Here is a 140,913-nt window from a genome sequence, read left to right on the forward strand (position 1 = left end):
CCAGCAGACTAGCTTTTCCCTTTACTGAAACTATATTAGTGATCTCAACACCAAATCCAACAGTTATTCTCAGCTTACATATTCCTTGACCTTGACATTCTCTTTTAAAAAGTTTTATGGATGTTTTCCCTCCCCCACCCTTTTTTACATCACTGTCATTTTCTAAAGATTCCTCTCCTCCAGTCCACACAGAACAAATTGGAACAAATAAATACGTTCCAGAAAAAGCTTTTGCATGCATTATTAAACAGCCTTATTAACCACTCATTCCAAGTAAAAACACTAGAGAGCATAAGAATAAATGGAGCTTACCTTAAAATGACAAGCAATTTTTAGCTAAAACCATCAACAAACATTATCTGTTATGGGGATAAGCTAGAAGCCTTTCCAATGAAATCAGCAGTGAAACAAGTGTGTCCATTATCACCACTTTTATTCCATATTGTACTAGAAATGTTAGCTTTAGTAATAAGAAAAGAAAAAGAAATTGAAGAAATTAGAATAGACAATGAGGAAACAAAAGTATCACTCTTTGCATATGATGTGATGGCATGCTTAGATAATTCTAGAGAATCAACTAAAAAGCTAGTTGAAATAATTACAACTTCAGCAAAGTTGCAGGGTCCAAAATAAACCACATAAATTTCATCAGTATTTCTATATATTACCAACAAAGGCCAGCAGCAAGAGATAGAAAGAGAAATTCCATTTAAAATAACTGTAGACAATATAAAATACTTGGCCAAAATATTGCCAAGACAAACCCAGGAATACATGAACACAATTACAAAACACTTTATGCACAAATAAAGTCAGCTCCATACAACTGGAAAAAATAGTAATTGCTCATAAGGTAGACTGAGCCAATATAATAAAAATGACAATTCTACCTAAATTAATCTGCTTATTCAGTGCCCCACCAATTAAACTACCAAAGATTATTATACAGAGGTAGAAAAAATCATAACAAAATTTACCTGGAAGAACAAAAGTAAAGAACATTAAGGGAATCTATTTTAAAACTGTGAAGGAAGATGGCCTAGTCATACCAGATCTCAAACTGTATTATATAATGATAATTATCAAAACAATTTGGTACTGAATATGAAATAGCCTGGTGTATCAGTGTAGTAGATTAGGTACACAAGATCTTAGAATAAATGACCATAGTAAGCTAGTATTTGATAAACCCGAGGATCCAAGCTTTTGTGGCAAAAACTGCTGAGAAAACTGAAAAACAGAAACTACGTATAAACCAACATTTCACACCATATATCAAAATAAGGCAAAAATGGGTGCATGACTTACACATAAAGGTCAACACCACAAGCAAATCAGAAGAGCATGAAATAGTTTACCTATCAGATCTATGGAGAAGGGAAGAATTTAGGACCAAACAAGATATAAAGTGCATTATGAAATATAAAATGGATCATTTTGATTATATAAAATTAAAAAGGATTTGCACAAATAAGACCAATGCAACCAAAATTAGAAGGAAAGCAGAAAACTGAAGGGGCTGGATTTTATAGCAAGTATCTCTAATAAAGACTCCATTTTTCAAACATAGAGAGATCCAAGTCAAATTTGTAAGAATACAAGTCATTCCACAATTGATAGATGGTCAAAGGATATGAAAAGATAGTTTTCAGACAAAGAAATCAAAGCTATATATAGTCATATTTTTAAAATGCTCTAAATCACTATGGATTAGAAAAATGCAAATTAAAACAATTCTGAGGTACCACCTCATACCTATCAGATTGACTAATATGGCAGAAAAGGAAAACCAGAAATGTTGGAGGAGGTGTAGGAAAACTGGGACACTAATGCACTGCTGGTGGAGTTGTGAACTGATCCAATTATTCTGGAGAGCAACTACAGCAAAGGGTTATAAAACTTTGTTCCAGAAATACCACTGCTAGGTCTATACCCCAAACAGATTATTTAAAAAGGGGTGGAGGGAGTATCTATTTCTACAGAAATGCTTATGGCAGCTCTTTTTGTGGTGGCTAAGAACTGGAAATTGAAGGGATGTCCCTCAATTGAAGAATGACTGAACAAATTGTGGTATGTGATTGTAAAGGAATATTATTGTGCTTTGAGAAATGACAAGGAGGATGATTTCATAAAAACCTAGAAACTTACATGAACTGATACATTAACTGAAACAACATGAAGTGAGTAGAACCAGGAGAACATTGTACAGAGTAACTGCAATATTGTTAAATGAAGAACTGAATGACAGATATTTTCAGCAATCCAATGATCCAAGATACTGCCAAAGAATTAATGAAAAAAAATGGTATCCACCTCTAGAAAAAAGAACTGATGCTATCTGAATACAAGCTAAAGTATCTCATTTTTCTCTTCCTTCCTTCCTTCCCCCTTTCCTTCCTTCTTTCCTTCCTTCCTTACCTTCTTTCTTTCACATCTTCTTGCACAAAATGACTAATATGGAAATGTTTTACAAGATTGCACATATTTAATTTATATCAGATTGCTTATTGTCTCAGGTAGGGGGAAGGGAGGGAGAGAAGGATAAAATTTGAAATTCAAAACTTTAAAAAAAATGTTAAAAGTTGTTTTTACCTGTAATTGGGGGAAAATAAAATATTATTTTAAAAAAACAACCAGAAAAATACATTCAAGTAAAAGAAATCTTTGGCCTTGTCTGAAAATGCATTATTCATTTTGTACTTCTACTAGACCACCTCCCTGACAAGAAATCTCCCTGGAAGGAAGGTAGTTCTCTTACTGCATAATCTCATTCACTGCCTTTATTCCACCTCCATAGAGCTAAATTCCAAACCTCTATCTCCATTCCTGATCTCTCACCCAAGTTTCAGTCCTATTCCACCATCTACTTATTGGATATTTCCACTTAGGTATTTCTAGGATTCAAGGTCCTTCTGTAATCAAGCATCAACCTACCTTATTAGCTTTTCTCCAATTATTCATCCCCCCAAAATCTTCGCTCCAACTAAATTGGCTTCTTAACGATTCCCAAAATATACTGTGTACTTTCCCACTTTTGTTCATGTCCTTCCATCTTCTCAGAACATTCTTCTCCATGTATCTGTTCAGTTGATTCAATATTCTGTATTCAAGGAATTTTTGTATTACTTGCAACCACAAGAGAGGAATCAGAGACTGGTCAAGTCATAGGTGATGACCCTGGTAGGAGAAATTAATTATTCTAACCCACTTATCTGGGGTCATGCTAATCCTCTCATTTTAATTCTTTGGTTTTTTGCAACTGAGACAAAGGAATGCTCCCTCATATCTTCTCATTCTGCTTCCTCTGACTTTGGTCTTGGATTTTATTTGAGATGACAGAACTGGAGGCAGAGGCTAGGGTTGCTGATCTCCAAGCCCTAAGCAACTTGAAGGGAGCCAGTGCAGCTCTGATGGAAGAGACACCATGGTACCGACCAAGGGCAATCCAATGGAGCCACCATATTTCTTTCAGTGATGAACCTGACAGAGGAGGGAGAAAGGAAGGGACAAAGGGAGGGAGGGTCTATTTTGTGCTAAGCACTTTACAAATATCATTGAATTCTCACAACAACTCTGGGAGGATGATGCTGTCATCTTCATTTTACAGGTGAGGAAAATGAGACAGAGGTGAAGTGATTTGCCCAGTCACACAATTAGTGTGAATAGAGATAGGATTTGAATTTAGGTCTTCCTGACTCTAAGTCCAGCACTCTAGTCACTGAGCCATGTTTCTGTCTCTGATGGAGGAAAGTTAAAACCTCTTCATTTTATAAACCAAAGGTGCATGTGATCTGGGAGCTTCTTAACATCCGTGCAGACAATTCTCAGAGGAGGCAGACATAATGAGGAGAATATATCTATTTCTCTCCATTGAATTCCATGTTTTCAAAACTATGTAATCAAAAATAGTGGAATATCTGGATCTCTGAATCCCATGAGAAGGGAACTAAGAAAGTAAACTATTTCCTGGAAGGGCAGGGAGTTGTTGAATCAAAGCTCCAGACAGTAGATTTCATATTTTATTACAGCGTATGCAATATTTCATATTTTAACATTCCATCCCCTAGATTAATTTGGGACCCGGTCAGAGAGGAGTTAACAAAGCTTCTTTTGCATTATATAGGTCTTCTATGTTGGGGGACTAGCCTAGGTATGTGAAATCGGAGCACTCTCTAGTGGTCATCCAGGGATACTATAGCTTCTTGAAAATGGACTAACTTCATTTCCTCTCACTGGGCAAGAGACTGAGGAGGACTGGCTGTTAGGTCGATTACAGTGCCACCTAGTGAATAATTCAGGCATTGCTCTCAGCTAATAAAACTCTTGCTGGATAACTAACATGGTAGCATGCTGTCTCCCTGTATGCTTAAGAAAGACGGTTGTTGAGCTTCAACAAAGTACTATAACTATTTAACCCTTTGCGTGCTTGTCATTTCTTAACTAGACTGTGCCAGTAGTAATAACTGGCATTTGTATAGTTCTTTAAAGATTGTCAGGTGTTTATTTGCATATATCTTATTCTAACCTAACAACTCTGGGCAGCCCCACTACATTAAGATGATCATTTTGAGTATGAAGCCTTTTTATAGAGCATGTAGATATAGATACAGCTAAAGAAGGCATATATCTCAACTCCACAACATAACCTGCGATTTTTTTCTTTTGACAAAAGCTTTTGAGTTACTGACCACCACCATCTTTGGATAGTTTCTTGCAGTCCTCTTATTTTCTAATAAAAATAGAGAGACTCAGAAAATCCAGCTAATTAGAGTCCTAAAGGTTTGACTGTACAGACAGGAAGAACCTCTTCCAGGAAATAGTTAGGCCTTACAATAACAGTCAGGAAGTCCCACCTCTACCGCCAACTCACTGGCTGACCTCAATGCATGTCTTTAACTTCACTCAAGAAGTCTTGGCCTCATCTGTAAAATGAGGGGGCTGAGGTAGGTGATCTGTGACAACCCTTCCTCTATCTCTAACAATCTCTGTTTCTATGAAGATGTTCTCTACTTGAGCTGATGAAACAGAAATAAATAGTGAGAAGGAGGTACACACACACACACACACACACCAAAGAAAAGAAATTAAGTTAACAATCAAGGGAGCAGCCAAATGTAAGGATGGACAGACTTACTATACAGAATATCACAATCAAAAGAACAGATTGTTGGCTGACATAGTTTCTAAAAGCATTAGTTTCATGAGAAAAGAAACATCCCAGGTAATTGTTTCCAAGATTTAGAATACATGGAAATACCTACCTACAAATCAAGTCTAATCAATAAGTTTCTTAAGCACCTACTATGTACCAGGCATTGTGCTAAGCACTGGAGACACAAAGAAAAGCAAAAACAGTCCCTACCATCAAGGAGTTCACAATCCAATGAGGGAGTCAACAGGACAAATTGGAGATGATCACAGAGGAAGGCACTAACATTCAGGGGAAATAGTGAAGATTTCCATGAACTGATGCAATGATAAGAAAGCAAAACTAGGAAAACAATTTATAAAATGGCAAAAATACCATAAAGGCTTCTTGGATAAGGCAGAATTTTAGTTGAGACACCATCTCTATACCAGCTTTTGGAATTGTACTGCTCATCACTGTCTATTTTCATGACCCTGCCCTGCCTGCTCTAATTTCATTAGTATAGGGGACTCTCAGATGAAGAAACTCCCTCTACCAATATAGGTCAGTACCCTCTCTGCAGTTTATACAGATGCCTTGAGAATTGAGGGGTTACATAATTTGGCCACTATTTGACAACCAGAATTTGTCAGAAGAAGGAATTAAACTCAGGTTTTCCAGCTCCAAGGTCAGCTCTCTATCTGCTATGCTATATTGCCTTTCAACTCCCTTTTTATTCAAAGAATTCAAACACATTTATTTTGAGAATCTTTTTGAGAAGGTAACATAATTAAGTGTCAAAAAACTAGAGTTGGTCTTTGAACATAGAATTAATTTGAAACAGGAAACAAAAATCTGGATTCAGTAAGTCAAGACTGGGACATGAAATATGATATTTCTTTGTCCTTGCCAACTGAAATCTTAGTGATTTTTCAAAGCTTAAATCAAATATCATATACTCCAAAGAGAAAAAAAGAAGAAAACCCATATGTAGAAAAACATGTATAGCAGCTCCTTTTATAGAAGCAAAAAAAAACCCCTAAAAACTAAATGAATGCCTGTCTATTGGAAAATGGTTAAACAAATTATGGTATGAAAATGTAATAATATTATTCCATTAAGAAATGACGAAATGACAATTTCAGAGGAAACAGTGAAGACTTCCATTAACTGATGCAGAGAGAAATAAGTAAAACAAGGAAGATAATTTATACAATGGCAACAACACTAAAAGCAAAAATGATTTTGAAAGACATTGGAAATCTATTTAATGGGATGACAAAACCATAATTCCAGAGGACCAAAGATGAAATATGCCACCCAACTCCTGCCAGAGAGGTAAGTCAAGGCATGTCAACTAATAAGGGAAATATAGTTGCTAATAAAGTAAATGTACTTTAAATGCAAATAATTACAAATAAATATTACAATTTTACTTTAAAATAAAATTTTATTTTATTTTTATCTTTAATTTTTTATTTTAATTTTAATTTTATCTTTAATTTCTTTGCCACGTGGATTTTTTTAAGTGCAGCATTGAGTGGCACAACTTTGAAGCATTCTTCAAATCTTATCCTCATAAGACATGTTTTTGGACATGGACAATGTGGGAACTCGTTTTCCTTGACCATCAGGATTTGTTTTGAGGGTTTTCTTTTCATTAGTATTATCATAGTTCAGTGGCAGAGAGAGTAGAAGGGAGAGAAAAAAATAACAATTTTTTTAAAAAAATTAAAAAAGCGAAGTTTCACTTCCTCCATGAAGTTTTCTGGAATATGTCAACAAAGATCTCCCTTGGCCTTGATTTCAGAAAATATTCTATTTTGCAGAATGGGAAGATCTTTTTTCTTTTAATGAATAGACTATCATATGGTAGAATCTTCTTCTTTATTATAAAATATCCACCACACCTGCTAGTGCTTCTTACCCCTTCCTCCCAAAATAACCTCTTGTAAAGTTGGGACTCAATGAGTAGTCCCAGTTTTATATATAGTTACAAAAGCATTGTACAAAAGCCTCCTCCAGTAGAAAGTAAGCTCCTTGCAGGCGATGATTATTTCTTTGTGTTCTTGAATTCCCAGGGTGAGGACCATGCCTTGAATATTTTTGTTGGTGTCAGTTGTGTCCAACCCTTCCTGACTCCATCTAGGTTTTCTTGGCAAAGATACTAGACTGGTTTGCCATTTTCTTCTCCAGCTCATTCTACAGATAAGGAAATTGAGGCAAACAGGGTGAAATGACTTGCCCAGGGTCACACAGTTAATAGTGTCTGAGGTTGGATTTGGACTCAGGTTTTCCTGACTTGGCTCAAGGCTGCCTCTTTGTACACAGTAAATGCTTAATAAATGTTTACTGGTTGGTACATGCTATTTAAATAGAATGAGTTCAATCTCTGTGTAAGTGTGATGTGTAAAGAGAGTAATGAGGTTTAAGTAATGATGCTGCTAAGTTACACAGTGGATAGAACCCTAAACCTGGAGTAGACAGAAAGATCTAAGTTCAATTCCAACCTCCAGCACTTGATAGTTGTATGACCCTGAGTAAGTTACTTCACCTCTGTCTGCTTCATCAGTCAAATGGATGACATAATAATAGCACCTACCTCTAGGGTTGTGAGGATCAAAGGAGACAAAGTGCTTTATAAGCCTTAAAGTATCAGGTAAATACTAAATCTTATTAAATCTCTCTTTGTCACTCTCATTACTATTATCATTATCTAGAGTAGAGACACACATAAAGGCACCAAGCATTACAAAAATAGTACTACTATATGCCTTGCACATAGTAGGTGTTTAATAAATACTTATTGATTAACAGCCAGCAGAACAGATTCTTTTCTTTTCTTAATTCATTTCATGTAGTAGATAGAGATCTGAGCAACTAGGTAGCACAGTGGATAGAGTGTCTGCCTAGAATCAGAAAGACCTGAGTTCAAATCCAGCCTCAGAAGTCACTTCGCCCTGTTTGCCTCAGTTTCCCCATCTGTAAAATGAACTGGAGAAGGAAATAGCAAATCTCTTCAGCATCTTTGTCAAGAAAATCCCAAATGGGGTCGCAAAGAGTTATATTTGACTGAAAAACAACCAAACAGCTAAGATCTGTCCTTGGAAGACCTGTATTCATATCCCACCTCTGACACGTTGCAGCCCCTTCACATCTCTGTGCACTAGTCCAGGCAAATCTCTAAGTGTTTAAGTTGAAAAGAAAGTATCAGTGAAGGAAATTTCCTCATCTGGGAGTTCCTTGCACCAATAAATCCCGGATATAACTCCTATTCTTATTATCAACTTGACAACATCAACAAAGAGGAACAAAAAAGAAAATTGTATACAAAGTGTTGAACTTTCTATGGCCATTTGGGGGTAGGAGGAGTGTGTATTAAATTTAACAAGGTCTTAATCATTTGAAGGGGTTGCATTTCTTTAATGTGTTGAGAAAATATCTGTGAGACAGTGTGGTGTGGTGGAAAGAGCACCAGATTTTATGTCAGAGGCTCAGCTCTTCTCTATGGAACTTTGGGTAATTCACTTTCACTTCTCAGAGCCTCAGTTTCCTCATCTGTAAAATGAGAAGGGTTAGATTAGGTGGGCTTGGATGTCTTCTCCAGCTATAACTATGTGAATCCGGTTAGTGGTACGATTATTTTTGTATGTATACAATTGATTTTCTACTAGACTATTAATTTTCTGAGAACAGAAACCTGACCTTAGTTAAACTTTGTCCTCTTCCTTGGGACGAGTGAGGTTCTGCTCATGCGGGAGCTATTTAGTAAACATTTATTGAACTGAATTTGCCTGGGATCATACAATATGGGAATCAATGAAAGGAAAAGGAAATATTTAATCTAGAGAACACTTTGCTTGGGCTGGTGGTGGAGAAAAGTGGGGGATTACTATATGTCTTCAAGTGTTTTTTAAAATAAATTTTATTTTTTTTTTTGTTTTTACACCACCTAATATTCTCCCCATTTACTCCTTTCTCCTCCCTTGCAGAGAATCATCCCTTATAACGAAGAATTTTGTCTTCCAGTGTTTGAAGGTCTGGCATATGGAAAGAAGGATTAACTTTTTTCTGCTTGGCCCCAAAGTGAGTAGAAATTACAAAGTGGCAGATTTCAGCTTGAAGTAAGGAACTCTTTCCATTGCCAACCCTGTAAATAATGAGAATTGTCCAGAATTGTATTGAACTACATCAGAGAGTAGTAGGAGTCTTATTTCTGGACATCTTTAAGCCAAGACTGGCTAGCTACTAACTAATGGTGTGGTAGAGGGAATTCTCAGCCTAGAACAGGACCTAGATCAATAACCATGGAGTCTAGAGTTAAAGATGATCTTGGAAGGCGTAGGATCATAGATTCAGAGCTAACAAGCCCTTAGAGGTCATCAAGTGTTCTACATGAGCCCTTTCCTCATCCCTCCAGCTACTTAACACTCCCCCCACCACCACTATTATTTTGTACTTATCTGTTTATCTTGATGTATTTTTCACATAGTTACAATACTTGTTGTCTCCCTCAATAGAATATAAACTCTTTGATGGTAGGGGACAGTTTCCTTTTTGCCTTTACATCCAAATCACTTAATGTGGTGCCTTGCACATAAAAGGTATTCAGATTTGTTGATTGATTGAGTCCAAACTTCATCTTACAAATGAGAAAAGTGAGACACTTTGAGGTTAGATAGACTGTCCAAGGCCACAGAAATAATAAATGCAGAGCTGAGATTAGAAACCAGGTCCTCCAAACTCTACACACTGCATGGTCTCCAGTGCCCCATGATACCTGAGACTAGCTGAAAACCCTCCCAACTCTGAGTTTCTGTGATTCTCTACATTGACCTGAATGTTATCCAAGCCATCAGTCTGTCTCATGCAATTTGGTTTTGTTTCCCCATCACGTTGTGTCCATGGTCCTATATGGGTCTTGTGAGTTCATCTGACTTGGGAAGTGAAAGACTTGGCTAAGTCCACATCTTGGTCTGCAGTGTGTCAGGGTCTCCATGCACAACTTAACAGCATCTGCATGCTTCTCACAGGGAGGAAGTCACTGTGGTTTTGTTGAAACCCCACTGAGATCGGCACAAATATCATTGGGGTCATGAAACCACCTGGGTGGGATTGACACCCACCTTTCGAATTGTGCCCCTCCACTGTAGCTCAGTACAAAGAGCCTGCCTGGGCTCGACTGCCTTTTCTGAGCTCAAAGGATGGAAGAAACCCTAGGCAGCTGCAGCTGGTTTCCTGGAGGCTGATACTTGGATGTCTACTTTTTCATAGTGTATTACCATCCCCTCCCCATCTCTCACCCTAGGCATCATAAAGAATCTTGATTTTTTTTTAAGTAAGTTCAATTACTTATTATTTTGTGGAAATGCAGGGAGTGTTGAAGAGAGAGTAAAACAGTGTGGGTCAGTGAGTAGAATGCTAGACTTGGAGTCAGAAAGACATCTTGCCTCAGGTGCTCAAATTGTATTGCCCTGGGCAAGTCACTTAGAGGCTCTGTGCCTCAGTTTCCTGAGCCATAAAATGAGGGGATTGGTCCTGATTCCCTCTAAATTGATGACCCCACAACTATGGGCAAGTCATCTAACTCCTCATGGTCTCAGGCAACTTTCTAAGGCTATGTTTTACAGAGTAGCTTGAGATCTGCATTTGGTAGAGGGAATTTCCAGATTGAGACTATCCCACACCCCTCCCCAAAAAAATGGCAGGTTTCATCCAAAACCAAAGCGTATTGTTGTTTTCTGTTTTTATGTCATAGTCATTTCTTTATCCACCACCCTACCACCCACCAAAGCTCTGATGCCTCTCTTCTAACAGAGAAAAACAATTTAATGAAGTCAACCAGCAAGATTGCTGGTCCAACAATGTAGACCAAATTTCACCCCTAAATCTTCCCATCTTTCCACCAAAAGGAGAGAGATGTGTTTTCTTCCGGGGGCTCCTGGGCAATGATGGTCATTACAATGACAGAATTCTGCTTCTCTTTGTTATTCATCTTTATACTACTGTTGACCTTGGGTAGATTGTTTTTCTGATTCACACTGAATCCAATTGCTTAACTCCATCAATGAAATCTAGGATTTCATTGGCAACTTTGATCCAGTCAGAAAAGAGACCGATCCAATTCACTTGTGGCCGCCTAACAACAAAGGACTCCTGCGGTTGCTTGGTCCTGTAGAACCCCATGAGAGGCAGCCAGAAAGTGCCATTAAGAGAGAGCCAAGACCTGAACTCCAATCCTGCTTGAGGCTTAGGAGCTGTGTGGCCCTGAGCAAGTCACTTAACCTCTTTCTGCCTCAGTCTTCTCATCTTTAAAATGGAGGTAATACTAGCACCTACCTCCCAGAGAGTTAAATGAGATTATGTATGTACAGCACTCTGTAAAACTTAACATGCTATGTAAATGTGAGCTATTACTTTTCCTTTGATGACAGCCAGGCAGAGTGCAAAAAAATCCTGGATTTTGAATCAGAGGACCTGAGTTCTAATCCTGGATCTATTAATTACTACCTCAGGTCCTTGGTCGTTTCATCTCTCCAAACCTCAATTTCTTCATCTGTAAAATAAGAGGATTGGATTTGACAGTAGTTACGGTCCTTTCCAGCTCTAAATCCTTTAAATTCACTACCAGAAGAATGAGGAAGCCAATGACTTTGCCGTTGGTTGGTAGCTATGCAAAAACTACTGACTTAGATGGTTTTCCAATCATCGTCATTTTCACATATGCATTTATGAATTCAATCAATAGACATTTATTAAGTACTTAACATTTCCAGTGCTCCAAGATGGGCACTGGGAGAGATTTTAAAAATTAGATAAGAGAGGGTTCTTGACCTAAGGTGGCTTATAATACAGCAGTAGGAAGTTAAGACCTACGCATGACATATATTAAAGTCATCGGACTTTTCTCAGTCGCCCTCCACAAACAATGGTTGACAAATCTTATTCAACCTCCACCTTTCTCACCCACAAGCCAACCCCTATAGATCTCCAGCTCTCTTAGACTATGACAATAACCTCCTAACTTTTTACTTCTCTCCTCTCCAATTCTCCGTCTCACTGCATTTAAACTGATATATACCTAAAGCACAAGCATGATTTCCTTGCTTAAGAAACTCTAATGGCAAAGACTTACACGAACTAATACAAAATGAAGCTAGCAGAACCAGGGAGACATTGTTAACAGCAACATTGTGGGAAGATCTGTAAATGGCTTAGCTATTCTCAGCAATACAATGATCCATGACAATTCCAAAGGACTCAAGATGAAAAATGCAATCTGTCTCCAGAGAAAAAATTGATGTTATCTGAATACAGACTGTAGCATCCTATTTTTCACTTCCTTCCTTCCTTTTTTCATTTCTTTCTTTCTGAGCCTTTTTGAACAAAATGATTAATACGGAAATGTTTTACGTGATTGCAGACGTATAACCTATATCAGATTACTCACTGTCTCGGAGGGAGGGATAGAATTTGGAACTTACAACTTAAAAAATGTTTTTAATTGTTTTTACATGTAACTGGGAAGAAACAATAAAATATCATTTAAAAAATAAATGAAAATAATACTGTACCATATAAAAAAGAAACTCCAGTAGTGTTTTTGTCTTATCTCCAGAATACAATGTAAACTCCTCTCTGTGACATTATAAGGCCTTCACACTCTGGCTCTAGCACACCTTCCCAGACATCGTTTTTTTCTCTTTGCACACTCTATAGACCTATAAATCATTTCCCTGTGCATAGCCTGCCATCTTCCATCTTTGGGCATTTGCACCTGTCCCCAAACCCTGGACTCCACCAGTCAGCAGCAATGACACCAGTTACCACTAATTACCATTCAATATTCATCAGCATTCAGAGAAAGGAGAGATCAATCCAAAATGGGCTGGAGAAATCCAGAAAGACTTCCTCTAAGAGATGGCATTTTGGCTAGGCCTTGAAGGAGCAGGATTTGGATAAAAGGGGATACAGGAGGAGACGGTCCAAGTGAACAGAGACCCAGAATGAGGAAAGTGTATGTTATGCCCAAGGTAAGGAGATCCAGATCACCCCAACTGGAGTAAAAGACTCCTTTGCGGGGAAAGCCCGTTATAATATTAATAATAATATATAATATTATAATAATATAATTATAATAATATATCAAATTTGATGATTCCATGATTCTAAATAAGAGCTCTGGTAAAAGTGTGCCTCTTCCAATCTCATTCTAGCCTAAAGGAAAGCTCCTAGACCTGACAGAAAACATCCCTAGGTTTTACAGATCTACAAACACACACAGAAGTTATTAGACTTTTAAACCCTGTCATCCAAGAGAAACAAGAATTTTATCTGAAGCCACAGCTACTGAAGACCCAGAAAAGAAAGTTCTCACCACCAAAGTGCTTGGCGATGCCAAATGGCTCAACATCAGAAATGGATATGGTTTTATTCACGAAAATGACAGAAGTAGAGATGCATCATCACCCAAAAGGCTGTGTGGTCTTTCCACTTGACTTGCAAATGAAACCTTCTAAATGTTTTGTCTCCCCCATTAAAAGAAGCTCCTTGAGATTAGGGACTGTGTTACTTTTTCTATTTCTATTTCTAAAGGAGAGGATAGTGTTTGGCACATGGCAGTGGGTAAATATATAATTTGCTCAGTCAGTCAACCCCTTATAGCATCCTTGAGAAGAGTCATAGTAAGTACCAGTCATTGCATCCCTATGCCATTTGTAGAAAGGAAGACATTAAAATCTAAACCCTATACTAGGAGTAAAGGCTGAAACTATGATCCATTGCACATAGCAGGGACTTAAGAAATATTATCATCTAACCTCTGAGGTAATGTAGTCCAATGGAAAGTTTAGATTGGGAGTCAGAGGATTTGACCCTTACTAGCTCTGTGACAGAGCAAATCACTTAACCCTTCGGCCTCTGTTCCTCCTCTTTAAAATGAGGGGAGCTGGACGAGGCCTTCAAGGCTCCTCTTGCATCTCTAAATGGATGATCTTCTAGAATAGGATTTCTGAACTTTTTTTGAGTGTCATAGGCCTTTTGGGCATCCTGGTGAAGTCCATCGAACTCTTCTCATAATTACCCTTGTTGCCTACTTTCGTAACTGAAGGAGATGCTAAGTTTCAGTTAGAGGCTAAAAGAAATTGAGAAGTTACCTCCCCCAAACCCAAGGAGGTTCTGACATACTGAAATCTACTCATGGACCTCAAGTTAAGGACCTCTGCTCTGATCCAACGTTAGTAGTCCAAGGGTACCATTATACACTTTCCTCTCTTTCTCACTTCCTCTCCCTTCTTCCCCTTGAAGACTTTGTAAGGAAGTTCCACGCAAATGGGACTGTGCTTCTGCTCCTGGCCCACCCCAGCCCACCCTCCGGAGGCCGTGTTCTGTGTATAGTTAACTTTCAACGAGTGTTGGTTGAATTGAGTTGAGCATCTCTTCTCTCCCTTCCTCTCCATCAAGTCAGCTCACAAATTAAGGGTAGGCCTCTCCAAACGATTTCCGCACACACATCGCAAGCCTTCCATTTGCCCCTTTCTCCCGTTGCCCATGAAAGATGTCCTGGGCTCCAGACTGGATCCAATGGATGATTCCGAAGGATTCCCACAGCTCAGCCCCATATGCTGCCCTCTTTCCTTCTCTTTCCCCTTACTTTCCTCAGCTCTCCACCACATGCAGGTGGGAGGTGGCCAGCTCAGGGAGAGTGATTTTTTTTTTCTTTTTCTGTGGGGTATCAAATGACATCACATCCTCCGATCTCCAAAGAGCAAGAGAGAGAAGCTTCCTCACCCTGGGCCCCCCTTCTCTTACCTGGAGTTGCCCAGCTTTCCAGCTCTAGGGAGACTGCTCACCGGCCCTCCGGCCCGGCGGGAAGTAGCAAGGGAGCTAGGGATGGGCTCCCTCTTGGCTGTACGATCCCTGCTCCTGCCGCTGGCCCTACTGCTCCGTGAGTAACCAACAGGAGCCCAGAATCTGTGACCTGGCCGGGGTCCATCCCAGAACATCCCGGCCAATGCCAACCTGGAGGTGGAGGGGAGGGAAGCATTCCGGGCGTTCGGAACCCTGAGGGAGCAGCCTGGTGGTGTGGGGAGTCCCAGGCAGAGGACCATGGGGCTCTAGCTCTTCTGCCCAGTCTCTTGCTCTCTCCTTCCCAGAGTCCGTCGGGTCCCAGGCACAGCTGAAATTCCGGATGAATCCCCTGGAGAAGCGGGACGTCCGGCCATCCGACAAGGTGCAGCTGCAGTGCGAGACGCTGAGCAGTTCGTCCACGGGATGTTCGTGGCTGCGCTTGGCCCCTGGAAAAGTGGTCCCTACCTTTCTGCTCTTCATCTCGAGCACTAGCTCAAACGCGAAGCTGGCCGAAGACCTGGACCCCAAGCGATTCCGGGGCGAAAGGATCTCGTCTTCCACATACCGCCTGACCCTGCAGAACTTCAGAGAGGAGGACGAGGGCTACTACTACTGCGTGGTCACCCGGAACTCGGCGCTGTTCTTCAGCCCCTTCGTGCCGGTCTTCTTGCCAGGTCAGGGTCTGGTCATCCCTGGGGTCCGGGGAGGGTTGAATACCGGGCTGCCCCTACCTCCGCGCGCCCGGGAGAGCGCATGGATGCACGCACGGGTGCAGTAGAGGTGGGAATTGTCCCAGGCACTCCCGAGGCTCCCATAGGACCGGGATGCGGGGCAGCCTCCCGAGCAGCGCCAGAATACCAGTGGGTAGTCCTGCCCCCAGGAAATCAAGGCATTAGGGGAGAGCGTTCAGGGCTGAGTGACTCGGAACATCTTGGGTACTGAGGGTTAACAGAATTCAAAAAATCTGGGCTTCACTTTCCTCTTCTGTAAAATGGATGCATCTAAGATTCCTTCTACTTACACATCTTTGAACCTTTAATACATGCAAAGGGTTGTGCAAACCTTGGAGTCCTAAATGAATGTGCACTGTTATTATTAGAGACATCAGTAGTTCAACTTTCCTTAGTATCACCAGATCTCCAGATCTCCCTCCCCACCCGATCCCCACTAAATTGAAGGGGACCCAGATAGACCCCATGCACACATTAGGAGAAAAGTTATATAACAACTTCAATAATGATAAATGCTTGACATTAAGATAGCCTTTTAAAGTTTGGACCTTGTACCTTTCCGACATAAAGAGAAAGTATAATGAGTGGAGGCCCTGTGGCGAACTTAAGGGAGGACCAGGACAGGCGTGGCTCAGGATGAGTAGGCATGGGTCGGGTTATAATCAGCATCACAGAAGTCAAAGTTCTAAAATAATGAGCTCACGCCCATCTAAGTATTCTAAAGTTCCGAGAGTATTTTTTGTGTATCATTTCATGTAACTAACTGAGGTTAAGTACCACAGATGTCATTACCCCTCTTTTTAAGATGAGGAAACTGGGGCTTCCATTGATTTTCCAAGGTCATATACCGAAGTTAGCTAGGAACAGGACTAAGCCCCAGGGCTTCTGACTCCAAGCCCCAAGTGGTTTTCCTATTCTCTCCACTCTCAGAGAGTGCTTCAGAGAGGAAGACTGAGACCCAGAGAGGTCCAGCAACTTGCTCAGAGCAGGATCCAGATTAGAACCCAAGACTATTTGACCTAAAATTCATCCAGTGATCTCTTGCTCTTTGCTCCCAGAGCATGCTATTCTGCCCCTGGGTTTTTAAACACAAGAATACACACACACACACACACACACACACACACACACACACACACACATATAATATGGATAAGGACAGATATATGGATGACTCATTCATAGCAAAAAGATAAAAAAATCAGCCTCTATACCTGTAGAAACACAAAGGCCCTGCTCCATCCCTAGATAGTGCCAACCTGTCAACTGAAAACTGCAAGAATTGACTCCATTTCTTTTCTTGTCTTATGAATGGTGCTGAGCGCATGGGTGCTGGCAGAAATGTCCTCCATTGACCGATGGAATTGTGCTAATGTGTCCTTTGCTCCCAGCCTGGGGAGAGTGTTAGAGAGGGACTCCTGAGCAGGACTTGGGACTGTTTGGCTCTGCAAAAGGATAATAGATGCCCACTGCCCTATATCTCTGCATTCAACTGAGAATAGAGGGCGAGTGTTTCTTGCCTGGGGATAAAGATCAGAGAGAGAATGATTTGTACTTTTAAAGGATGGGGAAAGATTAAGAGGTGGGGGAGCTATACAGATCAACTTGATTCACTCTCCTCCTTTTTGTCTCTGCCCAGTAAAGGCTACCACCACCCCTGCACCCAAACCCAAGACCACCATTCTTCCAGCCACCATCAGCACTTCCACCCAGATTTCTGAAAACTGCAAGCTTACCGCCAAGAAACAAGGTGAAGAAATAACTCCAACCTTCTCTCTTCTCCCAACTTCTTAGTCAAGGGAGTTCCAGCCTAACCCTGACATCTCTCACTGCATTTGGAGGGTGATGCCAACCTAGCACTATAGTTGGAGACCCTGGACCAAAAACTTGGACTTCAACCACCACGTACATCCCCACCTCTATCTGCTTACCCTTTCCTGTCTTCTATCCCCCTTCTCAGAGCCCTCAGTGCTGCCCTAGCAGGAAGCAAAAGACATTCGCAAATGAAGGGCATGGGGATTTCAACAAATGTTTTATTAAGTTCTTATTATGTGCAAAGTACCACATTAGGCAGTAAAGGTTAAAACATTGCTGCTATGCAGCCTCTGCTCTAAAGCAGCTTATAATCTATTTTGGAGTAAGGGGAGAGAATGGTTAAGTGCACTTTTTATCACAGTTATGATACAAGTCAGAGTGAGATCAGTCCATAGAGGGGCTCTGCATATTAGAGGGTGGGGTGACTAAATTACTTCAGGGTGTGGAGGGTGGGGAGAGACTGGTAGGAAGGCTTCTTGGAGGAGGTTGTGTCTGAGTTAGCCTGGAAGGAAAAGAGATTTCAACAGATGAAGGCAGGAAATGTGGAGGCTTCTGTTCCAGCCTTGGTAGAGATGGCCTACAAAGACCCACAGAAGGGAGAGTACAACACGAGGAGGGATGGTTTTGACTGTCAGGACCAGGAGTTTATCCTTTATTATGTAGGCATTGGAGAGTTTACAGAAACAAGGACAATCACACTGGGAAGTGAGAAGTGTGTCCTGCTCGGTTCCACCACTACTGAGGAACAGGGTTCCTTGAGAAGAAATTACCAGTCCTTTTCTAAATTCTAGAGAGAAGAATATCTTTGGCCAGATAAGATGCGATAAGACAGAGTTAACTAGCAGGATTCCCAGAGAGACAGGCAGGCTGGGGACTGACCCTGGGTCCCTACGACTCAGAGGGAATTCCTATTTGGTCTCCTGGATTTTGTCTTCATTCTGGTGGTGCTCTCCCAAATCCTCTGCTGACACCCAGCTTCCTGACAAGGTTAGGAAGACCAGGATCTGACATGTCTCATTGAGTTTCCCTCTGTTTTGTGTATACAGGAAAGAAGGGATTGGATTTCTCCTGTGACCTGTACATCTGGGTGCCCCTCGCTGGCGTCTGTGTTGTCTTGTTTCTGGCCCTGATCACTACCATTACCATCTGCCAGAGTAAGAAGCAACCCTTCCTTCCATACCTATCCATCCACTTCCAGTACACATTTCCTCCTCGCAGAGCAACTGCTTGGTCCCCAGAACTCCAGAAGCATAGATATGACTCCCTCACTCCATCCCCAAACAGTTCCCTTGGGTCCATAATGCTCCCCACTGCATCATAGAGTGTTCTTCCCCAATGTTAAGCAGCTAGTGGGAGCTGAGAGTTAAACCCATGTCTTTTGATTCCCCCAAACAGGGCTCTTACTAGCACACCCCTTTGCCTAGAGCTCAGCTATGGGAAGCCCCAGGACTGGTATTGGGAGGGAAGGCTTTATTTGGCCTTGGAATCTTCCTGAAGCCCTAAAAATCACCAGTTTAGAGATGACTTAGCCAAGTAGAGTCCACAATCAATCTGCCATATTAAAATGCAGATTGAGTTCCTGGCCTGGGAGCCAGTAACACGTGGGTTCATATTCTGACCCATCCTGGCCAAATCACTTAAACTCTCGGTGCCCTCAGGCAACTCTCTGAGACTAGGCTTCAGATACCTGCTGATCTGCACTGGGAGAGGGATTTTCCTTCCCTGGGAGGTGAGTGAAAAAGATCTCATTCCCATCCCTTTGTGACAGGTCCTGGGGAAACAGAAACAAAAACCTCTACCCTCAAGGAGCACTGACAGAGAGATAGGATGCTCACTGTATAAATGCAGTGATTGGGATGGAATCAGGCCCCAGTGACTGGAGGAATCAGAAAAAGGTCCTTGAAGGTGACCCTTGAACAGAGCCTTAAAGGGAACGAAAGATTCCAAGAATTAGGGAGGAGCAGAAAGGCTAGAATGGGAGACAGCCTGGGCAAGGTCAGGAGATTGAGTAACCCAGAGGGAATGAGCCACTGGACCAATCTGGCTGCAGTGTGGAATGGGTGAGGGAGTAACATGTGATCTACCTGGAAAGACAGGCATACAGACAGACAAGAGATTATGCTGCCCTGTTCTTGCTGCAGGATGCAAGTTTAATGGGAGGAAACTTTCAAGTGAGCAGTTAGTTGATCAGGATCAAAGTACCTGCTATGTACCTGGCATTGTGCTAAGCTCTGGAGATACAAAGAAAGACAAAATATATACCCTGCTCCCAAGTCCTATGAAAGATAGATGTGATGTTTCTTATCTGTTGTTGTTTTTTTTAATTCTCTGAATTTTTTTTTCAAAGGGTCACGAAAACGAGTCTGCCGATGTCCGAGGTAAGTCCTCCATCGTTCCTCTGGGTGACATTGCTGTAACTAGCATTACTGATAATTATTCTCTAAATGTTTGATGGAGGTAGTGTGGTGTACTGGGTGTGGAATTGGGAAATCTGAGGGTCAAATTCTTCCTGGGACACAATAAGTATTTAATAAATGCGAAATGCAGTATATGTGAAAGGTCCCAAGCTGAGAAACCCGTATCTCTGGGGATGGGAGCAAACTTTCAAGGACTGGTGATGTCCAAGCTTGGGAACAGAATTGAATGGGAAATGAAGGTTTTAGGGAGGGGAGCATGAATGGGATGTTTGCCTCTGTCCTGACCCAACCTCTGTAATCCAGAAATACCCCCTTGTTTGTGTATGTGTGTTCCTCAAGGTAGCCCCATTGAGTCATAGATAGATCAACAGCTGGAAGGGACCTCAGAGGTCATTTAGTCCAACCCTCTTTTTTACAGAAAAGGAAACTGAGGCCCAGGGAAGTGAGAGGGGAAGGTAATGCAGATAGTAAGCATCAGAAGCAAGATATGAACCTGGCCCCTCTGACTCCAGAATCATTCCCTTCCATTGTGCCATATTGCATAGACATACAAGATCAGTTTCCCTGGACTCTGAGATCTTCTGCTCTGACAACCTATTTGAACAGTCAAAATGCCTTGAACTGGGATTTTTAAAAAGTTAATCAACTTATTTTTAGTTTCCAACATTCAGTTCCACAAGCTTTTGAGTTTTAAATTACCTCCCACTTCCTTCTTTCACCCCTCCCTAAGATGGCATGCAATCTGATATAGACTCTACACATACATTCATATTAAACATATTTTCACATTAGTCATGTTGTAAAGAAGAATTAGAAGCAATGATATAAACCACAAGAAAGAAGAACGAACTGGGATTTAAAATATTTTATTGCTATCTTTTGATTTTATATCATCTCTCCCTCCCCTCTCTTTTCCTCAGCAAGTCATCTTTGGTCATAAAAAAGAGAGAGGAAAAAAACAGTTCAGCAAACCTAGCTATGAATGAACAGTCTGACAGCATCAACGGAGCAACAAGCTCCTACGGGATACCAGGCACTGTGGGGATACAAAAATACAAACATGAAAAGTCCCTATTAGGGAGACAGTATGTACATATCTAAATGCATACAAATAAATACAGGATAATGGAGGGGACAGGGGCATAGCACCCACGAGTAACAGGAACAGACTGGTATTTGTTTGATTGAAACACTACGAGCACTTGATTTGTCTGATTTGTTTATTTTCTTAAAGAATATTTATGGCCAAAATGCGTAAAGTGGTACCCGGCTTTGGGGGCCTCTACAAATCATAATCTTGAAAATATATCCCAAGGAAATAACGCAGTAAAGATGTCCCATAGGGAGTCCAAGAAAAAACACCACTACCATTTCAGGAAGAATAAAAAAGTTCTTTCCAATGCGACAGATTTAAGCACGTGGTGTATGTGAGGCATTGCAATTTTAGCTTAAACTATACAGAGAATGATCTCTATTCTGTATCTTCTTTCTTGGGGCACATGATTGACGTACCCTTGCCCTGACCTCAAGGGGTTGGAGGACTGCCAACTGAAAAAAGAACTTGTGGGCCAGCTGAGCCTATGAGTATTTTAGTGCATGTGGGTGATTGGAAAGTTTGCTTTCTTTCATTTTTAACCCATTGGTAGATGGCCCAAATGTAGAGCAGTCATGAGAGGCAGCTTGGTAGCAGGGTGGGGAATGTGCAACCTTGAAATCACATGTGGCCCTGTGGTCCTCGAGTGTGAGCCTTTGTACTTTGAAGAATTTCTTCTATTCAATTTGAATTCAGTCAAGGGACCATTTTTGAGGACCTAGAGGGCCACATGTCCCCTGCATAGGGGACAGGGTTCTAGACTGGAAGTCAGGAAGATGAGTTCAAATTCCCTCACTTACCAGATTCCATGTCTCTAGGCTTCTGTTTCCTTATTTGTAAAATGAGGGACATTGAATGGGTGGCCTTTTCCAGTTCTAATGGCAGCCAAGAAGCACAGTGTACAGAGAGCTAGACTGGGAGCCAGTATATACCTAATTTCAAATCCAGCTTCAGGCACCTACTAGCTGTGAGTTGCTGAACAAGTCTCTTAAACTCTGCCTGCCTTAGTTTCCTCCTCTGTAAAATAGAAAAAAATGACACTTATTATGATGCCTATGAGGATTGTTAAGAAGACCAAATGAGAAAATACTTGTAAAGCACTTTGCAAACTCTAAAGGGCTAATAAATAAATGAAATGCTAGTAGCTATTATGAAACATAGGATCTTCTCAAAAGAAGAGGGACTCATTATGTTCTCTCTCTGTTCCTCTGTCTCTGTCTCTGTCTCTGTCTCTCCACTCCCCCAAACCCTCCCATCCCCCTGAAGTAAGTACACACGCAGATCTATTGTTCCCTTCAACCCCAAGAAAGACTGATCAGTGAATTTCTAATTTAGTAGCAATTATGGGGATGAAATCAATACCTTTAATTTCAGTGCTGATACCCTATTTGACTTCATTAGATTCATAGGCACCTTACCTTCCATCATTGGTCAATATCTTCACTGAGGTTCATTTTACGGATGGGGAAACTGAGGCCCCAGGAAGTAAAGTATAACCTTGGGCAGGTCACATTGGGAGAAAGGGCCAGAGGTGGGATTTGAGCCTTGGGTTCTTAGACTGCAGAGAGAGATTGTTCCCACTGAACCCCACTGCTAGGGGCTTTCCTGCCTGAAAAAATGGCTCAACAACAACAAGAATCCTCGGGCTTTTCACAAGAGAATGAAGGCAGCCACATTAGTGTCTTAATTCCTTAGCCCCTCCTTTAAAGAGAAGAAAATACAGAGAACTTTGGGGGGTCAGGAGAAGAGGCAGGCAGGCTCTTATGACTGGCTATCTTCCAGCACTCATGTTGCTGGAGGAGAGGAAGAGTGCTGAGAATGAGGTCAACTGATTCCTACTCTGTGCCACCCACCACCACCACAACCCACTCCCTGGGTGTTTGTGAGTGAAACAAAAGGTTCTTTCTTGAATTTACCCTTCACAAGTCATGAACCAGGACCTATTTCTCCATTTTCCTAAGTACTGGGCAAAAGTATTCTGACAGGGACCAGGAACAGCTAACAGACTGTTCAAGGTTGTGAAGTTAGCTGACTTGACATTAAAACAGCTGATACAGATAGAGAATACGTTAAGATTTTGCAAAGCACTTAATGTACGTTATCTAATTTTATCCTTATAACAACCTGTGATGTGGGTTATAGTATTCTATTCATGTTATAGATCAGGAAACTGAGGTCCAGAGATATGTGACTTGCCTAGTGTCCTGTAACTGGTAGTAGTGAAGTATTCATACCCAAGTGTTCTTGACTTGAAATTACAACTTAAAAAGAACACATCTAAAAACTAATATCTGAAAGTAAGAAACTGGAACAAAATTTACTACACATATAGTGAGCTAAAACAAACATGCTATTGGACAAAGTAAAAAGAAAAATGCATATTGGAAGGAGCCTGGTGTGGTCAAAAGACATCCCAGCCTTCAAGCCAAGAAGAGTTGAGTTCAAGTCCTATCTCTGATAAATACTATGTTTTCCTAGGTAAGTCAATGAGTCCCTTAGTATTCTAGGCAACTCTTTAAAGCTACAAGTTGAAGAGAAAGTGCCAACCTGTCTTAGTAGATGGAATTTCCTCAGTAAGGAGTTTGCTTTGCCATGAAATCAAGGACCCAGTTCCTATTCATATGCTATTATCGGAAGAAATAAACAGGGAAACTACACTAAACTTAAAGGAACCATAGACAATGAACCAATATCAACATTAAACATATAAGCACCAAATGACATAGCTTTAAATTTGTTAAGGAAAAGTTAATTGAATTGCAAAAAGACATAGAGAGCAACACAATAATCCTAAAAGATGTTAATACTCCCCTCACAGATCTGAATGAATCTGACAGAATGATAAACAAAAAGGAAACTATAAAACTGAAGACATTTTGGTGGCATTTTCCAAATGGGAACATTAAAGAATATGCATATTTCTCAGCATTGCATGATATTTTTGCAAAAAAACCCCAAGAAACTAGTCCGTGCACTATGGCACAGAGACTAGAACAAAATTGTAATTAAATGTGGAAAAGCAGAAATATGAAACATATTGTTTACAAATAATATCACAATAAAAATAATACTTATGTAGTTGATAGAATCTGAACATGCAAAAATAATAAAACAAATCATAGAAACAATTAATAATAATGTGAAAGAAAATTATAAAAATGAAACAATATATCAAAATTTCTGAGATGCAGCTAAATCTGACCTTACAATAAAAGTTACATCCCTGAAAACACACATTAACAAAATGGAAAAGGAAGGGATTATTGATCAAAATATGTAATGTTAAAATGAGAAAATAAATAAAAAATGAACACAGAGGACAAATTTAATATTAGAGGAGAAATAGAGAAAAATGGAAAGTAAAAAAGACTACAGAATTCATAAAACTTCAAAAAGACTAACAGTTGATAAACCTTTTAGTCAGCTAATTTTAAAAAAGGGAAGAAAATCAAATTATGAAAATTCAAAATGAACTGAGAAAAAAATCACAATAAACAGAAGAAATAAGTATTATCAGAATCAATTCTATACAGTTGAATGCCAGAAATACTGAGAATTTAAAAGAAATAGAGGATTACCTATAAAATACATAAATTAATAGAACCTGAAAAATAGATCATAAAAGAAATAAGGAACTAACTATAAAGGAAAAGCATGCTGATCAGACAGATTTACAGATATATTCTATCAAATGTTTAAAAAGCTGTTAACAAATTATATTCTCAAAAATTGAGGAAGAAAACACTCTCCATATTCCTTTTATTAGGCAAATATGGTTTTAACATCTAAACTGGGGAAGGAAAATCCCAGCAAAAAGACTATAGTAATACATCTAAAAAACAATTAATGATGATTAAATTAAATTTATACCAGGGATACAATAACAGGATAACATTAGGAAATGATGAACATAAGAAAAACAAAACCACAAGATTATATCAATAGAAGTAGAAAAAAGCATAAACATTTAATCACCAAACCTTCAAAGCATAGGCAGAGATGGGGAAAGGGAAATTTCTTTTCTTGCTTTTGTAAGGCAGTTGGGCTTAAGTGACTTGCCCACGGTCACACAGTTGGTAAATTTCTAAGGCTGGATTTGAACTTAGATCCTTCTAACTCCACAGTCATTACTCTATCAACTGTGTCATTGAGCTTCCCCAGTAATTTCTTAGTATTATAAGAAGTATATAGCTAAATCCAAAAGCTAGCATTAGGTGCGATGGGGAAACACTATCAATCAATATGCAGGAATTTATTAAGTGCTTACTAAAGGTTAGGCACTGCGGTAAGTGATAGGGATATAAAGAAAGTCAAAGACAGTCTTTGTCCTCAAGAAGCTTATATTCTAATAGGAAGATAAATAATTTAAGTATATGCAAAATAGAGAGGATGGAAGACATCTTTAGATACCTCTAGAAACTGGGAGGACTAGTAAATGTTTCCTACAGAAAGTGGCATTTAAGCTGAATATCAAGTAATTGAGGGATTCTTTTTTTTTAATTGGATTAAAATTTTATTTTAAGTACTTACTGGGATACAAAAACAAAAACAGAACAGTTTCTGCTGTGATCATTCACATTCTATATATGTAGTGTTTTTTTGCTTACAAAGAGGTTTAGAAATGTAGAAAGACAAACATATAGAAAACTGAGTCAAATTTATAAGAATACAACCCACTCCCCATTTGATAAATGCTCAAAGGAAATAAACAGGCAGTTTACAAATGAAGAAATCTATAATCATATGAAGAAGCTCACTAAATCACTTTTGATTACAGAAATGCACATTAAAACAACTCTGAGTTACCACCTCACACCCATCAGATTGGCTAATCTGACAAAAAAAAAGAAAATAGTAAATATTGGAGAGGATGTGGAAAAATTGGGACACTAATTTACTGTTGGTGGAAATGTAAACTGATCTAACCATTTTGGAGAGCAATTTGGAACTATTCCCAAAGGGCAATCAAATTGTACATACCCTTAATTTCAGGAACAACATTACTAGGTCTATATTCCAAAGAGATCATTTTGTACATGTACAAAAATATAGCAGATTGTTTGTGGTGGCAAAAAAACTGGACAGTAATTGAGGGATTCTAAGAGGTAAGAGTGAGAGTGAGAACACTGATGTTAGAGTAGGAAGGGGGCAGAGTCAGGATTAGAAAACAAGTCAGCTGATATTAGATACATTGTACCATACGATGGCAGGGGAGGTCTCATGACTTTCCATTTGTTTTCAAGTAGTCCTTGGTCTACATGGGACTGACATAATTCAGTCTGCAAGCCATAAATCTGAGAGTTACCTGGATGACGATGAGGACATTTGACATCTCTTCTATACTTGATGTTCCTTTTCATCTAGGCACAAGACATATCTTTCAATTAAATTACTTTCCCCAAGAACTACAAAGGACCTTACAGGTTCTTGAGTCCAATTCCTTCATTTTTCTGATAAGAAAATTGAACCTCAAAGAGGTTAAATGAATTGTCTAGAGTAAAACAGCTGGTAAGTGCTTGATCCCAAGTCCAATACTCTTACCTACTACACTACCAGTTCTCAAAGTGAGGTGCAGGAATCACTTAGGTGTCCTCAAGACAGTTTCAAGGGGTCTTTGAGACAAAAACTATCTTTACAATAATGCTGGCATTTTAACTTCTACTATGATAAATATCAGTAGATATATCCCACATAAAAAAAAGCCCTTTGGGGGAGGAGTCTTCAATATTTATTAAGAGTTGTAAAGGGGTCCAGAGACCATAAAAGTTTGAGAACCACTGTCTCTCATTTTGTTTCTTCCATTACGGTTTCATGGCTTTCTTTTGGTAACTTTGTCTCCAGAGTTAAATTAATCTTCCACTATTTCAAGGTCATGGCGTCACCATGAGTGATTTTCATCTTTCTTCATCTTTTCTACCTATGTGACAGTACTATATGGAAATGCTTGCGGGGAGGCAAGAGGCAGACTTACATAGCCACTTTGCTCAACTAATTACTTAGTTCTAGTCATTATGAAAAAAAATTTTTTTAATTATTTGTATTTGTGTTAGAGATTAGATTTAAATTAGAGGTTAGCTCAGTGACTGACACACAGTAAGCACTTTAAAAATGCTTGTTAACTAATTAAATATTAAGTAGCATAACCATACTAGAATGGAGTCGTGATGGCTTTGCCTAGGGTATTGAAATTTAGAAGACACTGGCATCACTAGATAAAAGTTTTAAATTGTAACTGTTTTAGGTAAAAATGGAAATAACAGACGTTTTCCTCTCTCCATCTTGTTTGGTCATGCTCCAAGTGAAGTGAAGACCCCAGTCTTCCTAGTGTTTCTCTTCCCACCCTTTTGAATTTGTCTTTCAAAGCTGATTTGAAAGTATGTTTTATGAGTGTTCAGACTGCTTGCTCAAGTTTCAAAAATTGCTGGTTAGAGCTCTGCGTGGAGGTGTGTTTTGTTTGCCAAGATTTCATTTCAGATTTTTTTTTTCATCTGAGTTCATAAGTGAGATCAGTCAAAAATTTTCTTTTTTGGTGTTATCTTTGTCGGGTTCTTGGAAGAAAATCATGTATTTTTTGAAGCCACTCCACTGGCATTTCTGTGGCCCTTGTAGGTTTACAAAGTGAGACTAAAAAGAGTCTGATTTAATCCTTATTACCCATTAAGGAAGATGTTATCATTATTCATGTTTTACAAGAAATCAAGGTTAAGAGCTTTAGTGGCTTGTCCAAGACAGAATACCTAGTAAATGTTTGAGGATTTGAACCAAAGTCTTCCTGGCTCCATGTCCAGCTCTCTACAACTAACCAATCTGACTATTCTTTGAAATTTTAGGAAAATTCTCCAGCAAGAGAATCGGTTCTTGTCTAAGTCAAATATCCTTTTCCCCCCCAAATTTTCTTTTCTGGCATTCTTGATAACCTTCTCTATTAAGCTGGTCATATTCTCCTATTTCTTGCTTCTACTCAGGACATTTATGCTTTTGTAGATTTTGTAGATTTTTGTAGATTTGTCATCGATTTCCCCTTGATTATTACATTTATAAGTATAAATGTGATATTTCTTTCCCAAAACATGAAATATTCCTTTAAGTTTTTTTTAACATTTCTTTTGTGTTAGTTGATAGAGAATCACCATAACATAAAAAAAACAAAAAAAGAGAGGGTGAACTTGCTTAGTTAAAATCCCACTTCTGACACTTGCTCTGTATCTGCAGCTCTTTACCACCCTAGCCCTCAGTGTTCTCATCTGCAAAATGGAGATTATAGTACCTCCTTCCATTAAGCGAGGCTTAATGAGATAATGTATGTGAAGTACTTTGCACTTGTTAAAGTGTTAGAGAAATGTTCGCATTATTTTCTAATTTCTCATTTTATTACTTTGCTTTTCTTTCTTTTTTTGGATTGCTTGGCTAATGTTTCATCAATTCTGCTTGTTTCTTCAAAACAAGGTCTAGTTTTCTTTTTCAACTTTGGGTTACTTCTTGAAATTTCCTTTTCGTCCTTTCTTTAGGCCTGAGTTCAGGATAGGTTGTCAGAAGTCCCGGGTTTGAGTTTGGGCTCTGTCACTTGTTGGCCTTGTGGCCATAAAATGAGGCTAATACCTACCCAACAAAGGCTATTGGGAGAAAAGCATTTTAAAGCGTCAAGTGCTATAGAAATATGAAATATGATCTGTTTTCTTTCTGAGTTCTTCAGGCAGAGAATTCGTTTCCCTCCTTTCCTTCTTCCTAATGTAGGCACTGGGTGTCACGTATTTCTACTTTTTCCTTATCATTTAAGTTTTGATATATTGTATTTCTATGGTGGGGAGGGGCAGTTAGGTAGTGCCGAGGACAGAGTGCTGGGCCTGGAGTCAGGAAGACCTGACTTTAAATCTGGTCTCAGACGCTTACACTGTGACCCTGGGGAAGTAACAACCCTATTTGCCTGGGTTTCCTCATTTGTAAAATGATCTGGAGAAGGAAATGGCAAACCACTCCCGTGCATTTGTCAAGAAAACCCCAAAGGGGCATGAAGAGTCAGACACGATTTTAACAACATTTCTTTTGTATTTTTATTGGCTTTTAAATATTATGTGTTGTATTATAGATTTCCTCTCTGATTCTAGTGTTAATCTTAGCAATCTAGTTGCCTTTTTAAAAAATTTCCATGAGGTCAGGAAATTCTAAATTATGGTTGTGTTTTCTAATTTTGTTTTATGAGACTATAGTATGCAAAATTTCTGCCTTTTTGTGACATGAAGTATAACTGTGTGTATCCCAGTATACAATCAGTTCCTGTGATTGGTCCACATATATTTGGAAAGAAAATACTTCTCCTTACATACATTAATTAATTTTACTGTATTTAATGAATCCTTCAAACTCTCCACTTCCTTTTTCAATCCTTTGTCCACTTGCTTTGTCATGTTTTGAGAGGAGACAATTGCACTTTTGTCTGTTTCTTCTTACAGTTCTGTACATTTTTCAATTCTGAATTTTGTTAGGTTGTTTGAGACATTTGATACCACAGAATTCCATGGTTTAGTACATTTTTTGCCATTCTTTAATTACCTATAAAATTTATTGAATGCTATAATATCATAGAAGAACAGCCCCTAAGTTATTGCTCATTTAGGTCTTATTTATTTTAATTCAATGCAGCTGGAAGGTCTTTCCCTCCCAGATTGATTCTTTTGTGAAGACAAAATAGGTCAGTTTTTGCCTCAGTTCCTACCTAGCCTTTAGTAACGGAATGAGTGTTGCCTCAGACAAATTTAGACCCAGCAAAGACCTTAGTTTAAAAAGGCCAAGGTCTCCTGCATCTGGGGCCATTGCCGGTCATTCTGTTTTGCCACTGGACTCTGATGGCTCAGGAGAATGAGGCTGGTGATTTTGCACAGCTCTGCTTCATTTAGTTCCAATTCACTTGCAAGTTAAGACCTCACCTTCCTGATGTCACTGGTCCTCTTCAAGAACAAAGGACAAGCCACAACAAAACTGAGTGCTCTGAGGGGTTCTCACTTTAGGTTTTTCTCCCTTCTCAGTATATCTTGCCAGTGTTTGCTGTTTCCCTATATTTCAGGCAGGAAATTCTTTTTTCTTCTCTGATGTTAGATAAATAGAAGGACGCTCTTATCATTAACATCCATACCACCATTTCCCTTTCCCATCGTTCTCTGTTGGTTGTTTTTCTTGTTGTAGTGAGTTATAAGGTGGCCAATTGATCTCCAGGTCAAAACATTTTGAAACTCTTCCTGCCATACAGCTCAGACCACAGGAAGGTCAGAGTTTCTATGTGTGGCATCATATGATCACAGAATCACAGTCAAGACCCTGGAGATCAAGACTGATCTATTCGTTTTGTAGATGAGGAAATGGAAATTAACTATTCAAGGTCACATCGAGTTAGTGATCAGTACCTGAATCCTAATCTCTTAAGTGCTCTTTACAGAGTTTGTGGGATGTGCTAAAATATTTGCTCTTGGACTGTGTATTATGTTGTAATGGCCCATATATAGGTAGATGGTGCTAGAAATGAGAGTACTTTCTCTACAAAATGAGGTCTGTTCTTCTTTTCCTCTGTATCTTTCTTGTATCTTGAGACTGGTTCCTCCAATGTCAGAGGCAAGATGGAGTTTCAATTTTAGACAGAAAACAGTTTCCAGGCTTGAGCATCTGCCTACTTGATTAAAGGTTGTAAATGCTCAAGGTGGGTTTGCTTTACCCACTGGGCCCTCTTCTCATCCTACTCCTTCACCTCAAACCTAACCTGTCCCCTTCCTCCCCACTGATCTGTGCTGGCTTCCTGTAGAAACATTGTTTTAAGTGGGGTTTTCACCAAGCCTGGGTTATGGGTCAGAGTGAGCATAATTCAACCACACTGGGCATTGGCCTTACCTGTCTTACCTGCTCACTATCCATCCTGTTCTTTCCCCAACTCAGCACTCCATCCATTGAATGAAAAAAATTAATTAAAAGGGCTGTTGACCTTGAAACGAACTCTTGAGGCAATATGGGGGTCCCCTATTATTTCCTGCCTTGTTTTCCCTTATCTCTACATTTTTACTATCTCTCCTCCTTTCTATCATCATTTTCTTTTTCTCCCCCTCCTTTTCATTTTTGCTTCTCTCTCTTTCCTGATGGACCTTAGGTCTTACAGAGGGGACAAAAATGGAATGGGGAAAACATGTCTACTCTTTACCCCCCATTTGGGGAATTCAAGGCAAAAGAGGTGGCCTACTTGTGACTTACAACAAACTGGGCCTGCCCAAGGCAAAACCACAAAACCATAGTATAAGTTGTCTCTAGTGTCCCCATATCCTCCTGTGCTTGTATCCCCAGCACATTGTGCCTCTACCTCCCCCACAGACCTCATAGTCACTCTTTGGTAAACTGTTCTAACACCCAGGCCCGTCCTCTCTGACTTTTACTCCATACTCTTTACCCCTTTTATCTCTGCCTTTTCATCCACTTACCCATCTTTTGTCCTATGACCTGAGATGAGGAAACACTTGTGAGTTTCCAAGGTGATAACAGGTTCAGTGGGTAGAATGCTGGACTTGGAAGCAGGAAGATCTGTGTTCAAATGTTGGCTATGACACGCTACCCTGTGTGAGCCCAGGTAGGTCTTTTTTCAACTTTAGTTTCCTCATCTCTAGTGCATTAGATGGCCTTAGGTCCCTACCAGCTCTAAATCTATGAGCTTATGATCTGAAACTGATCAAATATACTAATGTATTAAAAAGCATAAATACCCCTCCCAGGTGACACACATTTTAACAGCAGGTACTTCTGTGGTGGAAAGAATACAGGATTTGGAGTCAGAAGACTTGGTCCAGAATTCCAGCTCTTCACGTAGACTTACCTCTGCTACTTATTGCCTGTGTGAACCCCCTGCTCAAGTCCTTCCCATCTCTGTGCCTCAGTTTCGCACTCTGTAAGATGAAATGGTTGGATTCAATGTCCTCCAATGTCTCTTCTGACTCCAAAGCTAGGATCCCATGGACTTCTGAGCTGGAAGGCCTAGAGGAGAGGTTTTGTCTCACCAGAGCCTCCCAGATTCCTCTGCCTAGAGGTGAAGACAGCCCAAGCATCCCCTCTCTTATAGCTTACCCACTTCAATACTTCCTCCCTACACAACAGTCAGCAGAACCTCAAGGATGGAGGAGGGAAGTCAACATAATCCCCCCTTAAAAGGTTCTGTGGGTGCTATGCCCACACAGGGGATGTGACCTAGTGTATGATGAGGAGCTGGAGCCCTGATGGCCCCACCAGTAGGTTTTGACTATTTAATGAGCCAGCTAATGATCTACGTCTGAATCTCAACTTTTCCCCTTACTAACTTGGGTGACCCCAATGCACAAGTCACCTTTGCAAGGCTTAGTTTCCTCATCTGCAAAATACAGGAAGAGATGGGGAAGAAAAATCTGAAACCACCTATCTTACCAAATTGTGAAAACATATGTAAAATAAAATAGAAATAGGTGTTGTTTTTATTTATTCTAAATTTGAATGAGTAAATAAGAAAGCATTTGGTGTTTACCAAGTGCCAATCCTTGGTATGATGCTGGGAGTACAAATAGGAAGGCAATCTGACAGCCATGGTCCTCAGGAAGTTTATATTCTAATGGGGGAGCTAATATACATAGGGGAGTGGCCAGAGGGTGATACTTTGGTCCAGAAAGGTACAGGGAATTTAGTAATCGTCAATGAAAATATTCAAATGAGCAAATGAAAATAAGAAAATTCTCGTACATGAGACTAAATTCCAGTGTTTATGATTAGCTTACTTTTAACCATGTAATGCCCAAAATATCCCCCTCTCTGAACTCATTTTCTGCTGTGTATTTTTAGGGATTTTTCTGATATAATTTTGTTTAAAATATAGTTTTCATCAGTTTTTACATTGTTCTGGTTCTGATTTCTTAAGTCTGTATCGGAAGGCAGTTTGGAACCATGGATTTGAAATCAGAGAAACTGAATTCAAATCCTGACTCCACTACTTGCTGATACCTATGTGACCTTGGGCAAGTCATGTCATTTCTCTGGGCCTCAGTTTCCCATTTGAGAAATGAAGGGATTAGACCAGATGGCCACTGAAGTCCCAAAACCAAGATCATTTCAGGAATGTCTTCCCAGAGAGCTTTGAATCCTGTTAAGTCTTTGGAGGCTAGGTGGCACCACAGTACAGAGCACTGGGCCTGTAGTCAGGAAGACCCGAGTTCAAATCCAGCCTCAGATACTGAATTGCGTGATCCTGGACAAGCCACATCATCTCTCACAGAATCTACCTGCCAAAGTGGTTGCGATGCTCTAGTGAGATAATATTTGTAAAATGGTTTGCAAATCTTAAATGTTAACTCATTACTCTCTCAACTCCTCCTCAACCTGACACATAAGTTGTTTCCAGGTCTTTTCTCATAGGAAATAAAATGCTGCATCTTTGTTTAAGTGGGTCTTCTTTTAATATCCTTTGGGTATAGTGTTGATTAGCAGGACTGTTGGCTCAAGGGACGTGAGTGACTGTGTAGCGCTTGCTGTCAGTTACCAGACTGAATGTGAAATGTTATTAATGATAATTAATAATAATTAATAATGACAATTATCATTGTCTCTTCCCTCTCACTCTGCAGGCCCCTGATCAGACCAGGAGGAAAGGCTGGCCCATCAGAGAGATATGCTTAACCCAGCTAATGGACATGCAGCAGCAACGGACATGGTGGTGCCTACTACCAGACTAACTGAGATATTTCCCTGTATAAATTAGCAACCATTTCCCCTCTCTATTTCATCCTTCTTTCCTCTTTTTGGTGGGGGGAGGGGTGGGGAATAGATGTGTCTAGGGAAGTGTTTTTCTCTGTTTATTTTGAAAACTGCAAGAATAATGAACTTGGTGTTGGGGTTACAGTAAGGATAGTGCTGTGAATGTGCAAGGACTGGGCCCCAAATGGCGGAATATGCCCATCTCCTACTCATGGAATCCTGGGACTGGGAAGTCTTCTATCCAGGGTTGTACTGGAGCCAGCTCACATCAGCTCACAGAAGGCCGGTTTGTAAAATTCTAAGTGTGAGCATTTACATTCTGGAAATCAAGGGGGAAAAGCATGGGCTGGCTTTATTGTTTGTTGACTGTCCTGTCTTAAGAAAGTGATAGAGAAAAGTGGGTAATGCAAAACAAACTTAAAAGTGTGTCACGTGGCACATGTGTGGGTTTACTTCCAAAAAGCTAGTTGTTAAGCATTTACCAGCATACCACTGGCCTAGTCCAATGTATTTGTTTTATAAATAGGGCTAAGTGAGGACCTGAGGTGTGAAATGGTCACACAAGTCATTGGTGGCTGAGCTGGGATTCAAGAACAGGGGTCCCAGCTCTCAGACCTACCGGGCAAAATTCTGTTTTTACACAGATTACAGAAAAGGTTGAACTAGGCCAGGAACCATAAGTGAAATGGATGTGATTATGGACTGTTCTAAAAAGAACAAGGAAGCAATAGCAAACAGCAGTTATAGCGAATTGTGCCCTCCTGTACAGTAGATGAGTACTAGCTGTGTGACCCTGAGCAAGTCACTTAATCTGCAAAACGAAGCTAATTACAGCTGTGAATGCCCCTACCTCACAGGGGTGCTATGAAACTCAAGTGAGAGAATGTATATAAAGCACTTTGTAAACCCTAAAACATCATGTTGGCTAATATTAGACACATCATCTATAATAACGAGGGTTTGGAGGGAATCTACGAACCTTGGACACTGCTTGAGGAGCCCCTAACTTGCCAGGGAAGTCTAAGAAAGAAGGAAAAAACCTTTTCTGCAGAGATTTCCTTGCAGCTTAGCACTGGAAGGGGAGCTTAGAAATCATCAGATCCAACCCTTCTATTATACAAACGAGGAAACTGAGACCCAGAAATTGTAAGGGATGTACACAAGGTCACAGGGAAACCATGGAGTTGAATGAATAGGGAGGTGACTTGGTCAGACTTGTGCTCAAAGCCTAAAAAAGTCTATTCAGGATGGGAATTCCTTCTAGGGTCAGATCTTTTATTTTAACTGTACAATAAAGAAAAACTGGGGACATCTAGGTGGTCAGTGAATAGAGCACCAGCCCTGGAATCAGAAGGATCTGAGTTCAAATATGACCTCACACACTTGACACTTACTAGCTATGTACCCTTGGGCAAGTCACTCAACCCCAATTGCCTCACTGTCCCCGCAAAAAAGAAAATCATGAGCCTGAGTGACTTGGAGATGCAAGAGTCCTCATCTCAGAGAAAGCTCCAAGAGAAAGAGACAGATTTTTCTAGAGATAGTGTACAAAGCTATGACATGATTACCAAATATTCAACATGGAAGTGTAACTCTGCAGTATCTCTGACAACCATCTCCATCTCTCTACTCATACAGCCTGGAGAAAATAGTTGGTGGATACGATGCTGGGCTTAAGAGTCAGGAAGACCTAGCAAGGCAAACACAATCTTAGACATGCACTAGCTGTGTGGTCCAGAGCTAGTCATATAACCCTGCTTGCCTCAGTTTCCTCATCTGTAAAATGAGCTGGAGAAACAAATGACAAACTGCTCCAGGATCTTTGCCAAGAAAACCCCAGCTGATGGATGTGCAGCAGCAATGGACATGGTGGTGCCTACTACCAGACTAATTGAGATATTTCCCTGTATAAATTAGCAACCATTTCCCCTCTCTATTTCATCCTTCTTTCCTCTTTTTGGTGGGGGGAGGGGTGGGGAATAGATGTGTCTAGGGAAGTGTTTTTCTCTGTTTATTTTGAGAATTGCAAGAATAATGAACTTGGTGTTGGGGTTACAGTAAGGATAGTGCTGGTCATTTTGGGGTCATTTTGGACATGACTGAAATAACAACAAAATGCCATTAATAATAGCACTTACTTTACACAGTTGCCATGATGATCAAATGAGATATTGGTAAAGTACTTAGCACGATGTCTGATACACAGTGAGAGCCTAACAAAAATTTCCTTCCTTCCTTCCTCTACCCCAGTTCAGATGTTCTTATCACCTTTTGTTTGAATGTTGCAATGGCCTCCTATTTGGAATTCCTGCCTCTAGTCTCTCCTTTTCAACGGTGCCAAATTGGTACAACCATCCAACCATGTGTTCCCCTTGCTTAGCAGTGGGCAGCTAGGTGACCCAGTGGCTGGAGTATTGGCCCTGGAATTAGGAGGACCTTAAATCTAGCCTCAACACTTACTAGTTGTGTGACCCTGGGCAGGTCACTAAACCCAGACTGCCTCAAAAAAAAAAAAAAAAGCTCATTAGCAAGCTCCTTCTTACCCATAAAACTAAATATAAAACCCTCTACTTGACATGAAAGCCATCTACAATCTGGTTCCCAACAACCTCTCTAGGTTTATTTCATATTACCTCAGGTTTCATATTACCCATCGCTGGTGTTCTAGCTCAGAGTTCTGGTTCACTCTCCATTCACCACCCCTGCCCACATACAGTACTCAGGTTCCCTTAGCCCCTCAGGGAGCTAAAGCAGGACTCTCAAAAGATACATGGCCAAAAGAAAATTTCTGTAGACTGGATCCCATTTCAAATGGGGAAAGACTATTTCAAGAACTCCACACTGAAGCATCAACAGATATTAGGAGAGAGCAAGCATGTATTGAGCTCATGCTAGGTACCAGGCACTGTGCTGAGCACCTTACAAATATTAAGCTCTTTCATATTTATTCGCTGAATATCTACCCTAGTGAAGTCACTATGACATACTCTTTGGAAATGAAAATTTCCAAGTTATCCGCCCCAAATTCATTTTCAAAGTGTGAATTTTTAGGCAGTGGGTTTCCTTAAAATAGGATAGCCCTGAGATATAGCATGTACTAGGCCAGTTCTCAGTGTCCTGAGTTCTGTGGCACTGATCCTCTCCCCAAATGCTGATTCCTCTTGAGCCTGTAACAGGATTGAAGGAAGAACAAAGCAGGGGCTCTCACTGGTAGGAAGCAAGGACTATATAGGAGTCCATGCAAAATGCCCCACATTGCTGATTTCCTGTCCCCTGCACTCTTTTTGTCTAGAATATCATAAATTAAATTTGGGGACAGGAACTCCATCCTACCTTAGACTGTTTACGGGAGGTGGGTACTTGGTATCTATCCCTGTCATTCTTCAAGACATAGCTCAAAGTCCCTCTCTTTTGTGAAGCCTTCTCACCTTTCCACACCCAAGCAGAAAGTGATCTCCACCACCTCTAATCTCTCACAGAACTTTGCAGCCATCCTTATGTGCTTAAACTCATGCTACTTGGTATGGCTACTTGTGTGCCTCATTTCCCATCCTGGACTGTAAACTCTGTGAGGACTAGGTCCTCTTTTCTTTTTTTTTTTCTTTTGCAGAAAACTTTTATTTTTTTTTAATTTTACCTTAGTTTTTGTATTTATTTAGTATTTAATTTTCCCCCAGTTACATTTAAAAAAGATTTTTATAACTTTGAGTTCAAAATTCTCTTCCTTCTTCCCTCCCTAGCGCACCCCCAATTAAGAAGGCAAGCAATTCAATATAGATTACACATGTGTAGTCATGCAAAACATCCATAATAGTCATGTTGTGAAAGAAAACAGACCAAAAAACTCAAGAAAAATAAAGTAAAAAAAATATGTTTCAATCAGTATTCAGATATCATAAGTTCTTTCTCTGCGAATGGATGGTCTTTTTCATTATAACTTCTTCTGAGTTGTGTAGGATGGTTGTATTGCAAGAAAAGGTAAGTCATTTACAGCTGATCATCTTACACTATTGCTGTCACTTTGTACACAGTGCATTTCACTTTTATCAGCTCATATAAGTCCAGGTTTTTCTGAGAGCATCCTGAACATCATTTCTTATAGTATAATAGTATTCCATCATAATTATATACCACAACTTGTTCAGTCATTCCCCAATTGACAAGCATCCCCTCTTTCTAATTCTTTACCCCCACAAAAGAGCTGCTACAAATATTTTTATACCTATGGGTCCTCTTCCTTTTTGTTTTTTACCTCTTTTGGGATACAGACCTAGTAGTGGTATTGCTAGGCTAAAGCAATACTACCTACCAGGCACAGTTTTATAACCCTTTGGACATAGTTCCAAATTGCTCTATAGAATGGCTGAATCATTTCACAACTCCGATAACAGGTTATTAATGTCTCATTTTTCCCGTGTCCCTTCCAACATTTGTCATTTACTTTTTCTGTACTATTAGCCAATCTTAACAGGTGTTGGGGGTGGAAGCTCAATTCCATGTGGACAGTCTTGGGCGGGTAAAGGTGGGAACTTCTAAATCTTAGAGTTCTCATGAGGCCCCCCATGAAACACCAGGGAATCGAGGAGTGAGACCGAGCTATCTCATGTATTTTCGCCTCTTCCTGTGAGAAACGTGATGGGAGGAGCATCCCCGCCCTCGAGACTGTCCCAGATCTGGGCCCACCTATTGTTATCTAACAGGCACGGTATTCAGGTGCAAACTACACAGCCCGAGAGCTTAATTAGGGTCAGGAAAGCCTGAAGGCACTCTTAGCAAGGAGGGGCCCTGACAGGACAGAAGGCTCCGTTTTTCCTCTCTTCGCTCTCCCCTCCCCCTCTCTCCCCATTTACACTTCTGCTTCCAATCTCTTACCGTAAGATCTTTGCCTCCTTGGGAGATTTCTCTCTCCCTCCTAAGGAAGAGCTCCCCCTGCACATGTAACCAGGACCCTGAATAAAGCCTAACCCTTGTTCGACTCCGGAAAGTCTCTTCTCTCATACGTTTATCCGGTTTGGCCAACCGAAGACCTGGGACAGGTAAGGTAAGACTCGGGTAGCCCTCAGGCCTCTAGGCCTGGCAAACAGGTATGAGGTAGTATCTCAAAATTGTTTTAATTTGCATTTCTGCAATCAATAGTGAGTTAGGATATATTTTCATATGGCTATAGTTTTCATTACTTCCTCTAATTACATCTTCTAATTTATCAACTGGGGAATGGTTCTTATTTTTATAAATTTGACATAGTCCTCTATACGTTGGAGAAATTAGATCTTTATCAGAGAAACGCTTCAAATTTTTTTCACAGTTACTATTGTTAACCAATTCCTTCCATCCTATTTCCCCTACTTCTATTTACTCTATTATTCCTCCTTTCACCCTGTCCCTCCTCAAAAGTGTTTTGCTTCTGACTACCCCATCCTCCAATCTGCCCTCCCTTTTATCACCCCCCTTCTCTTATTCCCTTTCCCTTCTACTTTCCTATAGGATGTGATAGATTTCTATACCTTATTGCCTATGTATGTTATTCTCTCTTTGAGCTAATTCTGATGAGAGTAAGGCTCACTCACCCTCATCTCCCCGTTCTTCCCCTTCATTGTAAGTTTTTCCTTGCCTCTTTTATATGAGATAATTTGTCCCATTCTACCTCTTCCTTTCGTTTTCTCCCAATAATTCTTCTTTCACTCCTTATTTTTTAGATATCATCCCTTCATATTCAACTCACTTGTGGTCTCAGTCTATATATACTCCTAACTGCTCTAATAATGAGGTCATCTTCCCACGTAGGAAAGTAAACAGTTTAATCTTCTTAAGTCCCTCATGATTTCCCTTTCCTGTTTACTTTTCTATGCTTCTCTTGAGTCTTGTATTTGAAAGTCAAATTTTCTATTCAGTTCTGTTTTCATCAAGTTTTCATCAAGAATGTTTGAAAGTCCTCTATCTCACCGAATGTCCATTTTTCTCCCTGAAGGTTTATACTCAGTTTTGCCGGTAGGTGATACTTCCTTATAATCCTAGCTCCTTTGCCCTCTTGGAAATCATATTCCAAGCCCTCTGATCCTTTAATGTAGAAGCTACTAAATCTTTTGTTATCCTGACTCTGGCTTCACAATACTTGAATTCTTGCTGGCTGCTTCCAATATTTTCTCCTTGACCTGGGAACTCTGAAATTTAATATTTCTGGGAGTTTTCACTTTGGGATCTCTTTCAGGATGTGATTAGTGGATTTTCTCCATTTCTATTTTACCCTCTGGGTCTAGAATATTAGCACAGTTTTCCTTGATAATTTCTTGAAGGATGGTATCTAGGCTCTTTTTTTGATCATGGCTTTCAGGTAGTCCAATAATTTTAAAATTATCTCTTCTAGATTTATTTTCTAGGTCAGTTGTTTTTCCAATATTTCATACTGTCTTTTTTTTTTATTCTTTTGGTTTTGTTTTAGTGCTTCTTAGTTTCTCATAAAATCATTAGCTTTCATCTGCTCCATTCTAATTTTTAAGCAATTATTTACTTCAGTGAGCTCATGGGTTTTTTTTAGATCTTTTGCTATTTGGCCTCATTTGTTTTTTATGAAGTTATTTTCTTCAGTAATTTTTTGGGTCTCCTTTAGACAGTTGTTGACTCTTTTCTCATGGTTTTCTTGCACCACTCTCATTTCTCTTCCCAATTTTCCCTCTATTTCTCTTGATTTTCAAAATCCTTTTAGAGCTCTTCCATGGCCTGAGACCAGTTCATATTTTTCTTGGAGATTTGGGGTGTAGGAGCTTTGACTTTGTTGTCTTCTTCTGAGTGTGTTTCCATTTTCCTTATCACCATAATAACTTTTTCTATAGTCAGTTTTTTCCCCCATTGTTTGCTCATTTTCTCAGCCTATTACTTGACTTTTAACTGTTTGTTAAATAGGGCTTTGCTTCCAGGGTGGAGGGTGCACTGTCCCAAGTTTCAGGGCTTTTGTGCAGCTCTTTTCAGAAATACTTCTAGGACCATCTGTGGGCTGAGAGCTCCAGAAGCAGCTGCTGCCACTGCCAATTCAACCACTCACTCCCAAGGCCCACTCCTGGTTTGCTGGGGCCAGGGCTGTGCTGGTGCTGCCTGCACTGGACTGTGCTCCACTCCCACCCTGGCATGATAGACCCTTCCTGCTGACCTAAGTTGTCCCTGGTGTCTGTGGGCCAAGTGGTCCTGAAACTGCCACTCCTGCAAGTGATTCAGTCACCCCAAGGCCTGCTCCAGCTTTGCTGGACCTACTCTGTGCTGGACTGCACTTCTCTCTCAGCCTGGTGCAACAAACCTTTCTTGCTGACCTTCCAAATTGTCTTGGGCTGGAAATTTGTTTTACTCCATCTTTTTATGGGTTCTGCTGTTCTAGAATTTGTTTAGTCATTTTTTAAAAGGTATTCAGAGGGTTTTGGAAAAGAGTTCAGGTGAGTCCCTGCCTTTACTCTGCCATCTTGGCTCCACCTCCCTGAGACCCTCTTTTCATAAGATCATATGGAAGTAGTATCAGAAGCTATCTCATCCAATCTCCTCATTTTAAAGATGAGAACACTGATTCCTAGGAAAGTTGTGATTTGCTCAAGGTCACGTAGATGGTAAGTGTCACAGCCAGGTCCTCTGACACCAGCTAGCCTCAGTTGGGGACCAACACAGGAGAATCAAACCTTGCTTAGGGCAATAGCTAAATCATGGTGCTCTGGTGTTAGATCAAAGTGCTGAATACAGTGGGGGAAATTCATCACCCAGGAGCTGAGGAAGTGTCTGAGAGCAAAGCCAGAAAATTATTTTCCATGGGATTAAGATCTAGAAGAGACCTTAAATACTGAGTGCAGGACTTTCATTTTACAGATTAGGAAACTGAGGCCTAGAGAAGGGAACATACTCTGAATCACATACTCACTAAACAGGCAGTGTGGAGCAGTGGCAAGAGGCCTGTATTTCCTCTCTCATCTATAATATAAGGGGCTTGGACTCAAGGTCTTTTCCCAGTCTACATCTAAGAGTTTAGGATTTAGCAGGACCAGGAGTTGAAACTCAGGTTCTTTGATACCATATCCAGGGTTTTTTGTTGTTTTCATCCCAAACACCGAATTTCTGTTGGTAGAATTCAAGGCATGTAAGCTGAAGTGGGATTCAGAAAATAACTCTGAACTGATTTTACAGGGAGGGCGGTGACCTGTGGCCCAGAAGGAAAAGGAATTTTGGGAGTTGAGAGTTCAACCTAGGCCTATGAAGGGTAACCCCGAGGAGATTAAGGTCTTACATTTCTATAGAGTGAAGAAATATATCTGTAACACTTGTCAAAATCAACATTTATCCAATACCTTCTACGTGCCAGAGACGAGAAATGCAATGACAATTGGAAGTTGCTTCAACCACCCAGTTGCATAGTAACCAAACTGCTGTTTTATCCCTTTCTGAACTTTTCTCTGAACCTTTATGGACATTTTTATTGACCTTTTTCTTTTCTTTTTTGCATTTCTATCACTACCCAACTCTCTCCTCCAACCAGAAGCTCTAAATTCTTCATCACTGTCATTCCACATAGTTCAGCATCGTAGAACAAATGACATTTTATATACCTTAGTGTGTTCAGTTACTTCCCAATGAGAATGCATCTTGTTTCCAGCTCTTTGCTACCACAAAAAGTTCCACACAAGTTTATACTGCCCTTTTGGGTGACTGACCCCTTTGATTCTTCTGAGATAGTTGGGATGCATTATTCAGTCATCCAGCAACACCAGGACACTTACCAATGGTTTGGGGTTTTTTTTTAATGGTCTTTTGCAGTGGCAAGCTTTTAGGACCCTCCCCCCCAAAAGTCACTTATTTTTCCAAATACCAACCAGCTCTATCTTCTTAAGTTCAACTCTGAGCAATTTAACGCCCATCTACAATGTTTGTTCAAGATAAAGCTATAAAGATGTCCAAAAGGCAAATGGATTGATCAATGGAAGAGATTAGAAGCGTAATGTTTTTGATAAACACAAAGATTCTATCTACTGGGGTAATAAATCAAAACTTGAAAAAAACTGCTGGGAAAATTGGAAAACAGTCTGGCAGAAAAGAGGCATAGAGCAACATCCCACACCATACCAAGATAAAGTCAAAATGGAAACAATAATTTGAACATAAAGGGTGACAGACCAAGCAAATTAGTGGAGCATGGAAATTACTTGTCAGATCTGTGGTTAAGGAAGAGTTCATGATCAAATGAGGCAGAAGTAATAAAATTTTTAAAAAGCTAATTTTGTTTACATACAATTAAAAAGTTTTTGCACAAATAAAAAGAAACTAAAATTAGAAATAAGAAATTGGGAGAAAATCTTTGCAGCAAGTCTTTCTGATAAAGGTCTCATTTCCAAAATATATAAGAAACTGAGCAAAATTTATAAAAATAAAGAGTCCTTCCCCAATTGATAATTGGTCAAGTAATATAAAGAAATCAAGGCTATCAATAGTCATATGGAAAAATGCTCTAAATCACTAACAGTTAGAAAAATGCCAATTGAGGCAATTCTGAGGTACCACCTCATATCTATCAGATTGGCTAAGATGACAGAAAACGAAAATGAGAAATCCTGGAGGGTTTGTAGGAAAATAGGGATACTAAGGCACAATTGGTGGAGCTATGAACTGGTTCAACCATTCTGGAAAACAATTTAACTATGCCCAAAAGAAGCTATTAAATTTGCTTTTAAAGCAATATGCCTGCTAGGTCTATACCCCAAAAAGGTCAAAGAAGAAAAGAAAGGACCTATATGTACAAAGCCATTTGTAACAGCTCTTTTTTTCTGATGGCAAAGAATTGGAAAATTGAGGGGATGTCCACTATTAGGGAATGGTTGAACAATTGGCTGTGATCGTGATGGAATAGTTCTATACTGTAAGAAATGATGAAGACAAAACACCTAGGAAGATCTACATACACTAACATATGGTGAAGTGAGCAGAATCGAGAGAACAATTTACCTAATTATAACAATATTATAACAATAGTGAACTGTGAAAGATCCAAATAACTCTAATCAACATAAAAACCTGTCACATTACTGAAGGACTCAAGATGAAAAACTGTCCATTTCCTGAGAGAGAACTGAAGGACTTAGTTGTGTAGACTGAAGCATATTTTTTCTTTTTTGGGGGGTGTGGGGGGGAGACATGGCTAATGCAAAAATTTACATGACTTCACATTTTTAATGGATGTTGTATTTCTTCCCTTCTCAATGAGTGGGAAAGAGTGGGGGAAGGAAAAAAAATCTGGAACTGAAAATAAAATTGAATGAAAAAAGGTGAACTGGTTCTCTAAAAAAGTAGTAGGCTTTCCTCCTCATTAAAGGTCTTCACAGAGAGAGCTAAATAATTAATTGTTTAGCATGTTATAGAGATAGGGCTTTCTTTTGGAACTGGATTGGCCATTAGGTCCCTGCCAAATCTGTTAAAGATACACTCATGGAGCAACTCAATGGATTGACTCCAACATTTGCATATTACAACATGAGCAATGAGGGTTTTGTTGTGGTTAAAGTCCACTTTCTTTATCTGAGGGAAACGTTTAGGCTGGTCTCTTATACGTCACTATGGATTTCATCGAAGAGACTTTGCAGTGTTCTAAGTCTCCATGCAGTTAATGTAATATCCTCAGAATAGGAGCATCTGGAAAAACTTCCACTTGGTCTCTCTGTGAAACATCCTTGGTGATGTTGCTGGGTCTCTAGGGAAACAGATGTTCCTGTTCTCTTCTTTGCTCAAACTGTTACTCAGCAGTTCTTTGAAGAATGCTCTTTCCTCTGTTGTAGTTGCGACAGAATCTGATGTGATGTTAATATATGCGTGGGAAACACCTTGTTGTAAAAGAGCCTTTTAGGGCTGCATTTTGTTCTACAGTCGGAAGCTCCTTTTCTATCACCAAACAGAGAATGATCACATATCATCTACATGTTTCTGGCAGCTGTGTGAGCATGTATCCAAGCTCATCTAACAAGCATTCAGTGCTAGGTCCCAGACACACAAAGATCAAATGAACTTGCTCTCTATACTTGCTCTCAAGGACTCAGGTTACACTGGGGTTGGAAATATATAATACATGAATACATAAGTATTCATGTATTATATGTTTGGGTCCAGCACCTTAATCAATGTGTCAATCAAATTTCACTCAAGACACAAACTCCCTGTGTGGAAACTCCCTCCATTGTGCAGATATGCAACTCACCAGTAAGAAGAGCCTTAAGAGGTTGTATTATATTCATTATATCAGAAGCAGTACATGTCTTCCTGCCCTCTACCCACTTTGAAACACTGGCTCACAGGTAAATACAGCAAAATATAAATATGATTATTTGAAGAGAGGGGAAACAATAACAAAGAAATCAGCAAAGGCTTAGGAGGTCACAAATAAATTGACTTTTAAAGGAGATCAGGGATTCTAAGAGGCAAAGACTACTTGGGTTAAAGGCAAGGAGATGGGAAACAGCTAGATATCGCTGTGGATAGGACACCAGACCTGGAGTCAGATTCATCTTTCCAAGTTCAAATCTGATCTCATCTATTTACTAGCTCTGTGACCCTGGGGAAGTAACAATACTATTTGCCTCAGTTTCCTCATCTGTCAAACAGAACTGAAGGAAAGGGTAAACCATTGCAGCATCTTTGCCAAGAAACCCAAAGAGTTGGACACAACTGAAAATACACATGTTAAAAAGTGTGTGTATATGTTATTTTAAAGGGTCCCTGTTATTTTCAATCTCCTACATGTTAACTGGGTAGCTGCCTACCTTACATACCTACTCTCTCTAGTCCTACTTCTGCACAATAGTATGTTAGACTTTAATTCAACTTGCACATACTTCCAATAATGTTGCATATGATTAAAGTCCACTTAATCAACACCAATTGGTCTGTTCCAATTAGAATCTATTTGTTGTCCTTCCAGTTTTATCAACAAGTGTTCTCAGGGTCTTCCAGCTCAACTGTGCCACGGAAAAGACTTTTTGCAGGCTGGCCTTCCCCTCTGCTACTTTTGTTTTACAAAATACTATTCTCATGATGTTCCACCATCCTTCCATGCAATGTTTGGCAAATGAGCTCATACTCAAAACTACAGTGTCATCCTTAATGTTGAAATCACCATTGTCTTGACAAAATAATTCAAATGTTTGTTGGATAAGATTTCTAGGTTCTTTGAGCCTTCTTGCTTTTCAATGTTCTGAATCAGTTATATTTATAAAAAAAAAAAACTGCAGCAAGAACCTACTTCAATAGTTAATGGGGGGTTGCTACCATTATACTTTTTGCCCTATGTTTAGCCTTTCTCATTACCTTTTGACTTTAGCTCTAAGCTGTTTTCTGTCATTACAGTGAATTTCACTTTTTCTGATGTTCTTCCATGCTCCTAATTTCTGGGGTCTTCCATATCTCTTCTTGAAGGAAATTCTCATGATGTACAGGCAGAGGCTTCTGGGTAGTCTACAATCCCAGTTACCATTGTTTTTCCCCCTTGATCCCAAACCAGGTTTTTCAATATAGCCAAGCTCCCCACTTTAGTCTTCAGTATCCAAGTGTCAAGTTGATTTAGTTTGGAGAGTACTGTCAAGTTATTTATAGAATTTCTCTCCTACACTTCTGCAAGTTAGAAGGAACTTTACTTTTAGGTAGTCACCTAGTTTTTGTTCTGACCCCTATAAAGAGAGATGCTCATCTTACATTAGTTTATGTTTCATGCTGTTTGGGGGATATGATGAAACACCTTTGTCAACTTCTTTAACTGAGGAGAATGTGAGCTGCCCTTTCCTTCCATTTAGGTGTGTAATTTTAAAAAATATCTTCTAAGCTTCATTTACAAAAAGTATACATATAGTTCTGTTTCTCCAGAAGGGTGTCCATTCATTGGCTGAGAAAAGAACGCACATTAATGCACAATACTTCTAAGATCTGTGACTTTACAGGTTTGTTGTGAGGACCAAAATTTCAAAGTGTGTAATGGATTTTGAAAACCTTAAAATGATAAATATCATCTATTTCAGATGCCTTGAAACATGCAAATGTAAACTTCTATGAAGATTTCTCCGATCATTCAACATGGAAGCAATCTCTCACTCAATTGATCTTATAAGCACTCTTTGTACACCTTATTTAGTATTTATTTTAAATGTCTACTTTGCACCGGGAACAGTGCACTCTTTTGTACTTCTGACTTAACTTCTTTTGTATTTTAAAACCTATATAACCATATCAGTCCCAATTAGATCATAAGCTGCTTGACAACAAGGGCCTTATTTTATTTGTACCTCTTTCAGGAGTCTAGCACTCAACAATCACAAAGGATTGAAGATTGGTAAAACCAACCAAAAATCATATTAAGACTACAAAGCAGATTTCTAGCCCCAAATTCAATGTGATAAAGAAAGCACTATACAAATAAGAAAGAGGTCATCAAAAGATTCTAGTAAATTAGACAGCTTCCCCAGCACATTGATCAAGCTTTTCTCTGTATCACACAAGCCTTTATCTACACAACTGGAACTATGTGGCCAATCACCGAACTAGGGAAATTCTAAAATCCTCAAAAGACTTAATATCTTTGTGTCTGTCTTTTTCGCTCTAAAAACATGCAGAGGAAACAAAATTAAATTGTTGGTCTTCACTACAGGAAAATTACAATTGTACTATTAGGTAAATTTTGGCCAAAAACCACAAAAAACACCTGTTTGTCAGAAAATACAAAGAAATTTCCCAAATGATCATTATAGTTCAACAAGAACGTGGGAGAACATTAACAGCTGTGGAAACACCTGAATTGTATGTGGCAAGATGACAATGATTAGGATTCTCTATCAATCTGCTACAAAGGGAGAAATGGACCACCCCATGTCTGAGGTCTCTAGAAAGTCCAACTTCTCACTGGCTTCTGAGAAGAGAAGACAGGTGTAGAAGACAGTCTTCTATACTTTCCTCCAATACACTCCCTTCAATTCAGGGTAGGGATGTGTGTTAGGAAATAGGAAGGTGTGAGACACAGCCCTTGGATCCTCGGGCCCTGAAAATGGCAAAGGGAAGGGCTAGGTTGGAATAGGGTGGTGAGGGAGGGGAGAGAGCAACCTGGGAAGTATAAATCATTTTCTTTACTAAGAAACACTCAAATTTCAGCCATTTTATCTTCTCTGAATTTTAGATGTCATCAGAACATGGAAAACTGGCAACAACAAAAGCTTTTAGAATAAATTATGCATAAGCTGTCAGGGAAAGAGGCTTCTCTGTGTATCCAAGTTGTCTTTGCTTCCAAAGACATTTACCAGGATCTTCAGGCTCCCTCCCATCATTTTGCACATAAATAGGGGACTAGTCCACTGAACAACTCACGAAGGTGAAAGCATTTAATTTTTTAAGTACACACCCAAACCAACCCACCCACTCATAAGAAAGTTTTTTATATAAGAACTTAAAGCAATTTTTGCATGTTTCCCAATAATGTATCCATGATATGCCACAGATAGTGAAATTTATAAATAGATTTCATTGGAATTAAACTGATTCTCTTAAGTTACTTAAATATGCACAATTCCCCCCATCAAATGGACAGAGAATAGTTCACAATTCATGTGTTAAATAATGTTTATTGTTAGCGTTATTGCCTATATCTCTAAGATGCAGCTTTATTGTGCCTTTACATATATTTTTAAAAAACGGATCAAATTTCATACATATAAGCTCTATATGATACATTACAGTGCAACACTATTTTTGTTACATAATTATAGAAATACTATCGAACCCTACAGCACAAAAGCAAAAGAAAAACAATCCTGAGCCATATGAACAAGATGAATGGATGACATTGCTTTCAACGTAGGTTTAAAAAAGAAAACCGAAGAGTGGGGAAAATACCACACGTGCACGCTGTCTACAATCCTGAGGAAGCTACACACTGACGCCTTGGCCCTCCCAAGAGACCTGAATGTGGAGGTCCTTCCTGGTCACTTCAGATCCATGCGCACACTCCCCTTCACACATACACCCAGTTTCTCACATTCATCACACCCTCTCCCCACAAGAGGATTAGGCACTACTTCGTCCTAGGGAACTCCATACCTGGCTTATTGGGAAAGAGAAATCGCAGAAGCAGAGGCCTTAGCAAGTGTAGATTCCCACTAACAAGGAGATAGCGCTAACAAAAGAAATGTTGCTAAGCCAACTATCTTCTCCTTTTTCATTCCCTTCTGGGAGAAAATAAATGATATGATCACTGTAGCTGAAAACTGAGGGGGCTGGGACAGAGAATGTTCTGAAAACAAAACTCAGTCTCTCCCCTGGTTCCAAAGTAAGAATAGCTATAAAAAACGTTCACTGCAAAGCAAATGACTCATCTACTATTAAAATACATGTGTCATTCTACCAGTTTTTGGTATCTATCTGCTTACAATTCAATACCAAGGTTTCATGAATCTTGTAGCTGCTGAAGGTAAACATGAATGTACTATACATATAAAACCTGCCCACATCTGAACTCTACCCCAGGGCAGCTCCCCAGCCTCCCCTGGAGATAGCTGGCAAGCAGTGCAGTCACAGAGACTGCCCTTCTGAGTAATCCAAGTGATCTGGCTTCCATTCTATTGATGAAGTTAAGAAAACCACCCCCACCCGCCACTCCCTGCCCCTCTTTGATAACCACAGTCTGCCTACTAGGCAAACTGTCAGTTTACTCAAATGACTATACCAGCAGCTTGTCTTGTGAGGCTAAGCAAATTGTCCTGGTTGAGAAACAGCCTGTTCTAGCTCAAATGCTGAAGAGACATGGAAATGACTACATGGCCCCAGCTCAGCTAGACTAGCTTTGGGAGAAAGGGAGTTATGCTTCCCACACACTGCTGCTTATAGATATAGAGGACATCAGTGTTTCTGTAGAGAGCTGCTCTACATAATCACAACAAAGGCTGTATTTCTCTAGCATCATATTTTCAATTAAATACTCGCACACATATATACTCATCCACTCTATGAATGTGAGGTGGCTCCTGTGTCCCAAGAAGCACCAATACCCGTTCATTTCACCTTTAAAAATAACTCGGATGATCCCCACCAAAGCAGAAGCAATGGCGTCTCCAAGGGATTGCACCCAAGCTACTTGAAAACTGTACAGAAGTTTGGCCTTGGGTCAGCACTTGGGGCTTAGAGAGGAAAGTTCATGAATGACCAATGGTCAGGATTCACAAAAAAACTGTCAAACACAAAACTTGGAGAAACCATTTGGAAACGGCTTTGACCTCACACTGTATTCTTGTGGTTTGCTGTTAACCCTGTAAAAAACCGACTGTTCCATCAGCATCTGACAGGCGAGAGGCAGGCCTACACACAGACACCATGCCCCTCTTCTGTACCCTTCTGTACCCTGAGGATGTGTGACCATCAGCTACCATGAAGACAAGCCATCTCCTATGTTGGTGAAATATTACCAGAATCAGAAGGTCTTTATCTTCTTTGGTTACCATATACAAAAGCTCAGCCCCTAGTCTCATCAAATACTTTTCTCCAAAGCACCTAGTCTTAAGTGAATAAAGCTTATTTATCTTCAGACAAAATGGTTTTGAAACTAAGTCATCACCTACACCAAAATTTAACTTCATATCCTCAGGCCCTAACATTGCCTTAGGGGAGTAGAAAGTCAAGTTCAAATGCTTCAGTTAATCAAGTTCTCTGTACACTTTTTATGAACTACAAATTTAACAAAATTTCTAGCACTGGGATAAATAAAACTTGTAGCACATCTATGGCTTATGGTCTTGCAAACAGCGTGTGTCTGCTCTCAGAAATGTCTAGCCCACCAAGCACAGACTTTTTCTAGCTGTTTTTAAGGTTTTCTACAAATTCTAAGTGCCATGGAGGCACAGAAAGTTCAAAGAAGAGGATATGATCAAAATAAAACTCCATGTAGCTTGGCGGGGGTGGAAAGAAAACACATGGGGGAGAAAGCAGAGACTTGACAAATACCCTCATGACCAGAATTCCTTGGAACTGCTCCTTCGCTACCATGGCTTGGAGCAGGCCCACGCTCTTCTGGTTGTCAAGTGACTGGTGGGAGTTTTTAGCTGTGAGCAAAAGATGACACAGGCAAACATTTAGGGCAAAAGAAGCAAAACCTTCTTATTTTAGATCTTACCCAAATTAACCTAATAATCAAGTAAAGCCTGCTCAAGCAGCAGAAAAGGGTCTCATGTTTCATCCCTGAGCCCCAGGCTAAGTTCACACAGAATGTGTTAGCATTCTCTCTCCCCTAGCCATCCAACCCTTCATGCCAAACATCATCCACCAGCAAAGGCCCAAATGCTGCACAGGCGATTCCCCTACCAGCTTACCTGGTAACTCATGACCCACCCCAGCCCACCTCAGCTGTTTTTAATAGCCAAGTCAATCCTGGAGATTACGTCCTGAAACCTCAAATGCCTCCTGTATCACCTCTGCCGCTGCAAACATTGTCGTCATCTTCTTCTTCCTCCTCCTTCACTCCTCATGAAGAGTTCTTGCATTGGTGTCCAGTTCCAAGACCAAAGACACAGGATTTCAAAAATGCAGATCTCCCAGCAACATTATTCTCTATAATGCAGGACACCTATACAGTGAAGCCAGTATTTTCTCTCCAAAGAGCTCTTCTCAATAGAGTTCACAAGACAAAAAAAGATTCTTTACAGTTACCTTTACATGCCATATGGCGAACTTTGGGACAGTGCCTTCAGTGAGGAAAGCTCAGAGAGAAAAAGAAATAATCTATATCAGGAGCCAAGCACAGATTCAATCAATGAAGTGACAGGCTGTGTAGAGGACAGCGTGAGCACGCAACGGCTAAAATACAAATAGGGACTAGCAAATGTATTCTGAGTGACTGACCTAAGTTAGTTTCTCATTTACAGGACTTAAAACAATGAAGCTTGCAACTGCAGCCTACAACTGGAACATGCATCTTCCCTTCAAAGAGGCAGTAAAGAATCCGACAGCCTGGTGGCTGATGTCTGTCACAAACAACAATGTATGCCAATGCCAATTCTCAAGGCAGTGGCTCCCAGGCCCAGGCCAGCCGCCAACGGCCCTTTGACCAGACCGATCCTTCTCTGAAAACAAGCCCCAACACCAAGGCTGCCCATTCGATTCTCTCCAGCAGAAGATGATGCACCCTCAGCTCAGCTGCCATTTGACTAGCCAGCCTGGGGGAAAGACCACAGGCAGACAAACATCTGCATGTATTGTGTCTGACTTCAAGAGCTGCACAAAGAAGGGATACAGGAAACATCTGAAAGCAGACTCAGAATAGATCACAGCTTGTTTTCTTCTCTAAGCAAAAAATACAAATTAGTTTTATAGCCACTAATCAGTTTATCAAATTTTTCTGAAGTATTTTTAATTATGTACACATAACAGGAAATAAAACTTTTTCACAAACATTCTTCAAGGATGAAAATCATCAAGAAGAGGATGACAGAATAAAAGCAGGAGAAATATTCAACACAGGGGAGGGTGATTTCTCATTTCTGCTCTTAAAAAGTAAAAAAATCACCACGTAATTAAGTACAAAAAACCGGCATTGAATGACAACTGCTGGTGTGTTTACTTGATCAGAAATGAGACCAAGAGTATAAGAAAGCCCTATGGTGATAAATTCAGGAGCTCTTGCCCTCAGGTGGACACACTCAAATGCTGACCAAGGTTCTGAAGCATCTGCTTCGAGCGAACCAGAAGTCCGCAGGCTGTGGCAGCAAATGCAGTAAGTGCTGTCTTATCCTCCGAAATGCATCTGCAATTCAAGGGTCACTTACAAACAGCGTCTGAAGTTATTTCTTCAGAAAAATATCTGTTTGGCATCTCCTGGACTTTGTTCCATTGGGCAGTAAGGACATTTTAACCTAGAAACAAAGAAAAGACACTGGAATGCTGTGACTGTCAGGAGCCTGGGGGATGATCTCAGGAAGCAGCCTTCCTTTTCCCTTGGCTGACACTATAATTAAACTGCATTCTTCTCTCCTCAATTCCCAACCATAGGATTTTAGGTCTGCCATCAGTCCACACACATCATTTATGTGCCTGGGAACTAAGGACCACAGAACAAAGCGATATCTGCTCTCCCAGAGCACAGGCTAGGAAAGTCCAAGTGCCCTGCTCAAGGGCACGAGTGGCAAGGCTTGTGCTCAGGGCATTCCTGACTAACCACTGTACCACACTGACTGACAAAATAGATGCAATGTAGCTTGGGGGAAAGGTGACCAAGAAGAAGTCAAGAATTTTTTTTTTAAATGAACAAAGCAATAAGATAACCAAAAAGCTCTGAATTCTGATACCCCTCATCCTAAAGGGAAAGGTGTGCAGAGCTCAGGGTATTCCCACCAAAGATCAATGGAAGAGATACAGAGGATGAGTCTAGGTCTGGCCTGAGGCTTCTTTGTTCCCAGGATTTGCAGTGGAGGGGGCACCCCTGCAAATGAACCACCCCCAATTTAGTTCACCTAACATGATGAAAATGGGTCTAGGACTTACTTCAATGAAAAAATGGTGCATGCTCACAGCCACAGCCAGACATGCATGCTGAATGGACACTGTATTCTATTCTGTCCAGCACTAGTGGGGAGAGAGCTCTCCAACGACTCATGGTCTCAGCTCAGAAGAGCTGACCACGTCTATCTCTAGGTGCAGACACCTGACCAGAAGCAGCTCACACAGACAACTGCAAACTCACACTGAAACAAGGGGTCAGCTACGAGAGGTCAGGGAGTCTGGTTTCGTTCCTTAAGAGGAAGAAGGCAGATCTGTGAACACCCATATAGAAGCTGCCTCCAGTGATGCAAGTCAGCAACCTTTCTGTGATTCTACCTATCTGGAGAGATGCTTATGGACACTGAGAGGCTGATGACCTGGCTCAACCAAGGGGTGGGGGGGGATCTGAACCCAGGCGTTCCTGAGTACAAGACTGGCCACACTATCTATGACCCTGAAATCCAGCCACACTAAGGTGGACGCTCACTTTCATTGTTTTCCTTTGTTGCCACCAAATACCCAAAATGTTCCAAGTTCTAAAAGCATTTTTGGAAAACAAACTGCTGCAAATGTCAGGACACTTACTTGCTACCATTAAACATTTTATTCAGCGCGTCTCTTGAGATAATATGACCACAGACCAGCTTCATAGGTGGATTATTGTCTGTTGTTTGCTGACGAAGAATGGGACAAGCGAATATGGAGTGATACCAGCACTTCTTGCCAAGGTCCACTTCAATCTGTTTGTAAAAATAAAAACAAGGAGGTCGATAAATAAATGAGCTAATAAATGAATGAATCAAGGAGAGGGGTGAGACCAGTCACTGGCTACCTTCCTAAAACGTCTGCCTGCTTTATGCAGCAAAGACAATTTTATCAACTATCTAAATGTGACTTTCCCTCCCCTTCCTCCAACTCTGAGACCCAATTTCTTCAGGTTCTGCCCCAATGTTCCTGGGAGCTTGAATTAACTTTCAAAGCTAAAAGCACGTGCCTGCTTTTGATGCTCATCTGTAAGGATCTGGAGCCAAACTAACAGCCAGGATGAAGAAATCAAACTGGTGAAGTCCCTACAATCTGGATCCTGGTCAATGAGTTTTCAGTAAAGAGAAATGTTTTGGGGGAACACTTCTGCTCTCAGCATGCTCTCTCTTCCTAGGTGTCTGGAAGGCACGACTGTGAGCAAGGGGACCATCTGCCCCACAACAGCGGTGCCTCTGGGCCACATTTCCATGGTTCGTGTGTGTGCCTGTCTTTTTACTGTCACTTCTGACAGACACCCAATGGGGAAGCCTGGGTGACCAGTCTCCTGGGAGGCCAGAGCAGAGACTCACTGCCACAAATGGGAAAGCCTTCTTGGTTTTGAGGAGGCCTCAAAAAGGTGGGATACAGCTGCAGTTAAGGAAGCCACCTTCCATCCGAGGTGCCTCCAGATGAAGCTAACAAGCCCAAACCAGGACTCTCCCAGAGGGCAGAGTCAACAGAGGAGTCACAACTGTCAAAACAATGAATCCTGGCATCCCAGGACTCTGGCAAAGTTAAGCAAGATGACCCTGGACAATTCTATTTAACAGAAGGGAAAACTGAGGCGTAGGGCTGAGGAAATAGCCCCAAGTCAAACAGACAGGTGATGGAGCTGGGATTCAAAGCCAGGTCTTTGAACCCTAAATCTCATGCTGTTTTCCTATTATCTCCATACAACCTGGACCATTTGGAGTCAGCCAACAAGCATATGCTACACATATCCCCTATGCCAGGTCACTATGTGAAGGCCAAGGGTACACATGGGCTCTACCCTCAAGGAGAGCAATTCCAAAGTAGGAGATGACACACACGTAACTTGGTACATCAAAAACGCAGACAAGAGAAGGCTTGAGCAGCCAGGGCATGTCCAGGAAAGGCAACCTGCACTAAGGGGGAGCTGAGCCAAGCTGCAAAGGAAGCTGGGAAACCAAGAGGCATCAGGAAGGAGCAGAGAACCAAAGGTGTGGCAGGAAAGCTGGGGGCCAAGACCCAGAGCTAGAGGAAGATGGACTGTGGAGTGAGAAGAGCAGCATGCAGGCTGATGCGGCCGATCCCAGGGTCAAAAAGGTGCGAGGAGCCAGAAGGGAAGAAGACACTGAGGTGACAAACGTGGACAGGGAGCAGGGTGGTCAGACACCACTTGAGAGGAGGATGGACTGGCCTGGCTTAGGGAGAGTCTGGCTAAGAACCTGTAGGAACTGAGAATGCAGGCAAGAGAGGCTGTGAAGGCAGATTCAGCAGTGGAGGTAGGAGGTAAGAGGATGGGAAAACCAGCAAAGAAGGAGCAGCCAGATAGGCAGAGGAGAGCCAGGAAAGGGCAGCATTCCAACGAGGAAGAGGGGGACCGAGGGAAACTCTGACAAAGCTATCTACAGCGCTGAGCTGAGGATGCTGGCACTTACTGTTCCTCATCTGGTTTAGTGTAAAATAAGTTCTACAAATAAAAAAACTCCAACCTCCAAAGACACTTTAAGAAGCACAGCCTAGTGAGCTGGGAGCCCCTTGGGCCACCCCCTTTTTTGATCAATCCTAATAACATAAAGCTAAATCTGACTGGTCACAAAGACCTGTGAGGTCCAAAATCCAAGCCAGAAAACAGACAGTAGGCGCCCCCCCGCCCCTTGCACTGGCCCTAATCACTCACAGGCAGCCCCAGAGGACACTTTCCCAAGTAACTAAGAAGGAACTGAGGAGGTTGGGTGCAGAGAGGGCCTTGCTGGAGACTATGTCAGAGTCACAAGAGTCTCCTCGTATAAGACATCGTGAAAACAGAACTGAATGGCCAGACAGTGACTGTCAGCCCTTGTGATCCAGGCACAGGTACACCAGGCATTCTGCTACTTGTCCCTCGTCTTACAGAGGAGGCTGTGAGGCTTTTGTCACCCATGTTTCTTCACTCCAGTTTTCTTATGCTCATCTGCCTTTCACCATCCCTATCCAAGTTTAGGATGGCAGGGAATCGTTCAGATGCCACCAAAATCATGCTCCCTCCTCTCTCTTCTGCTGTCCTGCAAAGCTGCTACAAACCCCAGCAATCCCTAGTCACTGTGGGCTTTGGCAAAAGGGGAAAAACCAGCCCGACCCTTAACTCACAGGCAACTCGTCCTTCTGGTTCCAAACGCCTGTGCACTGCCTCTGCTCAATCACTGCCTTGATGTTGATCAGAGCTGGCAGGGCTACACAGCCAGCTGAGAAGCTGGCAGGAAGACAGGAAGAAGGAGAGAACAAAAATCAGACCAATTTTAGACATTGTTGTCATCTCTGATCAAAATACTAAGGAAACTCAAGGAAATACAGAATTCTCACGGTCTTCGTTTTGGATCTGGAAGGCCCTCAACAGAACCATATTTGTATCCACAGAAAGAATAGTCCTAACGATAACAGCTCCTATGGGCAAAGAACTGACAGCAGCTCATTTAGCCTTCATGGAGACCCTCTGAGATCTGTCCTACTGTTTGCCTCACTTTACAGAGGAGGAAAGTGAAGGACATCTACGTTATACAGAAGAAGATCACAGATAAGTGACCCTGTCCTGAGGGGTACAGCTAGGATTGGAACCCAGGCCTCTCAATCCAGTGGCTTTTCCCAGGGACCCACACTGTGCTCTGCTTTTCACTTACTCTCGTAGATACAATTTCTCCAGCTCTTAAAAAGCAATACAAATCCATCTCTATCAGGCTACATTTTTTTTTAATAAGCACCATGTATTTGTCACATTTTCTTTCCCCCACAATGAGCTGCATCAGATGGTGCAATATGCACCTTTGCTTTTGGACCCGCCTTTCCTTTACCAAGTTCCTTAGGATCCAGCCTGGCTAGGTCGGCACAAGGACAAGTTCTGCTTCTTTAGGGGTACTATCAGGACATCTCAGCTAGCTGCATTTTTAAAGTAAGAAAACAGAGGGGTCTAAACCAGAGGTGTCCAACATACAGCCCCCAATACTCCCAAGAGCAGCTCTCCTTGGGATCTAGCCTGGCTAGGTCGGCACAAGGACAAGTTCCATTTCTTTAGGGTACCTCAGCTAGCTGCATTTTTAAAGTAAGAAAACAGAGGGGTCTAAACCAGAGGTGTCCAACATACAGCCCTCCCAAGAGCAGCTCAAGCCAGGCTAAAATGGAAGTGGGAAGTATTTAGCAAAACAAAAATACAACACACATAACATTTCACTTTATCACTAAGTCAGTGGGCAGCCTTGCCTAGCACAGGCTGGTGGCCCTGTTTAGATTTGAATTTAACACTACTGGTCTGAACATAAAGAAAGGAACCCATGAAGAACAGTTGTTTTTGAGGAGCTCTGTCTCCTGCCATACCAGCCAGGGCACAAAAGGAAGGGCAGTTGCTATGAGAAAAGCCATCCCAATCTCTTCCTTAAACAGATCATACTAGGCCACACCACCTTCATTTTCTGTAACTCGTTCAGGGGCTCACGCTCTCAGAAAGGACTAGACTAAGAGCCAGGCCAGATATCACAGGGAACTAAAACCCCAACGTTCCCTCAGACGTTCAAACCCTTGCATTTTACAAAAGAAGAAAAAAATACCAGAAGGGGGGAGTAACTTCCCATGTCACAAAGACAGTAAAAATAGTAGCCTGGATTCAAAGTTCGATTTTCTGAGGCCAAACCCAGGGCTCTTCAAAAGTTCTGTTTGTCTGAATCATACTTGCAAGCTTGAGGAATCCCAAGCCATGGGGCAGGAGCAAGTACCTCTGAGAACCGTGAATGAAGAATTCATTCTGCAGGCCTGTTTTTTGGGCTCAGAAGCTGGAGAGCAAAGAGAAGTTACTCTAACTGCACGGAGGGGAAGACCAGGTAGACCATTAGCCAGGTACATTCACCCTGACATATAAAGGACTAGGAAATGAAGCTGATTAGCATTTGCTGCCGTCACTTGGCCATACCTAACACTGAGTGGTGACTCCACCGACAGCCCCAACAGAGCGCAGGCGTCCCGAGTGAAGATGTCACAGATGTCCGCCCACTGGTTTGCATCAAGCAGGTGAACGTAAGGCGAGTTCTCGATGCCCTGCCTCAGATACACGAGGCTTCCCATCAAGACCTGAATATCTGAAGGACAAAAGCAAAGTTAGCACCAATGTGTTTGGGACTAAAATTTTCACTTTGTGATGGGTTCAAGCCTCCCTTCACTTATGGGAAGAAAACTACAACAAACCAAAATAAAAACCTTCTAATCAATGTGTTCTGAAATAGATCTATCATTTCTTTCAAAATAACATTGCTCAGAGCATCGAGGTGGCTCAAGGGATAGAACACAGGCCCTGGAGTCAGGAGGACCTGAGTTCAAATCCAGCCTTGGACACTTGACACTAGCTGTGTGAACCTGGGGAAGTCACTTATCCCCAACTTGCTTGCCAAAATAACAACAATAATAATGATAAGAGTGCTGCTCATGCGCAGCATGGCTCAATGGGCATGCGGGGGACAGAGGAGGAAGGGAAGGCTTTGTGTGCACATCGCCCAGCAGCACAGTCTCTGGCGGCACACTTGGCTGAGAGCTCCCCAACTGCAGGACCAGCAGATTCCCAGGCCACCTTTTTTTCCTTCCAAGCACCAACTCTGCTTTAGCAGCAGAAGAGCCGCCCTCAGGGGACAGCCCTCAGACCACTCAACAGTCCAACTGAGACTAACGCAGCGACTCAGAAAGGCTTCGAACTTATTTCAATGTCTTTTTAGAAGCAATGTAATAGTTATGGCCCAATCTCAGTGATGTAAGATCTGGTCACCCACATCTCTGTGACACACCTGAAAGTGTCATCTTTGTCAGTCAACAAGCAGCACTTAAGAGTTGGCTGTGTGCCGGGCACCATGGTAAGTATGAGGGACACAGAGAAAGTTCAGAAACACTGTCCCTGCCCTCTAGAGGGTCCAGAGGTTCACATTCTTGGGGTGAGGGCAGGGGGGACAACATGCAAACAGTGATGTACATGCAAGACATGCCCAGTGTACATGGCAGATAATCTCGGGGGGGGGGGGGGTGAGGGGGAGGGAGGAAGGACTAGTAAAGGCTTCCTGTGGAGAGGAAGCCAGGAGGCAGAGGGGAAAGGGAGAATGCTCTTGGAGTTGGGGCCACGCACTGACAATATGTATAGTCAGTCAGTAGTAGAAAAAAGGAACAGCAATGAGGCCAGTGCCGTTGGATTCGTGGAGGAGCATAAAGCAAGTGAAGCCTGTGAAGGTACAAGCAGGTCAGGCTATGACCAGCACTGTGAACCAAAACAGAGGTTTTGATCCTGAAGGGGGGTCATTCAAAGTGGCCAGAGCTGTGCTTTAGGAAGGGCCCCCTGGCAGCTGAGCAGGGACAAGGCTGCTGCATACAAGCAGCAGGACTTGGCAACAGCTGGAATATGGGAGGTGAGTGTGAGGGAGGAATCAAGCCTAGGAAACAGTGAGGACAGCCGTGCCCTCAACAGTAATAGGAACACTGGGCAGATCTGGGGTCTGGCCAGGGCAGATTTCTATTCAGGGCATGGTGAATTCAAGAGGTCCAACAGGAATCTGGTTATGGAGGACTCTAGATCAGGAGAGAGTGTACAGCTTGATACAGAGATCTGGACATCATCTACATAAAGGTCACCACACTGGGGGATAGTAAAGAGGCAGAAGAGAATGCAGGACCTCGAGGGACCCCCACCTGTAGTGGGCACCATCTAGATGAAGAGTAAGCAAAGAGGCTGGAAGAGTAGTCAGGAAGGGGTCACAATCAGAAAAAAGGCAGCTAAGAGGTCAAGAAGGAAGAGGCATGAGGAAATGCCATCAGACATAGCAAGGAAGAGATCATGGCAACTCTGCAGACAGCAGGCTCCACTGAATCCGGAGGTCAGTGAGTTGAGGGTTCCAGAGAGCAACAGCAGATAGTGTCCTTCCCCAATAAGGGAAGGACAGACTGGCTACGTGGCACTCATGACTGGCTCATGGGACAGATTTCTAGGAATTCAGGTTACAAGAGCATGTGGTAGTGGAGAAGCATGCAGTGATGGGACAGCCTAATGACTCTCATGAGAGAAGAAAGATGACAGAGAGGGCAACAGTCTGCTGAAGACAGAGCAGATGAAGCTCCCTGGCAAGGAGCCAGGCAACAGAGCGAGGTAGCAGCAGCACGGCCGAGCAGCAGGAGACAAGGAAGGGGCAAGTGGCCTCAACTCCTTCCTTGAGTATGAAATGCTACTGCTTTTTTATTAAATAATTTAATGTCTACATCAGTTTCCTAAGAAGCCTATTTCTTGCCTAGACCCAGCACCTTTTTACATACTTGGAACATAGGAGCCACTCACCTTTCTGATGGTTTAGGGCAAAGGGCTGAAAATTCTTCGCATACTGCAGGGCTTCTCGCTGGTTCGCAGTCCCGCCCATTAATAAACTAATGAAATACAGTCTGTGCAGCTTGAATTCCAAGGAGCTGTTTTGGGCCATGAGCATTTCCCGATTTGATACTGCCCACCTAGAGAAAAAGGAGAAAAAAAAAACTCTGATTTAGTCGCACACACAGCAGCCTGAAAACTGCAAGTTACCACCACAAAGCTCTGAAGGAGGAAGGAGGGAAAGGTCTGCCCTGCCACCTAGTGGGCTCATCTGTAGCGATACCAACTCTGGGAACTGATGTCTTGGCTTACCCCAAGGTAAGGGGCAGTGACCACTCAAAACCAGACTCAGGGAAATGGATCCAGAGCACAGTCAGGGCAGCTTGGCCTTTCCTAAGTAGAAGGCTGACTTTCCATGTCAGTCAAGGGACTGGGCAGGCCCAGAACGGTGGGGGGAAGAACACCGGCCACTAGCATCTCTGCTGAGGATATCAAATGGGGCAGACCAAAGCGCTGAAAGCCCCGCCCCGGTATCTTGGCCCTTAGAAGGTTCACTGAGCATCTGGGCATTAAAAGACCCCGATAAGCCTAGGGAAGCTAATCCACATCCAGACCTGCTCACAAATGATAGGGAGTGTGCCAACCATAATGAAGGTTGACCATGTTCATTGAAAAGGAGACGACTTCACCTTTACTTTATACAGACTTGTTAGAATAACAGGGCAATTATGGGTGTCTGGCACATGGCAGGCATTTAACCAGTGTTCACTGACTGAATAGACTTGAACCACATTTCCACCCACAGCCCAAATACTTTCAGGTTCCTATAAATGTCCATGTAAAATGAGGGGGTTTTAAGGCATAGACTTGAAATCTTTGCTATCTGTGTGGTGATTGGGAGGTGGGGGGGGAAGGGAGGACATAGTATAATATGTGAGGAGAGAGGGACAGGGACTGGGGAAGAACAGAAACCAACTTGGAGTCAGAAGCCTTGGCTTCTGTACACACATTCCTATACATAGAGATGAATGAAAGAGTATCATCTTTATTCGGCCCATCCTGTGCAGAAAGCACCGTGCGGTGTGCTGGGGAGCCACCCAAGAGGCAGCCAGCCCCTGCCCCCAACAGGCTCCCCTTTCACATGTTCAGCTGCCAGTCAGATGGCTCGGTCCCACAATCTTCAGGATACAATAGCAAAACAGATGGAGATGCCTCTTCTTTATGGTTATTTCTGCTGATGAAATGCCTTCAGTTTCTGGTGTTGACCCAGATGATGATGCTCAGCACTGAGGGTGCCACCCTCACAGGGTTCCTCTGTCTGCTTGGCTGCCCACCCATCAGTCAGTAGGCATTGCTGGCAGCAGTGAGAAGGAGGAACCCAGTCTCTACAACAGTTTTTGCTCTCAATGAAGAATGCTGGGCTGAGCCAGAAGCAGGTCCAGCTCCATTCCCAAAGCCCTCTCATACCTACAAGGTCCTGAGTAGCCCCCATCAGAGATGGAGGGGAGTGGATGGTCCTCCTGACTCTGCCTCAGAGGGTCTGTCCATTTCAGCCAGGCCGGCCTATGGCAGTGGACTGGAAGCATAGACTATACACAGGAACCATTTTCACTTCTGCCTCTGAATGCTCAGTGCCTAGTATAGTTCCTGGTAAAGAGGAGGCACTGCAGCACTGATGACAGAGCTCCAACCTTTTCTTTGCTGCAGCCTCCTAACTGACTTAGGCAGACACAGGCTATCTTCTCACCTTAAAATGAGGGGGCTGGACTCCGTATCACCTATCTTAAGCTCAAGCATGCCAGGAAGCAGAGGCTACCAGTCTGGCAGGGAGGGCATACTCACTAGACATAGTGACAAATCAAAGCAAGTACCGACGAAGACCATGATGATAGGGAACATGAAGAGAACCCACGGATAGCCAAATGTTTCCCAAAGCTTCAAGTGTCACACAAATGCTTGCAAAGGAGAACTAGAGTCAGGAAGATCTGAGTTCAAATCCAACCTCAAATACATTCTAGCTGTGTGAGGACCCTGGACGAGTCATCTAATCTTTGCCTGCTTCCATTTCCCGAGGAGGATGACAGAGTAGAGAAAAGAAACCAACCCAGGAGAGAAGGGATCGATCCCAGGAGAGCAGCTGACAGGTCATTTGGTCTGGTCTGCTCATTTTATAGGCGAGATGGGCAATCTGGGCCCAGGTGGGATCATAGTGATTTACAAAATAGCCTTTAAATGGGCAGTGGAAGGTGGAGGAGAGGTACAAGTCAAAAAGCCAAGGTCAGGTTTGAGTCAAGTCAAGAGGGTAGAAGCAAGACATTATTCAAACCCTGAAGATAGAAGAAATGATCCTGGGACAAAAAACCCAGCAGAAAAGAGTGGAACAAGGCTGACTACGGGAAAAGAAGCATAGGCTGACCTGGACCGGGAAGCTGCCCTGGGGTCGAGGGTAAGGAAAGTGGGGGCAAAATAGTGGTAGGAGGGCAGCATGTGAGAGGGAGAACAGAGGCAGAAAGGACAAGGCTACAGAAGGGATGGAAGACAGGACAAGCCCCATAATCCTGCCTGGGGACTGGGAGGAAGGCAGAGCTGCAGCTGGCAGGGATCACTGTCCCCCAAGGTCCCCCCACCCCCCTGCTGAACCTACATAACAATGGCCAGGACTGTATTTGCAAAAATTCGGTTAAACAATGACAAATAACAGAAAAGAGGGCTATCCTTCTGAGTGCAGACTCTAAAGCTGGATCTAATAACGAGAAGGGAGTTGGGTCACCTCACAGGGCTCAGAGCAGCCTGCAGGGCCACTGTTCTCCATGCTGGAGTAGCTCTCAATCACAATAAGTGGGAGGGCAGAGGAGGCAGAAGATGGTCACAGCCTTAGGCAACCTTAATGACGTCGACTACCAGTGTCACAATGACAAAGTCCTGGAGAGAAACATAACCTGAGTCAAAAATAGTCCCAAGAGCCTCTGCAGCGACCAGAAACAGCATGGGGGCTGCCACTAAGTATGTGAGAAGTAGTAGGGGGAGGCATCCAAGTCAGAAAGGGCAGGCAGCTGGATGAACTGAACACACCTGCTTTACTGAACAGGCATTCACTGGGGAGGAAAAACATTCCTGTTTTGAGGTTCGTAGCTTCCAAAATGCAGTCATTCATCATCCACGGAGGCTTTTCAGACTTTCACAGAGATCAGCAGAGTGGTGGAATGGAAAGCATTGCAGACTTGGCATGAGAGGTCCCCGTCTGACCTCCAGCTCTGCTGTTCACCCTATAATCCTCGGGTCACACTCTGCCTCACCTCTCTGAGCCTCAGTTTCCCCATCTGTTAAGGGGGGGTGGCACTGTTACCTGAGGCAGGCCTTCACCCAGTACTCACCCACCCCCATCCCATGTATAAGCACGTGCACTGGTCAGAGTAGGGAAGAGAGGACACTCTCCTGCTTGAGAACCAGCTCTTCTTCTCACATGTCTCAGGATTATGCCTTCTCATCCATCTTAGAGCCCCAGAATCAATACCACAGTCCCAAAACAGCAGAGAAAGGGCATAGACCACCATAATGGAAGTGCCATTTTCCTAATCTGTCTCCCCTTGGTCATCAGTCCTACATGAAATCCTTCCCCTTCTGTTCTCTCCCACACACACTGTTGCTCCCAGGGCTCCACGCACACCTTAGCCAAGCTCTCCTTGGGAGCCTCGCGCACCAGAGGCACACAGGTACTACAGACAGACAAGCACACAGTCCACTCCTGGTACAATGCTGCAACAAGGTAAGTTGGACGGCAATTCGTGATTGGCCAAAACCGATGGTATGACTGAAAAACTGGCTCACTGGACGAAAATCAGCGAACACCAAAGAACGACATGTGGTATACAATCAATTCAGCATTTATAAAGAGCATGTAAAACAGTCAGGACCCATTTAATTCACCATGAATTCTGTCCCTTTTTCAAAGTTACTGTACATGTTTTTATACCCAACAGTCCCTATGGAGAATGACATAAATTAGGATGTTTGATGATAATCAAAACAATGAAACAAACCTTCATGAATATAATTCAAACACCATATCCTCATCACAGAAGAAATACAAGTGTGACAGAGGCCATCTCCTTTATCTCAAGCAATCCTAGACAGCATTAGGTTACCTTCTTTCAGGTCGTGCCAAGTGTCCTGCCAGAGAGGGGATAAGGACAGGACCTCGCTGGGAAACCATTCCACCGGGCTTCAGGCACTCTCAGGCTCTCTCCCTCCCCAACCCCACCTTTTCTGCTCTCCAGCTGTGACACCCTGTGACAACTCTTATCCCCAGGCTGACCCCTCAGGGGAAATGCTTGCTTTCTTGAACTCATTCCTCAATGAATAACATACTCCACCCCACCCCAATGATTCTGAACCCCTGCTGTCTTGTCCAAACCTCACTCTCAGTGCTTTAATAACTGCTCCCTTATTCCTACCGCTCTCAAACCAACCCACCAACATCCCATTTAAAGCTACCCCGCACTCTTGTTGTGCTCTCTGGATGCAGGATCCGAAGGTAACAAACTAACTTTCATCTTAAAGTTTCTTCTGTTGCTCCCTCCCTCTTCTGGCTCTCGCTGAGAGCTGGCTTCCCCTGCCAACCTGGCGGACCTGGCTGACCTGGCCAAGCTTTCCAACACTGGCTCTGAGTTTGCTCACGGCCCTCCTCTGCCCCGACTCACTCACTGGAAGATTCTTTGGTCCCACTGACCACTTTATCCCTCTACTCTCACCACTCAGCAATCTTTCCTCCTCTGAGGTTCATTCAATCCATATTTATCACGCAATCAAGAATCTACTGATCCCTAGGACATGCTCCTTCCTTCCTCAAGGCTATCAGTGTGATGGCTCACACTCCACAGTTCCATTGAAGTTTTGCCTTCAAACTAGGGAACAATGACATTTGCATACTCCTTCACACACCCTAAACTCCCGTTCCTTAAATTAGTCCTCGTCTCCTGCGCCTTACACTTCCCACCCCACCACTGCTGCACACAGGAATGGAAGGTGCGTGATCTTGCCACGTCCACAAACATTCCAACTTCAATTTGCACGAATCTCTGTAATTCCTTTGTCTGACTACAAGTTCCACCACCTCTACTTCTGCCCTCTAACCCCAAAATGTGGTCTTCCTCCCTCCTCTCCTTGGGTCCTTTGCAGGCCATCCACCCTGCACTAGCCTTCTCCATCTCGATGCTTTAGTCAATCACTTCCACTCTGCTCTTTCCTTTGAAGATCTTGCCTGGCCAAGGCTCGGTCTGGAATCATCCACTGCCTTTGCACCTACTCACGTGCTGCTGAATGAAGGTGGAGAAAATGACAAAACAGTGACGACTGGGTTCACTACCCAGTTAACATGTTACATAATTTCAACTGGGCCCTCACCAAGGCAAGGCAATCATCCTATACCTCCCTGATTTCCTCTCCTTCTCCTCACAGAGGCTCCTCTGGAACTTCTCATCCCTCCTCAAACCTCTGGTGGCTCCTCCTCCCCCACCCTCTCAGCTGAGAGCTTGGTCTGGAGGTCATCCACTGAGAGATCCCTCTTCTCCTCCCTCCTCATCTCCCTGCCAAGGCCAGCTCTGCACACGAACAGGTGATCCCACTCCCCCTAATCTTCTCCCCCCTCCTCCCTCACTCTTCTCCAACTTCTCCCCATCTGCCAGCTGCCTACAAGCACATCCACTCCTCCTCCATCCCCACAACCACTCCTCCATTTGCTCACTAGCATTTCTCTTCCTTTTTTGTGACTGCACTCTTGGAGGAGGGCGCTTACAATGAGTGCCTTCACTTCTTCCCTCTCCCTCTCTTCACGTTCTGCAGTCAGGCTTTCCAACCACTCTCTCCAAGGTGCCAAATCTGATGGTCTTGTCCTTGCCTGACCTCTGCAGCTTCTGTCCCTCAGCCTCTTCTCCTGGAGATGCTTTATGCTCTAGTTCTGCCATTTGACCACTGCTCAGTTTGTCCTGTGGATCTTCATCCAAGTTATCCCTGACAACAATTGAAGTACGCCAAGTCTTTTCCTAGGTCCTCTTCTCTTCTGCCACTAGATTATTTCCCTTGCTCATCTCTTCAGCTCCCATAGATTCAATTGTCTTCTCGGCAGATAATTTTCTGGTCTTATCTGCCCAGTACTAACCTCTTTCCAGACCTCTAGTCTCATATCTCCAGTTGGCCATCAATATCTTTAACTGAAGTTTTGTAGGTATCTTAAACTCAACATGTCCAAAAATGAACTCATTATTTTTGCCCCCCCAAAATTTCCCCTCCTTCTCATTTGCCTATTCCTCCTCCAACTGAGCCTTTCCATATCTTATTCACACACAGTGGTCTGCATGTTGTGTTTACCATAGATTGTGAGCTCATGAATAGGGAAGTTTTTGGTCTTTCTTTGTATCCCCAGCGCTTAGCACACTGCCTGGCACATAGTAGGAAAGCTACAGTGTGCGTCCTTTTTAATAAGTTGCATGAAATGCCATTAAATCTGCAGTGAAATTTCCCTGAAAATATGACCTCCAAAGATCCCATGTCACAGTACCTGGCACTAGCAGTAGTTAATGTAAAGAGTCTCTTACAAGGCTGGTGTTCTCCCTTCCTCAAATTGCTTCCCAGTCTGTGGACAGGTTACATTTCCCCCCCAGAAGGCCCAGTGCTGGGGACTGGCTCCACGGAAGAAATAGAGCCTATTCCACTAATGGAAACTGGCAGCTCTTCTCCCAAGTCCTAGGAGAATTGCTGAAGAAGCAATTGAGACATTAAAACAACTCCTTCAGGGTCATGTGGCCAGCAGGTGTCACAGAGGACTTGAACTGGCCCTAAGACCAGCTCTATCCACTGAAGCCACTCTGCTGCCTGTAGCAGGGGAAGAAAAAGACAAAGAAGAAAACTCTTCTGTAGACCGTTTCTACAGAGCATCTGGGCACCTTATGCCGATGCCCTGCACACAAGGAGGTATCAATTCTGCCGATATTCATCATGCCCACAACTGATGTGCATGAAGCACCTACTATGTGCCGGGCAATGTGCTAAGCCAGTGGAATACAAAGAGAGGAGATTGTGGCCTAACACAGTATCGATCACACTCAGCTATGTCCTGTTAAATGTCAAGAGAAAAAAGAGTTGAAGGATGTTAATAAACAACAGAACTCCAAGATCTTCTTGCCAGGCATGACTATAAAGAATGGGACACGTAGTTTGGGACACAGCCAGTAACGAGTTTGCCCCACTTGGCTAAACCTATGTAATAAGGGTTTTGTTTTTCTTCTCTCTTTTTCTTTCAGATTTGGGAGGGGGGGAGGGTTTGGGAGGTGGGAGCGTGGAGGAAAAGAAAAAAAAAAGATAAATGCTTGATATTTAAAAAAAATAAAATTTAACTTAAAAAAAGTTTTGCCAACATAATGAACTCTTGAATCACTCAGAGATGACTACCTCTGTTATAAGTCTGAAACATACTGACCATTGACCTTTATGAATCGATAAGTTAAAGAAATACTTTTTAAGAATTAAAGATAATCCTAAGGCTGTCAGTCTCATCATTCTACTCTCATTCTAATATCAAGCATTCCATGGATCTTGTTAGCCTAAGTGAATAATTCTTTAGTCTCCCTTATTTGCCATTAAAAGATTTCTAATTGCAGTAATATCACTTTACATAATACTGATCTCAGGAATTAAATAATAAAATAAGAAAAAGAAAACTCAAGTGATCTTAACTAAAAAACTCCATTTCCCAGCTATTAAAGGCTAAGGGAAAGGCCTTTCACATCAGTGAAGTACTTAAATAAAGAAACTAACAAGAAGGAACAAGAAATGGGATCTTTCCACCCTTCCTTTCTCTCAGTCCTACTGAAGCCAGCTACACTCTGGCAGCTCCTGGCCATGTGGGAAATTTTTCTAAAATTGGAAAGGACATCAGAATTCACCATCTGTCAGGTACCCAGGAGACAGCAGATGATGTACCTTGCTCACCTTGCTTTCTAATTTTACATCTGCAGCACACACTGACAAGCTGGAGTGTGCAGAAGGCAACAAAGATGACAAAGGGAGCTCCTTGAATCTGAGATCTACGAGGATTAGACCTGAGCATGTTTAGCCTGGATAGGGGAACACACAGGGTTTATTGGAGTATCTGAAGAGTTATCGATCGTGGGGAAGAAGGCTTTGCCACAGAGGGCAGGCCCAGGAGCAAGAGGCAGCACTGTGTGACAGGGAAAACTTGCCACCCAACCAGCTGCTCTCAAGGGGCAAAGGCTGCCTGGAGAGGCCAGCAAGGCCACAGAAGGGATTCTTCCAGCATGTGGGCAAGGTGCCCCCATCTCTTAAGGACCTGGATTTCTCTGCAAGTGCTGCACAAGCACTGCTGGCCAATCCCAACACTATTCTCCAGACTCCAACAAGATAAAAGCCATTTTGGGCAACATGACCAAAATTCATAGCTGAGGGACTAAAAATGTCATGGAGAGAACAACGGGAGAGAAACCTCCAGAAAACAGCAGCTGCTTCAGGGCTGCTTCACTGAGGGGGAGGTCGTGTGGACCTGGCCATGGATTTCAACTAGACAAGAACACAAGTCACTGAGAATTCTTCTTTTTTCTCCTGTCACTTAGACATTCATTTTAACAAGGATAGCTTTTTCCAAGTTCTAAAAGAAATTTTGTTATGAACTTTCATCAAATATTAATACTTCCATGTACAATAGATAGAAAAACACTGCGTGTGAAACCATAAAGCTACCATATGGAGCTTCCTGAAAAGTATACACTGCAAACCATTTTAAGCCCCCATCCCTGAGAAAGGCCTCAAACCTGGATCAGCCAACCAGGAGACAGACATTTTTGGCCCACTCATACCATAAAGCCTTGCACCCTCTGACATAGCAGAGCTACTCTGCTTTGCTCTCTTGAGTGAACTCAAAATGCCCCTCCTTGTGTCAGCAACTCCAAGACCAGAAGAAGCCGATCAGGAGCAGCATTCTGTTTACTGCCAACGACGAGGTGCCTTGAACCAAACATGATCTTGAAGAAGGGGGCTTTTCTCATCTAGGTATTTTATAGACATGTTACACTACATATAAAAGAAACACAGTCATCCTGGCTCTATGATTTCAATGGACACTTTGACAATTCTCTTATCTTGCTCTCTTCGAACCTATTCTATTAAGGTATTCCTTTCTCCTAACATGTTAACACATATGGAGACTACAATTTTGCTTGACACAGACATCCTGAGTTGAGATCAGTCTTAGCATATAAAGCATCTCCTTTGGCTTGTTTACCTCTTGAGTTCAAAATTATTTTTTGACTCCATCATGCACGATATTCTGGCTAAATGAAAATAAATAAGCACGTTATAACACATATACAGTCTGATTCTGTTTGTTCCTTGGTCAAACCTTTGGTAAGGTGAACTCCATTCTGTTTGATCTTGAACAAATCTTTGGTAAAGGGGAACAGCATTCTGTTTGTCCTTTGGACAGACTTTTGGTTAAGGGGGAAAGTGATTCTGTTTGTTTCTTTGAGCCAAACCTTTGGTAAATGTTGGTAACATCAGAATGAACTCAGTAGTACCTACCCTGCCCTCCTGGTCTATGTCCCCTCTTAACGTTTTCTTTCTCTCTACTACACAGATATTAAATGTCCCACCGACACTCCTTCCTTGTCATTTTTTTTGGTCTCCTTACCACTTCCACCTCTCCTTTCCCCTGCTCAAATCTGAGAACAATACAGGAAAACTGGAGATCTGCCCTCCAAGTAAATTAATGAACTAAAATGGCAAGAGGCAAATAACAACGCATGCACACATTTAATGTTGTATGGACTGTTGCTGCTGATACTGGTATCGATGCTCTAACGTGGCAGGTTGGTCGTGATGCTCAATCGCTGTGTGGTTAAAAAGTCAGGTCGAATTGACAAGCCAGGCCTCTAGGGGGCAGCGATTACTATTCTCAGAGGGTGGTCTGGAAGTTAACAGAGAAAGGGGTCTAGATGGGATTAAGGAGTGTCAAGTGAGCTAATTAAGTAATCAAAGTTCACTGAGACAGGCCACATGCTTCAGGAACACCAGAGACTGGGCCCACATGGTTCCCCAAAGCCTCGGTCCATCATTTGCGCCCCATATCAGATACAAGACCTTGATATTAAAAATCATACTATTAGAAAATTAGAAGAGTAGATCATATATCACTCATTTTTCTAATGAGGTTCAATACCTCATAAACCCAGCCTGCCCTTCTCAGAGGCCCAGAGGTTAGCGAGCTCTCTTGGACCCTTATTTGCAGTTGTTATGTTTGGCCAGGGGAGCTGAGGTCCGCAGGGGTGTGTGCAAGGAAGGAGAATCAGGGAGGAATGCCAGCCATCCTGCAGTTCTGCTCTAATGGAGCAGGTGAGCATCTCCTGGAACTTCTAGTGCTCTCGATCTTGACTCAGGTGATTAAGCCTAACATTTTAAATAAATGGGGAAACAGAGAGAAGGGGAAGAAGAGAGGAGAGGGAGAAATTACAAACTGCCAGAAAAGTGGTAACAAAAGTGAAAAGTACCCCAGCACCCCTTTCAGGAAAATGGGAATTTCAAGAATAAAATGAAGTTGATTCTGAGCCCTGGGAATGTGCCCTCTGAAGTGAGGTAGGGCTGGGCTTGGGGCTCAGGGCCAGCACTTATTAGAGGTCATGGGGCACTGAAGCACTGACCTGCTCCAAGGAAAACTGCTGTCAAGTTTGGCTGTTCAGCTGTCCCCATCCTGAGGGGCAAACAGGGTTCCCAAACGCCATCTCACAACATCTGCCTCTACCAACCAGGGTGTCCTCTATTTTACAAGTCCTTTATTTACAAAGGGCTGTGACCCATAGGCTTAAAGGGCACAAGGAGAAAGAGTAGGTAAATAAATTCCCATTAGGATGATGCCAATGGGAATCAAGCCCCCACACGGCAAGCTCAGGATGGCCGGGTCTGCATAACTTAGCATTAACAATCTCTGTAAATGCCTTCCTGTGTGGCCTATGACCCAGCACCTCATGGGGAACCCAGAGATTAAAACAAGCATCCTGGAAGCAGGACTCTCCTAGAACAGAAAGCCAAGGAAGGGGACAGGAATGCCTGTTTTCTCATGAAAACCAAAAATAAAGATCAGGCCTGGCTGCTTCCTCCTATATTATCAAATCACCACACACTGTCTAAATTTCACGGTTAAAATAATAAAATAGTGTCTCCAAAAGTTGCCCTAGGAGATGTCCATTTATCTGTATCAATCAATGCCTATTAAGGTCTTACTGTGTGCTACTGGGTCAGATCTGCGGACATACAAGGAAAAATTAGGATCATCCCTGACCTCCAAGAGCAAAGCATCCAGTGCGTCTTCCAAGGCAGGGGCAGAGCTGGGCCTGAAATTTCATTGGTAAGAGTATGTCCAGAGAAGGAGCTTCTCATTTTGCCCTGGTAGACTGGTACCTTCCCTGTTCTCTGCAGTCCCAGGGTTGCCTGGGGCACTGAGGGAGTAAGTAATCTGCAAAGGGGCACAAAGCCAGTCTTTATCAGACAAGGAGGCTGAAACCCAAATCCTCCTGGCTCTGAGACTGCCTCCAGGCTCCACTGAGCTGGGGGCACAGTAGAGAGAGTACACTGGGTCTGGATTCTGAAGCTCTGGGTTCGAATCCTGATTCAAGACACTTACTAGCTGTGAGATCCTTTGCAAGTCACTTCACCTCTGTCTTCAGTTTCCTGAATTGTAAACAGTGGTAATAACAGGATCTACCTCCCAGGGTTGTTGAGAGGATCAGATGAGACAGTATTTGGGGGGCAGGTGGATGAAGCCCTTAACACAGTGCCTGGCACATAGTAGATATCACATAAATGTTTCTTCCCTTCCCTTCTTCCTCCTCTCTTTTCAAAAGAAATCAAGCTTAGTAACTCACTCCAAAGCAGGTCTCAGAACTCGGACTTTTAATGCTTCCAATATTCGATTTAACTCCACAAATGGTTCTTTTTGACTTGGGTCTATAGACAGTCCAGATTCCTGAAATGCAGAAAAGTACCTTTGTTACCTTTAGTCAGAACCATGAAATAGCATTTAAAGAAAAGTAAATTAACATTGGAAATAAATTTTGTTTAAAAGGTATCCCTCTGGAATTAAAGAGTACATACAAGATCCAAGTTCCTGTTCAGTTTGCACTATGACAAAAATGGGACATGCCATTTTCAGATCAGAGGTTCAGTTTGTAGCCTCATTCTACATAAGTTACTTAGTCTAGCCTTTTCTCATCAAAAAAAAAAAAAAAAAGAAGACGACACCCAAGCATGTAAAATGTTTTGAGCTCCCTAAATCAGTGGTCCTCAAATTATGATCTGTGGACTCCTCCCAGACACCATTTTCAGGGGGACCATAAGGTCAAAATCATTTTCACAATAAAACAAAGACATGTTCATTTCTACTCTGGGAAATATTGAGATATAACCCACCAAACAAAAGTTCTTCGGGAAGTCCTTGAAAATTTTAAGAGTGGAAAAGAATCCCAAGACCAAAAAGTTTGAGAACCACTGTGATATACATCAAAAAGCCTGAAAAAGAATAAGAATAACTTTTGGAAGGGTGGCTAATTCTGGGGCAAATTTTCAGATCTCTTTAATCAGGAATATTTTCAGAGGTTGAGGAAAACAGATCAATGCTAGCATCTATTTTTCTCTTTTATGCCATATTCACCTTGCCTGTTAAAAAAGATAATGGGAAAGAGAGCAGGCTCTCGGTAGGCCTGAGCCCAGTCCTGCTTCTCTGCCTCAGCTCTCTTATCCAAGACAGATAGCAAAGACAAAACAGTCCCAGTGGACAGAAGAGCCTAAAAAAAAGCAATTCTTGTCATAAATAATAATTCTTTAAAACTATTCAATAAACACTAGATTACTACAGTTACTTACTATTGTGTATTGGGGAGCTAATCTGTTCCACTGATCCAACATTTGACAAAAATTGCTAAGAAAACTAACAAGTAGTTTGACAGAAACTAGGCACAGGCCAACATCTCATTCCATATACTGAGGTAAGGTCAAAATGGGCACATGATTTAGATACAAAAGGTGATAGCATAAGTAAATTGGGGGAGCATGGAAAAGTATACCTGTCATAGCTATGGATAAGAGAAGAGTTTATGACTGAACAAGAAACAGAAAAGATGATCATGAAAAGTAGAATGGACAATTTTGATTATATGAAATTAAAAAGGTTTTACACAAACAAAACTAGTACAGCCAGCATTAGAAGGAAAACAGAAAACTGGGGGGAAAACTTTACAACAAGTTTCTGTGATAAAGGCCTCATTTATCAAATGTATAGGGAACTGAGTCAAATTTATAAAAATAAGAGCCATTTCCAAGTTGATTAATAGTCAAAGGATATGAACAGGCAGTTTTGGGAAGAAGAAATCAAAGCTATCCATAATCTTATGAAAAACTGCTCTCAAAAAACAAAACAAAAAATAAAACAAAACATCCAGTCCAATCTCCAGAAAAAAAAAAAGAAAATAATGAAGTTGTACTAGGTGATTTCCAAGGCTTCTTCAACCTCTTGAGGTTCTTCGACTGTGGAAAATCTCTAACGAACCTTTTAATTTAGAAACCCACTGACTTTATGAATCTCTAGTTAAAGATACTAGCCAATATTCATGGGAAGAGAAGTAATATCAATGTTAAAGTTATTATGTCCGATGCTGGTGCAAATTTAAAACAATTCATTAAAAATAATTTATCTACTAAAAAACAAACAAAAAAAACTGCTCTGATTAGAAAAATACCAACTACTACAACTCTGATGTACTACCTCATATCTCTAATTGGCTAACAACAGAAAAAGAAAATGACCAATATTAGAGGGGATGTGGAAAAACTGGGATACTAATGCACTGTTGGTGGACTTGTGAACTAGTCCAACCATTCTGGAGAACAATTTGGAACTGTTCCCAAAGCGCTATAAAATTGTGCAATACCCCTGGACCCAGAAACACCACTACTAGGTCTACATCCCAAAGAGGAAAAACTAGAGGAACTAGTTTTACAAAAATATTTATAGCAGGTCTTTTTGTGGTGGCTAAGAACTGGAAATCAAGGGAACGCCCAACAAGTGAGGAACAGTTGAACAAGCTGTTGTGTATGATTATGATGGAATACTATTGTGCTAAGAGAAATGAAGAGCAGGAAGGTTCCAGAAAAACCTGGGAAGACTTCTATGAACTCAGGCAAAGTGAAGTGAGCAGATTATATACAGCAGCAGTAATTGTGTACAATGCTCAGCTGCGAAGGACTTAGCTACTCTGACCAAGACAACGACCCATATCAAGATAATAATTCCAAAGGACCCATGATGAAAAATGCTATCCACCTCTAGAGAGAATTGATAAACTTTGAACACAGATTTAGTATACTTTTTTAACCCTCTTTATTTGTATTGTTTTGTGTTTTCTTTTGCAATATGACTAACATGGAAATACGTTTTGCGTGACTTCAAGTGTATAATCAGTATCAAATTGCTTGCCTTCTCAAGGAGGGGGACCTGAAGAAGGGAGAGAATTTGGATCTCAAAATTTTATAAAATGGCTGTTTAAAAATTTTTTACATGTAATTGGAAATATTTAACTAAGTAAGAGTAATTTATTTTAAACACTAAAAAAACTATCTTCCAGTAATTACCACCCAGGTTCTGAAAGTAGAAATAGTTCAGACAGATATCCATGGCCAGCAAAAAACCCAACCCCAACTTTGAGATGATCAAACACTGGGTGTGTTTCTGCTTGTGTTTCTTTCTCACCACATGCCCACCTGTTTCCCAGTTACCTGGCAGAGTTCCTCAGCTACATCCAGCATTCCTTGTCGGAAAAAGTGCTCCACCATTACCTCATTGAGGATCCGCTGGCTGTCTGCCTGCCAACAGCCATCAATTCCCACGCTGCTGATGTCGGAATCAAAATTCTGAAAGGCAGTCACAAATGAACATTCAATTGGCCAGGGAACATTACGTTAGAAGTCACTTGCAATGAACTGCACTCAGATATGTTTTTATTTGTTTCCCACCCAGCCATCCAATCACCTACTCTAAAGATGTAGAAGGCTGCATTAGCACATCATTCTTCCATTGTCTCCTTCCTGAAACCAGTCTCATTTCCCAGGCCATGTGGACTCACCCGGCAGATTTACAACCCTAGCCAATCATGAATCCAACCCTCTGCTAGAGACAAGGTCAAGTTAGTAAAGAATTTTTAAAAGTAGACATGTGAAAACAAGAACCACTCAAGTAACAAATGATTACAAAAGGTCATTTTCAACATCAGAGTGGTAAAGAAGTCTTCTACTCCACAAACCCCAAAGGTTCATTCTTCTCTAAAATTATTTTTTTTAAAAAATCACATTAAGAAATCACTGCCCCAAACAGAACTGCCAAGTCAGTAGTCTAAGACAACAATGGCACACAAATAAAGATGTAATCATGAAAATCACATGTAGAAAATGGAAATAGATTGCTTCACTTTGTCTAGTCACTTTCTCTGCAGACATCTCTCTCTCTTAAAGGTTCAGTATTAATTTACTTTTTGAAAAGGAGTAACACAAAGCACCCAGGGACCAACGGGAAAGAAAGCGGTTACTGTCAGCCAGGCCTGGAGGGGGCTGGCAGTGCTGGGCCAAGTCCGAGCTCCATTCCAGCTTATCAGATTCTGCATAATAGTTCAATACTTTTAAGCACACTATCTCATCTTTCTGTTCTCTATGATAGCCTAGTCTTCTCCCACCCCCGAAGTCCTCAAGTGCTAGGAATAGAGAAAGATGGCATTACAATCCAGCCCCTCTTCTCTCCCCAAGTCCTCTCCCAAACAGACTCCAAACAAAGAACCATTCAAATGGATAGGGAGTGGGTGTCTAGAGAGGGAAAACAGTGGCATGTATTACAAATGGACACAGTGGTTTGTATCACAAATGAGCACAGCATTTTAGAACACCCACCCAAGAAAACAAAACAAAAAAAACAGGTGAGCCGGAATCACAGACCCAGGCTTTGATGGGCAGAGAGAATCTTCAACTGTCTTTCAGCATCACTGAAACAAAACCAAATGTGAATTTCTGGTTCTCACTCAAACAGTCCGAGTAAAAGGTTCTCTGTCTTCCTCCAACAAGTGTAAAAGTTCTTTGCTCCATGAGAATGAAATGAAATAAATTTCACAGTGACAACAGCTGGCACAGGTCATGGACCAATCAGTTCTGTTTGACAATACATATTAAGCCAGATTTTATAGCTCCCTACCAACTCAAGTGAATTCAACAAATATTTATAAGGCATCTACCAGGTGAATAGGGGAGGACTATTACACCAAAAAAAAAATCCTTTAATTATTAGATTGTGTATACATGTAAAAACGGAAAAATTTCTGATCCTTCAGATGATATTTAGACCATTCAACTTTCCCCTTGCTTTGACAGTTAGTCATTTAAGCTATAATTAAGCATGGATGGGGAGGGAATCCTTGAGGTCCTATCACTGTGATTTAATATCCAACCTCACTTATCCAGCAAAAGAAATCAAAATCCAGGTTCTACAAGGTGTCTGGCAGAGAGTCACCCTTGTGCTTGATGAACATCAATCTGGCAGTCAGGGAGGATGAATTGGAAAGAGAAAACAAACTGCAATGAGAGTTCTCTGGAAGCAGTGCCATGGTCCACATGAGAACCAATGAAGGCCCAAATTAGGGGGATTACAGTGTGGGTGGACATAAAAGAGAATGTGAAGGCGTAGGAGAACGGACCTCTACAGAAACCAGAGTTGAGGAACAGGTCAAGATACTTATGGGTGACTGGAGGTCAAGTGCCTATGTCCCAGAATTACTGCAACCTGCATCTCTACAGAACTACAGCATCTTACATCTGCATCGCATTTCACAATGCACAGACTCCCACCTCTCCCGAGGAGGGTTGGGTAGAAGTTATCCCCATTTTTCTGGATAGAGAAATGAAGGATAAAAGAGTTAAGGACACTTGCCAGTCCGGCCAAGTAGAGGTGGAAGCACAACACAAAATATAAACTGAGGGTCACTTACATTGAGGTGAGACAGGGCTGAACGGGGACAAATGGTTTCAAAAACCCCATTTCCCATGAGCAGGTGGAGGAGGTGTGCTTAAACAATAAATCACCTAGGAAACACGGCCTGCAAACTCTTCTGCTGAAGGCCCCCAAAGCAAAGGCAATCTTGGGCTTCCTTCCACGAGGCTGCCCAACAGAACCCACCAGAGCCAGCCACATCTGCCTAGGGTTTGAGGTTCAGTTCTAAGAGACACGCTGTAGGAAGGAGGGACCCAACAGTCTCTCCAGAGGATTGTGAAAGGCCTCTGGGGGCTGGCATGGGAGGACTGAGGAAATCAGTCAACGAACACATCAACCACAAGCATCTGTGGAGTGCCCGCCACATGGGAAGCACCAGAGACAAAAATGAAGGCAGTTACCTTTCATCAAGTGAGAGAGGTCGTGCTTCACCCATTCCCAAGGTGACTTGGAGAGATTTTAAGAAATAGGAGAGATGACAGCAGAGACAGAAACCTGAAATAAACATCACAAGCTCTCCACAGATGAACCAAAGCATTCTGTGGGACCAAACTGCAGAAAGTGAAGTTTCATAAAAGGAGAGAGTGTGAACAATGAACAGGAAATAACTCTTTGGTCTCTGCTCCAGCAAAAAAAGGATTTTGGAGAATGAAGTAGGAAAAGGAGGGACTGAAAGAATCTCTACCAACTTAGTGTTAGAAGGGGGTCCCACTGAAGAACATTCTTATGGTGGGAAGAGAGAGATTCTATAATGGGAGACGGAATTTTGCTGCCCTTCTCTGAGAGTGTCTCACCTCCTTTAAACAACATTCTTTCCAAGAGTAGGAGAAAGTAGAACACCTTAAGCCTTAATTCCATGAGGAACAAAAACAGACTAAAGAAGAAATGTTGTTGAGTCGTTTTCCAGTCATGTCTGACTCTTCATGACCCTATTTGGGGTTTTCTTGGCGAAGCACTGGAATGATTTGCCATTTCCTTCTATGGCTCATCCGACAGATGGGGAAACTGAGGCAAACAGGGTGAAGTGATTTGCCCAGGGTTATACAGCTACCTAGGAAGCGTCTGAGGCAGGAACTGAACTCAGGAAGATGAGTTTTCCTGACTCCAGGTCCAGTGTGTTCTATCCAGTGCTCCAACTAGCACTTCTTTGGGGTAAAAGAAGAAATAAATAGGTACAAGGACTAGGAATCAAAGAATATGAGGTTAAAATAGAAAATGAACAAAGTAATTAAATTTTTTTTGAAAAAAGAGGTTAAAATTTTTAAAAACTGACAAAAGAACCTAAAGGAAGGGGAAAGAGGGGCGATTTTTAATTAATTACTTAGAGATTCTTTAAAAGGGGGAGAAAATAAAACAGACAACTAAATAAAAAGTAATCAAGTTAAGGAAAACTCAAAAACTAAGGAAAGAGGTGACAAATGGGGAAGAGAGACCCAAGGGTAAGGAGAAGAGAGCAGGAATAGGCTGCCTTACAGTAGATTAAGCAAAAATAATTGTTTGGATAAAGTACTATCTTAAAAGAGAAAGATTAACAAACAAAACAAAATCCTAATTTTTTAAAAACACTGAACAGATACTGAAGAGATCGTACCGAATATTGAAGAGATAAATGGAGAAAAAATATAAACCCAACTTTCATAAATTTAAACTTGAATAGATTAAACAATCCAATAAAATTAAAAAGATTAGACAAGAAAACCCCAATCTGCAACTAACAAGAAACATCTAAAAAACAAAGAATAAAAATGAGGCTGGAACAAATTTGCTAAGGGATCAAGTGAATCCAAATAAGTAGGTATTGTGATCTTGCTATCAAAGGAAAACCCAAAATTTACAATATAAAAGAGATAAAATAAGGATATTATGTGCCCCAAGTGTCAAAGCATCAAAAGTAACAAAAGAAAAGTTAACTGAATTGCAAGAAGACAAGATATAGCAAAAAATATAACAGTAAAAGTACAACAAGGCTGCATATTGTGACCTTATTTATTTAACTTATATGCAGAGTGCATAATGTGAAATGCCAGGCTGGATGAATCAAAAGCTGGAATTAAGGTTGCTGGGGAAAATATCAATAATCCCAGATATGCAGATGATACCACTCTGATGGCAGAAAGTGAAGAAAATTAAGAAGCCTCTTGATGAAGGTGAAAGTTCAGAAGAGTATAAGCTTTCAGCTAGCTTAACATCCAAAAAACCAAGATCTTGGCAACTGATATCATCACTGGTAAACAAGGAGAAAAAAATGGAAGCAGTATCAGATTTTACATTCTTGGGTTCAAAGATCACTGTGGATGGCAATTACAGTTATGAAATTAAAAGACACTCCTTGGAAGGAAAGCTATAGCAAATCTGGACAACATACTAAAAAGCAGAGACATCACATTGCCGACAAAGGTCCATATAGTTAAAGCTATTTCCAACAGCAATGTATGGTTTTGAGAGCTGGACTATAAACAAAGCTAAGTGCCACAGAACTGAAGCCTCTGAACTGTGGTACTAGTTCTAGAATACTTTCAAGAATCCCTTGGACATCAAGGAGCTTAAAGAAATTAATTCAGGCTAACTCAAGAAGGTCAAAAACTAAAGATGAAGCTTAAATACGCTGGCCACATAATGAGAATACAGAATTCATTGGAAAACACCCTAATGTTGAAAAAGATTGAAGGCAAAAAGAAAAGAGGACAGCAGAAGATGGAATGGATAGACAGTATCATGGAAACAGTGAACATGAACTTGGACAGACTTTGAGAGAGAATGGAGGACCAAAGGGTCTGGTGTGTTATGGGCCACAAGGTCACAAAAGAGTCTGACATGACTGAACAACTGAACAAAAAAGACTTTCATGTTCCTCTCTCAGATTTGGTCAAAGCTAAAAGAAAGGTAAAAGAAAAAACATAAAATTTTTAAAATACATAATGAAAAGATTCTTACATAAAATGACCCACGTTATCTCAATCACACCATGTATATATTCCTAACAATCCTTACCAAAGGTCTCAAATATAAATCATTTTCAAAAATACTTATACAAGGGCAGAGCCAAGATGGTGGACTAGAAAGACACACTTACACAGGGTCTCCCCACACAGCCCATAAAATACCTGTAGAGAGGAACTCAACAAATTTTGGAGCAGCAGAAGTGGAGAACAACAGAGTGGAGGAGATTTCCTGCCCACCTGGCCCACAGAAACGTCGGGTGCACCGGACGCGGAGCCGAGCGCAGAGCCCAGCCCGCGGCACGACGAGATTCGGGGAGGAGGACACCTCGGGGGCAGAATCTCCAGTCCCAGCAGCAGGTCCTCAGATCCCTTAACCCACAGGCGCCAAAGGTCAGTGACGGGGTTTTATCAGCTGGCCAGGAAGGGAGAAGTACCTTCCCATAGCTCCAGCAGCAGGCAGCAGCCACAGAGGATGCACAGCAGCCCATATGGAAGCTCCACGGTTGCAGCATAAAACCCCTGAGGGCACCAAAGAGCTGAGTCTTACCTCAGCCCTGGGTGGAGGCCCTGCCCGAGCTGATTGGTGGCCCTGCCCGAGCTGATTGGTGGCCCTGCCCATCCAGCTTATCTGAAAACCAGCCCCCAGTGCTGACTTGGGAACTGGAGGCCAGGTGGCTGTGGAGAGGTAAATGCTAAGATTCTGGGCATAAAAATTCCTCTCTACATCCAGACCAGTACACGCTTGATTGTGCCACCTTGGAGGAACTGAGATCTCACAGATTCCCAGAGTACACCCTACTCTTGACAAAGGACCCAAAAGTCAAGCAACTGGTTGGGAAAATGCTCAAAAAAGGGAAAAAAAATAAGACCATAGAAGGTTACTTTCTTGTTGAACAGATATCTCCTCCCATCCTTTCAGATGAGGAAGAACAATGCTTGCCATCAGGGAAAGACATAGAAGTCAAGGCTTCTGTATCCCAAACATCCAAAATAAATATTCAATGGGCTCAGGCCATGGAAGAGCTCAAAAAGGAATTTGAAAATCAAGTTAGAGAGGTGGAGGAAAAATTGGGAAGAGAAATGAGAGAGATGCAAGAAAAGCATGAAAACCAGGTCAACACCTTGCTAAAGGAGACCCAAAAAAATGCTGAACAAAATAACACCTTGAAAAATAGGCTAACTCAATTGGCAAAAGAGGTTCAAAAAGCCAATGAGGAGAAGAATGCTTTCAAAAGCAGAATTAGCCAAATGGAAAAGGAGATTAAAAAGCTCACTGAAGAAAACAGTTCTTTCAAAATTAGAATGGAACAGATGGAGGCTAATGACTTTATGAGAAACCAAGAAATCACAAAACAAAACCAAAAGAATGAAAAAATGGAAGATAATGTGAAATATCTCATTGGAAAAACAACTGACCTGGAAAATAGATCCAGGAGAGACAATTTAAAAATTATGGGACTACCTGAAAGCCATGATCCAAAAAAGAGCTTAGACATCATCTTTCATGAAATTATCAAGGAAAACTGCCCTGAGATTCTAGAACCAGAGGGCAAAATAAGTATTGAAAGAATCCACTGATCACCTCCTGAAAGAGATCCAAAAAGAGAAACTCCTAGGAACATTGTGGCCAAATTCCAGAGTTCCCTGGTCAAGGAGAAAATATTGCAAGCAGCTAGAAAGAAACAATTCAAGTATTGTGGAAATACAATCAGGATAACACAAGATCTAGCAGCTTCTACATTAAGGGATCGAAGGGCATGGAATATGTATGATATTCCAGAAGTCAAAGGAACTAGGACTAAAACCAAGAATCACCTACCCAGCAAAACTGAGTATAATACTTCAGGGGAAAAAATGGTCTTTCAGTGAAATAGAGGACTGCCAAGCATTCTTGATGAAAAGACCAGCACTGAAAAGAAAATCTGACCTTCAAACACAAGAATGAAGAGAAGCATGAAAAGGTAAACAGCAAAGAGAAGTCATAAGGGACTTACTGAAGTTGAACTGTTTACATTCCTACATGGAAAGACAATATTTGTAACTCTTGAAACTTTTCAGTATCTGGGTAGTTGGTAGGATTACACACATACATACACACACACACACACACACACACACAGAGCACAAAGTGAATTGAATAGAATGGGATTATATCCTAAAAAAATGAAATTAAGGGATGAGAGAGAAATATATTGGGAGGAGAAAGGGAGAAATGGAATGGGGCAAATTATCTCTCATAAAAGAGGCAAGCAAAAGACTTTTCAGTGGAGGGAAAAAGAGGGGAGGTGAGAGAAAAACATGAAGCTTACTCTCATCACATTCGACCAAAGGAAGGAATAAAATGCACACTCATTTTGGTATGAAAACCTATCTTACAATTCAGGAAAGTGGGTGAGAAGGGGATAAGCAGGATAAGAGGGATGATGGAAGGGAGGGCATTGGGAGGAGGGAGCAATTTGAAGTCAACACTCTTGGGGAGGGACAGGATCAAAAGAGAGAATAGAAGCAATGGGGGGCAGGATAGGATGGAGGGAAATATAGTTAGTCTTACACAACACAACTATTATGGAAGTCATTTGCAAAACTGCACAGATATGGCCTATATTGAATTGCTTGCCTTCCCAAAGAGAATGGGAGGGGAGGGAGGGATGAAAAGAAGTTGGAAGTCAAAGGTTTAGGAACAACTGCTGAGTATTGTTCTTGCTACTAGGAAATAAGAAATACAGGTAATGGGATATAGAAAGTTTTCTGGCCCTACAGGACAAAAGAAAAGATGGGGACAAGGGAAGGGAGGGATGTTAGAAGAGAGGGCAGATTGGTGATAGGGGTAATTAGAATGCTTGGAGTTGGGGGAGGGGAGAAACGGGGAGAAAATTTGGAACCCAAAATTTTGTGAAAATGAATGTTAAAAGTTAAATTAATAAATTAAAAAAAAATACTGATACACAGTCATGTAAAAATACTGAAGTACAATGGAATACTTTATTAGGAAATAAGAAGAGATTAATTAGCTAATTTTTGACTAGTAAGAAAGAAATATCAAATATGAAAAGGGAATACATTCCAGAAGCTAAGGAAAACCTATCCAAAAATTTGGGTAAGAGGGTATGCTGAGATCAGGAAAAAGCTAGTAGTTCAATTTAACAAAAATATACAAGATGGGTAGTAATATGAAATTTTTTTGAAAGAGTCAATAAAACAACTGAAGAAAAAAAAAACTTGTAGAGAGCAAGTCAGATGGTGCAGAGGCAATAAACACTAGGCTAATGAATTGATACCTTACCCTGTAACAAAGGAAGACCTCATTAGCCAGAGGAACAGTCTATGAAATAACATTTGAATATGCTAGAAATGTCTGAATTCATTATTTTAATTTAATACAATTAAAAATTCCAACAAGTTCAAATGTATATGAAAAAAGGGCCAAAAACACTTTTTTTAAAAAGTCAACGTAGGACTTGCCTTAGCAGACTTTATTAATTGGTATCTTTGTTTTCAAATCACCTACATTTCTTGATGTTAACCTCCCCAACTCACTTTTTCAGAGACATCTCTTATAACAAAGGAAAGTCTGGGCAAATTTGAAAGCCGTCCTTATCAAAACTATCTGGCAGCAGACAAAAATATGTAAGAATCTACAAAACACAACAGAGATCCCTAAAATAGAACCCAATACAATAGATATAATTATCTATATCATATACAGGTGCAAACAGTGGGGAAGGTCATCAGAGTTTAATAAATGCTATTATGAAAACAACTGGAATGAAAATTAATTCGAATGAAATAATGAAATAAAACAAAAAAAAATAAATTTTGGTCTTTCCTCAATATTTCATATTATATAATAAATTTGAGGTATTTTTTAAATAACATAAAAAGTTTAAGTAAGAAAATGTCTCAGTTGTTTAACAGACAAAATTTTATTTCCATTTCACCAGTAAGGGTCCAATGGCACTGCCAACCAAAGGCCAGCCTAGCTGAGTTTGGAAAAACTTCATTAACCAGAATGTAATCAATATTTTTGGTCATAGCAACTCATGAAATCATCTCCAAAAATATGGAGAGGCTGTACTTTGCCATCGTCTGCTCCATTTATTTTAGCACCAAACTCTGAACTGTTGAGACCCATTTGGATTCTTCCTCTGTCATTCCACATGTCAGCCATTCCTTCCAATTTGACAAGCATGCCATGTACACCTCTGCTTGGATATTCTAGGCTTGGATATTCTCTCCAACAGCACAGATGGAAGCCTGCCCATCCCATAGTACTTTTAACCATGTCTTTCCATGAACCTGCCAAGGGGGAGATCCACCCAATGTGCCAGAGGCCTTGGTCATTTTTTTCCCCTCAATATTATGAAGATCGTAGGAGAGCCATGGGATGTGTGCCTTAGGCTCAGCCCATCATCATTTCCCATCATACATCTCCTTCATGATACCTATTATTCTCTTCTCCATTACTCTTTTAATTTGTTCTAGATTTCAGTCAGCTCCCACCTGCCAAGAGCCTCTCACCAGAGTCTTGATAAAAATGCCCAAACCTCCATTCAAATCCCACCTCACTAATCTGAGGCAAGTCCCATGCTCTCTCCTAGGCCTCAGTTTCTTCTACCAAAAGGATGAGGTTGGACTAGATGAGTTTTAAGGTCCCTTTAAGTTCTAGAACTATGATCACAAGGGCTTAAGAAATAATTAATAACAATTGGGGTGTTTTTAGTAGCTGCATGAAGTAGATTTACTTACACATGAAATTTACTTGAAAGTCACCAAAGAACAATTCATTCAATTACAAATTATTTATTAGAAGGCAACATATTATCTGAAGTTTAAATAGAATATATAAATCATTATATAAATATTTGGTTAAAAATGGTGTCTAAAAAAATATCAAGTTTAAAAAATCCTCGTATCATCATAACATTGGCCACTTGGTGATTTATAATTTATATTCATTTTACGGCTCATCATGATGTGTCCCCTTTCAGAAGAGACAGTGATAGAGTGAAACACACGACAGAGGACTCAAAGAATCACATTCATCCCAAATACACCAAAATATTTACAGCAGCACTTTTCATAACATGAAAGACATCTACATTCTGATATTCGAGTAGTATGCTTAAGATGACTGAAAATGAGGAGAATAAGACCCAAGGCCTTGAAGGTCCCTTCCAGTTCTAAATCTATGAGCTATAATCAGATGAAAAATATGAAGCATTACAGAAGCACGAGAAATCTGACAGGGTCCTCAATGAGAAGGTTGGCATAGGGCCGGGTGGTGAAAAATGTTGGAAACGGCTTCAATCGAAGGAATGAAGGTCTCTCAGCTCATCAGATGCTCTCACCTGTGCATCTGAACAGTGTTTTCTAAAGTCTTAACATGGAGACTAACAAATGACATCAAAATATTAAGACACACACAAAATCAAGAGTCACTTCCCAGTCTGCTCCATGCACAGAGCCAGATCTGTCTGGAACAAAGGCCAAAATAAACACTGGGTAGAAGAAAATGTTGAAACCATGACAGTAACTCTGATTCTTTGAAGGAGCCACAGTTCCTGGATGCTGATGACTCTGTGACTTCAGGTCACCTCCCCAAACCTCAGTCCTACTGTCTGTCAAAGAAGGGGGGAGACACAGGTTTAGTTGTGGCACCCTGGTCCCATGACATCCTCCCAGGGACTGACTGGGATCTCAGAGGACTGACAGAGAAGCATGAATTTTCCAGAGGTATGTGAAGTAAACACAGGGGAGGAATTCACTGTCAGACATGGCCAATGTGCAGGATTGTTCTACGCACAGCCATATTTCTGAGTCATAAGGGCAGATTCTGTTGGGGTAGAGGGAAGTCACAGGGAAATAATGACAATGATAGGAAAAATGATAATAGCTACTATTTACATAGCGCTTTAAGATCTATCTGCAAAGTGCTTTGTAGACATGTTATCTCATTGGATCCTGAAGACAACCCTATGAGATAGATATTAGTATTATCCTCATTCACAAATGAAGGAAATTGAGGTTGAGGAAGTTAAGTGGCTTGTCTAAGCTAGTAAATGTCTGAGCCAGAATTCAAACTCAGGTTGTCCTCATTCCAAGTCCAACATCTGTATCCTAGCTGGGAAAACAACAATAACAAACTAACATTTTAAGAAGATCTCAAAGTGGAGAAGAGTCCAAATGGACAGATGGGGAAGAAAGAAATCAGATGGCACTCATTTTTTTTTTTTTAAAAAGGACACTGGCAACTAATGAGCTGCACGTGCCTTTTTTATTTCTAAATAGATGAAAAGTAGTGGAGCTTCTCCCTGCAACAGCAGAGGAAATAAGCGACTGATGAGACTTTCCCATAGCTTACAGTACAAGGATTTTAGTGAGAAGATTCCTATGGTCTTACCATTCGATGTGGAGTTCTATACCTAAATCAGGGGTCCAAAATGCTATCAATTTATAATCTACAAGGTAAAGCTACCATGTAACTTTATCCCCTCCTTGAAAATTGTTCTAATCCTATAACCTGACTGTTCTCTTAAACCATCAATCCATCTCTCTTGCCATGACCAAATAAAATCTGTTTCCAACCCTAACCTTAAATTTATTATCAAAAAAGCAGAAACCATCTCAAACGACCACTATCATGTCTTTACTTCCTCATATGCCTCTTGATAAATCTATTATTGTTTCCTCTAGATGCTCCTCTCTTCTGTAAATTTAATTTCATCTCTACCAGTGATATGGATTCTCAGTCTTCTGCTTCCCCAAAAACCTAATATATTCATTCCCTCTTTCACCTTCCTATGACTCTCTCTCTCTCTCCTATCATCAAACACTTGTAAGTCTTCCTTAGGCTGAGTACCAACTTAATGTCACCAGCTGACCCTTCAGATTACCATTGTCCCTTTTCTTTTCCTCCCAGGACTAGACTGCTTGTCTAGTTACCAAGCTCTGTGCTAGCTGCCCCCTAAGAAGCATTCCTTCTGACGACACCAAATCTAAATTCCTATGCCCAGCTTTCATGGCCATTTATCCATCCGACACTCTCTCTCTCTCTCTCTCTCTCTCTCTCAAAGACTCCCCAACACAGGCTCCAGATCTAAGTCAACATCCCTAACATAAAGGATTGGAGAACATGCTCATTCTCTACTTAATCCCTTACTTTTTTATCCCTCCCAACTGGAAAAGTTCTTCCCAACAAGTGATAGGCAAATGAATGAAATGCTGTGAAAGGTTAGAATAATGAGCATAATTTGGCTATTTTTAACAGTCCCCTTAACACAAGTGTTTTGATTGGTTGAGTCCAAAGTAAGACATGAGTCAAGTAACCTGAGACAGAACTTCAGGGACAACAGAGTAGTCAATATACCGAAGCCTGCTACTTTGCCTTGCGCTTACTGTCTTCTGAATTACCAAAGAGCACCCTGTCCCCCAGTTAAAATAAAAAGCCTCAATGTGGAAATATGTTTAATATGATTTTACATGTATAGCCTATGTCAGATTTCATGTCATCTTGGAGAGGAGGAAAAATTTGGAACTCAGACTTTATAAAAGTGAACACTGAAAAACTAGAAAGAAATTTTAAAATAAAACAAAAAAAATCTCTACAATAAGTAAAAGAGACTATTTAAAAAACTCAAATTGGCCATGATCAGATTTGTTCCAAAACTGCCAACATCTTAAGGCACCAATTTAGAGCCACACCGTACTTTATGGCCCTTTTAGAATAATTAGAGATCATGAAATGCCTTGGTGCTCAGCATGAAATTAATCTGCTTCTACTTTGAGGCAAAATTGCCTAGAGAATTTCTAAATGGCACTGAAAACGAAAATAATTTAAAGGAGTAAATGAAAAGAAGCAAATTAAAAAGCCAAACATTTACTAAGGAGTAGAAATTCATTAGCTTCTACTCTGGCAAGCTGACACACAAAAAAGCCAGCCAGCTCTCAAAGTCACCTTTGGCTTTCTTCTCTGGACCCTGAAGGGCATGGCCTTAGTCAGAAGACATTTACTAGGCTGGAGGATTACATTCCACTTCATTTCAAAACTATCTGAGTGGTTGGAGCCAGTTGTTAAATGTTTACCAGCACACTCTGCATGCCCACATGTAATACCAAGGCAGCTTCTAGGAATGGGCTGGAGATCATCAAACTAACCTCCTATTAACTCATTTACTTTGACAACAAACCCCTGTTTCTCGGTTTCTTCTTCTAGAACAAAATCTAATAAAAATCACTTGAAATGCCCTTCTAACTCTGAAGAACTATAAAAAGAGCCTTTCACCTCGTGTTCTTTCCTCTGAGATTTCCTTACTCTTATCTCCTGACTTTTCTCCTACCATCCCACAGTCCCTTCTCAGTCTCCACTCATTCATCTCTACAACCCAACTCCAAAATGAATAGCCAAGGCCCCACCCTGGGCTGTTCTCCCTTCTCACTTTATGGTATCTGTCTTGTGGACCTCAATTATTGTCACCAAATGATTCCTAGATCTATACAATGACCACAGTCTTTCTCCTGAATGACAAATGCCTAGTGGACTTGTAACATAATGTCACACAGACATCTCAAACTCAGAATTCCATAGACGGCTTTGTGGCTACCTACAACGCTGCTATGCTACTCCAGGTCCTCATTTCTCAGATGGACTACTGTAATCATCTTTTTTTTAAATAAATTGCAAAATTTGTTTAAATGATTAGCCTACTCCCATGCATGCCCTTCCCACTTTGGAGGGTGGGGTGGGGCAGAGAGCAGGGATGGTAACTCAGAACACTGTATTTTCTTTTTTTTTAGAATTAATTAATTTTATTTATTTTCAGTGTTCTACCATCACTACCATATAACCCAGATTTTTTTGCCCTTCCCTCCCTATTCCTTCCCCCTCCCTCCCTGATATGGCATACAATTTTATGTAGGTTCCACACATACATTCCTATTAAATACATTTTCACTATAGTCACACTATGTAGGAGAATTAAAATGAATGGGAAAAAAATCATATAACAAACCAAAACACAATACACACATACATACACACACAAAAAAATGATCCGCTACATTCTGCAAATGAATTCCAAAGTTCTTTCTCTGGATATGGAAGGCATTTTGCCGCAAAAGACTACTGGGAATGTTTTTAAGTCCTTGCATTGCAATGAAGTTCCAAGTCTACCAGAAAAAAACTCTCGCACACTGTGGTCACTGCTGTGTACAAAGTTCTCCTGGTTCTGCTCCTTTCACTCAGCATCAGTTCATGTAAGTCTTTCCAGGCCTCTCTGAAATCTTCCTGTTCATCATTTCTCATAGCACAATAGTATTCTATTACGTTCATACACCATAATTTATTCAGCCATTCCCCAACTGATGGGCATCCCCTTGATTTCCAGTTTTTGGCCACCACAAAGAGTGCCGCTATAAATATTTTTGTACATGTGGGACCCTTTCCCATTTTTATGATCTCTTGGGGATACAGTCCTAGAAGCACTATTGCTGGGCCAAAGGGTATGCATATTTTTGTAGCCCTCAGGGTGTAGTTCCAAACTGCTCTCCAGAATGGCTGGATCAGCTCACAGCTCCACGAACAGTGTATTAGTGTTACAACTCTCCCACATCCTCTCCAACATTTATCATCTTCCTATTCTGTCATGTGTGCCAATATGATAGGTGTGATGTGGTACCTCAGAGTTGTTTTGATTTGCATCTCTCTAATCAAAAGTGATTTAGAGCATTTTTTCATATAGCTATAGATATCTTTAATTTCTTCCTCTGAAAACTGCCTGTTCATACCCTTTGACCATTTATCAATTGGGGAATGACTTGTATTTTTGTACATTTGACTCAGTTCTCTATATATTTTAGAAATGAGGCCTTTATCACTGACACTGGCTGCAAAAATTCTTTCCCAGTTTTCTGCTTTCCTCCTAATCTTGGTTGCACTGGGTTTGGTTGTGCAAAAACTTTTCTGTTTAATGTAATCAAAATTATCCATCTTGCACTTCATAATGCTTTCTATCTCTTCTTTAGTCAAAAATTCTTCCTTTCTCCATAAATCTGATAAATACACTATTCCTTGCTCCACCAATTTGTCCATAGTGTCCATCTTTATACCTAGATCGTGTACCATTTGGACTTTATTCTTGAGAACATTTTATTTTCAAGGTAAAGTCCATTCTCCCAAATTCATCCTCCACACAACTGCCAAGCCATATTCCTAAAGCACAGGTCTCACTAAAGCATTCTTATAAGCCAACTCTATCAGCTCCCTACTGGCTATGGGATTAAATACAAATCCCTCCATTTGGCATTTAAAGAGCTCCACAATCTGGCTCCCTGCTCCTTTATGGATTTATTGCACACTGTCCCTTCTGGTGCACTGGCCTGCCTGCTGTTTCTCACGTACATCATGGTACCATCTGGATGCCTCTACATGCATACTCCCTCCTCTTCCTCACCTCCACCTCTTGGAACCCCTACCTGTCTCCACCCTATAGAGTCGTTCCTGAACCTTGTGGCTTCTAATGACCCCCCACAATAACCTCTAATTTATGATTTTGTATCTACTTGTTTTCCCCATCCCCATGTGATCTTCTTGATTGCAGAGATGCAGTTTTGCCTTTTGTATTTCCAGTGTCTAACTAGTCTGGCACAGAGGAGGTGCTTAATAAACATCTTGGTTGAATGAGGAAAGAAAGACAATCAAAGATACAGATATATGATTTTTTAGGAGGCTGTATGTTACATATATATTGATCTGGCATTTTTTTCAAAGACACAATTCTATTTTCTGCACACTGATAACTAAGTCCAATGCCCAAATCTTAAGAATCACCTGAAGGGCTTCAAAAGAAACACTGGAGTTTTAGAGGACAAGGCTGCCCTGCTGAGTCAAAGACTGGATAGTTAATTGGTAATAAATGCTCACAAACAGAATTCTACATGGGTTTCCCTGCTCTGAATGCTGGTACTAAGCCTTCAGTGCCTTGCCTATCATCAGTAGGTGAATAAATTCCATACTGCAAAAAGGAACCAGAAAAAAATTAGGAATCCTTTTACCAAATACTGAGAAGTGCTTTTTAGAACTCATTGCCAGGTGGCCTTTTGAGCTAAAAATCATATCTGGCAGAGCATGCTGGCATAAAATTCCCTTTAATCATCATCTGTTTTCTGTTACTATAACTGGTTCCATTATTTGTAGTACTGATGCTACAAAATTATTCCAAAGGCTAATGGGGTCAGCTCATTCACCACCTGTCCTGAATGGCTTCATAGGATAACTTCTACAGCTCTGAACTGGAATCCAAAATCCAGTAAATAAGAAAGTTGAGTCAGTGTAAACCACTGTCAACCTTTAGGGGCAACTGACAGGGCAAAATGGGAAGAATGGAGCTTCTTCAAAAACTGAAAGGTCACTCAAAGGGTCCTCAAAACTCTGCATTAACTGAAGTCACTTGGGACTTCATCCCACTTCTCTGATACTGCTGAAAACCTTAACAAAATACTACAGAAAAACTCCTCTCAAAGATGGGCAAAGTGTAAGCTGACTAGAGACTTTCACACCCCAAAGCAGGGACACTCTATGATTAAGCTCTTTGACAAGCAGGAAAATGACACGATTTTCCTCTGAAGACATCGGCAAGGATGCAATCTGACTCAGAAAGAGCGTCTACGCGGCTCTGTGAGCCTTAAGAAGGGCATTGGCTAACAAGAACCTCCAAAAATAGGAGACAGAGTGAATGGGACCAACTAAGCTAAAAATAACCCCCACACCCAACCATTCTAATGTACTCATCATTGATCACTGTGCATCATCATTATATGAGGCAAATTTCCCCTCTTTCAGATGAAAAAAGCACAGTTTCAAACTGAATAATACAGCTCTCTTCCCTCACCCAGCCTCCCTTGGGTCTAAGCACTTACATCAGCTCCAACCAGCAGACGCCTCCACAATATCACCTGGTGTTCTATCCAAATCAGACAATCATTTATTTCTCCAAACATTTTTAAAATTTAAGAAAAATATATTATATGCGAAAAATGTAATCCATGGCTTGCCTTTTTTAAAGAAATCTTTATTTATCATGTACCACTCCATCTTTCAAACATGAATAAGAATCTGATAATGCAGTCTTAGATCTAAAGACATTCTGGCATTAAAAGTACAGGGAACAGTCAAAAGAAATGGAAAAAAATGTCTTTCTACTGCCCACTCTCTTGCAAACTTTCTTATGAACAACATCCAATCTAATATCATGCTTTTCTCAATGAACTTGTCTCCAACTAATGATGCCCCACCAGCACAGGCTGCTCAATGGTTAGCCTGCTACCATACCCTTCCTCCACTCACCACTCTCATGTCTGACCACTTCAACCCTATCCTTGTAATGTCCCACTCCATACATGCGCACCCCTTCCACTGTGGGCTCTGGACTTCCTGCTCCAAGCTAACAAACCTGCTTTCATCTTAGGCCTCAGTCCTCTTCTGGCCCTCCCTTGCTCCCTTCCCACAGGACCCTGACAGCACTTCCCTCTACGCTCTAAAATAGGGGCTTCTCTCATACCCTATGATGCACAATAGAGGAGCTGGGCTATTTTGTGTTTATCACTGTTACTCCCTCAACTGCCTCACTAATCTACCTCTCCTCCTTCCAAGTTTATACCATCTAAAATTATCACTCGTTCAGATTCTAGTGGCTCTTATCTGCCTACTCCTAGGATGTCTGCCTTCTCCCCTGAGGAGGGCTCAGTGCCTGGCTTACAGTCTCTCTTCTCACCATCTCTTGCCTTCAAAAGAGCAGACTTCCTTTGACCCAGCAATACCACTACTAGGTCTGTAGCCCAAAGAGATCACCAAAAAGGGAAAAGGACCCACATGCACAAAAATATTTATAGCAGCTCTTTTTGTGGTGACCAAGAATTGGAAATGAAGGGGATTCCCATCAATTGGGGAATGTCTGAACAAACTATGATATATGAATGTAATGGAACACTATTGTGCTATAAGAAATGATGAACAGGCAGACTTCAGAAAGACTTATATGAACTGATGCTGAGTGAGGGGGGCAGAACTATAATTGGTTCCATTATTTGTAGTACTGATGCTACAAAGTTATTCTGTTAGTGTACACAGCACCAATTCTGTTAGACTTAGCTCTTCTCAGCAATGCAATGATCTAAGCCAATTTCAAAAGACCCATGATGGAAAATGCCATCCACATCCAGAGAAAGAACTATGGATTCTGAATGCAGATTGAAGCATACTATTTTTCCTTTTTTTATTTTCCTTCTCATAGTTTTTCCCTTCTGTTCTGATTCTTCTTTCACAACATGACTAATGTGGAAATGTGTTTAATATGATCACAGATGTAGAGTCTATATCTTTTACATGCAGTCTTAGGGAGGGGAGGAATGAGGGAGGGGGAAAAATTTGAACTCAAAATCTTATAAAAGTTAATGCAGAAAACTAAAAATAAGTTAATTAATTTTAAAAATAAATGCAGAACCATGAACGATCAAAAAAAAAAAAGGAAACTTCAACATACTTATTGATACATCCTCAAACACTCTAACCTCTTAGGTTCTACTGTCCTTCACTTGTGTCCGACTCTTCATCACCTCATGGATCTTCTATCCTCCACTACTTCCCAAAATCTGTCCAAGTTCATGTTTGTCACTTCCATGACACTATCTCTCCATCTCATCCTCATCCATCCCCTTCTCCTTTTGCCTTCAACCTTTCCCAACATCAGGGTTTCCAATTGAGTTCTGTCTTCTCATTACGTGGTCAACTATTTCAGCTTCAATATCTGTCCCTCCAGTAAATAGTCTGAATTATCTCCTTCAAGTATTGACTGATTTGCTCTCTTTGCCGTCCAAGGGACTCTCAAAAGTCTTCTCCAGCACCACAATGTGAAAGCTCACAACCTCCTCCTCTATTCCACCTCAGCTACACACAAAGACGGTCACTTCCTTGACCCTGTTGTTGTCCACAAGGTTCCACTTCTCTTTCCCATAGCTCTTCACAAAGCTTAATCCTGCCCTCATTGTCACTGTGACTTGCATTTCCTCCATCACTCCCATCCTTCTTGGGCCATTACCTGGTGGCACTCTCCTCCCTTTCCTACATCAATCCCTTACTGGAACCAACTCCACTGCACCCTACTCTTTCCCCTCAATTGTCTTGCACCTTTGTCCAAACACCCACTGTGTCCTGCTAAGCTCCAACCCTGGATTACTCCCTCACCATCTGTTTCCTTCACTCCTACTCATATGCTGGCAAATGGAGCTAGAAAACATTCCAAAACTATTCCGAGAAGCCACTACAAACATGTTCAATCTCATCTCAACTGGGCCCTCAGTGCATGACCCTTTGGTCCTCTCCACAGTGACTGTCCTCAATCTGTACCCATGGCTTGTTGTTGCCTTCACAACATCTCACAGATGTCTCCTTCTCTCAACTCCTAGAACCACAGGCCTAGTACAGGGCTTTGCTGCCTTCCACCCATATGGCTTCAAAAGTTCCTGCCTTAAGTCTCTACCACTCAGCTGCCAAGACGACTTTTCTAAAAATACAGGGATGACCATGTCACCCCTCAATGAGTTTGATTGGCTCACAATTACCTCCAGGAACAAAGAGCAATCCCTCTGTTTGGGGATCAGAATTTGCAGAATGCCTGTTCAGATGCCGTGTTGTACCAAGAGCTTTAAGAAAAAAATACATCCTCAGGGCAACCCTGGGAAGTGGGCACTGCTATTATCTCATGTTACAGTGGAGGAAACTGAGGTGGAATGAGGGGAAGTACATGGCCCAGGGTCATACAGCTGGGAATCTGAGTGCAATTTTCCTGACTCCAGCCCCCTGGGTCACTGAGCTCCTACCTATAAACACCCTTCACAAACCCACCCCTTCCTACCTATCCACTCTTTCTAAACCTCATTCTCCTATAGAAACTCCATATCAACACCACTGGCCCACTTTCTGCTCCCATCACATGGCATAGTCTGTCTTCCCACTATCTTACCCCCTCAGCCTAGAAGGTTCTGACTCTTCAACTCATGCCTCATGTTCTCCCCAGCTTCCTTCTAGACTTTGCCCAAATCCCACCTTCCGCAAGCTTGTCCTCCTCACTAACTGCTAAGGCCCTCTCCTCAGATCACCCTCAGACACACAGACAGGTGTAGATGTAGGCAGACACAGTGGGAAGCGCCAACATTCATGTCCTCAAATGATAATGCTACTGCTCCAAGCTTCTCTTTCGTAGGCTTCCTCTTTCAAGAAATTCCTCTCCTGGACAAATTCACCTGACCAAACTAGAAAATCAGTCTCCTTCCTGCCTGAAGTCCCAGGACACTGGCTCTTGGCCAGAGGTTTCTGGCACCCCTTCAGTCATCTGACGGGACTTCTGCCCCATCTTTCTCTCCCTCCTCTAACACTCAACTCAAAACCAACAACTGGGTGAGGGTCAAAGAACTGGGGTCCACACCCAATTCTACCATTCACTACCTGCATGACCCCAGAAACAGTGGGCAGGTCATCTCCTCTCACAACCTTATCTTCCTAACATGTAAATCAAGATCAAGGAGCAGATGAATTCTAAATTACCTCTCAGCTCCAAATCTACGAACTCTGATCCTGTATCAGCCAACATGCTAAATGCCTACTCTGTTCCTACCAGGAGCTATGCTGGGCACAAGATAACCACTCTTAAAGTGAGAGAGCGCCTGTCCTCAAGGAGCATACAATTCTACTGGGAGATTAAAATACATTCCAGCTCAGATAAGCAGGGCCAGTATACATATCAAATGATGCAGGCACAGGGAGGTACTCTGGGGGAGATGGAAGGAAGCAGCACCAACTAAGTAATGAGTCTAACTGTAGTTACAAGAAAAAAGGAGAAAGAAGAGCCTGTCAGCCACAGGCCACAGCTTGGGGATGGCTTCCAGGTTAAGGGGAAGAAAGGGAGGCACAGAGCCTGAGGCAGAACACACCAAAAAGGAGATGGCTGAGGGCATAGAAGGGTTGTCAGAGGGCTCACAAGTGACAGAGCCAAATGCCAATAACCAGGTACAGACAGGGCCTAAAGCAACCCATTCCCTAAGGCAAGTGAAGGTATAATATGGAAACTCAGTCTGACAGGCAACTGATATTGCCTAAACCACCAGGACCCAAGATTTACTGCTATTTAGCTACTAAGGGGATAATAGAGTAGGGAGCACAAGAAGGAAACTTTTGGATCCACTGCAAGGGGTAGACTGGGAGAAAAGAAATGAACACGAAAAATCATGAAATGGCTGTAAGTTCTAGGCCCTGCTGACTCCTAGATTTAGGGAAGTAAGAGGGGGAAACAATGTAGTAAGGTGGAAACTTTTACAAAGAGGTGTATTTGCACATAGAATCAGGAAAAGGTTTCAGTTACAGCATCTGCCAGCTACAGAGGTCCCCTGTATTCATTTCCCTCTGGCAGACTCTCACTTTCTAAAAGTCAAAAAGGGTTATTGGGAGGGTGGGGGTGGGGGGTGTACAGGACAGAAAGGGCCTGGCCCCTTCCTACACAGTAAGCTAGTATAAAGCACCTTTGTCCAAAGGGGAAAGGGAGAAGCAGCCTGAAGGGCCATTGGAGGGGATGGGGTCAGTAGGCAAGAATGGGCTTACAAGATACAGGTAGCCCAGGTGTCATGCGCCCACTGTTCACTGCGAGAGGCCCCCCAAGGTTATCAGCCCATAGCCAACCATTCCCCAACACTCTAGGACCTCTCATTTGGAAGCAATGACAGGACTCTTAGCTACTAATGCAGACACAGTAAATAACATACCTTATCAATGGCTTTTCCAACCCGGGAAACACTGCTGTGGATGTCTTTGTGATCAGAAGCCAGTTTTTGGACTGTGTCCTTTATTCTTTTACAGCACTGTGTCAAAACAAGTGACAGTGTCCCTGATAATTCACCATCTTGGCCTATATGAAGAGAAAATGAATTACTAAAGCAAAACCAAAGGAAGGTGGCAACTCCCTCAACTTAATGAGGGTGGAACAATTAACCCAAATCATCAATGGCATCATTCTATAAGGGGAAGGGGGGAGCAGGATGCTGCCATTTTAAAATAGCAAACAATGTAATTATTTCATTCTTTTTTAAACAAAGGCCACCAACTCTAAGAAAAGGTTGGTGTCCTTTTAACCTATTAATAGGATGAAGGATCACAGGCTAGGCTTACAGAAAAGGAACACTTGAGTTCAAACCCCACCTCTGATTCTTACTAGTTAAGAGACCAAGTCACAAACAACTGTCATCTGTCCTGACTTAGTAGCAGAAATTCCCATGCTTAGAAAAGCATTGATCCTTCTCATGTGTTCCTATCAACAAAAGGAGTTTTTGAAATTAGGAAGTCACAAGATTTATGCTCCATTTCCTACCATATTTTTAAAATGTTATAGCATTTTTCTAATTAGTAAACATGAAACACTTGGGTAAATCCTCATTTAATGTATCATTTTGTAGACAAAGTCCACTACAAGAAGCCTGTTATGCCTTCACACCCCTGAAAGAGGAGCTTGGGTTGATGATCACTATGGCCCTACACAAGCAAAAAGCATCACAAAAACCAAAGCTCCTCTGACCATCATGAAATCTATGGTCAGACTTAAGAAGTAAGTTATTCCTGATCAATCCCAAACACTTTCCACTTCCCCAAAGCCTTGTACAGATTGATTTTATTTGGGAAAATAAGAATGTACATTCTTAAGGTCAATGATAAGCAAGTAAGGTCGGGGGACACTAGAGCAACCAAAGGGAGCAGTTTACCATCAAATCACACATCTTGGGAAATACAGCTCCATTCTCCACCCCCTCCCCCCCACACACACACACAGACTTTGAACAGTGACGCCTTTCTCTACCTAATCACACCCACACAACCACACAACTTGATGTTCTCACATCAACTCTTTCATGGACTTATTTTTTAAAAACAGCCTCCTGATTGATCTCTCTGCCTGAAGTTTCTCCCCTCCACACACCTGCCAAAACACAGGTCTATCGGAGTCACTCATGGCTCCCTGTAGCCTCTAGACTACAATACCAAATGCTCAGCCTTAAGGACTAGGCCAAAACTCTGGGCAAGGCTGCTCTCCCAGAACCCTATTTCGTGTTCCTTTGCCTTTCAGACATTGGGAGAGTAGTCCGGCAAAACTAACTAGCACACACACAGCCGTCTATCTTTCAAACCACCTGGAGTTTTCTATTTTAACAACAAACATGGAGTGTGAAGCAGGAGTTCCGGTCTGTGAGATCTGGAACCAGCCTACTCCACTTTGTGCGTCCTGGGATCCACTGGCTCTTCCCCAAACTCAAGGGGCCCTTTCTGAATCCCTGCAGCCCCAGATGCCCCCATGTCTCTCAGCTCCTACTTCTCATGATCCTTGTTTTCCTTCAAGATTCCTCTCCATGAAGCTTTCTCCAATTAACCCAAATGTTAGTGCTCTCTCCCTCCACAATGGCCCCTGAATTTACTCAGCCACAGCTACGCTGTCTCTCCTGCTGAAACATCAGTGACTGAGCAGATGTAAGTCTGTCCCTAGTGCTCAGCACAGTGTCTTGCACAGTACCAGACACTTAATAAATGCTGATTAACAGAATAAAACTCAAAGAAGGGTGGGAACAATAACTTTCAAAACATACACTTATTTCTGAGTGGTGAAAATGTGAAATTGCTACATCTGCTCCACCTCCTGTAACTCAAGTGTATGAACAATAACGATAACGTCTTCAGTACACGTAGTAAATGAAGAATTTGCATCCTCAGAGATGCAGCCTCTGCTCATTTCCTCCCCACAAATAACCTCTGCAAAGAGCTCCCCAAACACACTCCAAGGTAATAGAATGTACACACACCTTCAGCCTTTGCTCCTGCCTCCACTGGGGACTCTTCATCTCTCCCCGTCACTGAAAGCCTAACTTACAGCCTACCCAAACAAATGAAGCCCTCCTATCCTGAGCACTGAGTGCTGGGCCACGTTACCCATGAACCCCTGGTGTACTCACTCAGTTCTCATATGCACCAATTATCTGGCTGGGTAATTCTGTGTTTGTGGCTGGTTCCCCCAAATCAATCCCAGCTCCTACACCAACGCAGGCCATGCTTGCCCTTGCACAGAGCAGGCACTCAAACACTAATTACGGAGGGAATTAGTCAAGGACAAGACCAATGAGCCTGCTACTCCAACAGTACATTGTGCTGCAGAGGTGACAGTGGGCTCTCAACAGTCAGGGTACAAATTCTGATCCATCCTACCAAGCAGGAAAGACTTTGAGGACAAGTCTGGACACCATACTCATCATCCAAGGGCCAAGCTACCTATTATCTGGGGGGCTTCTGACCACAACACTAGCCAGAGCAATGCCCTGAAAAGTATCTACACAAACATGGAGCAGGGTAGCAGTCTTCATGAGTAAGAATCCCTAGGACAATCACAGATCCTATCAAATTCTTTAGAGTGACACTTCCATGCACTGAAGGTCCCTGTACACCTCTGCTTATTATGTGAAAGATAACAGCAACTGAGGCTGGGGAGGAAGGACAGGAATGAGTTTGTAAAGAGGCCACTAAGAGTCACATACCTCAAAGTCCAATCTCTCTAAAGAATGTTAAATCCTTTGAAAGTTTAGAGATACTTCATCTGGAGTCTGCTTTTCTTACTTTCCTACATTTCCCCCCTTATCTTCTAGTTTTGTTTTGCTTTCACTAATGTTGGATACATGCTGTTAAGTGTCTTACTCACATGTAAGATTTCCTGTGTTATTCTACGGAAAGGCCATTTGAAACATTTACAACAAGAATTATTTACCTGGAATAAGTGAAATTTTAAAATATATCTCAATAACTATTTCAATATAAATTACTTCCTTTGTAATCCTATGTATTTTATTTTTATGCATCTTATTTAGAGAAAAAAGAAACTCCTAGGTGTTGTAAGACTTTACCAGTAGGATCCATGACACCAAAAAGATTAAGAAGCCAATGCCTGGCACACAGTAAGTGCTTAATAAATGTTTGGTGACCAGCAAGGATTAGTGGGATCAACTGAAAAGAATACCCAGACAAAGCTTCCATTACTGTTCTTCCAGATGGACTGAATGGAGTGAAGCCTTAATTCGTAAGGACTCAGGAAGTCCTGGGCCCAAGTCCTGGAAAAAGCCCCCTCTAATTGAGTTTATGTTCTCTTAGGAGAAAACAATCTTCCTTTAACGATTCGACAGCCCCCTCCCAACTCTGCTGACCTTTGCACTCTCTGGTTTTCCTCTCTTCTCCCTCCCAACTTCATGTGGGGGCCTTCCCCCAAACGCTTTCCTCAACCCATTTCAGTCATGTAAAGTGACTTCTCTAGCTCTATGTCTAGGCCAGCACTTCCAACTGATGGCCAGTCCTCCCCATTCTGATTCAATGTCCCACCAGGACTTCAAACTTAGCATGTCCAAAATGGGCTGCCCCTCCAGGCCTGGCTCTACTCATGGCCCCACCATTCTCCTGGTCACCTAGTCCTCTTCCATGTTCCCCACAAGCCTCCCAAGTCCTCCCTACACGGGTATCTCTCACATCTGTCCCCTCCATGCACTCCCATGATGACTACCCTGCTTCGGGTCCTCCTCCAGGCTAGACGAGCCCCACCACTCATCTTCACAGGAGTTGGAACGGCTGTTTCCAAGCTACGCCAGTTCTCTTGTTCACCAAGGCCCCACTCCCGGGGCTCACCACTTCTTCAATCTGCTGTTCACACAGCTGCTGACATTCTACTCCTCATTTACAGATGCAGTCCAGTTATTTTCCTACTCAAAAACTCCAGAGACTCCTCCGTGCTGGCTACAGAGCAGAAAACAAGATCCTTCACAAGCCACCTCCAGTGAGTCAACGTTGTCAGCCTCATTGCAAATGAACACTGAAAACACTGAAGAGGGAAGCTCACTGCTGAACCCCTGGTGGCCTCCCAAACTGTCACGAGTTTCCAGGACACTACTGTCTCGGGTGCTCTGCCCAAAGGAATATAAATTTTAATCACTGAAACCTCATAAGATATCTTGGGGTTTACAGGTTAGATTCCTTTTTAGAGGACCATGTCTTAAACCTGGCCAAGAATAGGTCCCAGCCCAAGCCTTACTTGGTCATTGTTTGGGCCCTGGTGGCTCAGAGTGAATGTAAATAGCAACTGCTTCTCTTTTAGTCAAAAATCATGAGGGTTCCCCCCTCCCAAATTAAATTTGGGGGGAGGTGACTAAGTGAAAAAAGCCTTTCTTTGCCTCATTTTTATTTTTTGGCGAGGCGTTTGGGGTTAAGTGACTTGCCCAGGGTTACACAGCTAGTAAGTGTCAAGTATCTGAGGCTGGATTTGAACTTAGGTCTTCTGTCTGACTCCAGGGCAGGTGCTGTATCCACTGCACCACCTAGCTGCCCCCTCATTTCTTACCTAGCCTTAATCACTGAATGGGCTGTTTCGTTGCCTCAGGCAAACTGAGACCTGGGAAAGACTTAAAGCTTAAAGGTCTCCCACTGCATCGGGGCCATTTCTAGTCGTCCTGAGCTATATCTGGCCACTGGACTCTGATGGCTCAGCCCTCCCTCACTAAAATCCAATTCATCTGAAGTTCTGAAGATACTGGTCCTTTTCCAGCACAAAGGACAAACAACAACCGTCTCCTAATTCTTCACCAACAAGTCCAACTGCTGCTTCCCAGTGTCCTTTGCTAGCTCTTGATCCTACATCATGTCCCCAAGTAGAAATACCAGAAGGTTGTGTCATAGGTTTCCTCTCCTAGGTGATTTCATCAGATCCCATGGATTTGTCATCTTTACTCAAATGACCACCAGACCTACAGATTCAGCCACAAGGAGTCTCTGGAGCACCAGTCTCAATCAACAACAGTCTCAATCAACAACACCAGTTGGCCCTTTCCAAATGACTGTCAAACTCAATATATCCCAAACACAACTCATCTTTCCTCCCTTCCAGATCTCCCTATTTCAGTCTAGGGGGCCACCATCCTTCCAGTCACCCGGTATGCCCCTCCACCCCTCACCCTCCCACACCCCAAGGATTTAATCAGTTGCTAAACATTGTCCTTTCACTCTACTCACACAACCACCACGCCAGGTCAGACCCTTCTCACCTCTTACCTGGACTACTTCAATAGCCTCCTAATTGGTCTTCCTGCCTCAAAAGCCGCATCACTCCTCCTTTCCATCCTCCCCATATTACCAAAGTGATTTACCTAAATTATAGGTATGACCATGTCACTCCACTCCCTCACAAACTCCAGGGACCCCCTATTACTTCTAAGATAAACTTGTCTACTTCTCATGTAATGCCTCCCACAATGTAGCCCTGACCTACCAACCCTTGGAGCCCACTATGGTCCTGCCAATCTCGCCTCGGGGCACCCCACCAATGCCTCTTCAGTGACAAACTCCTAGGCCTGGAATGTTCTCCCTTACCACTTCCACCTCAAAAAAATCTCTGCTTTCTTCAAGTAATCCCACAAGTGTTAGCTTGGGATGGGCAACTGTGGCTGTCCCTCACTGGCACCTCTTTACATACGTCTATAAATCTACACAAACCGAAATCAGATTCTGAAAACACAGTGAAACTAGAGTTGGGTACAAGGGCCCTGATATATTCATTAGTTTTATCATCAATTTTCCGCCTTTATTGCCACTACAGTGGCTTCAATGCAGCTACATGAAACTCAGCAAACGTGTTCTACTACTGAAAGTGGGTCTCTTGCAAACTGGCCAAGATGACACAGGACGGATGGTACACCACAATGATTCACGGTTAGGAGAGCTAAGGCTGGTCCAGCCATTCTGGAAAGCAGTTTGGAACTGTTCCCCTACTCCCACCACCAAAAGCAACTTAAAAAAAATGTCCATGCCTATTGATCAAGGAACCCCAACCCACAGGAATATGACCCAAGGAAGATCTCTCATATACAAAAATATTCAGTCACATTTTCCCTTAAAATACAAGAAAAAATACTGATTATGAAACAATGAAATTGTTATGCAGATTGTCTCCAAAAAGTGAATATTAAATGCAATATGGGAGTAACCAAATTGCCATTTGTGTCCCCTTCTGAACTATGAAATTTCCTTCTGAGTGTTTTTATGTTTTCTTGATACTTCTTTCTTTCTGCATTTCTCTCACGTCCTATAAACCTCCCCACCCCCCAACTCCCCACTGAGAACTCATTCACTTTTAAGGAGCATGACCAAACCAAATAAAATATACCGAACAATAGCAGCTCAGAAAACACATGCCTTGTTGCGCACCTCGAGCCCACCACCTTCTTCACAGGACCCTTATGTGGTGGCCAAGAACTGGGAACAAAGTGGTTCACCACCAGTTTGGGAATGGAGAAAGATTTATGGAACATAAACAGAATGTAATAGCACTGTGCTGTAAGGGATTCCGAGAAACATGGGAAAAGGGATATGAAGGGATAAAGGGAAGTAAGCAAAAAAAGTCTGGCCAACAACAGGCACCATAACAAGGTGAATGGAGTGAGTGGAAGTAGTGAGTGGAACAGCCAAGCTTGGCTCAAGAGAAGAAAAGAAAATGCTCCTCCCATCCTTGTTTCCCTGGAGTGTGAAATGCTGAACGAGCTACCTCTGTCAACCACAGGCAAGCTGGTCTTTGGTTCTGCAGAACTATCCAGGATTGTGTGCTTTTCACTTAATCATTCCTAGTACAAGCGAAGGCTCTTTGGGTAAGGAAGGGAGAAAGGAAGGGATATATTTGGGGGAACTGTGATTTTTTAAAACAAGTGGCAAAGAAATTATAAAATAAGTTAAAATAAAAGCCCACTGTTCAAGCTCCACTGTGATTCCAAAAAACAAATTCTCCTTTGGAGGAGGACTTGAATGGAAGGCATTGAGGGAGAGAGGGAAGAAGACACTGTTCTGACAACCTGTGAGTGGCGTGGAAAGGAGGTGAAGGTAACCTCTAAATGTAAATGCTTCATGGAGTAGAAAAGACTATGGCCTGATGTGGCTCCTTGGGTTCCTAATCTGGGATCCATGACCTAGATTTTTTTCCATGGGTGCAGCGGATAGAGCGTTGGGCCTGGAGACAAGTTCAAATCCAGCCTCACACATCTCCTGACTGTGTGTCCCTAAGCAAATCACTTCACTTGTCTGCCTCAGTTACATTATCTGTAAAAGGGAGATAATAAAAGAGCCTGCCTCCCAGAGTTATAGTGAGGAACAAATGAGATAAAATTAGTTAAGCACTTTGCACAGTGCCTGATAGTAGATGCTATATAAATGTTAGTTTTTTTATTACTATTATTAGCAGCCAAAGCATTACAACTGGTTTTCTTTGTAATTCTATTTTTATTTAATGCAGTTAACAATGTAATTCTGAGAAGGGGTCCACAAGTCTCAGGCTGCCAAAAGGGTCCAAGACACAAAAAAATTAACATCTTTTGATTGATAAAAGGCTCCTCACGCTGTCTTAGGTACACTCATTATATACCTCTATATAATTTATTCTCTGCCTATCCCAACTAAACAGAATGCTCTTTCCTAACTGGAGAAAGCGTTCCAATAAACAAGCAGTCACAGAATGTGCCCAGCTGTAGAAGAGACAAGCACAGAGAGACTTTAATTCATTCAAGGCATTCATAAGACTAATGAACAAATGCACCTTACCTTAACTGGGAAAGGTAGTAAGGTTTCTCTATGGGGAAGCCTCTCTTCCCTGAGCTTTACAGGAATGTTGAGAAAGAGCAAGAGAGAGTGACAGAGAGAAACAGCCCACACTAAAGAGGCTAAACTTCCAGGCTCCACACTTTTCTTTTGAACAGTGCTAAAAATCAAACCAAGCCCTGAACACGAGGACAAAGCCAAGACTACATAAGCTGTCTCAAGGCAGAAGAGTCTGAGTGTGGACAAATGCAACCCTAAGGGAACTCTTAATTTCTGGCATGAAGTCTACAAAGAAATACACCCTTCCACACCTGTGTTTGTCTGCTACATGTGGCACCAAGGTCTGGTCACTTAACTGATGTTCTTAATGTAAAAAATAGTGTAAGTTCACATATTAACTGGATGCTAAACCATTTTGGTCAAACCAAGTCCTCCAACTTCAGAGAAGAAGGACGACAATAAGCTCAGAGATCATCAGGGACAGGGGCTTAGATTAGAGAAAGCCAGAAGCTTTACCTGGACAACTTTCCTTTAATGATTTAAACTCCCAGAATATCAGTTTCCTAGTTGGCCAGATAATCTCTAAGGCCTCTTTCAGGAATCCTCTTATCCAGCCCAAATCAACTGGCTCTCCTTCACTCCCCAGCTTTCCCTACGAAATCCAAATTTTCATCCTCACCATGACCTTCAGTCCCTTATGTCCCCTCAGTTTTCTCCCAGGCTATGACCCAGACTAGCTTCTCTCTTTTCTCCCCATCTTGACCCCTTGGTGAACCAGTTCCAACTCCCCTCTGTCCTCCTCTCCTGAATTCCCACCCCTCTTTATCATATCATCGGTAACACCCAGCCAAGCCTCAGTCTTGGATCATACCCATCATTTTTTGCCTTTGCCCCTAAACTTGTGCTGCTGAACAAAGGTGGAGAAAAGTTGCTAACCTGACTAGGTCTACATTAGGTCCACTCAACTGAGACCTCACTGTTGCTGGGCAATCCTGCTCTACCTCCTTTATCAACTCCCTCTCCCACTTCCCACAGCGGCTCTTCCAAACCTTCTCTTCCCCTCCTCAAACCCCCCATGGCTCCTCCCTCCCCCACCTTTGCCTCAGGAGCTTTCTCTTCTCTCCTCCTCCTCATCTTCTATCACTCACGTGCCTTCAGCCACTCTCTCCTCCTTCATCCCTTGTCTCACAAGAAAAGGTGGCCTTATTCCTTCTGAAAACTAACCCCTCTACCTGCTCAAGTGACCCCATTCCATCCATCTCCTCCAGCAGACTGCCCCCTCTGTCTCCCTCACTCTTTCACTTATTTTCAATTTCTCCTCTACTGGATCATTTCCTACAACCTACAAACATGCACAGGTCTCCTCTGTTTGAAAAAGCCCTCATTTGATTCTTCCATCCCTGGTAACTATCTTCCTATATCTCTTCTGTCCTTTGGAGCTAAACTTCTTGAAAAAGTATCTGTCTATAATGGGTATCTCCACATCATCCACTCCTCCCAGCCTCCTTTGTTAGATCATCCACATCCCATGACTATGGGTGTCCCCCAAACTTCTAGCTGTTCCAGGCCCTCTTCTGTCCTCAACCTCTAAGTGACCTCATGCGTTCCAAAGAATTTAATAAGCATTTCTATGCAAACCATTCCCACATCTACAAATCTCTCTGTGTCTCTGGAGAAGGTTGGTACCCTCCCCAAATTTCCCCTTGATTGTGACAGCAAATACTGTCCAAAGGGTCTCAGCTACCAAGTGAAAACTCAGAGAAAGTATCAAAAACAGTAAGTCCTATAACCACTCCAAATCTTCCAAATCAGGCTTCTGACTTCAACCATCAGGTTCCCTTATTTACCAAAGGGCCTTCCTTCAGGGATGGAGGAAGACTAGTCAGAGCCCCACCCCAAGAGGCCTGTGGGAACTTTAAGACCAAAGATGGGAATCAAGGACCACAAAAAAAGTGTCAGGTGTCAGCACAGTGGGTTTTCCCACTCAAACTAGGATAATGCTGTGCCTGAGACAGAGTTATATTAAGCAAGCCTAAGCAGGAAATGCTACAGTATTAACAAGGATAATAGCCTCAAAACTGCCTGGAGTCCCTTTTTCAAGAAAGTCTACTCTACTCAAAGGTCCTTCAAAGATAACCAAGAATCAAGTCAGTAATACTACAAAACCTTTGCTCTCCCACAACTTTTTCCCAAAATCATGTTTGTACTTTATCTCAATTACTTACGCAAATGGAAACTAGGAACAACAGATGGATCAATGAAATTCATAGGCCACAGAATTTTGCATTCCCATATTTTAATCCAACTTCCTTTTCTCCCAAAATCTGAACTAACCTCATGTAGCAAAAACAAATCATCTCAATTTCCATTTCTTGCCTTCAAAGGGCTGTGAAGAAAATGCCTGAGCAGCCTTAAAGCAGATACACCCATAAACAAGACTCTTGCCCCCTTTTCCTGGTATAGAAGTCATAAATAAGTAAAATGCCCCAATATTTGTCAGCACAGAAAGAGACACCTGGGCCAGGATGCCTCCAACCAACCACACAAAAAGTTGTTCCTGTATTTAAGCAAACAAAATCACAGCATCTCCCACATTGCTGGATTCCATGTTAAAAGATGGTTGCCATACTTCCACGGTACTCAGTATTGTAAGGCTGAAGGGGAGGAAAAGGAAACAAGCATTTGTATATCACCTACTATGTGCCAGGAACTTTACAAATATGATCTCATTTGATCCTTACAACCCTGGGAAGAAGGTCGGTGCTGTTATTATTCCCACCTTACAGCTGAGCAAACTGAGGCAAGCAGAAGATAAGGACCACAGAGCTGATACCAGTGGTAACTGGTCACACAAAAAGCACCGAATCTTCAGAAGGAGGCCCAAGCACCAAAGTCTGTATCATATCCTATCCTATCATCTCAAAGATCCCTCTACCAGTCCTGGGACCTAAAGGAAAGACTCAAAAGTCATCAATGTAAGGCCCCATTGCAGCTGCTCTCCTGAGGGCCTCCAATTCCCCAGGTCCCTATTCTGGATATTCTCAGTAAAGGCACTGAAATCCTTCAAAATACACTGCAAACTTCCATGTGAGGATTTAAGCAAGTTCACATCTCAAGAGCACAGAGCTACAGCTCACTGCAATGTCTCTGAAAAGACTCCAACTCTCCAGGTCACCTGCTGGCACCTTTTATGTTTTAAAAAGGCTGATTTGTGCTTCTAAAAATGCCATCATCACTCAGCTAATAAGGATTACAGTCTTCCTACTTAGCGCATCAAAGTGCCGAAAGCTGGGCTCCTCCTACAGAAGCCAGGCTCACCAGCCAAATTCTAATAATTTATCGATTTTGCCTCCTGTTTTACAGCTGTGTTCAGTCACCCCATTGAATCCCATTCTCTCTCTTTTCTAAGAATTAAAGGAACAAGAAGAGGGGAAAAAAAGTAAAACAACCTGGAACACAAAAGGTTTGTAATTTCTTCAATAAACGGTTATAGGAAAAATAACTTTGACAAAATACAATTGCTAAAAAATTGTAAAAATCATACGTATGGAAGGATTCTAATATGATCAAAAGCATAAATTTCAAAACCAACCACTAACACTGTTTGCCAAGGAGAAACACTAAAATCTTTCCCAGTAAAAATGGGGTCAAACAAGAATGACACCCCCCCATCCCTTACTATTACCTAGCATAAAAATGTTAGCTATAGCAATAAGACAAGGGAACAAAATTAAGGGTCTGAACATCAAAGAGAAAAGACATTTTCAGATGATATGAAATGCTTAGGAATGCTTAAGAAAAAAAACCCAGAGAAACCTATTAAGACTATTAATACCTTAAGTGAGGGATCAAGATACAATATAAATCAATAGAGTTCATTAACATTTCTATAAACACAAACAAAAAGAGAAATTATAGGCAAAGTAACTACAAAATGCATTAAAATTATCTTGTAACCAAACCAAGGCATCTGTAAGATTTATGTAAGTAAATCTATAAAACGCTTTGTACAGAAATAAATGAGGACTTTAAAAATTGAAGAGATATTCACTGCTCATGGTTGGGCCTTGCCAATATAATAAAAACAATAATGCTACTAAAATTAATTTACAGATTTAGCACTATAGCAAAACCACATTATCAAGAACGCTTTTTTATAACTAGACAAAGTAAAATTCACTTGGAGAACAAAAGGTCTACAATTTCGAGAAATATAATAAGAAAAAGTATGAATGAAGGGAATATAGTATCACCAGGACTCAGACTATAATATAAAACAGTAGTTGTAAAACTTTTTAGGTACTGGGAAATAGAGAGATAGACAGACGGACAACAGATGTTGTCCTTTGTTCTTGAAGAGGACCAAAATGACATCACATGTTGTCACTTTGTTGGGGTCAAAGTACAGGGTGTCTGAGAAGAACAACATGACCTCAGAAGGCTCTAGTGGAAGTGTCTCTAATTCGTGCATCTCACACTTATTTTGAGCTACTATACATTCTGCTTTGCTCAGAGAATACATCTTTGATACAGGCACGCCATGCTGGGTGTTCCTGGTTCAGTGTCTCCCTTGTCTCACAACTGATTCTAAGGTTCTTCAGAAAAACCTTAAAAGTGTCTTCATATTGCTTCTTCTGACCTTCATGTGAGTGCCTGCCTTATGTGAGTGTGAGTTCTCTATAAAATAGTCTTTTAGGCAAACATACGTTTGGCGATCAAACAACATGGCCAGCCCATCAGAGGTGTGCTCTCTGAAGTAGAGTTTAAATGCTTCACAGTTCAGCTCAAAAAAGGACCCCAGTGTCCAGTACCTTATCTTGCCAGGTGACCTTCAGAATGTTCCCAAGACAATTCAAATGGAAGTGATTCAGTTTCTTGGCATGGCGCTGGTTTAATGTCCAAGTTTCACAAGTATACAACTATGAGGTCAATGCAATGGCTTTGTAGACCTTCAGTTTGGTGGGTAGCGTAACGCCTCTTCTCTCCCACACTTTCCTTCAGAGCCTCCCAAACACTGAGCTAGCTCTGGCAATGCATGCATCAGCCTCATCTCTACATGGACATCCCTGAAAAGTATATTGCTAAGGTAAGTGAACTTCTCCATAGTATTCAAAATTCCTCCATTTGCTGTAACTCATGGTTCTACATATGGATAGTATGGTGCTGGCTGGTGGAGAGTCTCTGTTTTCTTGGTGTCAGTTGTTAGGCCAAAATCAGCACAAGCAGCAGAAAATCAATCCACACTCTTGTATCTCAGCCTCAGAGTCTGCAATGAGTGTGCAATCATCTGCAAACAAAAAGTCACACCAAGTCTCCCTCCACTTTAGTCTTGGCTTGTAGCCTTTTCAAGCTAAATAATTTACCATCTGTATGGCAGCAGACCTTGATGCCATTTTTGTCACTGCTGAAGACATCTGACATCTGACATCACAGAAAACATCAAGCTAAAAAGCCTAAGAACAAGCACACAATCCTGCTTCATTCCATTGGTAACTGAGAAAGCTCGAAAGCACTGTCCATTATCCAGAACCCAGACGAGCATACTGTCGTGAAACTGGCATACAATTCTAATGAACTTCTGCAAGAAATCAAATTTTGACATAATTTTCCACAAGCCCACATGACAGACAGTTTCAAAGGCCTTGGTTAGAACAATGGCCGTTGTGTACAGACCTCTGTTCTGCTCCTGGCATTTCTCCTGGAGTTTTTGGGCAGTAAACACCATATCAACTGCTCCTCAACCTTTTCTGAAGCCACACTGACCCTCGGTAAATGACCATCTTCAAGGTGAAGAATCAGTTTATTAAGCAGGACTCTGGCAAGAATCTTGCCAACAGTGACTTAAGAGAAAGAGATGGATGGATGAATAAAGAAAGAACAGAAAAATAGAATGAACTAGATAAGGGAAAAATGGATATGGATCAAAAGAATAACCCAGTGTTTGACGAGCCCAAGAACAAGCACTTCTTAGGGAAAGACTCCCCTTGAGACAAGAAATGGAATACTATAAGCTGGAAAAACTATGTTAAGGCCATCATCTTACACTGTGTACAATACACTCAAAATGGATGTTACTTCCACACATAAATGTCACACCACAAAGAGAAAAGGCTACATCAGGTCTCTTTCACAACTGTATCTAATTAAAGAATGCTTAACCAACCAAATGATAAAGACGACATTGGAAGATAGCCCATTTTGACTAAGGGAAAAAAACTCCAAGAATAAAATCATTGAAGGTAAAATTAGAGAAATTGTAGAAGGAGAAATATTTGCATCATACATCACCAAAGTCACCTATCCAAAACATTAGGAATTGAAAATTATATACAAAACAGCAGAGTTCTTTACATTAAGGGGTCAAAGTATATTAAATTTTCAAGAGAACAGCAAATTATAAACAATCATATGAAAACATACCACAAATCACTGATAGTAAGAAAAGATGAAAATTAAAACTCTAATGTTTTGTCTCAAATCATGCATACTGACCAAGATGTCAAAAGATAAGACTAGTCAATGCTGGTGGAGCTGTGATAGACAGTCATTACCACTGGTAAAGCTGTGAAATGGCTTATCCCCTCTGGAGAGGGGTGGGAATTTTGCAGGTAAAGTGACTGAACTGCCAGATCCCTTGACCAATACGACCACTATGGGCTTACTCATCTCAAAGAAAGCAAAGACAGAGGCAGAAGTCCAGTATACATCAAAGTGAAGCATGCTGGGGGCAATGAACTTGAAATTGAGTAAATCCCCCTCCTTTGGGGAAATGGCTAAAAACAAATCTGTGACCCAAATATGAAAGATAGTAAGAGGACAAACACAAGAGTTCAGAAAAACAGGATAAATCTGTATAAATTGAAGCCAAACAAAGTAAGCAAGGACCAGAGCACACTACCGCACAAAGCCAACAAGGTAAAGTCCAATTCCTGAGTTACAGAAAAACCAACAAAGGTCCGGGAGACTTCACCCTCAAGCAATGAGGCAGGGCCTCCCTACTCACTAGACAGGGGGCGGGAAGGGTGCAGAGTCAGATTTGGCCCCAGACTACGATATTTGTTTAATTGTTCTTTTTAATCACAAGGGAGAGTCCAATCTGGATTGGGGGAGGGGAGCATGAAGACAAAATGCATCAATAAAACCTTCAGCAAAAAGGAAAAATTATAAAACTAATATTAAAAATATAAGTTTAAGTTGTTAGTATCTACAGTTTGAATCAAGGATGTGTTGGGGAATGTTTAACAACTGACTCTCCAGAAAAAAACTCTACAAACAACACACCTTTAAGTTTCATTTGCATTATTAATATGTTCCCTATCATTTGTTAAAGTCCAGACTATGAACACACAAGTCCGCAGTCCTGCTCTAGGACCAGCCAACCCACCTGGCTAAAGCACACCTTCAGTCTTTCAAGGCATCCGAGCTCATCGCCAGACCGGGGACCACCAGGCCAGGTCCATGCCAACTTCCAAGGAAATTCTCTGCAGCCTTTCACCTCCCTTTGTTGATTAAAGAGCAGAAACACAGCTCGATTTTCCCACTACATCCTCCTCCTATATTTGCCTCCGCAAAAAAGGAAAGGAGGGCAGTGAGGTTTGTCTTAAACTCCTCCAGCTCAATTTTACCTGTCACCTGTACTTACCTCCCAATGAACACTCCTGTACTAGAACCTCCATCTTCTCTTATTCAAAGAGAACCGCCTTGCAAATCAGCTCCAATCCTTTCCCTCTTTTCACTGGCTCCTTCCTCTCTTCCAAAGAGACATGTCTGCCCAACCCTGAGAAATCTCCAACACTCCCCTTCAAACTAAGTCCTACTTCTCTCCTACTTTTCACTTCCTGATCACTCCTTTCAATTCCTTTCAATCTGCCTTCAGTCCTTGACACTACAAACACTGCTCTTTCAAAAGTCCACTTATTTCCTCCTCACCAAATCAAAGTCTTGGATCACAGTGACCAATCTCCTTGTGACATACTATTCTGGATCTCCTCTTTGAATCTGAGTTAACTTCTTTCTCCTCAACTGCATCCCTTTGCCTTCTCCTGCCTGAGGGCACAGGTCTGTCACTGGCCCCTCAACTTTTCTCTCAACATGTGTTGTGTATGTCCATGGATCCCCTTCTCAGAATCATGTTCCTAAATGAATAAAAATACATCTAATTGCAAAGGAAATCATTTATGCTAAAATGGTTGACAAAGTATTTTTTAAAAACCAAGTTCACAGGCATCCCCCTGAATTCTAACAAGGAATCCCTGGGGCTCAATGAACTTCAGGTCAAGAATCTCTGCTTTCCACCTTCTATGTAACAGCCTCTACTCTCACCTCCCTAATCTGTTATCTAGAGTTACTATTCCAAATGGAACAAGGTACGTGGAAGGCCTATGTCCAAGTACCAGGTCACCCACATCTGATCACTAAGTCACTATGCTAGGGCAGCTCTTCTCATCTCCATTAATCGCATTAGCCACTTCCCAGTTCCATCCATCCTGCACAGTCCTGGCTCCACAATCTTCAGTGGCTCCCCAGTGCTCAGGGATAAACCACAAAGCCCACACTTCCTCAGGCTGGTTCCACTCACTACACAGCCCATCTTTTCCACAGGCCACCACCCCACTCCTGGCTACACTGCTTGGTCTCCTTCCAAACTGTTACAATCCTCTCTGGGTCAAATCCTGCCCCACCGCCCTCCAGGAAGGCTGACTGACTCACTAGCTTCCTGGAGCATTAGAATGGAGGCCCATTTACCCTCCCAGAATTCCCAGTACTCCTTTGTGCTAACAACTGTGCACTTAATAATTTCATTACTGCCTTGGGACTGTTCTTGCTCTGGGGTCCTGTGGTTACCTGACCCCTTATAGGTGGTCCTGCCTCCAACTCCCCAGTCACACAGTGCAGGCACAATCATTTGTGTGCCTCTGTATTCATCATTTGGCAGCTCGCAAGAAGTTTGAGGGGAAAAAAGAAAGCAAAGGGCTTGTTATTAGTTGTACAAATGAACATTTAATAGGTGCATTCTGTTCTTCTCACAGAAAAAGCCATCATGATTTTCTCCTGATTTAATAATAACAGCTAGCATCTATATCATGCTTTAAGGTTTGCAAAGCACTTTAGAAATATCTCATTTGATCTTCACAATAACCCTGATAGGTGTTATTATTAATCCCATTTTATAGCAAGGAAATCAAGGCAGACAGAGGTTAAGCGACCTCTTCAGAATCACACCACTAATAAGTGTCTGTGGTCCCATCTTCCTGACTCCAAGTTCAATAATCTATTCACTGTGCCACTTAGCTGCCTTTTCCTTAAACTTCTTTAAAACAATTCTATTCTAATATCTCATTACGGCCCCAAGGTTATTGACCACAAGCTTTGACTGGTACTACCAAGTTAGAAAGGTTTTTAAGTATAGTCCCAACAACAGGCTAAGGTCAGACCATCTAAATATAGAGATGCTTGTCACCAATGGGCTGTGGCAACACATGAAACAAAGACACAACTAAACACGCCTTCTGCTTCTTCAGAGACAGGGCGGGACTGGGAAGGGAAGCAGAGGGCACTAAGCATCCCAGTTTGGGGACCATCCACTTCCAGATGGAAGGGAAATTAAACAGCCTCAGAGGGCAGATTAAGGCGGAGACAGAGGGATCGATCTGGCTACTCGGGACACTTGTTTTGCTCAACTATACAGGTTTATAACAGGGGTTCTATTTTTCCTGCTTTCTCAAGATGGGTGGGGGGCAGTCAGTAGGAAGGAAAAACGTCAGAACTGAAAATAAAGTGCAGCTGATTTTTTTTTTTTTAACCATGAACTGAGCTCCTGGGGCTCTCGATATGCAAGTACTACCTGAGGCAGTGGAGACTGCAAATCTTGACATTCTCAATATAAATGAAACCAAAAGGTGAAAATCTGGTCAGATAAGTGAGAAAAACCTTCTGAGACGGCCTGTGGGCTGCCACTGGTATCCTTAAGATACCCAGAAAGCTCCAGAAGGGCCCCCAAAACATGGCACAGGCCAATCCTCTGGGGCAAACTCATGGTGGGTTATGGAAAGGGGTGTCATGAATGCATCCACAGTAGCAGGAGGGCAAAGATGGCCAAGAGTCATGCCTTAAATTTGATTCTGCCAGGTCTTGATTAGTCAAGTAATGAAGTTCTCAAATGTATTCAATTTTGTACTAATCGAAGTCCTAATTATATAAAATACAGTAACTGGTTCCAGCCCAATGGAAAAAATATCATATGAATTTGAATAATACAAGCACTGTGGGGATTCATTAGTCATACTAATTGGGATTTAACTGTGCTAACTAGGGAAATAACCTGTAATACCACAAAAACCTAAGGGAGAAATGATTCTACAGTTGGGGAAATAACACATCGATGATTAATTTAAATCATCTTAAACCTAGAGTTATAAATAAAACAGATACATAAGAACTCTCAACTTAGGACAGCATAAAACCATCTAAATGTTTAATATTCAAGTTAAAGAATGAACTTGCACATCTTGGTGTTCTCCATAGGAAGACCATGGAAGGAAAAAACTTGAATGGGAATCTCCTCTCACAGAAAATTAGTGATGGAAGAGACCTCAGGAATCATCTTGAAACCCAGTACCCTCCCTTGCAGTGTCCAAGACTCACAGAGGCAAACTGACCAACCGAGGCTCAGAGCAGGGAACCAATAAGATTAGTAGGGCAAGAGTTGGAACCAAGGTCACCTAACCTCAGATCTCATGTTCCTTCCACCTTATCACCTGTCACTGGGACCTCGGGCAGGGCTAAGTAAGTCACCAACCTCCAATCACTGGGATTGACTGGAAACAGGTCTAACTACACAACCTACACCTCCCAGGACTGTTGCGTGCTTCCAAGTGCTTCACAACGTGTAAATAACCACTACTCAAATGTAAGCTCAACCAGGTGCAAAAACATTTCTGGGTAAGGCAGAGTGGACAGGACTGTCCCTAGAGCCAAGGCAGACCTGGATTTAAAGACTAGTTGTATGACCAAGAGGTCACTCACTTGAGCTTCAGTTTCCTCATCTGTACCTGCCTCACAGGACTAGTGATGATAAATGGAAATATACAGAAAGTACCTCCTGACACTTAAAGAGCAGTATAAACATCAAGTATTGTCCTAAGAGGCAACAATCTGATCAGTCAGAGCAAGATCCCCACAGAAACCTTCCTGGCAATGCCAAGGTACGGCATAGTGCGGTCTTATTCGTTGGATTTAGCTCCACAATTTGCTTCCACCTCAGGACATTTTATTGAGTCCAGCACATCAATTTAAGCTAAAATGGCTTTAGTTCCACAAAAATACAACCCAGACTTCCTCACACCCTACCTGACTCTTATTACAGGGTTACCCAAGCAGAGTGATGCTGCAGTTCTGGAATAATTCCATGATGGTGTCACAAAAGGAATTTCAAAACACTTAACCACTACTCAGTTTGTCCAAGGCGTCTAACAGCTGTGACAATGAAGCCAAGGTGTGGGGGCAGGCAGGGCACAAGGTTGCTATTACAGCTTCCTTTCTACAGGTCAAAAGCAGGAGGCCTTACAGCCACACAGAGCCAGAAGTTTAACTATATTATGACCTGTCCTGTAGCATACTTGCCACCACATAGCATGACACAAATACTTATTAACACACACATTTTCCAATGAGGGAAAAAAAGAGCCTTGCCCGTAAATGAAAATTCAACAACAGCTACCGTTGAAAATTTGTGCATAGGATTCAGCAACAAAACAAGTCAAACATATAAATAATTAAGGCACTGAGGCGGCTCAGTGGATAGAGTCCTGGATCTCAAGTCAAGAAGACTCTTCTTAATGAGTTCAAATGTGGCCTCCAACACTTCCCAGCAGTGTGACCCTGGGCAAGTCACTTAGCCCTGTCTGCCTGTTTCCTCACCTGTAAAATGAGCTGGAGAAGAAAATGGCAAAACATGCCAGCATCTTTGCCAAGAAAACTCCAAATGGGGTCATGAAAAGTCTGACAGAATGAAATAACTAAAAACATAACTATAAAACAAATGTTTAGCACTCCTGGAAAGCAGTAATGAAGACTATGAGGGCTGGAGAGGCCAGGTGATATAGGATTAGATGCTACCAGTCAAAGAAGAACCCTCAGGTCCCCCAAGTCTGCTGACTTTCAGCAGCACTGAATTACACTAGATCAATAAGCCTTGCAAAGGAGTTTGAAATTTAGAAAACTGCCCCATCCCTATCAAGGAAAACTAGGGAGTAAAACAAGGACAGTCCACACTTTGGCCCAAACAAACTTTGGTTGACAAGTCAAAAAGCCCTCCCCAATTTGGAGCTTTCGTTTACATGTGGCCCCATTACCCACCCTGACCAAGCCCCACTTTCCAAGGAGTTAACGTTAACAAAGCAGGTACTCTGGGCTTATCTACCAGCACAACTGCAAGGCAATAGTGCTTGGGAAAGAATACTCTGCTTTCTGGGAAACAAATTGATCAGGCAGAAAATACCCCAGGCTACCCCACCTCACTTCAGCACATTTCCTTAATTCAGCCTGTTCCTGAGTTAGACTATCATGGTTCTGCTGCCATTCACAATCAGTGGCTTCCACAACAGCCCAAAAAGCTACAGTTAAGGTTACTCTTACTAGCAAACAAGAATAAAAATCTCCAATGTTCTGCTTTTTGTAAAGAAAAATCAACTGCAAAGACTATGCATTATTCAAGACAACCTGCACCAACCCCTTTAAACCCCCTCCTCCACACACAACTTGCCCAAATCTCCCTTTCACCCAGGCCTAAGTCTCTTCCTTAAAAGAGGATGGAATGGGCCTTTCTTATTCATCCAGTTAATTTCCAGGCAGCATCTTTCCACACAAACCATCCCTCCTTCCCTCCTGCTTACTCTCTTTACTAACAACTTCAGAGCTCTGTCATTGACTTTAAAGAATACATGTCATTATCCAAGAGGTTCCCCGAAGCCAGCCCTTTCCCACTGATTTCCAGCCTCTCAAGTCGACCTGATGGCAGGTTAATAATAACACTTGCATGGAGAGGGGGAAAGTCAGTGGGAAGGTGGAAGGGAAGGGACTCCAGAGCCCAAAGGAGTCCAGCCAAGGGATACTCAAGCCCAGAAAGGTTTGAGGCAACAGGCTATTGATGCCCTGTGGAAAAGCTAGAGGAGGGCTGGGCTGTGCAGAAAGGAAAGCTCGATCCCTTTCCTTGGAGCTCTGCGGAGTCTTCTGGAGAAACCAACTTTAAGAATGGATTAGTGCTGCTAGTACCGGGGTTGCAGAGACCCTGGTCTATGGGACCTTAGGAAAGAAGGGGGCAAGGCCCTGGTATGCATCCAAAGTGGAGGAGAAGCTCCCAGTAGGACACTCCTCACAACTGCAACGGATTAAAAGACCCCGTGGGCATGAGACACTAAGAGGGAAAAGAAGGAGGGTGTGATTAGAATGGATGCGAAAATCCTATTAGCTGAGGGGCAAGGTCCCAGTGTGCTCTGGGAGATGGAATTCCACCTTGAGTCCTCTGAAAAAGGAGGGAAGAGGAAGACAACTGGAAAGGAGCAGAAGTTCCCAGTAAGCTGCGGCCAAAAAGCCCAGTCAGACACTAGAGGAATTCAGTGCTGAGCTCTCTCTAGAAGGGGAGAAAAGAGGATGCCACTAGAATGGACTCGAAGTGCCCAGGAACCAGATCCAAGAGACAAAAACAAAACGGAACCAATTCAGAACACGGCCCAGGAGAGGAGGGAAAAGTGGAGATCACGGAACTAGACGAGATCAGGGCTGGCAAGAAGTAAGTAAGCTGCGGAGACCGTGCACTGGGCATTCCCCAGAAACAGACCGAAAGCCCGGGCTCGGTCCGTCTGACCCAGGTCTAGGACACATGGCAGAGGATGCGCCCGGAGGAAATCAAGGTAACAAACTTAGAGCAGGAAGCCAACTCAGAGGTCACGAGATCCAGATGGGGAAACGGAGGCCTACGAGGGTCTGGGCTGGGATCCGAAGGACCCCCGGCTTCGCTCTCAGAGTCAGGGGGTCCGAACCAGGGGAGTTCGGAAGGGAGGCGGCGGACCCACCGGGAGCTGAGCGAACGAAGAGAATGGGCCGGGGGCCCTCGGAATCAATCCGGAGACTTGGCTGGGGGTGGGGTCCCGCGCTGACCACCACTAGGGTCAGAGGGCCAAGGTCCGGGGCCCCAGGAGCCTGGAGGAGGGAGAAGGGAGGAAAGGGGGTGGAGGAGCGGCCCCCGCGCCCGCAGCCCCTCCCCCTCCTCGGGGGGCCCGCCCCGCCCCCGCCGGACGCCCCGCGGCGCTCGTACCCTGGCTCTGCAGGATCTCGTGCTTGAGGCCGCCCGTGTAGTCGATGAGCTCCTCCAGGCCGCGCTCGCACAGCTGCCCGTAGCCCGAGAACTTGTGCAGCACCTTCTCCAGCTCCCGCTCCACCGTCACGCACTGATCCATGCCGGGCCGTCCCGAGGCCGCGTCCCCTTCCAGTCCCCTCCCCGTCCCCTCGGCCCGGGGCCCCCGCTCCGGGTCCTCGGCGCCTCCCGCGCGGCGGCAGCGGCTGAAGCGGCGGCGGGGGCGGCTCAGCGGCGGCGGCAGCGCCTTGAGCTGCCCGCGTCCCCCGGCTCCATGACGCCCCGGCCCCGCTCGCCCCTTGTCCCTCGCCCGCTGCTGCTGCCGCTGGGGCAGCCGCCGATTGTTTTTGTTTTCACAGGAACCGACCGATGACCTGGTTCTCTTCCCGGGCCGCACCAAGCGCCGCCGGCCCGAGGGGGAGGGCGGGGAAGGAGCGCCGGGCCGCGGGCCGTACCAAGCGGGACGGCCGAGAAAAAGAGGGGGGGGTCGGAGAGCCGAGCGAGCGCCGCGGCCCGGGTCTCTACCAGCGCCTAGCGCGGGGCCGGCCGCGCGCAGCCGCGGTTAAAGTGTGGGCCGTACCACGGGAGGCCAGCGAGGGGGAAGAGCGGGGAGAAACCACCGGACACCCCCGCGCCAGCCAGGCCGGAGGACGTGCGTGAAGGGAAAAGGGGGAGGCTCCGAAGCAGCCCTAATCCAGAGGGAAACGGCTTCTAACCCCTCCCCCGGGGACGGCCTAAAAGCGAACCTATGGCCGGGCAACTAGAGAGGAGGCACTACGTCATGAGGGAATCTCCTCCAATCCTGGACCGTAACATCAAACCTCCCCCAATCCGAGTCGAGCAGGCCAAACCAACCGACTCGCTGTCGGAGGGGGGAACCGCTCCCGGGAAGGCAAAACAAACATCGACCCTTGCCTAAGGAAGCCCGCGCGCCAGTACCCCGTTCCTTTTCTATCCCCGACCTCCCCAAGGCCAGGCTGGGAGCGGCCGAGATGACCAGGCCTATTGGTGGCAGAGGCTCTGCCGACTGATAACGACCCTGTCAACTGTCCTGGGATGGGGAGGGACAACCGGAGACCAGCTCCCCTGGAGGAGCAAGCCAATGGCTTTTATTAGTCATTGTGATTAATTAGTGACCTTAGAACTCGGTTGGCTCGGAGGGAGGAGAGAGGACGGGAAGGGAGGGAGTTCAAGGAGGCAAGAAGAGCGCAGGCGCAGGAGAGGGGCGGGGCCGAGCGGGCGCGTGGCTCCTGCACGTGCGGCCCAGGGAGGGCGGGGCTACTGTGGTTTCCATGTGTATGTGTGTTTGTGTTTATCACTGGAGGGAAAGGGAGAGGGGGAGGGGAGGAGCCCTTAGACCGAACTCAGCTGCTGCTGTTTCTGCTGCTGGAACAAGAAGAAAGGGATCCTGGCTTCTAGCGGTGCTAAGCTGACCCACCCAACCCTCCTGCATTCACGGGACATGCCACGTTTTCCTTCCGAACCTTTGCATAAGCTGTGCCCTTTGCCTGGCCCATTCAGTGCTCTTATAAACTTCACTTTTCAAACTCTTAAGTTTCCAAAAGAAAAAAAAGTAGCCCTTCCCATCGTTCTACTAACCAGAGCACGGGACCTGGAGTCAGGGAGACCTGAGTTCAAATCCATTCTCACTAGGTGTGTGACCCTGGGCTAGTCACTTAACCTCTGCCTCAGTTTCCTCATCTGTAAAATGGAAATAATGCCTCCCAGGGTTGTTTTGAGGATCAAAGGAGATCATACATATAAATTGCTATTATGACTAGCTGTCCTAGGCTTTCTTGCAGGAGGGAGCCCTTTTCACCTCCTTTGGGATCCTGCTCCCACAATTATCCCCCTCTCCTGCATCTTTTGGTCTGATGTCTTGGGGACTAGGGAAGAGCAGCCTTCATCCAACCCCACTTCACTCAGATTCTATCTTTGTTGTCTCCTTTGGCTGTCCACTCTCAATCAGTCTGTACCTGCTTCCTCTGTTTCCTCACTAGGCATTCCTGGCTTAGGTCAGGAAGTCTGGCTTCTCCCCCAGTCCCCATCCCATCCTCTGCCCCAGGACTCAAAGGGCCCCAGGGCACTCTCTGTCAGGTCCAGTGTCACTCAGCCCCGTAGGTCCTCAGTCTCTTTGACCTTGTCTGCAGCATTTAGCTCCATGGATCGCCTCCCCTTTCATTCCCATAGGCTCTTGGAGCGTTATTACCCCACCTTTTTTCTTCTTTTCCACATCTATTGCTGACTCCATTTTTCCTCCCATTTCTTACCTGAGTTGCTAAAGTTCAGACCTTCCATCTCTGCTCTTTTCTCTAACAACTCATCCATTCTGACAGTTTTAGCCATCATCTAGGTAGAAAATTACAGAATTTATGTCTCTGGCCCAAACCTGTTTCTGCCAAGTGCCCAACTAAACATCTCCTTTGGAATAATCCATTTTTAACTCAGTATTTTAAAAACTAATGTTTCAAATTGGTTTTACATGCAATTGGGAGAAAATAAAATACTAAATATTTTTTAAAAGAATAATCCTTTCTTAACCTTGATCTTAACCTATCCAAAACAACATATCACTTTACTCAAAACCCACTCTCCTTAGCTTTCCTGTTTCTGTCAGTAGCAGACAGGAGCTCAGTCTTTTTTTGATAGCTGTTTCCCTGACCCCCACAAGTCACCAAATCCTATGGCTTCTCATGTTTCGTTTTCTCTTCTAGTCAGTTCTTTTGGTTTGCACTGTGATCACCCCAGTTAGGACTTTATCACCTATAATATGTCTTAAAGAAATTGTTTTACATGATGCTCAGAAAAGTGTAAAGACCTCAAGAAGAGCAGACCCCCTGCTTCCAATACAGCTCAAAGTGCTGTCATCCAGGGAATTGGCTCTTAGGGAGATGTGGCCTGGCATCTGCTTCTGCAATTTTTGCAGGCCTCCTAAGGGACCACAGCTACAAAAGACATAGAAAACGAAGTCTTTGACATTCCCCTGTGGTTAAACATCAGAAATGGATAAGGTTTTATCAAGGAAAATAACATGAAAGAAGAGGAATCACCATCTGCTTGGTGCACCCAAAGGACTTTTCCAACTAACTTGCACCTAAAACCTCCCATAAATATTATCTCCTCTATTACCTTTTCAGGAATGTGCACATTGGTAATGAGGTTGAGGCACACATCGCTAGAGCTGGCTCGATGTTTGAGAGGCTCTCAAGGTAAGTGTGGGAGAGAAGAGGTATTAGACTGACTACTAAACTGAAGGTCTACAGAGCCTTCTGCTGACCTCATTGTTGTATGCCTACAAAACATGGACAGTCTACCAGCGCCATGCCAGGAAACTGAATCGCTCCCATTTGAACTGTCTTAGGAAGATTCTGAGGATCCCCTGACAGGATAAGGTAGTGGACCTCAGTGTCTACTAAACTGCCAAGCATTGAAACTCTGCTTTAGAGACTCCAATCGGCTGGCTGCTTTGTTCAAATGTAAAACATATGCTTGCCAAAAAGACAATATTGTGGAGAACTCACACAGGGCAAGCATTCACATGGTAGTCAGAAGAAGCAATACAAGGACACTCTCAAGGTCTCTGAAGAACTCTGGTATTGATTTGTGACATGGGACACATTGACACAGGACTGCTCAGCATGGCATGCCCAAATCAGAGAAGATGCTGTACTCTATGAGCAAAGCAGAATTGAAACAGCTCAAAGGAAATGCAGAATATGCAAATTTAGAGTATTCAACCCAATTGTTCACATGGACTATTTGTGCCCTCATGGTGGTAGAACATTCTGAGTCATCTTGGTCTGATCAGCCATAATTAGATACACTGAAACTTGACTTTAGCATAGTAATATCATTTTGATCCTCTTCTAGATCAGACAACAACCATTCTCCTCCATTAAAATGTGTCACCAGAAACTTCAGTGGGTGGAAAACTAAAGAAATTAGAATTTACTTTACCAAGGTAGGGAAATACTGTTCTAAAGGAAGGGTCTTTTTGAAAGGTTAAGTAATTGGTCTTCATGAACCCTCTCCTTCACTTTACATTTAATCAGTTTTGAATGCAATCAGTCTTGGAATAAAAGAAATGGGAAATCAAGGTGAGAGGAGAAAATCCAAATTTTACCTAGTTTACCCAGAACGCCTTAGGGACAGCTACTAGGGAAAATCTTGACCTAAAGCTAGAACTGGCCCTGGGATAAGAAAGACCTGGAATCAAAACCTGCCTCAGACCCCTTCCATGTAGAACTAGACTAGAATAATGACGGGATTCTTCATTCCACTCAGTTCCTCATCTGTGAAATCAGAGGGTTAGTCTAGATGGCTTCTCAAGCCTCTTCTGGCTCTCCATCTGTGATCCTACAGGGGTTTTTGTTAGTTGTTTTTCAGTTGTATCCGACACTTCATGACCACATTTGGGGTTTTCTTGGCAAAGATACTGGAGTGGTTTGCCATTTCCTTCTCCAGTGAAAACCCTATGACTTTTATGCAAAAGCAAGATCCTGGGAGAATGAGTCTGGCCATTCTTAAAGTTAGGAAATCTTGACCTCAATATGTAAAAGCCTGCAAACCTTTCATTGAAAAGCACAGGTTAATTTTAGTATTTCATCAAAAGGCAGACTGTCTTTTAAGGGTATTGTTAGGTCTGGGGGGGGGGGAAATCACTTCAGTACCATCCATGGGACTTGGGAGGTGGGGTAGGAAAGGCTTCTTTTGGGGTTTTGGGAAGTCAGTGAAAAGAAAAAAGAGTTGAAGCCCCAGCTCTGTCACTGAGCAGTTGGTGGCACTGGGCAAGTTCCTTCACTTCTCTGAGCCCCAATTTCCTCATGTTTGGGTGGGGATCACAGGATCATAATCTGAAGCCTAAAAGGAACCTCAAGAGTTCATCCAGTCTCCTCCTTTCACAGAGCAGAGGAGTGGATTTTCCCAAGCTCATGAGGATGGCGTGAACTAGAATTGGCACTTGTACGCTCATGTAGGACTTCTAGCTCTGCTTTTTAACTTTGTATTATTTCATGCAGACTTTTCTACATTTCAGAATATTTTCCACATTTGCTTTTATTTAGGTTGATACAATCTCCATCTGCAATCTCTAATCATAGTCCACTTAGCCATTTGGCATTTTAGGTTTCAAGTTTTTAAATATCACACAGTATAGTATAAGCTACAAATACCTTTGTACAAAGTATCTTTTTTGTTTTTCTCTGAAATAGTGGGGTTTGGATAACGATGATGAAAAGGAAATATTTCCTTCCCCAATTAGTTCTCTGTCTTCTCTGTCTGTCTCTTCTGTGTTTCTCTTCCATTTCTTTCTCTGTCTCTGTCTCTTTCTGTCTCTCTGTCTTTCACACACTCTCTCTTCCCTTATCTGTCTTTGTCTACTGCCTCTCTCATCTCTCCTCTTTGTCTTTCTGTCTCCCTTCACCTCTCCTTTCTCTTCCCTCCCCTCCTCCTCTCTCTCTCTCTCTCTCTCTCTCTCTCTCTTCTTACCAATTCATTTCATTAAGCATTCAAAAACTCCCATTTTGTTGTTAAATTGTCTCCTTTTCCCCCTGAATAAGATCCCCCTGTCAAGATCCATTGGTGGAGAGCTTTGAAATCCTTGAATGAAAAACTGTTTGCTAAAATGGAAGATCTGCCTCCATTTCTCCAACCATTCCGTGCTGCCTGGAGAAATCAGCACCATTTCCACACGGTATCTTCCAGCACATGAGATCATTGCGGTCTAGGATAAGGCCACTCAAAATGATTTTTACATGTAGTGGTTTGGTTATGAGACTTGGTGACTGATCCTTAATCATCCCCAAAGAAGCTGATGGCATTATGTGTATTAGACATTATGCTATGTGTGGTAGAGGATGTGTGAACAATGCCTTGCTGTTACAACAAAAGATAAATGCTTCTATTAATAATTCTCTAAATTGCATCACGTGGAGAAACAAGTGAGGTAATTATTCTCACTTAACTCACTCGTCCTCCTGAAGTCTCTGTTGATATACTGAGTGTCAAAAAAATCAGGCATTATGTTTCTAAAAAACCAAATGGCACCATTCAGTTTGGAAAGTGTGAGATTTACCGTTGAAAATAAAAGAAAATGGCAGGACTACCTCTGATACTGAGAATATTAAAAAGAAGCATAATAAATGACAAGTGCTAGAAGGGGACAGTAATTTTACAATAAGAGAAAGAGATAATGATAGTTTTGTCAGAGAAAATTCACAAATACATGATGATTAGGGGATTAAGTCTTAAGTTACATGAAGACATTTGTTGTTTGTCCTTCATTTTCAAAGAGGACCAGTGACATGAAGGGTGCTGACTTGACCCATGGGTGAACTGGATTGAAGTGAGACAGAATTGCTCCAAATCATCAGTCTAATTTTTTTTCCAGTCATCAAAGTCCAATGGCAAGATAAAAGTCAGGGCAATCAATGTCTGACCAAGTTCTCAGTGCTCCATACCACCTACTTCAGCCACCATCATGACCATTGGAATAAATTGTTTTACAAGTGAGAGAATTGGGTGAGTCCTATGGACACTAAAGGTGGATGAGCAGCCTGGAAAAGGGGATGGCAGCCCTTCCACCAAAGGCGCTAGTCCTGGAACACTTCATACACCCTCTGTAAAGAGGCTGTACATTAGATGGTAGAGCAAAGAACAGGCTGTCTCTTAGCATTCAGTTTGCTTACCAATGCTGGGGGAAATTGAGAGTGGAACAAAGGACACATTTTTGAAGAAGAAAAATATCTCTTTTTTTTAAATTTTTTAAGGGACTGAATTTTCACCCTTGATTTGGGCAGGAGAAAGTTAGGTAGCTCAGTGGATAGAGCACTGGACCTGGAGTCAGAAGACCTGAGTTCACATTCTACCTCAGATACTTGCTAGCTCTATGACCCTGACCAACTCCCTTAACCACTCTCAGCCTCAGTTTTCTCATCTATAAAATGGGGATGATAATGATAGCGCCTGCTTCCCAGGGTTGGCATGAAGATCAGATGAAATATTTGTAAAAGATTTTGCAAACCTGTGAAAGCATCATGGAAATTCTAGCTACTATTATCTGAAGAATAACAACAAATAAATAAAAATAGCACCTCAAGATCTCTCAAGGGCTTTTACATAGAGTATCTAATTTCTTTAGTCTCAGTCCAAATTCAGTTTAGCAATGAAAGCTTATCCTGTCTACTTAGGTTTGGATTTATGATTAAAGGAGCATGAATATTCGAAACTACTTGTTTAAAGCATGTAATCTTCTCCTGATGTTAGATCAACCAACAGGGCTGAAGTATACACTTCAGTTGCAATTGTATTTTATTTTAAGTGGTTTCGTCCTAGTTTTTCTTGGTTGTTCAGTTGAGTCTGACTCTTTGTGACCCCATTTGGGGTTTTCCTGGCAGAGTTAGAGGAGTGGATTGCCATTTCCTTCTTTGGCTCATTTTACTGATGAGTAAACTGAGGTCAACAGGATTAAGTGACTTGCCCAGAGTCACATAGCTAATAAGTGTCTGAAGGCTGGATTTGAACTCTTAGAGAAGAATCTTCCTGACTCCAGGCCCGGCATTCTATTCACAAGCCACCTAGTTGCCTCTAGTTTTTCTAGGAACTTTACAAATAAATACAAAAGGAATTTAACCTCTGTGTGTACTTAAGGGAAGGTCCAAATCCATCTCTCAGCTCAATAACTGCTTGTGATGGTACTATTTCACACTAGAGACACAGAGAGCCCTTATAAGACCTGGGTGGAGGCTTATATTTATAAATATTTATCATCACTAGCAACAACTGCTAACCAACTGCCACCAAGAGGCAGATAAGCCCAGGAACCCTGGGATTGGCAGCACCACCCACCCCCGCTCCCCACTACTGTCACTGCTTCCAGCCCAGCCCTCATGACCATGATCCAGGGAAGCAACTCCTATGGAGATGAGACCAGCCATCCCCACCATCAGAGGTGTTAGGTCAGCCTAGCTTGCTAGGGAAGTCAGACTCTGATGAGCAGCCCAGGACCCTAAATCCAAGAGTCTTGGGAATAGCAGTGCTTCCAGCCCAGTACCCTTAGCCTTCCTGGGAAACAGCCTCTGTGGAGATACAGCCTGGCTATTGCTCCTGCAGGTGGCAAAGTCCCATCTATTGAAAAAAAATCTACAGAAAAAAAAATTCTTGTCATCTAAGTCCTTGGCACTGTCAAGTGGTTCATATCAGAAATTGATATTTCATCAGTGGAAATAATATTTAAAAAGAAGCCTTGATATCTGCTTTGCCACTCATGCTGAGGACCATGGGACTTTAAGATCTCACTTGCAACTGAATCCTTCCCTATGAGAATATAAGTGCCTTGAGGGCAGAGACTTTTTGACTTTTCTATTTTTATCCTCAGCTCTTAGCACATAGTAAGTGCTTAATAGATGTTTCATTCATTCAGAAAACATACCAGGGTTTGCAAAGTACCTCCCTTACAAGCAACAGAGTCATGTTACAGGCGCACCAGCTCATAACCATGGCCCCAGGAGAGGGGAAACCATGTGGCCAATTTCAAGAGTTCCATCACTTAATATTCTAGAAAGAAAGTGGGGAATTCCTGGGCAGTACCAGCCTCTTGCGGAGAAGAGGAGCAGGTTGACCCAGCAATATCGCTACTAGGACTATATCCCCAAGAGATCATAAAAATGGGAAAGGGTCCCACATGTACAAAAATATTTATAGCAGCACTCTATGTAGTTGCCAAAAACTGGAAGTCAAGGGGATGTCCATCAATTGGGGAATGGCTGAATAAATTATGGTATATGAATGTAATGGAGTACTATTGTGCCATAAGAAATGATGAACAAGAAGACTTCAGAGAGGCCTGGAAGGACTTATATGACCTGATGCTGAGTGAAAGGAGCAGAACCAGGAGAACTTTATGCACAGCAACAACCACAGTGTGTGAGAGTTTTTTCTGGTAGACTTAGATTTTTGTAATAACACAAGAACTTCTTACCAAAAAAAAAAAAAAAATCCCAATGGAGGATCTCAAGGCAAAATGCCTGCCACACTCAGAGAGAGAAATATGGAAGTCACTCACATATTGTAGCAGATCATGTTTGTGTATGTGTATGTGTATGTGTATGTGTTTGTGTATCATGTTCTGATTTGTTATACGATTTCTTTCATTTATCTTAGTCTGACTACATAGCATGACTATAGTGAAAATATACTCAATAGGAAAGTATATGTAGAATCTATACAGAATCGTATGCAGTCGTGGGGAGGGAGGGGGGGAGTGGGGGGTAGGTGGGGGGGATAAAATCGCAATTGTATGGCAGTGATTGTTAAACATTACAAAAGAAAAAAAAAAAGAAAAAAAAAAAAGAAGAGGAGCAGGAATAGGATGGAGGAACAAAAGTCTTGGCTGGCCTTTGCCTTCTGCCACTACCAGAAATTATTCAGAAGGTGTAGTTTCCTTTTCAAACCACAGAATGCCTTTATGAGTCTAGAGGATGGTATAAATGCTCAGAGATAAAGTGAAGTCACCAGAAAAGGGGGCTTGGATGGTTTATAGGCTCCTCGGAGTCTTCTGGATGTTCTACATTTTTTGTAGATTGAAACCTGTTCCTGATCTTTAGGTTATGTTTCTTAATTATACCCATCTGTGCACTTGTTGTCTTTCCCTATGCAGGTGTAACACTCCTTTACGGGCACGGTTTGGTTTTGTCTTTGGATCCACAGGCATTGGCACAGCACCTGCCATATAGTAGGCACTTAATAAATATAAACAATTAAGAATACATTTGATAAAAAATAGATTTAATAAAATTGATCGGCTCATTGATTACCTTGAAAACTTGCGGAAGAGCTGGGAGCCCTTTTAACTCTAGCTATGGAGGCATAGATATGTGCTTTCTGACACATATTCAAGTGACCTAGAGGAAGCTCTGCATTTGGGCAAAATGAGCCAAAAGGGTATTATTCTGAGGTTACCCTAAAACTGAACACAGTCTTGTAAGTCCAGAGTTGTGGGGGCACTGAGCTTTTGGCTGCAAATTTTAGGTAAGGTAATAGTAGTAGTAGCAGCAGCAGTAGTAGTAGTAGTAGTAGTAGTAGTAGTAGTAGTAGTAGCAGCAGTAGTAGTAGTAGCAGTAGTAGTAGTAGTAGTAGTAGCAGCAGCAGCAGCAGCAGCTAGCATTTAAATATTGCTTGCTGTGTGCCAGGCTAAGTGCTTTACAAATATTATCTCATTTGATCCTCACAGCAGCCCTGGGAGGTAAGAGCTACTATCATTCCCATTTTACAGATGAGGAAACAAGCAAACAGATTTAAATGACTTGCCCAAGATAACACAGCTAGTAAATGTCTGAGGCTGGATTTGAACTCAGGTCTTACTCATTCCAGGTCCAGCCTTTGATGTATGCTCACAAAAGAGAAATCTAAGAACTGGAGAAATTCACAAAGTTGCACTTAGACTGAGCTTTGAAGGATAATAAGAATTCCTAGAGTGAGGAGCCACTTTCTCGCCCTGGAAAATCCCTCTGTCCCTGCAGCCCTTTGCTCTGCCTGGATGTTCCTTCCAGAATCTCCATTTAAAAGAAAGGCCTCCCGGCCAGCCATAGTCACTGCTTTATTCCTGTCTGTCCCTCTCTGAACTTTTTGTTCCTCAGTGCCCCCAGACCTTTCCCCAGATCCTTTCAGTTTCCTTTTATAGTTGTCTTCTCCTATTAGAATGGGAGCTCCTTCAGGGCAGGAACTGTCTTTTGATTTTTCCCCCCAGCACTTAACATAATATCTGACACAGAGTAGGTACTTAATAAATGTTTACTGATTAATTGATTAATTAAAGGAAGCAGAACCAGGCTTGTAATCCCAGTTACAATACCCCACCCGTCAGGCATTGATCTCCACCAGGAAGCAGTGGGCTTTGGGACTGAGGTCATACTTAATACCATAAAAATAAACCATTTAGAAAACTTGTATAAACCAATAAAGAATGAAATGAACAGTAGTAGGACAAATGACAATAATAATGTAAAAATAGCCCCACCCTCCCTTGATTTCAGGGGACAAATGATGAAGCATGTTCCCAATGTCCTGATGGGGAGGTGAATCCATTCAGAGTACAGAGGGAGATGTTTATTTTTTGGATAGCCACTTACCACAGTACCCTAGCACATAGTAGGCACTTGCTTGATTGATCAGAAATGGCCAATGAGAGAATATGTTTTGTTTAACCATACAAATACATTCCAAAGATTTTGTCTCCCAATACAGTGGAGAGGGAGAAGGAGAAGAAAATAGATTTCTGTCAATTAATTAAAAAATAAAATTTAATTTTAAAAAGAAGAGGGAGACAGTAGGGTATGTTGGAAAGAGGGACAAACTTGGAGTCAAGAGACCTGAGTTCAGTTCCTGACTCTGCTAAGCCCTGTGACTTTGGCAAGTCAACTAATCTCTCTGGGCTTCAGTCATGTCTCCCTGACTCCAAATACTACCTAATATATAATAGTATACCCAATATACTACCTAGTTGCAAATATAAATCCTTTTAGGACTTTGACTCTCTGCTGCCCAGCACACACACGCATGCACACCTGTGCACACATACACACACATATCTAAGGAAACACTCCCCAAACAAGGAAAATATCCTACAAAACACCAAAGAAATCCTACCTAGGATGAGAACTATAACTAGTGTAGGGCAACAGGGCCTTTGACCCAGTGCACTAAAATTTAGAGACTGCAAAAATTTAACAAACATACTTTAACAACAAGAACAATAATATCTAACATATAGTGTTTACTACATATTTGGTATTGTGTTAAGTGCTTTACAATTATCTCATTTGATCATCACAACAACCCTGCAAGACAGCTGCTATTATTAACCCCATTTTACAGATGAGCAAACTGAGGCAAACAGAAGTTAAACAACTTGCCCAGGGAGGGTCACATAGCTAGATCGGAAGAGTCTGTGGTCAGATTTGAACTCAGGTTTTCCGGTGTCTAGGCTCAGGACTCTGTCCACAGGAGTAAAAGAAGCAAGTGAATTTAGCTCCTAGTTAACAAGCATAAATAATTAAAATAGGAAACTGCCAGATGGAAGCATCATTAATAACATCCTTCTGTGCCACTATAAAAACTAATTCCCCCTCCTACTCAATTGAATTTGTTTTTCTTACTACATGTATTATTTTACACCATGAATTACACAGCTGATTTGACAGTAGCTTTGTTTGCCCCACAGGGAAGTCGCTTTCTCCAACACTTCTTCTCCCTGCTAAGCCATGCTTCTTCACCTCTAGGAAGTTTTCTCTGTATCTTTTCCTCTCTCTCCAAGCATTATAACAACTTCTCTGAACAGTACTGAGTGATTGCCATTCACAGTATTGTGGGGATTCGCTTCCAAGCCTGGGAGGACTGAGTTATAGGATACAGCTATTCATGCCCAGCTTTGTGACCTGACTCCCATTTTCCTAAAAACCAATAGATTAATGTATTTCTATAATGTATGAACCATGTTCCTGGATCACAGTCAGTCAACAAATTTTTATTAATCACTTACTTATGTGATAGGTGCTATACTGAGCCTCAGAATTTCAAAGAAGGAGCTCAGGTTTTAAGAGGGAATACAAGTAAATAATTATGTACATTACAATGTAAAAGAAAGGTGATCTCAGGGAGATTCTGCAATACCTCCTTTTACTTTACTATTTTACTAAAAAGTTTCTTTTATTTTGCTATTTTACTAATCCTTTGTGTATAGGGCATGGGATTATACATCCTCCCAAGTGAGAATAGAATTCTGTGAGTAATAACAAACATAGCCTGACTAGATACAAGTCTGTTTGATGACTGACCAACCACAGTGATGGGAGTCTTCTCAGGTGGAGACTTGGCTGGGCATACTTAGGCAATAGACTAAGGGGGCCAGAGACTCAAGAAAAAAAGGACAGTATGGAGTTGAACTGGTTCACCAAAGGATCAAGATGGGGGAAAAGAGGAGAAAGTGGCTAGTACAGGAGTGATGGCCTGGGAGAAAGCTGAGGGAGTACAAGGGATTGGAGGTCGTTAGGTGGACAGAGTAGGGTTTGATGTGAGAAGGCAGAGGAGAGGCAGAAAGCCCATATGTTATGATCGGAAAAAGGAGTTTCAGAATTCTTGAACATGGAGGTGGTGCATTTGTGAGTGATGGCAAGATGGAGGATATGACCATCTTTACAGGTGGCTGAGGTAGGGTGGAGAAGCAGCTCATGGGAAATAAGTAGGTTGAGGAATGGGATATTTAAGGGAGAGTCAATACACATGTTGAAGTCCACTGTTATGAGGGCAGGAGTTGGAGAAGAGTGACTGGGGTCCAGGTACTAAACTCATTGAGGAAGAATGTCCTGGAGATCTGTAGACAATGACTAATAGGATTTTGATTGGGTAGGAGATGTGAATTTTGTGGACCTCAGAGAAAGGGAAATTAGAGAGATAAGGGTAGAGGGAGAACCTGGAAGTGGCAATGAGGAACAAAGAGGTTCCTAACTTCCCTACCTCAACCAATGAGTGGAAAGTACAGCCCATACCGGAAAGGCTGCGTCATCAGAAGGGAGGCAGGATTTGGTGTTTATTTTTGTGTGTGAGTGTTTGTCCTTCATTCTCGAAGAGGACCATGACATCAAGGTGATGACATGGTTTGCACTTGACTTTGATTTGACTGAGGGAGGGCTGTGTAAGGTCACCAACCTTACTTTCTTCTCCTGAGACATCTGGGTCCAGGGGCCTGATATTCATCAGGGTGACTGGAGATGGCCCAGGATGCATTGTGAGACCCTGGCCCTTTAAGGCTAAGGTCTTATCACATTTTCACTTTGAGTGAGATACACCCATTCAATGAATAGGCTTCTTTAGGTTGTTGAACTAACACACACACACACACACACACACACACACACACACACACACACAAAAGTAAATACCAAGTCCTGCCTTCGTCTCGAAGAGAACCATGACATCAAGATGATGACATGACTTGCAGTTGACTTTGATTTCAGGGAGGGAGGGCTGTGCAAGGTCACCAACCTCACTTTCTTCTCCCAAGAAAGGTGTTTACTAGAAGATGGAAGGAGTGGGAGAGGAAGGAATTTAAGATAAAGCTTTGGTTCCCTATAGAGAGCAGACTATGAAATGTTCACCAATCATAGCAACAGGGAGGTATGGAGCTGAAAGGGTTAAGTGATCCTCCCTGTGACTCGATCCGGGACTTCCTGTACCTTGATAACATTGGGAATTGCCTTATGTAACTCTGGACAAGTTATTTAACTTCTCCATGCTCTCAGCAGTTTTCAAAGACTGTAATTTCGAGAGAAGGTGCTGACACACATTGGTAAAGGAAGTTTTCCTCATTAGGTTGTTCATTATACCAATTAGTTTACAGGCCAGGTCAAAAAAAAAAATTTCAGACAGTGCAGGTAAATGACAAAAGGGCTGATTGCCAAGCAGCCCAATTGCCTTCCAGTGGAATCCAGGGTTCAGAGACTCTGGCAGAAGTGGAGGAGAAAGACAGTAAATAATAGGCACTCACCTGAGTGACTAGTAGCCCTAAAATGTACTTCCTGGAGGAGGCGTCTAAATGACACAGAGTGACTACAAGTCAGGCGGAAGACTGTGGGTATCCTGTAGGACTCACCATAGAGGGAAGAGAATTATGCTGATTGTCAACAGTCATCCTCTGTGGGGTGAAATAAAAGCTACCCTCTATCTAACACCATTGTTAACTTGAGTGCTTGTGTGGGAGCTAGGGTTCTCTTTTGCTCATTTTTGTGGAGACCTAGACATGAATGATATTAGTGGTGATTTTCCTAGAATATATTCTGATCGGTGGCATAATGAGTCAAAGAACTCTTGTTTTCTTAGGGCTGCCCCCAAATTGGATCTGGTCTATGTAAGCACAAAGCAGGTTAGACACGTTTAGCAACAATAGAATATATTCCATATTCTTATCTTCCCAATACAAAATTTAAGCCAAAATTGTCCTCCCTGACTGCCTAAAGGCATTCATAATGTCCTCATTCCAAACTAGAACCATTTGAAGTGCCCTCCCTCTTAACCCCACCATCCTCGATTCAGTTCACAAGCATCATTTTCTTGTACCCCTGAGCCCCAAAATGACCCTTCAGAATTGCCTTTTTCTTGGGCATCTTGTCTTCGTTGGTCTTTTTTTTCAGTTGACATAACCAAATGACTTCCAGCACCTGTGATAATAACCAGTATCCAAAAAATCCTCATCACCCATATATCATATGATGGCTATGTTTTGTCCTGATTGGGTAACTTTGTGTGCCAGCCTCTCCCCTCCTGATCTGAATTCCATCTGTGCTGTCAATTACACAACCTTGGCAAGTATCCTACACTTCCTGGGCTACACCTTCCTTATTTTTAATGGAGAGGTTTAGACTTGGGGAATGAGCAAGGTCCCTTTGAGCTCTGACATTCAACGCTTATTTAACTACTTAGGCAAATATGATTTACAATTTACAATTACAAATATGTAATTTACAATTACAAGGTTATGTGACATAATGGAAGGAATATTAGACCAGACTCAGGAGAGTTGACTTGGCATCCCATCTCTGGCACTTAATAGCCATGTGATCCTAGACAAGTCACTTTGCCAAGGTGATTTTTTTCTGAAGTCCAGCTCTGGGCTCATCACACCATCCCACCTCAATGAATTGCAGTGCTTCCCTATTACCTCCAGGATCAAATGGAGTCTTCTGATTGGCATTTAAGGCTCGACATGACCTGACCCCTTCCAGTCTTGCTACACCTGATTCCCCTCCACAAACTCTACGACTCAGGGACACTGGCCTGTTTCTCCCACTCCATTGCCTATCTCTGTGAAGGACTCTGACTGTCCCACAGGCCAGGGATGCTACACCCTTCCTCAGCCCTGCCTTTTGCAAGAGGACTAAACTGGTCCCCCCCACCTCCTGGTGACTCCCCTTTCAGGCAAATTCAGGCAATTCTTCTGCATGTGTCATAGAATGCTTAGAAATACTTCATTATTTTCATGTTGTCTTTCCCACTGGATACTATACTGCTTATATCCCTTGGTTCTTAGCACAGTGCCTGGCCTGTAGTTAATACTTGTTAAATACTTGTTGACCACCCTCTTACTACCTCAGTTTTATTATCTTTAAAATGGGGATAATAGAACTATCCCCCTCCTAGATTTATTGCAAGTCTTCAAAAGCTATGCAAATATCAACTATTACCAAAGCGATTATGCTGACATTATATTTGACTCCTGGCAGTCAAACAGGAATCCATTTAGAATAGGTATATATATTGATACTATGGAGGTAGAAAGGGGCTCAGTGGATAGAGTGCTGGGCCTAGAGTCAGGAAGACCTGAGTTTAGATCAGCCCTCAGACACTTACTAGCTGTGTGACCCTGGCCAAGTCACTTAACCTCTGTTTGCCTTAATCCTTAATCCATGGGAGAAGGAAACAGAGAGTTGGACAGGGCTGAACAACAATGTGACTCATTTGTCTAGGCTAGCAAGTAGGGTTTTCAGAGTATAACTGGCTTCATCTCCCCCTTCAGGGTTCTAGAGATTCCCTAAATACTATCAATTCAAGCTTCTATTCTATTGCATTCTACTCAATGTTTCTCACCAATTATTATCTCCCCTATATCATTGATTGCCTCAGTAATTAATATTCCAACACCAATTTAACCAATGAGCGCCAATTTCTATTGTTTTCAGCCATGTCCAACTCTTTATAACCCCATTTGGGTTCTACTTGGCAGAGATACTGAAGTGGTTTGCCATTTCCTTCTTCAGCTCTACAGATGAGGAATCTGAGGCAAACAGGGTCAAGTAACTTGCCTAAGGTCATATGCTAATAAGTGGAGGCCAGAATTGAACCCAGGAAGATGAGTCTTCCTGACTTCAGACACTCTATCCACTGCACCTAGCTGCCTAGCTAGATATGGACAGTCATTATCTCTCAAACCACGAATTCCAATCATAGATAGGTATTTTGCCCAAATACCTATCATAAAAAGATTGAAAAAGGAAGGTAAATTGAGATCCACTGTTCAGGACAACATTCTCAATTTTTACCATTACCTCTGCACAAGTTCCTATGAGTTGAAGTCGAATAGGACCCATAAGAAATTGATGTCATGAGGTCAATGTGATTGTCCTCGATGGCCCATGTGACCTTCTTTCCTAACCCTGCTCCAATTTCCTGAAGCTGAATCAAAAGATTTTGACCAAGGCTACGTTCTCCTTGCCATTTCTTCCATTATAAATATGACTACCTAATCTACAACTATAACAAGGGGATCTATTACTCTGATGATTACTTGAGGAGGTGATCTTATGTCAGGCCTTCATGCCCTCCTTGGTCCTCTGCCTCTGCAAGGAGAATAAGACTGCGCCCTGCTCCATCTCTTACCTGATTGCCTCAGGTTCTGTGACTGCCACTCAGCACTGGTGATGATGTTGTCCTGCTTGGCTCCTGCAGCCCACACTCGAGAAGGCCTGGAGCCTGCTAAGGCTGAGCCCTGTGGATTCTATTGATCCTTGATGCTCAGGAATACCTCAGCCCTTTTGGGCAGTGGTTTCTGTGACTGCATAGACCTGATGCCCTCAGATGCATAAGGGTCATGTACTAAACCCTGGGATGGTCTCTACAATGTAATTTGTCCTACATTCTCAGTGTTCACAGGGTATATCTGTGTCAGTCTTTACATGTTGCTCCACCATGAGGAGGAACTCAATAGACTTTTCTCCTTTTGCTGTGTAGTATTAGATACAAAAGTAGCACAGGGATCTTTGGATCCATTCCTCCTCAAATATGTCAGCTAAAGCTAGTTTGGCCTCTACCTTGCCCTTGTTACCATAGAATCAGCACCAGGTGCTTTGCCACATGGAAGGAGCCTAATGGCCCTCAAAACCTCTTCTTCAGTTGGAAGTTCAGCTAAGGAGGGATTGACTTCAGCCTGAGATAAATGGTTAATGGCCTCAGCATTGATTGGTGATGGTCTATTGAGAACATCATGGAAGTGTTCAGCCCATCTCTCTAGGATCATGTCCATATCACTAAAGAATGCAGCTCCATCAGCACCAAGTAGTTGTAGCTAGTTCAGTGTTTGGGAGGCTCTGAAGAAAAGTGTGGGAGAGAAGAGGTATTTGACTACCAAAGTGAAGGTCTACAAAGCCTTGTGCTGAACTCATTGTTGTATGCCTGTGAAATATGGACAGTCTACCAGCGCCATGCCAGGAAACTGAATTACTTCCATTTGAACTATCTTAGGAAGATTCTGAAAACCACCTGGAAGGAAAAGATACCAGACACTGAGGTCCTTGCTCAAATTAAACTGCCAAGCATTCAAACTCTGCTTTAGAGACTCTGATGATCTGGCCACACTGTTTGAATGCAAAATGTGCACTTGCCAAAAAGACTATTTTATGGAGAACTCACATGGGACAGGTGATCACATGGTTGGTCAGAAGAAGCAGTACAAGGACACTCTCAAGGTCTCTCTCAAGAACTTTGGATTTGATTGTGGGACATGGAAGATACTGGCATAGGACCGCTTAGCATGGTGTGCCCACAGCAGAAAAGGTGTTGTGTTCTATGAGCAAAGCAGAATTGAGACAGCACAAAGTAAATGTGGGATGTGCAAATTTGGAGTAACCACCCCAACGTTCACAGGGACTATCTGTGCTCAATCTGTGCTAGAGCATTCCAAGATTGTATTGGTGTGCTCAGCCACAATTGGACACATTGAAACTTCTCTTTATCATGGTGATGTCATTTTGGTCCTCTTGTTCAAGAACAAAGGACAACCACCACCACCACCTCCCTTAGACTTTCAGTCTTATCATTTTGTCTGGCTCAGGCACCTTCAGGGGTCCAGACCTTCTCTTGCCTGTCTGACCCAAGTCTCCCAGATTTGTTCTCCTAGAGGACATAGGTCACATCCAGAGAACATGGCAATTTGGGGCCTATGGTATCTGTCTTCCACAAGGGGTATGACCTCTGCCTGACTCATAGATGAAATAGTACCTGGATTTGATTGTGACATTCAGTCTCTCTGGAGGAATGCTTCTTTTGATTAATTGGGTTCCCAGTTCTTTAAGTAGGTCCTCATCCTCAGAAGATGGACAGATGTGAAAGTCCCAGAAATAACTAACTCCCTACTGGCAATTCCTCAGGCATATTTCTGTGTTCAAAATTCTCAGGAAGGATTAGAAAATCTTCCTGAATTGTCTCACCTGCCTTGATATCCTCACCCTGAATTGTAACCTCTTTCAGTCCTTTCACTTTTCTGCCCAAAATCCTTAAAATGTCCTCATTCTTAAGGTTTGTGACTATTTCATAGTTAACATCAATCACCTGGCAAAGTTCCACTTTATTCATAGGATATCATAGCCAGGTTCAGAATTAACTAGGTGGAAAATTTTCCTGTTTAGAAAAGAAATGATAAGATGGGGAAACCAAGTCAAGAGGATCCTACCTTGACCTACACAGGACTGTCCCCTCAACTTTGCCAGACAAAGGCATTCACCTATAGCAGTTCACAGACCACACTCCCTTTGGACAGGCCATAGATTCTCTTGAATGATGGACTCCTGGCATAATTTTTTGTAAATTTTTTTAATTTTACACTTAAATACAAAATGAAAAAAGAAAAAAACATTTCCATGTACAAATCAGACTATAAAAGGATTCAGTATAAAACAATACATTTCCATTTCCAGAAAACCTGTGTAATAAATACTACATATTGTTTTGTTTTCAAAACTGACTAGCTTTTCTTTACTTCCTCGTAGGTTTTCTTTTGTTCTCTGCTGGCACTTTTTGCTTTATTTTTCCCCTTTCCTGCCCCCTACCCTAAAGAAGGCTATAATTAAGTACATATATGTGTGTATATGCATATATATGTATATATACACATAGATATCTATAATCATAAACACATATACACTCAGACACATATATGTAAGACCATACTTTATTTTCCCCATCATCTATTTCTATGAGGGTGGATAGCATTTTCCTTCATAAGTCCAAGTCTTTCCATGCTTTTCAATATAAACCAGCTCATTACTTACTACACCACAACAATATTCCTTTCTGAATTCAAATAGTATCTTCCTTCATAGGATCTTTGATGTTAATTTGGGTATTTATAATAGAATGACTTGGTTGCTTAAAGTTGTTCTTAAAATGTTGCTGTTACTATATACAATATTCTGTTACTATATACAATGTACTGTATACAACGCTCATTTTACTTTTCATTATTTCATGGAGGTCTCTCCGTGCTTTTCTAAAATCATTGAGCTTATCCTTTCTTATAGCAGAGTAATGTTCCATCATGAACATATGCCACGATTTGTTTAGCCCTTCCTCAATTGACAGGCATCTCTGTGATTTCCAGTTCTTGGTCACCACAAAGAGAGCTGTTATAAATATTTTAGAACACGTAGGTTCTTTTCTATTTTCTCTAATGCTTTTGGGAAACAGACCTAATAATGGTATAGCTGGGCCAAAGGATATAGGACAAGCAGGAAGATGGCAGAGTAGAAGAAGAAACTTGCTAGAGCTCTTCCCCTAAGCCCAGGCAAATACAGGTAAAAAATGACTCTAAACAAATTCTGAAGATGCAGAACCCACAGAATGATGGAATAAAGCAAATCTCCAGCCCAAGACAGCCAGGAAGGTGGATGGGAAATGTTTATCACACCAAGCTGGGAGCAGAGTGCAATCCAGCAACTGTGTTGGCACTGAAGAGACCTGAGTAGGCTTCCAGGGGGGGGGCAGAGGGGACTGAATCTCTGGCACCTGTGGTGGTTTCCAGACTTCACAACCCCCAAATGCCTAAGACAAATTGAAAGGTCAGTGGAAAAAAACTGTCAGACCTGTGTGAGAGAGTAGATGATCTGGCCCCAGCCCCAGGGCGGTGGAGGGGGTGGAGGAGCCCAGGACCACAGCAGCAGCAGTGGGAGTGGCAGTGGCAGTGGCAGCAGCTGTTTTTGGAGCTCTACACTCACAGATAGTGGGAGAATCAAGCTGCTGACAGTACACCCCTCCCCCCATTGGAAGCAGAGAACTACTTTGACAAAAAGCTCAAAAGTCAAGTTAATGGCTCAAGAAATGAGCAAAAATTGGAAAAAGAATCAGACTATAAAATCTTATTTGGTGACAAGCAAGACCAAAATATACAAACAGAAGAAGACAACAAAG

The 140,913-nt window shown here is 42.2% G+C and overlaps 2 protein-coding genes across 3 annotated transcripts; one reads left to right on the plus strand and one right to left on the minus strand.

The window, feature by feature from the left end:
* Nucleotides 1–14,877: 14,877 nt before the first annotated feature.
* On the plus strand, nt 14,878–33,797 carry CD8A (CD8 subunit alpha). Its single transcript, XM_072636930.1, has 6 exons — nt 14,878–15,074; nt 15,283–15,651; nt 17,348–17,458; nt 18,570–18,677; nt 19,871–19,901; nt 33,645–33,797. Exons 1-6 carry the CDS (start codon nt 15,020–15,022, stop codon nt 33,694–33,696), a joined length of 726 nt encoding a protein of 241 aa, XP_072493031.1. The 5' UTR covers nt 14,878–15,019; the 3' UTR covers nt 33,697–33,797.
* An 18,329-nt stretch (nt 33,798–52,126) lies between these two features.
* On the minus strand, nt 52,127–120,234 carry RMND5A (required for meiotic nuclear division 5 homolog A). Of its 2 annotated transcripts, none has more exons than XM_072636929.1 (9): nt 119,650–120,234; nt 97,454–97,596; nt 75,440–75,589; nt 72,550–72,650; nt 60,599–60,765; nt 58,208–58,373; nt 56,401–56,503; nt 53,869–54,023; nt 52,127–52,658 (listed from the first exon to the last, which is right to left on the minus strand). In XM_072636929.1, exons 1-9 carry the CDS (start codon nt 119,789–119,791, stop codon nt 52,595–52,597), a joined length of 1,191 nt encoding a protein of 396 aa, XP_072493030.1. In that variant the 5' UTR covers nt 119,792–120,234; the 3' UTR covers nt 52,127–52,594. The 2 variants fall into 2 exon arrangements, with proteins under 2 accessions (XP_072493030.1, XP_072493029.1); XM_072636928.1 differs by having other exon boundaries at nt 75,455–75,589; nt 119,650–120,031.
* Between the last annotated feature and the right edge of the window lie 20,679 nt (nt 120,235–140,913).

This window comes from Notamacropus eugenii, chromosome 1, assembly GCF_028372415.1.
Source record: "Notamacropus eugenii isolate mMacEug1 chromosome 1, mMacEug1.pri_v2, whole genome shotgun sequence".
Lineage (NCBI taxonomy): Eukaryota > Metazoa > Chordata > Mammalia > Diprotodontia > Macropodidae > Notamacropus > Notamacropus eugenii.

Excerpts from the sequence above, each read along its gene's own strand:
- RMND5A (XM_072636929.1), bottom strand. The coding sequence starts at position 119,791 with ATGGATCAGTGCGTGACGGTGGAGCGGGAGCTGGAGAAGGTGCTGCAC. Across the intron at positions 72,651-75,439 it reads GCCAGGTAACTGGGAAACAG|GAATCTGGACTGTCTATAGA; the intron begins GTGGGCATGTGG and ends TCTGCATTTCAG. Across the intron at positions 56,504-58,207 it reads GAGTCACCACTCAGTGTTAG|CTTCTCAGCTGGCTGTGTAG; the intron begins GTATGGCCAAGT and ends TCTTCCTGCCAG.
- CD8A (XM_072636930.1), top strand. The coding sequence starts at position 15,020 with ATGGGCTCCCTCTTGGCTGTACGATCCCTGCTCCTGCCGCTGGCCCTA. Across the intron at positions 15,075-15,282 it reads GCCGCTGGCCCTACTGCTCC|AGTCCGTCGGGTCCCAGGCA; the intron begins GTGAGTAACCAA and ends TCTCCTTCCCAG. Across the intron at positions 17,459-18,569 it reads GCTTACCGCCAAGAAACAAG|GAAAGAAGGGATTGGATTTC; the intron begins GTGAAGAAATAA and ends TTGTGTATACAG.